The 144,179-nt window shown below is 41.2% G+C and overlaps 7 protein-coding genes, 2 long non-coding RNA genes and 1 pseudogene across 10 annotated transcripts; 4 read left to right on the forward strand and 6 right to left on the reverse strand.

The window, feature by feature from the left end:
* Positions 1-23,555: 23,555 nt before the first annotated feature.
* LOC311040276 lies at positions 23,556-24,373 on the reverse strand. The gene is made up of 3 exons (XR_014600253.1): positions 24,335-24,373; positions 23,838-23,947; positions 23,556-23,673 (listed from the first exon to the last, which is right to left on the reverse strand). It is a non-coding gene; the product is annotated as an uncharacterized lncRNA (long non-coding RNA).
* Positions 24,374-24,476: 103 nt separating this feature from the next.
* Positions 24,477-25,504, reverse strand: LOC311040275. Its single transcript, XR_014600252.1, has 3 exons — positions 25,445-25,504; positions 24,697-24,772; positions 24,477-24,554 (listed from the first exon to the last, which is right to left on the reverse strand). It is a non-coding gene; the product is annotated as an uncharacterized lncRNA (long non-coding RNA).
* An 11,316-nt stretch (positions 25,505-36,820) lies between these two features.
* Positions 36,821-50,251, reverse strand: LOC311040101 (zinc finger RNA-binding protein-like; annotated as a pseudogene). Its single transcript, XR_014602946.1, has 17 exons — positions 50,168-50,251; positions 49,191-49,329; positions 48,365-48,584; positions 47,094-47,347; positions 45,649-45,901; positions 44,150-44,334; positions 43,476-43,595; positions 41,875-42,030; positions 41,473-41,601; positions 40,377-40,591; positions 39,841-39,929; positions 39,195-39,347; positions 38,787-38,929; positions 38,495-38,628; positions 38,213-38,306; positions 37,870-37,955; positions 36,821-37,301 (listed from the first exon to the last, which is right to left on the reverse strand). The product of XR_014602946.1 is annotated as a zinc finger RNA-binding protein-like (transcript).
* Positions 50,252-56,698: 6,447 nt separating this feature from the next.
* On the reverse strand, positions 56,699-62,284 carry LOC311040269 (C-C chemokine receptor type 4-like). The gene is made up of 2 exons (XM_084050446.1): positions 62,155-62,284; positions 56,699-60,201 (listed from the first exon to the last, which is right to left on the reverse strand). The coding sequence occupies exons 1-2, from the start codon at positions 62,202-62,204 to the stop codon at positions 59,247-59,249; spliced, it is 1,005 nt and encodes a 334-aa protein (XP_083906572.1). The 5' UTR covers positions 62,205-62,284; the 3' UTR covers positions 56,699-59,246.
* A 4,546-nt stretch (positions 62,285-66,830) lies between these two features.
* On the reverse strand, positions 66,831-67,992 carry LOC311040270 (C-C chemokine receptor type 4-like). The gene has a single exon (XM_084050447.1). It carries the CDS (start codon positions 67,967-67,969, stop codon positions 67,115-67,117), a length of 855 nt encoding a protein of 284 aa, XP_083906573.1. The 5' UTR covers positions 67,970-67,992; the 3' UTR covers positions 66,831-67,114.
* Positions 67,993-73,481: 5,489 nt separating this feature from the next.
* Positions 73,482-77,336, reverse strand: LOC311040266 (C-C chemokine receptor type 8-like). The gene is made up of 3 exons (XM_084050442.1): positions 77,246-77,336; positions 75,823-75,955; positions 73,482-74,612 (listed from the first exon to the last, which is right to left on the reverse strand). The coding sequence occupies exons 2-3, from the start codon at positions 75,870-75,872 to the stop codon at positions 73,493-73,495; spliced, it is 1,170 nt and encodes a 389-aa protein (XP_083906568.1). The 5' UTR covers positions 75,873-75,955; positions 77,246-77,336; the 3' UTR covers positions 73,482-73,492.
* Positions 77,337-82,169: 4,833 nt separating this feature from the next.
* On the forward strand, positions 82,170-82,499 carry LOC311040102 (CDGSH iron-sulfur domain-containing protein 1-like; the record flags this gene model as incomplete). The annotated part of the gene is made up of 1 exon (XM_084050175.1): positions 82,170-82,499. The coding sequence occupies one exon, from the start codon at positions 82,170-82,172 to the stop codon at positions 82,497-82,499; it is 330 nt and encodes a 109-aa protein (XP_083906301.1).
* Positions 82,500-83,585: 1,086 nt separating this feature from the next.
* LOC311040103 (integrator complex subunit 11-like) lies at positions 83,586-85,400 on the forward strand (the record flags this gene model as incomplete). Its single annotated transcript, XM_084050176.1, has 1 exon — positions 83,586-85,400. The coding sequence occupies one exon, from the start codon at positions 83,586-83,588 to the stop codon at positions 85,398-85,400; it is 1,815 nt and encodes a 604-aa protein (XP_083906302.1).
* A 13,713-nt stretch (positions 85,401-99,113) lies between these two features.
* LOC311040104 (uncharacterized protein) lies at positions 99,114-104,876 on the forward strand (the record flags this gene model as incomplete). Its single annotated transcript, XM_084050177.1, has 5 exons — positions 99,114-99,135; positions 101,121-101,196; positions 101,905-102,081; positions 103,804-104,381; positions 104,869-104,876. 5 exons carry the CDS (start codon positions 99,114-99,116, stop codon positions 104,874-104,876), a joined length of 861 nt encoding a protein of 286 aa, XP_083906303.1.
* Positions 104,877-104,931: 55 nt separating this feature from the next.
* Positions 104,932-121,772, forward strand: LOC311040105 (DENN domain-containing protein 2A-like). The gene is made up of 19 exons (XM_084050178.1): positions 104,932-105,156; positions 106,178-106,458; positions 106,810-106,913; positions 108,363-108,466; positions 108,979-109,197; positions 111,050-111,143; positions 111,574-111,624; positions 111,789-112,006; positions 112,872-112,981; positions 114,248-114,317; positions 114,714-114,791; positions 115,523-115,663; positions 116,455-116,603; positions 118,244-118,421; positions 119,151-119,192; positions 119,378-119,483; positions 120,172-120,441; positions 121,184-121,270; positions 121,356-121,772. Exons 1-19 carry the CDS (start codon positions 104,992-104,994, stop codon positions 121,385-121,387), a joined length of 2,499 nt encoding a protein of 832 aa, XP_083906304.1. The 5' UTR covers positions 104,932-104,991; the 3' UTR covers positions 121,388-121,772.
* The last annotated feature ends 22,407 nt before the right edge of the window (positions 121,773-144,179 follow it).

The raw sequence follows: 144,179 nt of genomic DNA on the forward strand, positions 1-144,179 counted from the left end.
TTTTGTATTCCTTTTCCTTTTCTTTAATTTCTGAAAATCTGTTGATTTAAAAAACTTTACCTTACTTTAATTCATAAAACCTGGTCTGTGACCCAAAAATGGGTCAAGAGTAAGACCCTACGTTTGGAAAACACTTATAGTCGAAATACACAAAATAGTCCCGGAATAATGATACATTTCTTTGCATTGCTGGGTCCAGAGTAAAAGACCTGAGTCATCATATGCGTCTCATGGATCCTGATCACAACCACAGCCCAGTGATGTACGAACACTTCATCCATTCCTTCTTGCTACATCACAACATGTCCGGTAAGTGAACCAAGTAGCCATAGCTAGAGACAAGCTCAGAGGACCATTTGTCTGCAGATGTACAGGAATTTCTGTTGCTTTCAGGGTACATTTTTGAGTAAAACATTACTCTATTCTAATACTATACTATTATAGCCTACACTGACTTGTGTATTTATCTTCAGATCCTCAGTGTGTCTCCTCATCCAGCCATAGTGCAGAATGGCTGGAGGAGAACTTTGGATTCTTCTCCATGTTCGCCCCCATCACAGACTTCTATGACCTCAACCGTGACTTCTCTGGAGTGAGTGTGGATAATCTGAACATTTTTACTGAAAACATTGATTTGATTGTTTGTACTTGACACTACAATTTCAGTAACTTAATAACCTTTCAACCTGGCGTATATTTTGGGCATGTCATCACAGGATTGCAAGATTTTCAAAAACGTAATAGCTGATTTGCGAGTGTGACATTATAATTCGATTACGTATAAAATAGGGCTTCAGTGGTTAAATCTCATATCCTGCCCTCTCCCATTATGTCCTGTCTGTCTGTCTCTTGTCTTAAACGTGTCCAGATTCTACACCTCCTGACTCCGAAGCAGACTGCAGAGATGCTGCTGGTGCCTACTCCTCCAGAGAAAGACGTCATCATCCATGCAGTGTTTGACCATCTGACACAGTCTCAAGGAGACTTTCCTGAGTTCCTGCACCACCTGGTTCTGCTCGCTAGAGAGGTAACCTCATCTGTAGAGCGTCTTATGACAGCTTAAAAAACGTACAGCAAAATATAATAGTAATTATAATAATTATTATTACTAGACCATACCCGGTCGGCGCAGCGCATCCGTGGGGGGATATGCGCACATGATCTGGCAACCCGGGAGGCAGTTCGTCCCATAGCTGGGCAGCCCCGTAACCATGGCGACAGTGTTTGACACAAAAACGCTAATAAGAAGCTGAGATTTGATTAAATTGAAAAACGGGCTTCACAGTTGCGTTCAGATGGTAATGGTCAATGGCTGTGTGCAAAATCAGAGCAATTGGTCCAGCCAGTGAGGAGAACCGGGTATCTTCACTCACGTACTCACCACCACTACAGAGGTTACTAGAATTATAGTATGATTATTATAATGCATGGACTTTTATCCACCCTGTGATGTCTACCAAGTCATGTGAGTGTGTTGTGATGATGTTAAATGGCTTACATTTTAAAGGGGCTACACCATGAATGTAAAAAAAAATATATTATATATAAATATTGCCCGCCAACAACCCCGTGGTCAACAATTGGTATTTTCTTGTGCGCCTGGCGTATTTCATCCAATTAAATGATAACTTCATGAAGACATTTGGAAAGTCTGTTTCCAATGTATTTTGCATTGTATTCTTGCATGTGAGGCTGTTGTCCTTTTACCATAATATTTAATATTGTCTGACCACATTACCACCAAGATAAAAGTCTTGTAAATGTATTGCATGAATGAACAGGTATCGCAAATAAAGTGATTCCAGTTGCATTTCTGATCTGGTGTCCTGTCTAATATGTCTCTATCCACTAATATGTCTCTATCCACAACGTCAGGCCTATGTCAGTGAGTCGTTCATCCCAGAAGAGAAAGTCCAGGAGCTGGGGCCTGCGTCACGCAACGCCACTACTGATGACATCAGCATGTGGAACATCACACAGATTGACACACTGTGTTCTTTAATGGACTCTTCAGATGGGGAGTGGGATTCAGCTCTGGTAAGTATACAAATGATCTTTCATTGATTGATGGTGTTATTGACAAAAATGCATGGGGCGGCAGTGGCTCACGAGGTAGAGCGTCTGTCTGTTTGTCTGTCTGTCTGTCTGTCTGGCTGGCTGGCAGGCAGTGTAATCAGTGTAGAAGTGAGAAAACATAATGCGTTGTGATTATATTTACACGTTTTTGCATGTGTGTTCGTAAATGTGTGCAGTACATGTATATGGCACTAACACATTTTTTGTCACCATCAAGGCCAAGGCCATCATTTCCAAGTATCTGACTAAGGCGGGCAACAGTCTTGGCAGTGCAGAGCTCAGTTGTGTCAAGGGACCCAACCTGTGTTCCCTGGATACCAGTGTCCTACAGACCATCTCAGAGGACACCCTCAGGTGAGGGGTGTTGGGGAGGGAGCCAGTAGTATCGTAAATCATGTTTACTTTAGTATTTCTTCACTACTTGCACACACTTGAACACTACTTGCACACACTTGACATTAATGCAAAAAACTATTATTATAAAAAATGAATTGGGAATATTTGTGGGCTTTATTGACAGTGTATAGTAGAGCGAGACAGGAAACAGGGAGAGAGAGATGGGGAATGACATGCAGCAAAGGTTGTCGGGACTGGGATTCAAACTCGCGACACTCTGTCAGACTGTATTAGAGCCTATACAGTATATGGTATGCGCCTGGACCGCTAGGCCAACGGGCGCCCCACCCAAAACTATTTTTAACCTAATTAACCCTGGCATCCGTATTTTGGGCTGGCAAAAATAAGAATCAATCATTATTTTATAGAAATAAAAGCCCTAATAATAATAATTCACGCATTTTCACAAATAAAAAAGAAAGTAGTAAAATTAGCATACATTTCTACAAGCAACATCGTACAACAAATTATAAAAGAGTGATGTGTGTGATTCCATGACATATTAGCCAAAAGGTAAATAAGATATGTAAGGGACTGAATTTTAGAGACTGAATAAATTACATTTGTGGTTGAAAATGTGGTAGCACTCTTTTGAGATGTGTGCTGTGTGTCTCCTGGTGTTTCCAGTAATTCCAGTTTGCTGGTAGTGTCCAGCTGTACGCTGGAGAAGAAGAAAGTGCTCTTTAACATCGCAGAAAAAGCCTTCTCTGGACTCAGCCGCACTACAGCTATCAGCACTACCAGCTTCCAGAATACAGAGCCATTTTTGGGTAAGCAAGCATTCATTCACATGTACATGCGTACAAACACATACTGTATATTGCAGTGGTTCTCAAACATTTCCATGTCAAGGACCCCAAGTTCATACACAACTGTCTGTACTGTACTGTATACCAGTGGTAATAGCCTAACTCAAACATCCTCACAATGTCTCAAATTTATCACGCACGCACGCACGCACGCACGCACGCACGCACGCACGCACGCACGCACGCACGCACGCACGCACGCACGCACGCACGCACGCACGCACGCACGCACGCACGCACGCACGCACACACACACACACACACACACACACACACACACACACACACACACACACACACACACACACACACACACACACACACACACACACACACACACACACACACACACACACATACACACACACACTTTAGAGATGGATAAATTCAGTATTTTCTTTATGACCTGTAGGTGGTGCATCCCTTTCCTATGTGAGAAGTGCCGCTGCCTCCAATGTCAACATGGACCTGGATACCTGCGTCAATCTGGACCCGAGTGTTGTACAGGTTAGTGGCGTGTGCGTGCGTACGTGCGTGCGGCCTTGTGGTTGTACATTTGGGAAAGGCAAGTGGTTAATGTATGTTTTTATAATATAATAATTTATATCTACAATAACTAGTAACTAAAGTTTTCAAATAATTGTAGTGGAGTAACAGTACAATATTTGCTTCTGAGATGTAAGTAAAAGTATAGACAATTGGAAATACTCCAGTAAAGTAAAAGTACCTTCTAATTGTACTTACAATGCTGCGAAGTCCAGAGCTCGATGAATGTTAGGGACCAAAAAAAAAGTCACTACCAATCAACTTTAAATTGCCTGAAACGTACTCCTAACAGGTTTTTGGGGGATTTTTTTTTTTTTTTGACACAATGGTGTCACTACCGAAACGAAAAAAAAATTACTAAGTCCAGAGCTCGATGAATGTTAGGGACCAAAAAAAAAGTCTCTACCAATCAACTTTAAATTGCCTGAAACGTACTCCTAACAGATTTTTGGGGGAACATTTTTTTTTTTGACACAATGGTGTCACTACCGAAACGAAAAAAAAATTACTAAGTCCAGAGCTCGATGAATGTTAGGGACCAAAAAAAAAGTCACTACCAATCAACTTTCAATTGCCTGAAACGTACTCCTAACAGGTTTTTGGGGGAACAATTTTTCTCTCTCTTTAACATCGCAGAATAAGACTTCTCTGGACTCAGCCGCACTACAGCTATCAGCACTACCAGCTTCCAGAATACAGAGCCATTTTTGGGTAAGCTAGCATTCATTCACATGTACATGCGTACAAACACATACTGTATATTGCAGTGGTTCTCAAACATTTCCATGTCAAGGACCCCAAGTTCATACACAACTGTCTCTACTGTACTGTATACCAGTGGTAATAGCCTAACTCAAACATCCTCACAATGTCTCAAATTTCTCACGCACGCACGCAAACGCGCACACACACACACACACACACACACACACACACACACACACACACACACACACACACACACACACACACACACACACACACACACACACACACACACACACACACACACTTCAGAGATGGATAAATTCAGTATTTTCTTTATGACCTGTAGGTGGTGCATCCCTTTCCTATGTGAGAAGTGCCGCTGCCTCCAATGTCAACATGGACCTGGATACCTTCGTCAATCTGGACCCGAGTGTTGTACAGGTTAGTGGCGTGTGCGTGCGTACGTGCGTGCGGCCTTGTGGTTGTACATCTGGGAAAGGCAAGTGGTTAATGTATGTTTTTATAATATAATAATTTATATCTACAATAACTAGTAACTAAAGTTTTCAAATAATTGTAGTGGAGTAACAGTACAATATTTGCTTCTGAGATGTAAGTAAAAGTATAGACAATTTGGAAATACTCCAGTAAAGTAAAAGTACCTTCTAATTGTACTTACAATGCTGCGAAGTCCAGAGCTCGATGAATGTTAGGGACCAAAAAAAAAGTCACTACCAATCAACTTTAAATCGCCTGAAACGTACTCCTAACAGGTTTTTGGGGGAATATTTTTTTTTTTGACACAATGGTGTCACTACCGAAACGAAAAAAAAATTACTAAGTCCAGAGCTCGATGAATGTTAGGGACCCAAAAAAAAGTCTCTACCAATCAACTTTAAATTGCCTGAAACGTACTCCTAACAGGTTTTTGGGGGAATATTTTTTTTTTTTGGCCTCCACACTTAGTGATTTTTTCGGATTTAACTTCGTTTCGGTAGTGACACAATGGTGTCACTACCGAAACGAAAAAAAACTTACTAAGTCCAGAGCTCGATGAATGTTAGGGACCAAAAAAAAAGTCACTACCAATCAACTTTAAATTGCCTGAAACGTACTCCTAACAGGTTTTTGGGGGAATATATATTTTTTTGACACAATGGTGTCACTATCGAAACGAAAAAAAAATTACTAAGTCCAGAGCTCGATGAATGTTAGGGACCAAAAAAAAAGTCTCTACCAATCAACTTTAAATTGTCTGAAACGTACTCCTAACAGGTTTTTGGGGGAACATTTTTTTTTTTGACACAATGGTGTCACTTCCGAAACGAAAAAAAATGACTAAGTCCAGAGCTCGATGAATGTTAGGGACCAAAAAAAAAGTCACTACCAATCAACTTTAAATTGCCTGAAACGTACTCCTAACAGGTTTTTGGGGGAACATTTTTTTTTTTGACACAATGGTGTCACTACCGAAACGAAAAAAACATTACTAAGTCCAGAGCTCGATGAATGTTAGGGACCAAAAAAAAAGTCACTACCAATCAACTTTAAATTGCCTGAAACGTACTCCTAACAGGTTTTTGGGGGAATATTTTTTTTTTGACACAATGGTGTCACTACCGAAACGAAAAAAAAATTACTAAGTCCAGAGCTCGATGAATGTTAGGGACCAAAAAAAACGTCACTATCAATCAACTTTAAATTCCCTGAAACGTACTCCTAACAGGTTTTTGGGGGAACAATTTTTTTTTTGACACAATGGTGTCACTACCGAAACGAAAAAAAAATTACTAAGTCCAGAGCTCGATGAATGTTAGGGACAAAAACAAACGTCACTATCAATCAACTTTAAATTGCCTGAAACGTCCTAACAGGTTTTTGGGGGAACAATTTTTTTTGTTGGCCTCCACACTTAGTGATTTTTTCGGATTTATCTTCGTTTCGGTAGTGACACAATGGTGTCACTACCGAAACGAAAAAAAAATTACTAAGTCCAGAGCTCGATGAATGTTAGGGACCCAAAAAAAAGTCACTACCAATCAACTTTAAATTGCCTGAAACGTACTCCTAACAGGTTTTTGGGGGAACAATTTTTTTTTTGACACAATGGTGTCACTACCGAAACGAAAAAAAAATTACTAAGTCCAGAGCTCAATGAATGTTAGGGACCAAAAAAAAAGTCTCTACCAATCAACTTTAAATTGCCTGAAACGTACTCCTAACAGGTTTTTGGGGGAATATATATATTTTTTGGCCTCCACACTTAGTGATTTTTTCGGATTTAACTTCGTTTCGGTAGTGACACAATGGTGTCACTACCGAAACGAAAAAAAAATTACTAAGTCCAGAGCTCGATGAATGTTAGGGACCAAAAAAAAAGTCACTACCAATCAACTTTAAATTGCCTGAAACGTACTCCTAACAGGTTTTTGGGGGAATATTTTTTTTTGTTGACACAATGGTGTCACTACCGAAACGAAAACATTTCTCTCTCTTTAACATCGCAGAAAAAGCCTTCTCTGGACTCAGCAGCACTACAGCTATCAGCACTACCAGCTTCCAGAATACAGAGCCATTTTTGGGTAAGCAAGCATTCATTCACATGTACATGCGTACAAACACATACTGTATATTGCAGTGGTTCTCAAACATTTCCATGTCAAGGACCCCAAGTTCATACACAACTGTCTCTACTGTACTGTATACCAGTGGTAATAGCCTAACTCAAACATCCTCACAATGTCTCAAATTTCGCACGCACGCGCACGCACGCACGCGCACGCACGCACGCACGCACGCACGCACGCACGCACGCACGCACGCACGCACGCACGCACACACACACACACACACACACACACACACACACACACACACACACACACACACTTCAGAGATGGATAAATTCAGTATTTTCTTTATGACCTGTAGGTGGTGCATCCCTTTCCTATGTGAGAAGTGCCGCTGCCTCCAATGTCAACATGGACCTGGATACCTGCGTCAATCTGGACCCGAGTGTTGTACAGGTTAGTGGCGTGTGCGTGCGTACGTGCGTAAGGCCTTGTGGTTGTACATCTGGGAAAGGCAAGTGGTTAATGTATGTTTTTATAATATAATAATTTATATCTACAATAACTAGTAACTAAAGTTTTCAAATAATTGTAGTAGAGTAACAGTACAATATTTGCTTCTGAGATGTAAGTAAAAGTATAGACAATTGGAAATACTCCAGTAATGTAAAAGTACCTTCTAATTGTACTTACAATGCTGCGAAGTCCAGAGCTCGATGAATGTTAGGGACCAAAAAAAAAGTCACTACTTATCAACTTTAAATTGCCTGAAACGTACTCCTAACAGGTTTTTGGGGGAATATTTTTTTTTTTTACACAATGGTGTCACTACCGAAACGGAAAAAAAATTACTAAGTCCAGAGCTCGATGAATGTTAGGGACCAAAAAACGTCACTATCAATCAACTTTAAATTCCCTGAAACGTACTCCTAACAGGTTTTTGGGGGAACAAATTTTTTTTTGACACAATGGTGTCACTACCGAAACGAAAAAAAAAATACTAAGTCCAGAGCTCGATGAATGTTAGGGACCAAAAAAAAAGTCACTACCAATCAACTTTAAATTGCCTGAAACGTACTCCTAACAGGTTTTTGGGGGAATATTTTTTTTTTTTACACAATGGTGTCACTACCGAAACAAAAAAAAAATTACTAAGTCCAGAGCTCGATGAATGTTAGGGACAAAAAAAAGTCTCTACCAATCAACTTTAAATTGCCTGAAACGTACTCCTAACAGGTTTTTGGGGGAACACATTTTTTTTTTGCCTCCACACTTAGTGATTTTTTCGGATTTAACTTCGTTTCGGTAGTGACACAATGGTGTCACTACCGAAACGAAAAAAAAATTACCAAGTCCAGAGCTCGATGAATGTTAGGGACCAAAAAAAAAGTCTCTACCAATCAACTTTAAATTGCCTGAAACGTACTCCTAACAGGTTTTTGGGGGAACACATTTTTTTTTTGCCTCCACACTTAGTGATTTTTTCGGATTTAACTTCGTTTCGGTAGTGACACAATGGTATCACTACCGAAACGAAAAAAAAATTACTAAGTCCAGAGCTCGATGAATGTTAGGGACCAAAAAAAAAGTCACTACCAATCAACTTTAAATTGCCTGAAACGTACTCCTAACAGGTTTTTGGGGGAACATTTTTTTTTTTGACACAATGGTGTCACTACCGAAACGGAAAAAAAATTACTAAGTCCAGAGCTCGATGAATGTTAGGGACCAAAAAAAAAGTCACTACCAATCAACTTTAAATTGCCTGAAACGTACTCCTAACAGGTTTTTGGGGGAACAAGTTTTTTTTTTACACAATGGTGTCACTACCGAAACGGAAAAAAAAATTACTAAGTCCAGAGCTCGATGAATGTTAGGGACCAAAAAAAAAGTCACTACCAATCAACTTTAAATTGCCTGAAACGTACTCCTAACAGGTTTTTGGGGGAACATTTTTATTTTTTGACACAATGGTGTCACTACCGAAACGAAAAAAAAATTACTAAGTCCAGAGCTCGATGAATGTTAGGGACCAAAAAAAAAGTCACTACCAATCAACTTTAAATTGCCTGAAACGTACTCCTAACAGTACGTTTATATATATTCCCCAGGTTTTTGGGGGAATATATATTTTTTTGACACAATGGTGTCACTACCGAAACGAAAAAAAAATTACTAAGTCCAGAGCTCGATGAATGTTAGGGACCAAAAAAAAAGTCTCTACCAATCAACTTTAAATTGCCTGAAACGTACTCCTAACAGGTTTTTGGGGGAATATATATATTTTTTGGCCTCCACACTAAGTGATTTTTTCGGATTTAACTTCGTTTCGGTAGTGACACAATGGTGTCACTGATGGTGTCACTACTCCTAACAGGTTTTTGGGGGAATATTTTTTTTTTTGACACAATGGTGTCATTACCGAAACAAAAAAAAAATTACTAAGTCCAGAGCTCGATGAATGTTAGGGACCAAAAAAAAAGTTTCTACCAATCAACTTTAAATTGCCTGAAACCTACTCCTAACAGGTTTTTGGGGGAACATTTTTATTTTTTGACACAATGGTGTCACTACCGAAACGAAAAAAAAATTACTAAGTCCAGAGCTCGATGAATGTTAGGGACCAAAAAAAAAGTCACTACCAATCAACTTTAAATTGCCTGAAACGTACTCCTAACAGGTTTTTGGGGGAATATATATATTTTTTGGCCTCCACACTTAGTGATTTTTTCGGATTTAACTTCGTTTCGGTAGTGACACAATGGTGTCACTACCGAAACGAAAAAAAAATTACTAAGTCCAGAGCTCGATGAATGTTAGGGACCAAAAAAAAAGTCACTACCAATCAACTTTAAATTGCCTGAAACGTACTCCTAACAGGTTTTTGGGGGAATATTTTTTTTTGTTGACACAATGGTGTCACTACCGAAACGAAAACATTTCTCTCTCTTTAACATCGCAGAAAAAGCCTTCTCTGGACTCAGCAGCACTACAGCTATCAGCACTACCAGCTTCCAGAATACAGAGCCATTTTTGGGTAAGCAAGCATTCATTCACATGTACATGCGTACAAACACATACTGTATATTGCAGTGGTTCTCAAACATTTCCATGTCAAGGACCCCAAGTTCATACACAACTGTCTCTACTGTACTGTATACCAGTGGTAATAGCCTAACTCAAACATCCTCACAATGTCTCAAATTTCTCACGCACGCACGCGCACGCACGCACGCACGCGCACGCACGCACGCACGCACGCACGCACGCACGCACGCACGCACGCACGCACGCACGCACGCACACACACACACACACACACACACACACACACACACACACACACACACACACACTTCAGAGATGGATAAATTCAGTATTTTCTTTATGACCTGTAGGTGGTGCATCCCTTTCCTATGTGAGAAGTGCCGCTGCCTCCAATGTCAACATGGACCTGGATACCTGCGTCAATCTGGACCCGAGTGTTGTACAGGTTAGTGGCGTGTGCGTGCGTACGTGCGTAAGGCCTTGTGGTTGTACATCTGGGAAAGGCAAGTGGTTAATGTATGTTTTTATAATATAATAATTTATATCTACAATAACTAGTAACTAAAGTTTTCAAATAATTGTAGTAGAGTAACAGTACAATATTTGCTTCTGAGATGTAAGTAAAAGTATAGACAATTGGAAATACTCCAGTAATGTAAAAGTACCTTCTAATTGTACTTACAATGCTGCGAAGTCCAGAGCTCGATGAATGTTAGGGACCAAAAAAAAAGTCACTACTTATCAACTTTAAATTGCCTGAAACGTACTCCTAACAGGTTTTTGGGGGAATATTTTTTTTTTTTACACAATGGTGTCACTACCGAAACGGAAAAAAAATTACTAAGTCCAGAGCTCGATGAATGTTAGGGACCAAAAAACGTCACTATCAATCAACTTTAAATTCCCTGAAACGTACTCCTAACAGGTTTTTGGGGGAACAAATTTTTTTTTGACACAATGGTGTCACTACCGAAACGAAAAAAAAAATACTAAGTCCAGAGCTCGATGAATGTTAGGGACCAAAAAAAAAGTCACTACCAATCAACTTTAAATTGCCTGAAACGTACTCCTAACAGGTTTTTGGGGGAATATTTTTTTTTTTTACACAATGGTGTCACTACCGAAACAAAAAAAAAATTACTAAGTCCAGAGCTCGATGAATGTTAGGGACAAAAAAAAGTCTCTACCAATCAACTTTAAATTGCCTGAAACGTACTCCTAACAGGTTTTTGGGGGAACACATTTTTTTTTTGCCTCCACACTTAGTGATTTTTTCGGATTTAACTTCGTTTCGGTAGTGACACAATGGTGTCACTACCGAAACGAAAAAAAAATTACCAAGTCCAGAGCTCGATGAATGTTAGGGACCAAAAAAAAAGTCTCTACCAATCAACTTTAAATTGCCTGAAACGTACTCCTAACAGGTTTTTGGGGGAACACATTTTTTTTTTGCCTCCACACTTAGTGATTTTTTCGGATTTAACTTCGTTTCGGTAGTGACACAATGGTATCACTACCGAAACGAAAAAAAAATTACTAAGTCCAGAGCTCGATGAATGTTAGGGACCAAAAAAAAAGTCACTACCAATCAACTTTAAATTGCCTGAAACGTACTCCTAACAGGTTTTTGGGGGAACATTTTTTTTTTTGACACAATGGTGTCACTACCGAAACGGAAAAAAAATTACTAAGTCCAGAGCTCGATGAATGTTAGGGACCAAAAAAAAAGTCACTACCAATCAACTTTAAATTGCCTGAAACGTACTCCTAACAGGTTTTTGGGGGAACAAGTTTTTTTTTTACACAATGGTGTCACTACCGAAACGGAAAAAAAAATTACTAAGTCCAGAGCTCGATGAATGTTAGGGACCAAAAAAAAAGTCACTACCAATCAACTTTAAATTGCCTGAAACGTACTCCTAACAGGTTTTTGGGGGAACATTTTTATTTTTTGACACAATGGTGTCACTACCGAAACGAAAAAAAAATTACTAAGTCCAGAGCTCGATGAATGTTAGGGACCAAAAAAAAAGTCACTACCAATCAACTTTAAATTGCCTGAAACGTACTCCTAACAGTACGTTTATATATATTCCCCAGGTTTTTGGGGGAATATATATTTTTTTGACACAATGGTGTCACTACCGAAACGAAAAAAAAATTACTAAGTCCAGAGCTCGATGAATGTTAGGGACCAAAAAAAAAGTCTCTACCAATCAACTTTAAATTGCCTGAAACGTACTCCTAACAGGTTTTTGGGGGAATATATATATTTTTTGGCCTCCACACTAAGTGATTTTTTCGGATTTAACTTCGTTTCGGTAGTGACACAATGGTGTCACTGATGGTGTCACTACTCCTAACAGGTTTTTGGGGGAATATTTTTTTTTTTGACACAATGGTGTCATTACCGAAACAAAAAAAAAATTACTAAGTCCAGAGCTCGATGAATGTTAGGGACCAAAAAAAAAGTTTCTACCAATCAACTTTAAATTGCCTGAAACCTACTCCTAACAGGTTTTTGGGGGAACATTTTTATTTTTTGACACAATGGTGTCACTACCGAAACGAAAAAAAAATTACTAAGTCCAGAGCTCGATGAATGTTAGGGACCAAAAAAAAAGTCACTACCAATCAACTTTAAATTGCCTGAAACGTACTCCTAACAGGTTTTTGGGGGAATATATATTTTTTTGACACAATGGTGTCACTACCGAAACGAAAAAAAAATTCCTAAGTCCAGAGCTCGATGAATGTTAGGGACCAAAAAAAAAGTCTCTACCAATCAACTTTAAATTGCCTGAAACGTACTCCTAACAGGTTTTTGGGGGAATATATATATTTTTTGGCCTCCACACTAAGTGATTTTTTCGGATTTAACTTCGTTTCGGTAGTGACACAATGGTGTCACTGATGGTGTCACTACTCCTAACAGGTTTTTGGGGGAATATTTTTTTTTTTGACACAATGGTGTCATTACCGAAACAAAAAAAAAATTACTAAGTCCAGAGCTCGATGAATGTTAGGGACCAAAAAAAAAGTTTCTACCAATCAACTTTAAATTGCCTGAAACCTACTCCTAACAGGTTTTTGGGGGAACATTTTTATTTTTTGACACAATGGTGTCACTACCGAAACGAAAAAAAAATTACTAAGTCCAGAGCTCGATGAATGTTAGGGACCAAAAAAAAAGTCACTACCAATCAACTTTAAATTGCCTGAAACGTACTCCTAACAGGTTTTTGGGGGAATATATATTTTTTTGACACAATGGTGTCACTACCGAAACGAAAAAAAAATTCCTAAGTCCAGAGCTCGATGAATGTTAGGGACCAAAAAAAAAGTCTCTACCAATCAACTTTAAATTGCCTGAAACGTACTCCTAACAGGTTTTTGGGGGAATATATATATTTTTTGGCCTCCACACTAAGTGATTTTTTCGGATTTAACTTCGTTTCGGTAGTGACACAATGGTGTCACTGATGGTGTCACTACTCCTAACAGGTTTTTGGGGGAATATTTTTTTTTTTGACACAATGGTGTCATTACCGAAACAAAAAAAAAATTACTAAGTCCAGAGCTCGATGAATGTTAGGGACCAAAAAAAAAGTTTCTACCAATCAACTTTAAATTGCCTGAAACCTACTCCTAACAGGTTTTTGGGGGAACATTTTTATTTTTTGACACAATGGTGTCACTACCGAAACGAAAAAAAAATTACTAAGTCCAGAGCTCGATGAATGTTAGGGACCAAAAAAAAAGTCACTACCAATCAACTTTAAATTGCCTGAAACGTACTCCTAACAGGTTTTTGGGGGAATATATATTTTTTTGACACAATGGTGTCACTACCGAAACGAAAAAAAAATTCCTAAGTCCAGAGCTCGATGAATGTTAGGGACCAAAAAAAAAGTCTCTACCAATCAACTTTAAATTGCCTGAAACGTACTCCTAACAGGTTTTTGGGGGAATATATATATTTTTTGGCCTCCACACTAAGTGATTTTTTCGGATTTAACTTCGTTTCGGTAGTGACACAATGGTGTCACAATGAAACGTACTCCTAACAGGTTTTTGGGGGATTCTTTTTTTTTTTTTTACACAATGGTGTCACTACCGAAACGAAAAAAAAAAGACTAAGTCCAGAGCTCGATGAATGTTAGGGACCAAAAAAAAAGTCACTACCAATCAACTATAAATTGCCTGAAACGTACTCCTAACAGGTTTTTGGGGGATTTTTTTTGTTGACACAATGGTGTCACTACCGAAACGAAACATTTTCTCTCTCTTTAACATCGCAGAAAAAGCCTTCTCTGGACTCAGCCGCACTACAGCTATCAGCACTACCAGCTTCCAGAATACAGAGCCATTTTTGGGTAAGCAAGCATTCATTCACATGTACATGCGTACAAACACATACTGTATATTGCAGTGGTTCTCAAACATTTCCATGTCAAGGACCCCAAGTTCATACACAACTGTCGGTAGCACTTTACAATAATGACCCGTTAGAAAGCATTTATAAACGTTTATAAGTAGTTTGTAAATTATTAACAAATCACTAACAACCTGTTTGTTGACATTCGTAAATGATTACTAAAACCTTTATAACTACAGTTACAAATCATTTGAAAAGTATTAGTAAGTAGTGAACTATTCATGAATAAGCCATTTATATACATCTGTAAAAGATTATTAAATCATTTGTAACGACCCATTCTAAAGCATTTATAAACGTTTATAAGCAGTTTGTAGACTATTAACAAATCATTAACAACCTGTTTATTGACATTCGTAAATGATTACTAAAACCTTTATAACTACGGTTACAAATCATCTATAAAGGTATTAGTTAGTAACTATTCATGAATAAGCCATTTATAATACATCTGTAAATGATTATTAAATAATTTGTAACTGATGTTACATAATATATACAAGTTATTGGTAGCTTGTTCATGTTTAACATATGCTTTGTTAAACATTTCTAAAGTATCTATAAATCCTTAGTACATGTTATTATGTGCCCTATAGTAAAGTGAAGACAGTTCATCATTTACAACTGTCTGTTAATGTGTTTGTTCATGTTTAACATGCTTTGTAAAACATTCCTAAAATATCTATAAATCCTTTGTACATGTTATTATGTGCCCTACAGTAAAGTGAAGACAGTTCATCATTTATGACTGTCTGTTAATGTGGACTTTCTCCTTACCTGTTGCAAACTACCTGGCTTTCATGAATGCAGACACCAAACAATTACTAGAATTATCATTCATGTTAAGCAAATGATGCGTAAGACATTCGTAAAGAGTATGTAAACCATTTGTGGTGTTAGGGACCAAAAAAGTCACTACAAAGTACTACCAATCAACTCTAAATTGCCTGAAACGTACTCCTAACAGGTTTTTGGGGGGACGATTTTGGCCTCCACACTTAGTGATTATTTCGGATTTAACTTTCGTTTCGGTGGTGACCAACTTTCGTTTCGGTAGTTTGATTACAAAATGTAAGTTGTGCAAAAAATAATCTGACTATACTAAGTTGTTATTTGTTTGTTTAAGTCAGGCTATACTCTACTCAGAGTCATAAGTTTACAAAATGTACTAAAGTACAGTGAACGTCTGTGCGGTTTCTCTTCATCACTGAAAATAACGTACATGTAAACTGATGTCATGTGCAGTTGGGGTGAAGAAACACAACCATTTCACTCCTAATAATACCTATTTGATTTGACATCCTGACTTGCTACTGTAGCTGAGGCTTGAACCTGTTACCTGCGGCTCACTAGTCAGTGACTCTATCCATTCACCTACAGCTGTTTCCTTGGAATCTGTGGTTCTGAAACGTTTTGTTGTCAACCCCCCAAATTGACATGTATTTGGGCAGTGGACCCCAATGTGAAAAGATGTAGTGTCAGGGCCCCCCATGAAAAAGATTTATATTTATGCTGTAACACATTTTTTTTAAAGTTATTTGTCTTGTTTGTTGTTCAAGTCAAAGCACCAGGAAGGCTGTACTTGTCAGCCATCTGTTAGCTCAATGGGTTGAGACGCAGTATTCATGATCCAGAGGCCATGAGTTCAAATCCCATTGATGTCTTTCCTATGATTCTTTCCTTTGCAGACTGGCTTCCAGAAGATCAACTGAAAACTACCAGGAAGGCTATATTTGTCATCCAACTGTTAGCTCAATGGGTTGAGACGCAGTATACATGATCCAGAGGCCATGAGTTCAAATCCCATTGATGTCTTTCCTATGATTCTTTCCTTTGCAGACTGGCTTCCAGAAAAACAAGTTAAAACCACCAGGAAACCTGTAACTCTCAGCCTACAGCATAGCTCAACTGGTAGAGCGTCTGTCCAATAACATGACTTGACTTGACTTGAGTGGGTTCGATTCCCACTCGAGTCAAGTGTCCCCGGTATCTTGGGGCAACGGATAAATTGACTGATATCCTTAGTGATGCTTCCCTTTGCAGACTAACTTCTAGAAAACAAGTTAAAACCACCAGGAAACCTGTAACTCTCAGCCAACAATATAGCTCGACTGGTAGAGCGTCTGTCCAATAACATGACTTGACTTGACTTGTCTTGAGTGGGTTCGATTCCCACTCGAGTCAAGTGTCCTGACTTCTAGAAAACAAGTTAAAACCACCAGGAAACCTGTAACTCAGCCAACAATATAGCTCGACTGGTAGAGCGTCTGTCCAATAACATGACTTGACTTGTCTTGAGTGGGTTCGATTCCCACTCGAGTCAAGTGTCCCAGGGACACTTGACTCGAGTGGGAATCGAACCCACTCAAGACAAGTCAAGTCATGTTATTGGACAGACGCAGGTTTTCTGGTGGTTTTAACTTGAGCTAAGCTGTTGGCTGAGAGTTACAGGTTTTCTGATGGTTTTAACTTGTTTTTCTAGAAGTTAGTCTGCTCTACCAGTTGAGCTAAGCTGTTGGCTGAGAGTTACAGGTTTTCTGGTGGTTTTAACTTGAGCTAAGCTGTTGGCTGAGAGTTACAGGTTTTCTGGTGGTTTTAACTTGTTTTTCTAGAAGTTAGTCTGCTCTACCAGTTGAGCTAAGCTGTTGGCTGAGAGTTACAGGTTTTCTGGTGGTTTTAACTTGTTTTTCTAGAAGTTAGTCTGCAAAGGGAAGCATCACAGTAAAGACACCAGTGGGATTTGAACTCATGGCCTCTGGATCATGTATACTGCGTCTCAACCCATTGAGTTAACAGATGGCTGACAAGTACAGCCTTCCTGGTAGTTTTCAGTTGATCTTCTGGAAGCCAGTCTGCAAAGGAAAGAATCATAGGAAAGACATCAATGGGATTTGAACTCATGGCCTCTGGATTATGAATACTGCGTCTCAACCCATTGAGCTAACAGATGGCTGACAAGTACAGCCTTCCTGGTAGTTTTCAGTTGATCTTCTGGAAGCCAGTCTGCAAAGGAAAGAATCATAGGAAAGACATCAATGGGATTTGAACTCATGGCCTCTGGATCATGAATACTGCGTCTCAACCCATTGAGCTAACAGTTGGATGACAAATATAGCCTTGCTGGTAGTTTTCAGTTGATCTTCTGGAAGCCAGTCTGCAAAGGAAAGAATCATAGGAAAGACATCAATGGGATTTGAACTCATGGCCTCTGGATCATGAATACTGCGTCTCAACCCATTGAGCTAACAGATGGCTGACAAGTACAGCCTTCCTGGTGCTTTGACTTGAACAACAAACAAGACAAATAACTTTAAAAAAAATGTGTTACAGCATAAATATAAATCTTTTTCATGGGGGGCCCTGACACTACATCTTTTCACATTGGGGTCCACTGCCCAAATACATGTCAATTTGGGGGGTTGACAAGAAAACGTTTCAGAACCACAGATTCCAAGGAAACAGCTGTAGGTGAATGGATAGAGTCACTGACTAGTGAGCCGCAGGTAACAGGTTCAAGCCTCAGCTACAGCAGCAAGTCAGGATGTCAAATCAAATAGGTATTATTAGGAGTGAAATGGTTGTGTTTCTTCACCCCAACTGCACATGACATCAGTTTACATGTACGTTATTTTCAGTGATGAAGAGAAACCGCACAGACGTTCACTGTACTTTAGTACATTTTGTAAACTTATGACTCTGAGTAGAGTATAGCCTGACTTAAACAAACAAATAACAACTTAGTATAGTCAGATTATTTTTTACACAACTTACATTTTGTAATCAAACTACCGAAACGAAAGTTGGTCACCACCGAAACGAAAGTTAAATCCGAAATAATCACTAAGTGTGGAGGCCAAAATCGTCCCCCCAAAAACCTGTTAGGAGTACGTTTCAGGCAATTTAGAGTTGATTGGTAGTACTTTGTAGTGACTTTTTGGTCCCTAACACCACAAATGGTTTACATACTCTTTACGAATGTCTTACGCATCATTTGCTTAACATGAATGATAATTCTAGTAATTGTTTGGTGTCTGCATTCATGAAAGCCAGGTAGTTTGCAACAGGTAAGGAGAAAGTCCACATTAACAGACAGTCATAAATGATGAACTGTCTTCACTTTACTGTAGGGCACATAATAACATGTACAAAGGATTTATAGATATTTTAGGAATGTTTTACAAAGCATGTTAAACATGAACAAACACATTAACAGACAGTTGTAAATGATGAACTGTCTTCACTTTACTATAGGGCACATAATAACATGTACTAAGGATTTATAGATACTTTAGGAATGTTTAACAAAGCATATGTTAAACATGAACAAGCTACCAATAGCTTGTATATATTATGTAACATCAGTTACAAATTATTTAATAATCATTTACAGATGTATTATACATGGCTTATTCATGAATAGTTACTAATACCTTTATAGATGATTTGTAACCGTAGTTATAAAGGTTTTAGTAATCATTTACGAATGTCAGTAAACAGGTTGTTAATGATTTGTTAATAGTCTACAAACTGCTTATAAACGTTTATAAATGCTTTAGAATGGGTCGTTACAAATGATTTAATAATCTTTTACAGATGTATATAAATGGCTTATTCATGAATAGTTCACTACTTACTAATACTTTTCAAATGATTTGTAACTGTAGTTATAAAGGTTTTAGTAATCATTTACGAATGTCAACAAACAGGTTGTTAGTGATTTGTTAATAATTTACAAACTACTTATAAACGTTTATAAATGCTTTATAACGGGTCATTATTGTAAAGTGCTACCGACAGTTGTGTATGAACTTGGGGTCCTTGACATGGAAATGTTTGAGAACCACTGCAATATACAGTATGTGTTTGTACGCATGTACATGTGAATGAATGCTTGCTTACCCAAAAATGGCTCTGTATTCTGGAAGCTGGTAGTGCTGATAGCTGTAGTGCGGCTGAGTCCAGAGAAGGCTTTTTCTGCGATGTTAAAGAGAGAGAAAAATTTTCGTTTCGGTAGTGACACCATTGTGTCAAAAAAAAAAAAATCCCCCAAAAACCTGTTAGGAGTACGTTTCAGGCAATTTAAAGTTGATTGGTAGTGACTTTTTTTTTGGTCCCTAACATTCATCGAGCTCTGGACTTAGTCTTTTTTTTTTTCGTTTCGGTAGTGACACCATTGTGTCAAAAAAAAAATTGTTCCCCCAAAAACCTGTTAGGAGTAGGTTTCAGGCAATTTAAAGTTGATTGGTAGAAACTTTTTTTTTGGTCCCTAACATTCATCGAGCTCTGGACTTAGTAATTTTTTTTTCGTTTCGGTAGTGACACCATTGTGTCAAAAAAATATATATTCCCCCAAAAACCTGTTAGGAGTACGTTTCAGGCAATTTAAAGTTGATTGGTAGTGACTTTTTTTTTGGTCCCTAACATTCATCGAGCTCTGGACTTAGTAATTTTTTTTTCGTTTCGGTAGTGACACCATTGTGTAAAAAAAAAAATATTCCCCCAAAAACCTGTTAGGAGTAGGTTTCAGGCAATTTAAAGTTGATTGGTAGAAACTTTTTTTTTGGTCCCTAACATTCATCGAACTCTGGACTTAGTCATTTTTTTTTCGTTTCGGTAGTGACACCATTGTGTCACTACCGAAACGAAGTTAAATCCGAAAAAATCACTAAGTGTGGAGGCAAAAAAAAAAATTGTTCCCCCAAAAACCTGTTAGGAGTACGTTTCAGGCAATTTAAAGTTGATTGGTAGAGACTTTTTTTTGGTCCCTAACATTCATCGAGCTCTTGACTTAGTAATTTTTTTTTCGTTTCGGTAGTGACACCATTGTGTCAAAAAAAAAAATAATCCCCCAAAAACCTGTTAGGAGTACGTTTCAGGCAATTTAAAGTTGATTGGTAGTGACTTTTTTTTTGGTCCCTAACATTCATCGAGCTCTGGACTTCGCAGCATTGTAAGTACAATTAGAAGGTACTTTTACTTTACTGGAGTATTTCCAATTGTCTATACTTTTACTTACATCTCAGAAGCAAATATTGTACTGTTACTCCACTACAATTATTTGAAAACTTTAATTACTAGTTATTGTAGATATAAATTATTATATTATAAAAACATACATTAACCACTTGCCTTTCCCAAATGTACAACCACAAGGCCGCACGCACGTACGCACGCACACGCCACTAACCTGTACAACACTCGGGTCCAGATTGACGCAGGTATCCAGGTCCATGTTGACATTGGAGGCAGCGGCACTTCTCACATAGGAAAGGGATGCACCACCTACAGGTCATAAAGAAAATACTGAATTTATCCATCTCTAAAGTGTGTGTGTGTATGTGTGTGTGTGTGTGTGTGTGTGTGTGTGTGTGTGTGTGTGTGTGTGTGTGTGTGTGTGTGTGTGTGTGTGTGTGTGTGTGTGTGTGTGTGTGTGTGTGTGTGTGTGTGTGCGTGCGTGCGTGCGTGCGTGCGTGCGTGAGAAATTTGAGACATTGTGAGGATGTTTGAGTTAGGCTATTACCACTGGTATACAGTACAGTACAGACAGTTGTGTATGAACTTGGGGTCCTTGACATGGAAATGTTTGAGAACCACTGCAATATACAGTATGTGTTTGTACGCATGTACATGTGAATGAATGCTTGCTTACCCAAAAATGGCTCTGTATTCTGGAAGCTGGTAGTGCTGATAGCTGTAGTGCGGCTGAGTCCAGAGAAGGCTTTTTCTGCGATGTTAAAGAGCACTTTCTTCTTCTCCAGCGTACAGCTGGACACTACCAGCAAACTGGAATTACTGGAAACACCAGGAGACACACAGCACACATCTCAAAAGAGTGCTACCACATTTTCAACCACAAATGTAATTTATTCAGTCTCTAAAATTCAGTCCCTTACATATCTTATTTACCTTTTGGCTAATATGTCATGGAATCACACACATCACTCTTTTATAATTTGTTGTACGATGTTGCTTGTAGAAATGTATGCTAATTTTACTACTTTCTTTTTTATTTGTGAAAATGCGTGAATTATTATTATTAGGACTTTTATTTCTATAAAATAATAATTGATTCTTATTTTTGCCAGCCCAAAATACGGATGCCAGGGTTAATTAGGTTAAAAATAGTTTTGGGTGGGGCGCCCGTTGGCCTAGCGGTCCAGGCGCATACCATATATAGGCTCTAATACAGTCTGACAAAGTGTCGCGAGTTTGAATCCCAGTCCCGACAACCTTTGCTGCATGTCATTCCCCATCTCTCTCTCCCTGTTTCCTGTCTCGCTCTACTATACACTGTCAATAAAGCCCACAAATATTCCCAATTCATTTTTTATAATAATAGTTTTTTGCATTAATGTCGATGTTCAAGTGTGTGCAAGTAGTGAAGAAATACTAAAGTAAACATGATTTACGATACTACTGGCTCCCTCCCCAACACCCCTCACCTGAGGGTGTCCTCTGAGATGGTCTGTAGGACACTGGTATCCAGGGAACACAGGTTGGGTCCCTTGACACAACTGAGCTCTGCACTGCCAAGACTGTTGCCCGCCTTAGTCAGATACTTGGAAATGATGGCCTTGGCCTTGATGGTGACAAAAAAATGTGTTAGTGCCATATACATGTACTGCACACATTTACGAACACACATGCAAAAACGTGTAAATATAATCACAACGCATTATGTTTTCTCACTTCTACACTGATTACACTGCCTGCCAGCCAGCCAGACAGACAGACAAACAGACAGACGCTCTACCTCCTGAGCCACTGCCGCCCCATGCATTTTTGTCAATAACACCATCAATCAATGAAAGATCATTTGTATACTTACCAGAGCTGAATCCCACTCCCCATCTGAGTCCATTAAAGAACACAGTGTGTCAATCTGTGTGATGTTCCACATGCTGATGTCATCAGTAGTGGCGTTGCGTGACGCAGGCCCCAGCTCCTGGACTTTCTCTTCTGGGATGAACGACTCACTGACATAGGCCTGACGTTGTGGATAGAGACATATTAGTGGATAGAGACATATTAGACGGGACACCAGATCAGAAATGCAACTGGAATCACTTTATTTGCGATACCTGTTCATTCATGCAATACATTTACAAGACTTTTATCTTGGTGGTAATGTGGTCAGACAATATTAAATATTATGGTAAAAGGACAACAGCCTCACATGCAAGAATACAATGCAAAATACATTGGAAACAGACTTTCCAAATGTCTTCATGAAGTTATCATTTAATTGGATGAAATATGCCAGGCGCACAAGAAAATACCAATTGTTGACCACGGGGTTGTTGGGGGGCAATATTTATATATAATATATTTTTTTTTACATTCATGGTATAGCCCCTTTAAAATGTAAGCCATTTAACATCATCACAACACACTCACATGACTTGGTAGACATCACAGGGTGGATAAAAGTCCATGCATTATAATAATAATAATTATTATTATAATTACTATTATATTTTGCTGTACGTTTTTTAAGCTGTCATAAGACGCTCTACAGATGAGGTTACCTCTCTAGCGAGCAGAACCAGGTGGTGCAGGAACTCAGGAAAGTCTCCTTGAGACTGTGTCAGATGGTCAAACACTGCATGGATGATGACGTCTTTCTCTGGAGGAGTAGGCACCAGCAGCATCTCTGCAGTCTGCTTCGGAGTCAGGAGGTGTAGAATCTGGACACGTTTAAGACAAGAGACAGACAGACAGGACATAATGGGAGAGGGCAGGATATGAGATTTAACCACTGAAGCCCTATTTTATACGTAATCGAATTATAATGTCACACTCGCAAATCATCTATTACGTTTTTGAAAATCTTGCAATCCTGTGATGACATGCCCAAAATATACGCCAGGTTGAAAGGTTATTAAGTTACTGAAATTGTAGTGTCAAGTACAAACAATCAAATCAATGTTTTCAGTAAAAATGTTCAGATTATCCACACTCACTCCAGAGAAGTCACGGTTGAGGTCATAGAAGTCTGTGATGGGGGCGAACATGGAGAAGAATCCAAAGTTCTCCTCCAGCCATTCTGCACTATGGCTGGATGAGGAGACACACTGAGGATCTGAAGATAAATACACAAGTCAGTGTAGGCTATAATAGTATAGTATTAGAATAGAGTAATGTTTTACTCAAAAATGTACCCTGAAAGCAACAGAAATTCCTGTACATCTGCAGACAAATGGTCCTCTGAGCTTGTCTCTAGCTATGGCTACTTGGTTCACTTACCGGACGTGTTGTGATGTAGCAAGAAGGAATGGATGAAGTGTTCGTACATCACTGGGCTGTGGTTGTGATCAGGATCCATGAGACGCATATGATGACTCAGGTCTTTTACTCTGGACCCAGCAATGCAAAGAAATGTATCATTATTCCGGGACTATTTTGTGTATTTCGACTATAAGTGTTTTCCAAACGTAGGGTCTTACTCTTGACCCATTTTTGGGTCACAGACCAGGTTTTATGAATTAAAGTAAGGTAAAGTTTTTTAAATCAACAGATTTTCAGAAATTAAAGAAAAGGAAAAGGAATACAAAAGATTTTCAGAAGATTTTAAGAAATACATTTTTTAAATATGCATACTTTATAATTCATAATGATTTTTCTTAAAAGTGTAGGTCCCAGGAAGTCACCAAATGTATCTTTCAGGTCTCAAGCTGAAAATGTTTGGGAAACAGTTATGTTCTAGAGAAGATAGCATTCCCTTTATAAACGGGACAACTCACAGGGCTTGGTAAACAGGACAGGTGAAGTTCTTAAAGCTGAGACAGTCGAGGAGGCTTATGGGAACTGTAGGCAGCAGAGGCAGCAGTTTGATCTGGAACCACATCCTGATGAAGTCTGGGTCCTCCAGGTTCTCCTGGGTATCATCGACTCTGACATAGTGAGGTTGCTACGGGCAGCACAGTGCATGAAACGGGCCACATTTTCCACTGCGTTGGTAAGCTGGTAGAAGAGATGGGGAGAAGGATAATGGATGTACAGGCATGACTTTCCTATCCGACGACATCTAGAATAGAATTTGGAATCCTTTGTGTAATACATTTAAATTAAAGAAATTCAGAAACAATTAATAAAGCCTTCTCACGCCACATGATCTTTCTTCAAGGGTGATGCTGCAAGTGTCCTGGACCTCAGTGGTGTCATTGCCCATGTCCAAATAGCTGTTCAACAAGCAAGCACAATAATCAGCATCATATTTATAGATAATGGACAGTGGACGAAACAAGGGACTTACAAAGGACATAACCTGCAATATTTCTGGATGGCCACCAGAGGGTGCCCAGAGGCTGACCTTTGTTATCACTCCAAAAGCAGGACATTGTTGACCTTTGTCTTGTTAGGTTCACTATCACAAAGTGACAAATTCCTTGTGTCGGTTTGTATTTAAGTTCCCTTTAATAATTTTAACTTTGTTCAGCCACCTACCCTGTGTTCACATCTTAGTAAAGGGCTTGTGTTTGTCTTTCCTTTTGTAATCTTTGTGTCCTGCCTTGCTTAGGTCACTTGTTTAAGGTTACAATCAACAATTCCAGTTATTACTCACTCAATATTTGCTATCTGGCATGTAATATTCAAAGAAACGTTTTGAGTTAATCCATAAATAAACGTTGCCCTTTTGTTGATTTCCATTATTTTGTGTTGTGTTGTGTTGAATGTGAAAGGAAACAGAAGTCCACTAACACCACCGGCACTCTTAATTAAACTAGTTCGGCTCATCCAGGAAAATCTGTGACTTTGGTCAAGACTAGCCTGCACAACATAATTGGAAAGACATGGACGCTGGACTGTACATGCATCTACTCACTGTATGAAAGAATATGAATTGTACTTACAACACTTGGTGGAAGGCATACTTGATTTGGTCAGGGAGTTGCCCATGGGGTAAGAATCTCTGTAATAGTGGCGGTACAACATGGTTGAACCAATCCTCCACATTTGTCACATCAAACTCTTCCATTGGTTGGGCTATGGACGTATTATATGGCGTGTACATGCCAGCCAGCTCAGCTAGGGTCCAGTTCAGCAGGGTCTGGGTCAGAGTCATGCTTCCGATCTCGGATACATTTCTCTGGAGAGCAACAGATAGATAGGAATGTCAGGGTCATGTCAGGTTAGCAGATGTAATATGCATAACCATAATAAACTAGTCATATAAAAACAAGTAATTGGCTTCTCATATATGCATATAGTATATGTATGTACGCTGTATGTACCTCACGTGTGAGAGACACAAACTCACTGACGAGGCTCCCAACAGGTCTGAAAGCTCCCATCAACCCATTCACCACCTGCAAGTGTTTCAAAAAGAACAAAATAATATTGTTTAAGGTTATGAAGATTACCATCAACAATCTGGTAAAAGTTTAATTGGATGAAAGAAATGTATAATATTTAAAGCTATGCAACCTCTCTGAAGCTATTCTGTGGTGGTGGTGGTGGTGAGTAGGGGCTATGTGAGGTGTATGTGTATCCGGGGGTGGAGGTGGGGGTGGGCCCAGGAACACCGGTCATCAAGCTGTGGAAGATCAGGCTGAGGGTCCCGTTGTCCAGGCCTGCAACCTCAGGCCTCAGTAGCAGCTCAGCCTTCTGTTCTGGAGACAGCAGGTGAAGAACCTCCAACTGCAACCCGGAAGACACGGAGAGAAGGAAGGTCAATTCATAGACAGTGTAGGGGAAGTTACTTTTAATTATTACACGTGACTTTCAATTAAAAGTAATCATCGTCTTCACTTGGACCACAATAACAAAGGGTGGGTGTAAAAAATGTATCTGTCACCCCCCAGACGTTACGTTTCGCGTCCGGAGGAGCAAGCCGTTAATTCAAACTATACCGTTGACGTTTGTTTTGTTTTGTTTTTGTTTTTTTTATCCCAAGAGAACAGTCGAATAATGACAGTTACAAAAATATAAGCCTGTATTTGGCCTCCCAAAAGATGCATAACAAAGAGGCATCAAATAGAACAAATAGACCAATTCCAATATTCATTTTGTGAACGTGAACACAGCTTCTGAACCATTCCTTAGCTCCATGGTTACTGAACTAAATATTGGACCCAATCGTCACAAGACACACAATATGTACAAGATTTTCATACGAAAATGGAACATTCGTGGTAAAATACGAACATTCGTGGTAAAATATATACCATATAAATAAAAGGCCCTGTTACAATGTTGAGCAGAAACAGGAGCACATCTAGCATAAGACTGAACTAGAATTTTCACAATTCAGGGCAATTGCAAAGTGTGGTTGCGCCGACGCAGAGTTCTGGGTTGCGGCCATGGGGGTCCAAGGAATCCATAGTCACATAGTTCACAGTCCAGTCTCCAGTGGTGTTGAAGATCTCAAAATACATTATTGTTAAAGCAAACTTGCCTTTTTTTTTACCTTATTGTTCTGATCTGAGATATTGAGAGGAGACAATACCCTGTGTATATAGAGTAAATGGCATATCTGCTATTTGCAAACAAGTTGTAAATACTCAGAAGACATTTCACGTTTTCCTTATATTATGATGTCATGTTTTGTGAGTATAAGATTCAGCACCTATTTCCCCCCAGCCTGATAATACATATTAAATACCTTGTAATGTACTTGGGAATGTCTCACCATATAATACATGTGGAACCATTACGATACATGTCGACCTGGCTCGTAGCTGGGTTGAAGCCATACCATTTTGTATATTGTAAAATAGATACTCCCCAGCATATCAGGCACATCAATGTTACTGAATGGCGTCAATACCACAATGAAAAACTATTGTTTAGCCTACATTGTGACAGACTTGTCATCACCAGGCAGGAGTTTTGGTTAAGCTCTAATGTCCATGTAGATTGCTTCACAGTTTTACACACAGTAGAGGGATTGAAGTCCATTTTGTCCAGCAGGCAGAGATTATAGTCTGACAACACTTTCAATTACAAGCTTTGACTCTTGCATGGATCAAACCGTTAAGTGGATAAGTTGGTCAAATAAATTAAAACACCAGATTGTAGAAGGCAAAAAATATTGTCAGTTAAACAAAAAACCTTTGTGTATTATGTTCATATGTGTATGGGCTTAGGTATTAAGAGATGTTACATTCCAAAGTTTCACTTTTTGTTCAGCTTTAGTAGTGAAGAACCCTTCTGATTATGAATAGTAATTCCAAAAAAAAAAAACACACATCTGTATTCATTGTAAATGTTAAATACATGTGACTAAATACATTACCAAACATATAGATTCACTTTTCAACCACATGGTAAAAAGAATAATAAGTAGAGACAAAGCAGAGCAGATATAGTTTAAAGTATTTATTAACACAATTGTATTATTGGTACCTTTACTGTAAGCAACACCATCAATATATTTGGTATAATGTCCTATCAATTATTGTTATTATAGTTGTTGTTATTATGATTATATATGTAATAATAGTATGGTTATATTTTATGATTCTATATATAGGTTAATTATAGTTATTATTGATAATTATACAATTATATAGTATGGTAACTATTACAATGCCTGTAAACAGTTTATTATTGACAGATATATTGTTGATGCTATAATGATTATTATTACTACTATTACTGTTATTATCCAAAATTGTTCAATTTTGTAGCAAATCGCACTTTCTGCGTTTGATGCAGCTAAGCTACAATCGCTAGACCCATTGAAAGGGTACAAGAAGAGTGGAGAGAGGTGTAAGCACATTACTCATACCTGGTGTCTTTGATGGTTTTTTATTTACTATACAAACATTACAAACATAATCTAGTCTAAAACTTAGTTACCAGTTAGCAAAGGTTAGCACTTTAGGCACCGGTAGTTAGTGGTTAGGTAATAAAACCTGAGAGAGAGAATAAGCACATAACACACAGAGTATTAAGGATATGACTTCACATCAGACGTACACATCACAATTACAAAATTACAATGTTACTCACTATTGGTCTCTCACTCTCTTGTAGGATCTCGGTAAGTTACTTAAAACCCATATTTCAGGTAACCCACGGCACTGTTCCTTCTGAATCTAAAATCCTGTGCTCAGGCAGCCCATTATATCAACTTCACACGTAAGGTCCGCCTTTAGGGCAGATCTTTAAGCAACAGGAAGTTCTGGTTACCCACAAGGCTTTGCGCTTGGTCCTGTCTCTTGTTACACATCACACAAGGGCCGGCTAGCTCTGGCCCTGCTCAGTCAACCAAAGGCTCTTATCTCACAACCTTCCCCCGCTTGGTATGCGAGGGGCCCTTTGAAGCAGCTACCTCACCAGGGGGTCTAATCTGGCCTGCTAGACTCAACTTAAAGGGACATGTATTCTCCCACAGGACAGATGACAAAGTACATTACTATATCATTAATAATAATCCACAATTATCTTTCATAATCATAGATTATTCCACACCTGCCACCTGTGTGTCTGATCTAGGATCCAAGACACACACAAAACATTCCTCGTGAACTTTTTGGCTCTTTAGATAACGGCTCGGTAAAACAATTATTTAGTATGGCTCTCTGTAAACTGCTTTGATCCCATACTCATACAGGTTACATTTTCAACACACATTGTCTCTCAGTGGCTCCAAACCCATATTTTGAAACAATTAACAGTTCAACTTAATGTTCTCAATTTGTTTGAAATACTTTTTGGACATTGTGGCTAATATTTGATCTCAAATTGACTTTACTTCATAGTAAATCATGACCAATTTAATTTAGCAACAATTCTTTTCCACTAGTTTATCCCTGAGATTTTACCTAAATCCCAGGACAAATTAACTTTAATTGTAGTTATTATCTACATTTAAGCATGAACCCTCCAGGGCCCATTTGTTTGACACCCACGTGTCTTGTCTTTTCTTCTCTCCTACCACTAAGTCAATGTCCTATTTTAAGGCATTTTGCCATGGTAACTGACATTGCAATTTGGGCAAAAGGGTTAAAAGATTATTAAAATAGTTGATCTACAATTTCACCTTAAGAAATCTTAACTTAAACTTCAAGCACACATACAAAATGCTTCTTATACAATCAACAAATAATAATTCAACGGTTTGGTTACTCAGATCATGAGTCAAACATCAGTAAAGAATACATTTTGTTGGGCGGAAGAATTTTCCAACCATTGTTTGCATTTTGGACGTTTTGGAAGTTACAAGTAGCTTAATACATTTCATTATGCGTTAAGTTATTTCTTCTGTGGTAATATATTGTAAATCCTAGAAATGATACATTCATTTACAAGATATATTTCGAAATTCCTATGTAAACAGTCGCTCAAATAAGACATTTCGATTTTTTAGACACCTCGCATGGCATCTTTTCGCTTCTCGTCCGCACTGCCCCCTTACTCTGAGGGTGGCAGCGCAAGTGTCAGTCCGTTCGCCAGTGTCACGTTGCTGGCACCACCAGCCGCCAGTGGGACTGCTTTTTTAGCAGCTCCCTCCTGGGGCCTCTTCTCAGCTGTTGCCAAGAAAGAGCTGGTTGCTCCCTCCGCAGAGGGTGAGGAAGGCTTATCTTTTATCTTTACCTTCTTTTTTCTAATTATTCCAGCCCCACCAGGACGAAGCATTCTCTCTGCCTGGATCCTGGCGGTAAGAACTGAAGCGACCTGACGTAGCACTCTGCCTCTCTTTTCTTTCCGCAATTTCCTCATGACCCACCGGACTGGAGCGAAGAGGTCAGGAGGCTTGCATATTTCACACTCGCATTTTTTCAAGAGGTCAGGAGATTTGCAGTTCGCACATTCGCATAATTTTACCTCGACTGGCCTGCAAACCAAGGTTTGCCTCCTGCCACCGTTGTGAACTGGAGGCTCGGAGGAAACACCGCTTTCAGCTGGTAGCCTGCCACCGCATAATTTTACCTTGACTGGTCTGCAAACCAAGGTTTGCCTCCTGCCACCGTTGTGAACTGGAGGCTCAGAGGACACGCCGCTTTCAGCAGGTAGCCTGCCACCTTGGTTACCCCGAGGCTCCGTAGGACCACCCGGCTGGCTGGCCATGGCTCTCCGCCCTGGCGTAGTGGTGTGCTTCCCCTCCATCTTGAGTGGGCTGGTGTCGACGTCCGTCGTAGCGGCGCCCTCTGGACGGTCCTCCATGACAGCTGTTGTGGCTGACACCTCCGACGGTGCCTCTCCTGGTGCAGCTTCTCCAGTAGCGACATCCAGTGGCTGGCACCCCTCTGCATTGAATGGTTCGGTGGCGACGTCCTCTGACGCCCTCGCCTGCGCGGCTCCATCGACCATCTCCCTTGCAGCTTCTCTCGCGACCTCCAGTGGCAGTTCCACCGCGCCCACAGCTTGGTCTGCGGGAGCAGCAACGCTGTCTGATGGCACCTCCTTCTCAGCCGTCAACGGTTCCTCTCCTCCAGCTGTCACGACGACGTCCTCTGACGCCCTCGCCGGCGCCTCTCCAGCGGCCTCTGGTGGATGGTATCCCTCTGCGTTGAGTGGGTCCTCCTCCGTGGCTCTCACGATTGACGCCTCTGTGAAGTCATCGACCTCCGATGGCACTCCCTCCTCGGCCGCCGACTCCTCTGCGACGTTGACTCCCGGCACGGTTCCCCCCGGAACCTTCTCAGCGTCGTCTCCTGGTGCAGTAGTGGAAGCATCTAGAACGACTCCCTCTGCAGCGTAGAATGGGACCCCCGGGCAGGACCCTGCGTTCCCCCCTGGAGTGGTGCCATCAATGGCTGCTTGTCCAGCGGCTTGGCCAGTGGGAATTACATTCCAACCCCCCACTGCAGCGGCCGGCTCATCTGTAGGACTGGTGACTCCAACCCCCTCTCCAGTTACGACCGGGACTGCTGCTGGGTTAGACATTTGCTCTACACTCACAGCAGGGGATTCACGCAATCTGGCTTTTGACCACTTGGTCAACTGGGCTACCTTTCTTTCCCTCAGCTGCTGGTATTTATTGCACATCTCTGTTTCCTTAAGCTCAGAGATATGGCCTTTCCACCCCAGCACTGCTTCCTCAAGATAACCGAGTCTCCTAGATAACACACGCCCCTTCTTATTTTGCGCTGTGCTGGACACGGCCAGTGAGCTGATTTTCTCAGCCTCATCTAAAGCTTGCACTAATTCCTGGACCAGATCGTGCATTTGCTTTTCCACATGGTGGGACCAAAAGTAGGTCTCAAATTTCTGGTCTGTTTCTACAAACCTCTGTACACAAGCTTCTATCATCTTGTAAACCTCATGGGTGTCGCTGCCACTTTCTACTAGCGCGGTGATATAATCACCTGTAATCTCATAGAGTCTGGTAAAAACCGTCCTCAGATTCTCTCTCTTCGTGGCTAGCTCTGGCTTTGATAATTGGAGCCAAAGGTACGACATCTGGTCCTCAGCCAACTCTGCTTCCCACCCAAAGTCTGACTCTGCTGCCTTCACCCCTTCCATCAAATCAGCTAATCCTGCCATATTCCCCTTTTTTACCTCGCCTTCTTGGCTATAGGACTTTAGGTTTAGGCTTTTCAGTTAGTCTTAATTCAATAGGCCGTGAAAGCAATCGTCAGTTATTTTTAGCAAGTAGTAGTGTTGTTCAGCCTTTAGCGAATAACAACAATAATTAATTAACACTGTGTTTAACCTGTAATAGCACTCACCCTGTAGCATTCTATGCAAGAAGCCTGTTAATGGTCTATTCACATTAAAGTAAATAATAGCATTTAACCCACAATGATGACTTAATCCACTGCTATCGTAACTAATCATCTAGTTGCTCACAGTTTTAGTCTATCATAAAGTCTGGTTGAACATGGTATTACCAGTAAACAATGGCCTTTAACTCCCAATCATAAGATCACCTCATAAACACTGTCTTTTAGTCTAATTTTTAGCTATATTGCAGTGGCTGGTCTCTCATAAAGCCAAGTTAAACCATGAATACTATTTTAAAGTTTGTCTAATCAGCTTAAAGCAAGCATCTATGATTCGATTATTAACCAAACCTGACTACTTCTCCTCTCAAGGCGTGTTAGAATTTGGCGGTTAGCTTAGCACTTTATGCTAGACAATAGAGCTACTAGCTTAGCTTGCTGCTAAACCTCCTAGCCCCTATCTTAGCGCAGACAATAGAATAGTTAGCACGCAGCTAGCACTTTATGCTAGACAATAGATCTGTTAGCGCTGTGAGCTAGCGACACTAAGAGTAGCTCTCAGGACTGTTAGCTTTCTAAACCCCCTTATTGGTACGCTAATCAAACTTTTAACGGTAGCCTAGCTACAGAACCTGTGGTTAGCTTCTAGCTTCTCCCTCAGCTCCTTATTCTTAGCACGCAGCGTTTCACAATCTACAGTCTCTTTGTCCTCCACGGTCTTCGCAGAACTGTGGGGCTTTGTTCATAGCAACCTGATAGCGAGTCTCTTCCCGGTGGTTCCTCGGGCCCGTACGGTGTTACTGCCTCGGTCCTAGCGTCGTGTAGGCCGCCGGCTCCGTGTATCTCCCTTCGCCTCCGTGGACAGATGACTTCCTTCAGTTTGTGTTAGTTGAGGCCCTTTGTCCCCTTTGTTCACACAACTAGCACTGGTTCATTAAGCCAGCGTTAGTTCTGTGAGCCTATTTAAACCTGTCCCATACCAGGCCTTATAATTATTTTATTATACAACTCACGTCTCATCTTAAAGAGACCGTGCGTCTTCATTCCTATGGCTATAGGAGTTTGTTATTCTTTATATAACATGCATAACATCCGCTTCCAAGGCCTCTCTCTTTCCTAGAATTACAGAAGCTACCACGGGACCTTTTCTCAAGGTTCATCCGCTTCTATGGCCAAATACTTTCTTAGAGTTTACCAAGGCTACCACGGGTTTATAATTGTTTAATTACTCTGTAACATTTAATCACTGTTTAATGACTATGTAACCAATACACACAACTAGTTGTCCCTCTCAGACACACTAGTGGTTGATTACTATGTAACACTTAAACTTTGTTAATGACTTTGTAATTATACTTATACCTAGTTGTCCCTCTCAGACAAACTAGTAGAAAAGTCCCCTCCGGAGACTACTAAAGTTTAATAACTTGTAATTAAACTTAAAACTGATAGATGTCTCTTCTATAAGAGACTCTAAAGTTTAATAACTTCATAAGTCAATGCTTAAAACTCAAACATGCCTCCTCCGGAGGCATCAGTAGTTTTATTACTTTAGTAATAAACAACTCTGAAGGCCTTATTAAAGGCCAGCACAGTTTAATACTGTAATCTAATCTGCTTAAAACTCTAGGTTGTCCCCTCCGGGGACACCATTAGTTTTATTACTGTTCAATTTTGTAGCAAATCGCACTTTCTGCGTTTGATGCAGCTAAGCTACAATCGCTAGACCCATTGAAAGGGTACAAGAAGAGTGGAGAGAGGTGTAAGCACATTACTCATACCTGGTGTCTTTGATGGTTTTTTATTTACTATACAAACATTACAAACATAATCTAGTCTAAAACTTAGTTACCAGTTAGCAAAGGTTAGCACTTTAGGCACCGGTAGTTAGTGGTTAGGTAATAAAACCTGAGAGAGAGAATAAGCACATAACACACAGAGTATTAAGGATATGACTTCACATCAGACGTACACATCACAATTACAAAATTACAATGTTACTCACTATTGGTCTCTCACTCTCTTGTAGGATCTCGGTAAGTTACTTAAAACCCATATTTCAGGTAACCCACGGCACTGTTCCTTCTGAATCTAAAATCCTGTGCTCAGGCAGCCCATTATATCAACTTCACACGTAAGGTCCGCCTTTAGGGCAGATCTTTAAGCAACAGGAAGTTCTGGTTACCCACAAGGCTTTGCGCTTGGTCCTGTCTCTTGTTACACATCACACAAGGGCCGGCTAGCTCTGGCCCTGCTCAGTCAACCAAAGGCTCTTATCTCACAACCTTCCCCCGCTTGGTATGCGAGGGGCCCTTTGAAGCAGCTACCTCACCAGGGGGTCTAATCTGGCCTGCTAGACTCAACTTAAAGGGACATGTATTCTCCCACAGGACAGATGACAAAGTACATTACTATATCATTAATAATAATCCACAATTATCTTTCATAATCATAGATTATTCCACAAAAATTATATTCTAACTTTTAAGTAAATTCAATATTTTCCAGGGTGAAGCAAAAAACCCGCCTCCTATTTCAGCCAATTTAGGAGTGCACGGGGAAAAAAATTCTTGCACCGACCCATTTGTTAAAAAAGGGGATCAAGCAAGCTCCTGGTAAATATATTAATATATTATTAAACAACATGTAACATTCTGAAAAAATAGGTACAAATTGTAGGGCTGCAACTATATTGATTAAGTTAATTATCTCAAAGTGTATTTTGTAGATATCTAATTTTGTATTTATCAATGAATCAATGTGTAACATTTTCCATAATTATTTTGGGATTACATTTATTAGTTTAATTAGGAAATTAAGTCCTATTTTAATAAGTGTATATTGGCTGTTTGAATAAAATTATTTTTTTTGTCAAAATGAATTAAAAAATAATTTAGTCCTAATAAGTGTTACAGTCTTACAGCCCTAAAAACAAATGGTGAGTTAAACATTTACAACATGCACATGTAAATATAAGGTAGTGGGTCATGAAAAGGCAGTATACAATCCAAAATAGTTTGTTATGCATTTGTTAGAATTGATTATTTCATGTGTGAGTTTGTTATTAAATTCAGGGATGGCCAATATTGTGTTATAGAAATTGGGTACTACCGGTTCACGAGCCACAACATAAATGGAATGCAATTATCTTAGAAATATGACAATTATTCACAAAGAACATTCCTGAAAAGTAGAAAAAGGTTAAAGGCAAAAAAACATGTCAGTGCTGGACGGCTTCTGAAAAACAGGGAAACAAGTGTTAGTGTTCTTTTCAAACAAATGCTTCACAATCAATATTTATGAAAAAAGACAAAACAATGCTACAATATGAATAATACTGTGATTTATGCCTTGATTTCATGGATTTATTTTTGTTTTTGTGGCATTCCTAAGACAATAATTTGATGACCGTGTATATTTCCGGTAGGAGACACAAATAATCTACTTTGTGTCTCCTACCGGATACATTAGCTGGTAGGAGACGGGAATCAAATTATTGGCTTAGGAATGCGACAAAAACAAAAAATAATCCATGGATTCAAGGCTTCATAGGGTGTGCAATTGATAGAAAATAAGTAATTTTTTGGGTGAACTCCTCCTGGCCCTGGAATGACCCAAAGACACGTAGGCACACAGAAGTGAGCATGTTTGTATGCCAGGTACTTATTAAAGCATACTTTCAAATGGAAACAAATATACTAAATAATACATTGCATCCACGACGTGAAAACACAGCAACTATACCAGTTAACTACACCACTGTACCAGTATGCAAACACAGTCTTACTTAAGTAGGGGTGCGACTGCTATTATACTGCTTCTGGGTGAATACAGTAACTGCCTTTAAAACTAAATTGTGATTTTGAGAGACCAATTTCATCCAATCAGGAGAGAGAACTCATACAGGACACATCCTATACAATCAAGTTGTTGATTATGGTTGGATGAAATTGCCAACACACCCTTAATTTTCTGTTTAAAAGGGACCTGCAGAGACAGGCTGTTCCCTGTTACTAAACAAACACAAAGCAATGATGGCTATCAGCATATAGCTTTCTATAAACTGGACAATAGCAAAGAAAGAGTGCCAAGATCGATCTTGAAAACTGTCATATTGTGCTGAAATATTGGCCACATATGGATAACCACACCTCTAATCACCCCCCTATTATCACCTTTCAGTCAGCTGACTCGTCCACGCCTTTATCTCCTCCAGGCTGGATTACTGCAATGCACTACTCATCGGGATCCCTAACAAGAGCCTCCAAAGGCTCCAATACATCCAAAACAGCGCTGATAGGGTCCTGATGAGAGTGCGAAAATATGACCATATCACACCCACCCTCCGCTCACTTCACTGGCTCCCCATCTCTTCAGGACCGAATACAAGATTTCCCTTCTCACCCGTCAGTGCATTTACGGCAACGCCCCCCCCCCCCCCCCCCCTACCTCAAAGAACTCCTCACCCCAAAACCTGCCACCCGAAGCCTCCGCTCCAACAACACCAACCTTCTTGTCGTGCCTGACACCAACCTCCGCACCATGGGCGACCGGGCCTTCTGCCACACAGCCCCATGTATGTGGAATGCCCTCCCAGACCACCTGAGAGCGCCACAGTCCACTGATGCTTTTAAAAATTGACTAAAAACCTACCTTTTAAAAAAAGCATTTTTCTAATTTTTCATGGACTTTGTTTGTTTTTCGTATTGAGTTATAATTTCTAAAAGTTGGCCCTTTAGTTTAGCCTGGTTGGGTCTATTGTAATTGTTTTGTTGCCTATGCTGTTTTTATGCTCTGTTTTTAATCTGTAGCACTCTGACATCCGTGAGAATGTAAAGTGCGTTATAAATAAAATGTATTATTATTATTATTATTAGCTGACAACTATAGAAAATGTAAGCAACATATACTTGTCACCTGAATACCAGTGGTTCTCAAACTATTGTAATGTCAAAGAGCTTCCATTTTTTAGCCTATGCATTAAACCACAGACCCCCACAACCTAGTATTTGACCCCAAGACAATGTCAATAAGCCAACATTAGATAGTTACACACCTGGGATGGTGTGTCTGTCACCTGTGTCCGCAGCAGGAGCTGTAAAAAAAAGAAATACAATATTTTAGACACAAAGCTATGAAAGTACATGCATATCAATAGACAATAGCAGATCTACAAGCTGACAAGTGTCCAACAAGCTGACAAGTGAGCTTGTAAGCCTACAAGCTCACAACATGTTGCATTGTGAGCTTGTAGATCTGCCATTTTCAAATAGCCAAAGTTTAAATGGGGCTGAAGTGGTTAATGTACCCTATGTTTTTTTAAACAATAACCAAAATCTACAAAGTAACTAAAGTTTTCTAACAATTGTAGTGGATTAAAAGTACAATATTTGCCTCTGAGCTGTAGTGGATAGAAGTACAAGTACAGTATTTTTCTATGCAAACTGATACAGTAAAAATCACTGTTTTTGCTGGCAGCAGTGGCACACTATTACACTGTTCATATGGCAGTCAAAGAGTTAAGCTACAGAGTATATATATTGGCAATGCCTCCTTAAAAACGGACAATGGACTGACCACAAGAAAATGTCCATATGCTAACATTAGATAGTTAGATCTAAAAGGTTTTGATTTGCACATGTGTCATGTTATGTTAAACAAACCTTGCAGTAGTGCAGTCTGGGACGGTCCCCTCAGTCCACAGCTGTGTTGGCCAAGATATCAGATCCGGTGTACAGCCACGCCACAGCTGAAAATGTCAAGCAAAAATACTGTATTTTAGACACAAATATATATTTGTCACTATATAAATATAGTGACAATAGCAGATCTACAAGCTCACAAGTTATCTACAAGCTGACAAGTGAGCTTGTCGATCGGCTATTTAAAATAAGGCAACAAGTTTACAGTGAGCTTGTAGATCTGCTATTTTCCAAACATTAAAGTGTCATTTGGTTTTAATGAGCATGTGTAAATGTGCGTTAGACTGGTGTTTTATGTACTTACATAGCCAAAATTTCCCTGGGGATCGGCCAGGTATGGGAATAAGGCAGTGATGCCCTTTGCATAGTCCTCTTTAACACGCCTTGAAGGACTAGTCCTACAGTACACACACACACACACACACACACACACACACACACACACACACACACACACACACACACTTATGAGATCCAAACAAAAGTATTGCCGTGCCGCTGCCTTCTGCAAAAAGGAGGATTTTGGGCTGCACCAAGTACAACCAAAATTGTGTATTGGGTGCATAATTTTTAGATGACAACATACCCATGTTCACTTGCCATGTGTGCAACCAATATCTTCACCATGTCGCGTCTTCTGGTATCCGTTAGGCTTTTTGTCCAAGCATACTCGGTAAGGATCCTCTCTCCGCCAGGTCTGTCCTTCAGAATTTCAACCATCTAAGTGGAAGTAAAAAAAAGGGAGGGGGAAACACAGGGATAGACAGTAATATTTTAAAGCACTGGTTCTACAGGCCACTACATTTGGTGGCCAAGTATATTTAAGGTAACAAAAATGTAAACCATGACCCCCCCCCCCAAAAAAAAGCAACGCTTACCTGAGCGAGACGAGTCAGGTCAGCTCTGTTTCTTGGAGCAGGACTGATGGTGTCATCCGAGTACCCGTCATTGTCTGCACCAGAGCTGAGAAAGGAGCTGCTGCTGCTGGCAATGGAATTGCTTGCAGAGGGGCTCACTGAATCTAGCAATAATGTTGACATAACAAGTGTGATTAGCAAGAGAGGAATGTTTGTGGCAAGTGTAATGTAAAAAGCTCACATTAGATACGGAAGGATCCACACACCAACAAAGTTCTTCCTCAGACACTTTCTCTCTTTTACTTACATTGGGCGTATAGAAACAAAGATCATTTCAAAGTACAAAAATATACCTGTGTGACATTTTAGGTTAGCAGGACTGTATGGATGAGGCTATAAGGCTCCATGTTGATAAGCAACAGAACTCACCTTCAGGATTTGGGTCTTGGGGTGAACAAATCTCCAACACACCAAGGTCTGGTTTCTTTATAAAAAACTGAAACGCCTCCTCGTCAACTTCAGTGTTCAAGTCATCATAGACTTTTAAGTCTGAGGTACTAGGAATTTCAAATTTCTTGGCAACTGAAGACAAAACAAGATTGCACAAGCTTATTGATAAATGTGTTGTGCAATTGATTTAATTTGTATTAATGCGTCATGAAAATGGATTAAAATAGCCACAGAAAATGAAGATTGACAGCCCTACTGAAGACATTGAATCACTCTATCCTAAATAAAATGGATTGTGCCTTGTACTGTACACCCAGCATGTTGTTGCATATGACAGTGGTTCTCAATTTCTCATGTCAAGGACCCCCCAAATTGACAATTAGCCCACAGACCCCCATTTGAAAAGATATGCCAGGGACCCCCATAATAAGAAGACTTTTACGGCTCTAGCAGTGATTCTCAACCCTTTTAATGGACCCCCATTTAATGGCATGTCTATCTCTGGGACCCCAATTTATATTGTAAAATCAATGTTAAGACAGTGTAAAAATGGAACCAAATGGACCCCAATAATTTGTACACCATCAATGGCATAGGGCATGCTGTGGAACAATGTTTCACTCACCACACTCCAGAAATGATGTAAAAGACAGTGGTCCCTCAAAGCAGATGTATTTCTGCCGGTCAAGATGTTTCACACGTACAGCATGCATGCTTTGATGGAGAAAACATAATAATGTTACAACTCATGCAGTATGAGGAGTGTTACAATTAGAAACTATTACAAAAGCACTATCTACAGGCAGGCTATCTAGCAGTGGTATAAAGTAACAAAGTACATTTACTTAAGTACTGTACTTAAGTACAATTTTGAGGTATTTGTACTTTACTTGAGTATTTCAAATATACTATTGTAATTACTTTTACTCCACTACATCTCAGAGGCAAATATTGTACTTTTACTCCACTACAATTATTTGAAAGCCATTTTAGCCCTACTTTATAAATATGCTACTTGAAAATAGCAGATCTACAAGCTCATGACCTTGTAGATCTGCTATTTTTCAAACATTCTAGTACTTTAAGTATATTTTATGTTTGAAGTTTAAACACAGAAACACGAGGAGACAAAGAGATGTTGAGCTCTCTCAGATGCCTCACCTGTCTTTAGCGACTTCTTTCTCCTCCTTCTCCTTGTCCTCTTCCTTGCCCTTGTCTTTGTCCTGGTCAGTGATGATGTCCGACACCAGTTTGAGGGCACGTTCTGTGATGGACACAATCTTCTGGATAGCTTGGAGTTCATCCTCTGAGGGATAAATGGCTGCATGCTTGGTCATTACGTAGCCATCGTCTGAAGAGTCGGGGCGACGAGGCGGCTAAAAGAGAAATGGTGGAAAGAAAACTATTCATTCACAGGACAAGAAAGGAATCGCAATGAGGTTTCAATTTAGTTTATGTAAGAGTATTCCAAAGATGCAATTCTGTAACCAATTACTTTTTAATGACAAAGACATAGTTCTGCAACAAGTTACTTGATTAACAGAACGCAAAACTGCATTCAAATAGTAAAAAATCACACCCAGTGTGAAGTGGGCGGTGTGTGGTCATCACAACCTGACTCACTTAAAAAAAAGGATAAATGACTTTTTTTTAAGTCCATACTGCTATTCATAGGGCTGCACATGTGTCATGTGTTTCGCTAGCCAATCACAGTCCTGAATTTGCAAAGCCAATCACATTACAGCTAGTGGTGATGACACTAGCTGTAATGTGATTGGCTGACTTTGCAAAAGTATCGATTTGCATTAACAATGGAAGGGTTAGGGGTGTAGACTGCGTTGTAGACTATTGGCCAATCACGGTGCAGGATTGGTCAGTGTCCAAAACTCACCTATAGGGGGTTCAATGTTACACCGCCCCAAAAATCACACCCAGTGTGAAGTGGGCGGTGTGGTCATCACAGTGATGGAAGCTCACTTTTTTTTTTAAAGTTTTTTTTTAAAGTGCATAGTCCTATTTATAGGTTATTAATTTCATCATGTGTCTCGCTAGCCAATCACAGTGCTGAATAGAGTCAGCGGGGGTGTCCAGGGGCCACCCATTGTGGGTGGAAGGGGTGTACAATGGGTGGCCAATCACAGTGCAGGGTTTGGGGGGTACAATGGGTGGCCAATCACAGTTCAGCAAATGTCAATGTCCCAACCTCACATATAGGGACGGCTACACCACCCAAACATTCAGAGGACCCAGGACCTACCACAGGTCCCTGAGGCTGAGGGATGGGCATGCCAGGCCGGACCCCCAAGAGACCGGGCGGCCCAGGGGGCCCCTGAGGATAGCCTCCGTCGGGCATACGGCGTCTGTCATCCCAGTGGTGCTCTTCTTCCTGGAAAGTTTCAGCAGTTTGGGGAAGAAAAAAAAAACAGTGACCTGGGAGTTCAGCAGATTAGACATGGAGAATGTCCACTGATGACCCACTTAAACCCTATATACTTAGTCGACTGGGATCACCCAGCGGTCTATACTTGGTTCCCTCCCGTTTTCCCCTCTACATCAAATCTCCGTGGAAAATACATCTGCACTATTTTCGGCAGATGTTTTCCCCAGAATGGAGACGCAAGTTAAAAAAACAAAAAAACATCAGCTGGTCATCAAAGACCTCATCGTACCTCATTTCCATCCTCCAGCGCTCCTCTTCCTCTCTCCTCCTCCAGAACTCTTCTTTCTGCATCTGCTTCCTCATCCTCTCCTCCTGAATCTTACGGGCACGGATGCTAGGCTTCACCTCCACCTGAAGGTCAGGGTTCACCTTTTTCTAAAAGACCAGGTGAAGAGGAAATGTCAGGACAGATGACGGCATGATCAACTTATGACTTATTGTTTAACCATTCAAAATAGTTCAGTCTAGTGTCCTGGGTCGTGTAGATTACTCGCTTCGGTCTAAAAACATGTCATGCTAAAAATAACGTTGTCCCAGCTAAAACATGACTTGAAGATCAGTTCTTATCAGCAAGCGACATCAGCCAAAGATAATAAACTGCTCACAAAATGTAAGGAAACTTGAATTTGGGCCATTATATCTCCCCTTTACTAATACCAATCAGTAAAGTGTTATATGTCATTTTTATCAGTGATTAGTCACCTTTACAACGAGGTACAGCTTGTAAGCATCGGGCATTCATGGATTGAGCAACACAGGCAAACGTGTGGGTAGCGCCGAGCAAAAATGTGCCAAAATGGCCTGTTAGACTTTTCTGGTGGAATTCACTCTCGTTTTGTCACTGTTCAGTTGGTATTCACCTTTGTTGCTTGGAGCATTTAAGATTGCACTCTCCCACAGTACTAAGGACAAAATGATAAGAATGTTGGCCATACACTTCACTAATTTTACACTCAGTTTCAGGGTCCTCAGTAGCGTGTGGAAGATCCATATGCAGCCACAACAGCTTCGCACCTCCTCCTCATGCTGGAGCCAGTGGCGGTCCCATACCTTCAGAATATGGGACCTAATGCCATCCTCCAGGATGACAACGCTCGCCCCCACAGAGCCAGGATCATCGGAGAGTACCTCCAGAATTTGGGAGTGGAGAGGATGGAATGGCCTGCCGTGAGTCCAGACCTCAACCCAATTGAACATTTGTGGGATCAACTTGGGCGTGCTGTACGCCTTAGCGTGACCAACAGAACCACATTGGCTGACTTGCAAGTTGCAACATATCCTCATTGAGGAATGGGACGCCATCCCACAGCAGAAAGTGGCCAGGTTGGTGACCAGCATGAGGAGGAGGTGCGAAGCTGTTGTGGCTGCATATTGATCTTCCACACGCTACTGAGGACCCTGAAACTGAGTGTACAATTTGTGAAGTGTATGGCCAACATGTTTCTTTTTCTTATCTTGTCCTTAGTACTGTGGGAGAGTGCAATCTTAAATGCTCCAAGCAACAAAGGTGAATACCAACTGAACAGTGACAAAACGAGAGTGAATTCCACCAGAAAAGTCTAACAGGCCATTTTGGCACATTTTTGCTCGGCGCTACCCACACGTTTGCCTGTGTTGCTCAATCCATGAATGCCCGATGCTTACAAGCTGTACCTCGTTGTAAAGGTGACTAATCACCGATAAAAATGATATATAACACTTTACTGATTGGTATTAGTAAAGGGGAGATATAATGGCCCAAATTCAAGTTTCCTTACATTTTGTGAGCGGTTTATTAGGAATAATAACACTTGTGCCTGCACCTATGAAAATGTACCAACCTTGTACTGCAGTCGATGCCTCCTTCCCTTCAGATGCATCTCCTTCGCGTTGGGATGGTTGAAACTGCATTCACACAGCTTGCAGTGGAAGCGGATGACTTTGCCTTCATCGTTGCGGACCTAAGGAGATGGGTAACACAAAATGTTCAATTCCCTCTATAGCAGTGGTTTTTAACTTGAACTCTTATAGGATCCAACAGCATGGCTGCAATGTGGAGTTAATTCTGTGTAGCGTGCATGCAAAGTTTAGCACTGATCGGTCCTGTGGTTTGTGACACACAGACCCTCTCATAGACAGGTAGGGTATGGCCGAGCAACGCCGTAAAAATACAATTGTACGGCAGACTCAGAGCCAGTCTTCATTTTAACTCTTTTATACTTGTGTTTGATGGAGTGCAATATAGAACGATTACATCCCCACATCCACAGCACTGGCCTTCCCCTCTGGTTCATGGCCAGTGGGGTTTGTTAAACAAAAAACAGCTGTCTCCCTATTTGGGCTGCTGCAGTTGTGCACACTTTTTTGCCTTACTAAAAAAAAGGACAATTTAACAATATAATTTATACTCACAAAAATAACTGATCAACAAGCTAACAATGTGTCGTGATGCGACGTGTTAGCATGTAGATCAGTTATTTTTGGCAAGCAACACCCAAGTGAACTGTCAGAATACCTCTTCAACGTAGTCGTGTCCAACAGGCTGCACGTCGTTCTGCAGTGCAGCTAGCGCCGCCGCAGACAGCCAATCAGAGACATCATTCTTGGTCTCTGGGGCAGCCATGGAGGGTGGCGTTGGCTTGGATATCTCCGCCGCCTTAATCTCATCCGCTTTCGCCATGGTCTGCAGTTTGTTTCCTCCTGCAAGGGGCGAAGGGGGAGGTAGGGTTCTTTAGTCTCAGACCATTGCTATTGGGCACAAACCCTCTTCCAATATTTCATAAATTGCCTATTTAGTGGCGAAAATAGGCGATGCAAGGTGTTGTGAGTTTGCAGATGGCATTGGATGAAGTAAACAGCCAACAAATACGATAAAACCCGAAATTGTGTCTACTAATGACTTCATCCTTACTGCTCCAAAAGACCACAGCTAGAGAAGTTATTATTTGTAGCAGGGCCTTATTTTTCAATCAAAAGTTACCGTAAACTTACCATAGACATTAGTGAACACCCAACCTCTAATCGTAAATACACACAAAAAATGAATTGATTAACCGATAAGAATTTGCAAATCAAAATTTTGATCATGCAAAAACAATCAAAACATCACTATTAACACACAATCCCATTCAAAGATTCTTAGTATTGGTTTACTTAAAACTGTGACATTCCATTTTACATTTTACTGAGGAGTCACTAGTCCACAGATGCTTTGACTAATGGACAGCATACAAATGCAATAAATCACAATAATTAAAAAAAAAAAGGAAAACAATGACCGTTTCCATTTGCAAGGGCCAGGAGTGAACTATTGGCCATTTGACTGCATGGTTAAACTAGGTTATACACTTGTTATTCTACAAGGCACAGAACTTCAAGAAATGTTAGGTTTGGAAACGCACGCCTGGTCGCCGTCCATCACTACACAAGTTGGCATAGACTTATCCAGACATTGGCATGTAGCCTTTGAGTGCAAAGCACGCTTTGTGAAACCAGCTTTACTCTTTATTAGTGATGAGTGTTTGAACCACTTTCAACCTGGTGTCCCTATTTTGGGCACGTCATTATAGGTGCAAATTGTCAAAACAAAAATGTTTCATCATTTTTAAAGTGAAAATGGAAGTCGTTTTCTTTATTCATTGTGTGATAAGTACATATAGGGGTTCAATGAATTAAACCCTATATACTTAGATGGGTGTGCAAGGGGTCTGTAATTGGCCCCGCCCTTTTCTATCACTCATCAATCTCTGCCGATCTACAAGCTCACACAATGCCTCGTGACGTGTAGTGAGACGATTTTTGTTTTCACTGAATGTTTGCCTATTACGACAAGCCCCGAATAGGGACGCTAGGATTCATGTGGTTGAACTGGTTAAATGCAGAGCTATACTAATCAAACAGGAATACAGCAAAAACACAGTACAGAGCATAATGGCAACAAGGTGAAGAATGAAGTCATTGTCAAATACCGACAAGACCGACAGAGTTGATCTTGGGGGCGGAGGCCTTCTTGACGGGGGCCTTCCCCGCCACCGCTCACTATGTTGACCGGCTTCAGGTAGGAGGAATTGTGGGTGGGAGGCAGAAGCATTGGAGGAGGAGGTGCCCATGGACAGGGACGAAGAGGTGGTGCTGGAGCTGCCCAGGCCAGAGGAGGGGGGGGGGGGGTCTTACTGGGGGCGGCCGTGGTGGAGGAGGAGGTCTGGGAGACCACGCTGGGCTCCGTGGAAGGGATGGGTTTCCCCAGCTTGGTGTGAAGCTTCACCACCTGGGGAACGGAGCAGAGCAACACGTTTGAGGGTTTGTTGTAAAAAGCAGCTGTCCAAACCCTTTTCTAAATGACATTGTGTATTGTAACGACATGTATGTTTACGACACTGAATTTTGTTAACTAACACCACTAAACTAAAAGCCTATCCATCCATCCAACATATCACTGATTATTTGCCATCCTAGGCAGCACGATAGCAAGCCATGTTCAGCCATTGCTTGAGCATCATGCAAATTGCTGTGTGGCTTTGATTGATTGAATTCTTTATCAGCAGTTTGCAAAAAGTACAGAGGCACAGTAAGGCCTACACAATGATGCTAAAAGGATAACACAAAAATCCCTGAGGGCTTGTTTCCATTGTGGTCCTGCGTATTCAATTCATAAAGGCCGAGTTCTGTAGGTGGACACATGTTTTTTTTCTAAAATGAAATTATAGCTATTCAATAAAGGCTTTACCTTCAAGAAGGATTGCCCCTTTTCTTTTCAATTGAAATTTAAAAAAAAAAATTGTACATCATGCTGAATATCAGTATTGTGGTAAGATCTAAAAACACTGCAGCATGATTTAATACCACAACACAGTCACAGACAAACGTTGGTAATCATTCCAGCGTGCGTCAGTAAGGCCAATGCTCTCATATCATAAATCTCATATTTGGGAACACACATGTTGACATCTTTGCGTTAATTGCCAAAACACGTCAAAGCTAAAGTTCCCCTTATGACTTATGAAGCTGTAAAAGGATTGGCTTATGTCTTTATCAAACCAGATATGCAAATATGTTCTGTTTTTTTTGTCCTTCCAAACACCTGAACCAAGCATAGATCTTGCGTACCGGTCATATATGCATACATCTGTGCCAAATATACACAGTATAGAGACAAGTACACAACGTCAAGTAAGCCTGCCTGTATGTGGGCGTGTGTATATTGAATGAGGGTTAATATCTTTTGTGACCGTTTACAATCCATTATGTTCCTAAATAATGTGTTTATCGGTGTCAGCCAGGGGTCTATAATGGGCCCCCTCCTTTTTTACCCCTTTACAAATATCTACAAGAAGATTGTAGATTAATGTAGTTAACCACATTAATCCTGGCTTACCCATTTTGGGCATGCCATTATAGGCAAAGGTTTAAAGACTTAAAAAGTATGTTTATCAAAGTTCTCAAATTTTGAGTGTGCTCACCTGTGGGCCTGCACAGCTGATCTTACACACGTCACAGTAGTGGATCTGAGGGGGTTTGGGCGGCTGCTTAGGCCTGAGCTGCTTGCTCTGGAAGGGCGGCTTCTTGGTGAAGGTGCTGCCCGTCCACGCTGCTGTAGCGGCTACCGCGGCCACCGCCTGCTTCTGTTGCTGCTGCTGTTGCTGCTGCTGTTGCTGCTGGTAATATGTGGAGGCAGCAGAGTACACGGCAGCCTCGTAGCCCGAGTAAGACGTACCTATGGAGCAGGAATAGGGGCAGTGATGAAGAAATGCATTTCAATAAAATATATTTTTTAAAGATACCAATAGGCTCTATTCACAGCAGCATATTATTAAGACATTCACAGGTGTTACCAATGATACTAATGAAGGCTCTGTTCCATTCTGGTCAAACAGAGTCAGGGTGCTGATATTGTGCATGTTGGCTCACTGGAAACACTCTGTTACACCAGTGGGTCTACAGCTGGGGTCCAGGGACCCTCATGGGCTTCCAAATGGCCCCTTGCAAGTGTGTAACTCTGAGAGTGTACAAATGTATGTAAATTTGTACACTCTCAGAGTTATGAGGGTCGTGGGAAACCACTGTGCTACACTAAATGGAACAGAGCCTTCATTAGTATCATTGGTAACACCTATGAAAGAAGTGATAATATGGCTGCTGTGCATAGAGCCTATTCTAAGTCTACAAGCCACAGCATCTCAGAAAGAAATCAAATGCGTCAGTGTTTAACACTGGGAACTTTTGGCTTCCTCCTCCATTCTAAAATGTGCAGTCTAGCTAAACTGTGTTTTGAGTGACAAGATTCTGCATCTACGCCCGATGCGACACAACTCGCGTACGTTGAATAATTATGTTCGACTGAATTGAATTTTGCGAAAGCAAATACAAGCGACAGCCTATGTATGGGGAACGTTGCAAAGTAATGAACACGTTGCATCCATTCAAAATTATTCAAAAATAGCAGATGTACAAGCTCGCAGCGCGGCACGAAGTGATGACTGTGAGATTGTACATCTGCTATTTTTGAACATTTATTGAGAGATCTTTTAAGTGTTCTTAAAACGTGTTTTGCTATACAGCTAAAATCTAAAATGACAGATGCTTTCCCGGTTTTAATGGGTTATTATAACGATGGCACCCAGATCAATTAAATGTGTTTCTGCAGCTCACATTCAACTATATTGCTCGACTACGTTTGGGTTTAGCGTGTGGGTAACTTGTATGTGTGGGTGACGGCCGGGCATTTCCTTACCAGAATATGTGACAGCGTTGGTGCTGTAGGTCGGGCTCTGGGAGTACGACGGCACTACGGACGCTCCAGCAGAGGGTACGGGCTGCACAGTGGACGACACCGGGTAGATGGAGAAGGTGGAGGTGGCCTGGCTGGGCGTGGCCGGTTTGATGGCAGTCACCTGGCGCGTCTGATGGGTCTGGGTGTACGGCGTCACATTGCGTGTACGCTGGTTTGGGAGCTATGTGGGGAAATAGAGAATACTTTTTTTTTAAAGGTTGCACAAAACACAAAACATATCCATTATCCAAAAACCATGTGGGATATAAACAACACATGTTTTTGTTGTTCTCTTGTCCTTAATAAACTGGTTTGGCATCAGCAGCCATGAGTGTGCCGTGACTCTTTGATGTTTTAAGAAATAAATGTTTGTTGTGGTTGGGTCATTGTGAAACATTTTCAAAAGTAGCTGAGTATACAAGCGTTGTGAGAACCACACTTATAGATTGACCTTTTTTTGTACAAATGGAAGCAAATGGACCCTAATGCAGTGGTGGGGTCCAGGGACCCTCAGGGTTCCTTGAGGTGGTTCCAAATGGACACGTGCAGGTCTGGAACTTTTGAGAGTGTACAAATGGAACCAAATGGACCCGTACGGGTCCATTTGGTTCCATTTGTACACTCTCAGAGTTATGAGGGGTCATTGAAATTAAAAAGTTTGAGCACCACTGGCCTAATGCACACCAAACTGGAGGTCATCAAAGTTTTTAAAAAGCTTTGAGAATGACAGCTTTAGGAGGACTTTTCTTCACCATGATGAGTCCAGTCAGTGGCGAGTTGAACGTACCTGTCTGATAGTAGGACTCTGCCACTGTGGGCTGGGGCTGTGCTGCGGCCACAGCTGATGTAGCGATGGGCTGCTGGTAGTATCGCTTGGGGTCATAAGCGACAGCCGGGGCTGTAGACCGCACATACGAATATGTGTCCTGCAGAAGACAAACACCACAAGCAATGTTTATAGTATAGGCCATTTGAAAACCATACATGCACTGCTAGATTTCATAGCACAGTCAAACAATCAATTTATTATTATTTTCAGAACAAACAATATTGGACACAAAATCAATAGCTGAATGGCAGCTTTTCCCTTGCTGTTGATTTTATTGTTATCTTGTTCCAAGCAGCGATCCGCCTCATGACAAAAGAGAGACGGCCGTTACCATACCACTTGAGAAAGAGGTACTCTAACCCACCGTTTCCCAAACAGTGTGGGTCGTGGACCAATTTGTATGGGTCACGCGAGTAAATATGTTTATTTTGTGTTTCCTAACTTCCTCATTTTTTTATTATTTCAAAAGATTATCAAAACATTCCCAACAAAAAACTTTTCTTCGAAAGCATACAAATACATTTAAAAATCCATTAATTAGAGGGGGAAAAGTACTTTTATGTCCACTACATCTCAGAGGCAAATATTGTACTTTTACTCCACTACAATTATTTGAAAACTTCAGTTACTAGTTACTTTTAAGATATAAATTATTATTACATTAAAAAACATACCTTAACCACTTTAGCCTTATTTTATACATAGTCTATCTGAAAATAGCCGATCTACAAGCTCACAGAGCGCGACGCCTTGTGAGCTTGTAGATTTGCTATTTTCAAATAATTAGTACTACTTTTGATACTTTAAGTACATTCTGATGCCAATACTTTTGTACTTTTACTCAAGTCAATTTTTAATTCTGGACTTTTACTTGTAACAGAGTATTTTTATATTGCAGTATTGGTACTTTTTACTTAAGTAAAGAATTTGATTACTTTTTCCACCACTGCTCGCACGCTCAATAACTTTGTTATTGTGCAACAGTGAAATGTGTCTGGGCGGAAACAATTGCTTGACATTTTGGTTCCGCATCGACAGTTTCTCCACAATTTAGAGGCAAATGTGGGCACATAATCATAAATATGATGATCCTAATATACAATTGAGAGTGGCGCGCATGCGCGACCGACACGGTACGACCGACCGTGTACCGTCTACTCTCATTACGGTCCTTTTCAACCCCAAAACAAGCCCCAAAAGAAGCGCGACCATCCGCTTACAATAAGCGGACATGGCAGTTGTTGCCAGGTTCAGCGAGAGATACAAGCAACCAGGTTAATGAAAACAAACAACCCCAAAGCCACGGCGTCCTCTAACATTAGTCAACCCAGTACAAAACACTTGTTGAACCAAACAGTGCGTCAAATGAATGTCTATTTACTGCTAGTAAAACAGTCAAATTACAACAGCATCTCCTTCTAGCGTTAAACTCGTGTTACTCTATACCAGTGGTTCTCAAACTTTTTCATGTCAAGGACCCCCGAATAGACGCTTATTACCCCACGGATCCCCATTTGAAAAGATAAGCCAGGGACCCCAATAAGAGAAGGTTTTTACGGCTCTCTAGCAGTGATTCTCAACCATTTTAACTTCAAAGGACCCCCACTTTGACATCCATTAGGCTATTGACCCCCATTTAATGGCATTTATATCTCTGGGACCCCAATTTATATTGTAAAATCAATGTTAATTTAACTCTGAGAGTGTCCAAATGGAACCAAATGGACCCGTTAGGGTCCATTTGGTTAGGGTCCATTTGGTTCCAAACGTCACTGCCATGCAGAAGTTGTAAGCATACTTTTATAGCCGTTAGCACTGGTTAGCCTATAGCTGACTAGTCGTTTTTAACCCAGTTTCAGAGCAATCGTCGCTGCTTAAAGTTAGTTTTAGCAGATCTACAAGCTCAATTTTAACAGACAAGATATAAGAAATGGCATGTTGATTAAAAGCTGCATTCTGCGTTGTATAATGAATTGTTATGGACAGGTCGATTGTGACATGAGTTTATGTAAACAAGCCATTACCCAGAGTCCTGGGGCCTGAAACAAACTTAACCTGGCGTTTGTACTTAATTCATTTAAGGCCCGTACATGTACATAAACGTTCACATTTCAAATATAAAGTTCTTACCTCACGGCCACGGATGTGAAAATTCTGTTCGAGCCCTCAGAAGTAACCGTATCTTCAGTATTGTTCAATAAAAAGCATTTTAATCCGATCGGTGGCCATTTTCTCAGCATGTCCGCCGTATGCTTTCAACTGCATTACCCATCGGTTGGTAGGTGTACTGCACTCTGATACAGTGTGCCAGCTATGAGCAAATGGCCACCGATCAGATTAAGATGCGTTTTTATTGAACAATACGGAAGATACGGCTACTTCTGAGGGTCCGTACATAATTATAACATCCGTGGCCATGGGGTAAAAACTTTATATTTGAAATTTGAACGTTTATGTACATGTACGGGTCCAAAAAAGGCGGGAAAGAAGTAATAAAGGCGGGGAAAAAAAGTAGATAAAGTAATATTACTCACCTTAGACAAAAGACGACGAAATGAAAGTAGATCAGTGATATATGAACCGAAATCAAGTAGAACAGTTTACAATAGTAATCTCTCATCGGACGGAGCGACGTAGCATCCGCACGAAAACATGATAAGTGAAGACGAGCAGCCACAAGCGGGGAATTTAAGAGGAGGGACCAAACAGCAAGGGCTGTGATTGGTCTGACAAGCAGACATGCGTACATGCGAGAGGGCACGACGCGAACAAACACGACACACACACACACACACACACACACACACACACACACACACTATTACAAGCACGCACATGCGCACGAACCAAAAATAGATACATTTGTTTTCAATGCAAACGTCATTTGACTAATTTAAAAGTTAAAGAGAAGAATAATAGCGAAATATATAACAGCAATAATAATAATAATAAGGGAAATAATAATAATAATAATAATAATAATAATAATAATAGACATACATTGTAATATTTATTTAACAATGAATATCAATGAATCAGTTATATCAATACTGCAATTGTAGAAACACTCTGTTACAAGTACAAGTCTGGTAATGAAAATGTACTTGAGTAAAGTACAAAAGTATCGGCATCAAAATATACTTAAAGTGTGGTAGATTGTTGATAGTATTACATTCTTCTCAGTTAGTAAAGTATGTTTACTAATGGCAGTGGATATGAATGAATATATTAATCTATTATTTTAATAGCTTGAATGCACAACATGGTACGTATGTCTATGAAACACAATGTTATACATTATACCAGGGATCTTCAACAGGGGGTCCGGGACCCCTAGGGGGTCCTCAGAGTTACTACAGGGGTCCGCCAAATCTTTGTGTGATATGATTTTTCTTTTTTTATATTAACCACTTGAACCCTAGCATCCCTTTTCTGAGGAGAACTTTAGCCAAAAATAGCAGATCTACAAGCTCACAACGCCTCGCACTGCGAGGCGTTGTGAGCTTGTAGATCTGCTATTTTTGGCAAAGAGTTATAGGTGTAGAGGGAGAAAAGAGCAGCAAAAGTATATCTGAAACACCATTCTATACAATATAGAGGGGGTCCCTGCTTCATCTCTCTCTCTCAGCTAGGGGGTCCTTGGCCTGAAAACGTTGAAGACCCCTGCATTATACAATATATGCTGTACCACCCCCCAACGGGGGTCCCTGGCCTGAAAACGTTTAAGACCCCTATGACTGCCACATTTCTGTGCCCTTGTATTAGGTGTTACAGTGAATAATAAATCTACAGAATGAATATGCTTCCAAAAAAGATGCACACCTTAAAGGATTTGTCTCTCAATGATCAAGTTATTTGAAACTTGTCCGCCATCTTATCATATAATGTAATCATCCAACTATATTACATCTATGGTCTTGACTCTTGTATAAGATCATCCTGAACATTCCTCAAAGCCCCTTTGTTTAACTCATCACCCTATATCGGTTACATTCATCAAACAGGTGGTATACCTAGTTTGTGTAATCTGAATCAGAACAGAAAGTCAAGAGTAGTGTATAAATTATGTTAACACACATTGTTAGCACACAATCACACACAAACCTGAAAATAAGTATATTTAAAACCAAATCTTATCAGATGGGGGTCTGTGGACAAATACATGTTAATGTGCGGGTCCTTTTGTCGAAGCAGAAGCAGTACTCCCTGTCATCGTCGAGAAGGTGAAGGTGGCAAACGAAGAAGACTACGTCCTCACACTCTATGGGAAATGAAATCACTGAGTCTGAAGGGACAGCAGTTAAATAAATAATCTTTATTTATATTTCTAATTAAAGTTACAATTGTGTCCTTTCACCAGACTCCCATGAACTACAAAACACAAAGTACAAAGTAACCAATAACGAAAATCATACCAAACATTAAAAACACTTACAATCAGCCCATCGTAACTTAAATAAAGAAAGTACAAATAGTCAAGGGAGCCAATAAACTCTTGTGCTCTGCTGGGGTGCTGTGGGGAATAGCCGAGAGCTGGCTACAGCTCCTCTTTATAGCGTCAGGCTCTAATCACACATGAGCTGAGAAGGGGAGTGACAGGTGTCTAGCCAAGACCAGGTCAGCATAGACACTAGGACAAATAATCATTAGTGAACACATAAGCATAGAAAGACTGTAGACTGAGGTGTTAATATTTGGAATTAACATATGCTTTATCGAGAGTGAGAGCTACTGTGATACTTCTTAGCTGTTGAATTTGAATCACTCTGCTGGGACGTGCATGACAGATTTCAGTGAAGGCCTAAGTAATGCCATTTTTTTAACTTTAGTAACTTTAACCTGGTTACTGTACTTAGGAACTATAATGTATAACAGAGAACAGGAAAACAGTTACTTTAATGCGTTAGTTTAATCCCATGTTTCTCACAGCAGCATAAAGTCTGTCAAGTGCATAAGTCTCACTTTGGTCTGTCGCTAGACAACATGATTCACTGCAGTGTAGACTACATGCTACAGGCTTACTTAACTATTGTTTGTTTTACAGCAATGTCAACATGGCAAAATAAACATTCTATACACTTTCACTGAAAAGGGTTTACAACAAAGCTTTTTGTGTGAGTTTGATACTTTTATCAGGCTTGCTGAACTAGCATTGGACAATGGGTACAATTTCACCCATTAAACCGCTTAAAGTATGCCTACAGAAATTGATTTGATGACTGAATGTAAGACCCATCTGTAATAATAACCATTCATTGCTTAAAAGTGAATATCTCTGTATGATTGCATGCACTGACCACAACCCCCAAGCAGCAGAGGGGGGGGGGGGGGGTCTGAGGCTCCTCCCGCAGAAACGTTTTAACATAGTAGATGTCATTTGATGGGACTTTGAGACCAAATCCAGGAGAAACCCAGGAGAAATGAAATCCAGGAGACTCCTGCAGGATCCAGGAGTGTTGGCTGCCCTGCCCCAACTTCAGTCAGTGAAGTCCAGGGCTTAATGTGACAAATATTGAGACCTATATGACTTGTGAAAAATATTGTTCATTTGCCAGACAGTTATACTATTCTTTCTTGTAGCCAAGGGCGTATCGTCATAGAGGCCAATGGGGCCATGGCCCGGTCTGGAAAACTCTGCTCCCCCATGGGAAAAAAAAACTAAAAATCAACATAACAACATTAGCACCCCATCACCCATTCTGTTGTAGCCAACCACAGAAATTCGCCTTTGTTTTCAAATCGGGCTTATTTGCATTCGGCCGGATTGTTAATGGGTGGCCATTCAAAACCGGTTTCCCCGTCAAACCATCGTTGCGCGAGCCCCCCCCCGCCGGCCCGCGGGGGGGGGGGGGGGGGGGGGGGGGGGGGGGGGTTAAGAATCTGGCCTGGTCCACGTTAGAACCCACCATACGCTACTGCTTGTAGCCTACTATATTAAAATTAAATCATCCTTAAACTTCAAGTTAAATTCATTATTTCCATGGACTTAAAAAGCATTGTTTTATTTGATGGTCTTCCTGCCCTGGCATTTGGCCTTTGTGCCCTTAAAAATTACAACACCAAAGGCCAGGTGGCCTTGCCTCCTAAAATGACGAAATTCCAGGCCTGCACCAGAGGCATTTTTTAAATTTGCCCCTCAGAAGCATTTCTGAGGGGCAAACACAGAGATTCCAGAGATTCCAGACTAATATATGCAGTGATATTAGTCTGGCCATGCCAGAAAATGCAGATCTAAAATAGTAGATCTACAAGCTCACAATGCGATGCATCCCGAAGCATTGGGCTGAACTGAAGTGATTAGTGTGTTTTGCAATAATAATCAAAATCTACAGAGTAGCTAAATAAAGTTTTCAAATAATTGTAGTGGAGTAAAAGTACAATATTTGCCTCAATTGAGGTGCAGTGGAGTAAAAGTAAAAGTACTGAAAATTGGAAATACCCCAGTAAAGTAAAAAATACCTTAAGGACAGTACTTGAGTACTTAGTTACTTTACACTACTGTACGTGGATCTATTGGCAGAATAGGCTATTTCTAGGGAAAATTACTTTACTGCCAAACTACAAAGGAGCAACAGAACCATGGTGTGAGCTTGTAGATCCGCTATTTTTGACAAAGCATAAATACGTCCAAGTGTTGAAAGTATTTTGAGCCACACACGGAGGAACGCGACTTGCGTCAGACCTCAGACCTGCTTGTACGTCATAACTTTGCGCGGTGGCGCATGCTTAAAAAGAACAGATCTACAAGCTATCATCCTGTACCATCGCAGTGATAGCTTGTAAATCTGTTCTTTTTGCACATGGGACAACCTTGTGTACATTCCATCCATTTACAACCCGTACATCTACATAAACGTTCAGATTTCAAATATAAAGTGCTGATCCCACGGCCAACGGATATACGATGTACCAAGTTAAAAAGCCCGGGTCTAAGTACCTGTATCTTCCATATTGTTCAATAAAAAGCATTTTAATCCGATTGGTGGCCATTTTCTCAAAATGTCCTTCATCTGCTTTCAACTACATGACCCTATCGGGTTGGAGGTGTACTGCACTCTGATACATTATAACTATGAGAAAATGCTTTTCATTGAACAATATGGAAGATACGGGACCCAAGTGTTTCAACATGTTACATCCGTGGCCGTGTGGTCAGCACTTTACATTTGAAATCCGAACGTTTATGTACAAATTGAGATGGAGAAATGGAGACATTTCATAAAACAGGAACAGTTGCGCCATAACTGTCATGATATGACAGTCATGTTGCAGTGTTACACAGTGTCAGACACACACTGCAGCGCAATATTTGCCACTAGGCCTTACTCATAAAGAGATCCTGCGTCCACCACTGCTTAGTACATTAAAGTTATACTAACTAAAAAATGTAATGTTTCAAAACAAAACTGCACTGATGGTAAAGGTTCATGGATATTACGAAATAATCAGTTACAGGTACAAGAAGAGAAAATAAAAGTGGCTTTTTATTATGAGTAACACAACTAAACTACAGTATACGATGGAAAATACATTTACTGAAGACAGCTGACCACGCCTGAAACATAGCCTGGGATCCAGACTGATTGCTAAGTTTGGCGTTTCGTACCGAAGTGGGGAAAAGACGAACGTAGCGAATCAGTCTGGATTCTAGAGCTACCTGAAACACAGACAGTGGTGGAAAAAGTACTCAAATGTTTTACTTAAGTAAAAGTACCAATACTGCAATATAAAAATACTCAGTTACAAGTAAAAGTCCAGAATTAAAAATGTACTTGAGTAAAAGTACATAAGTATTGGCATCAAAATATACTTAAAGTAAAAAAAGTAAAAGTACTAAAATATTTGAAAATAGCAGATCTACAAGCTCACAACGCGTCGCGATGCGACGCGTTGTGAGCTTGTAGATCGGCTATTTTCAAATAGCCTAGATATAAAATAAGGCTGAAGTGGTTAATGCATGTTTTTTAATGTAATCATTTATATCTGCAAAGTAAATAGTAACTAAAGTTTTCAAATAATTGTAGTGGAGTACAATATTTGCCTCTGAGATGTAGCTGAGTAGAAGTAAAAGTATAGACAATTGGAAATACTCCAGTAAAGTAAAAGTACCTCAAAATTGTACTTAAGTACAGTACTTGAGTAAATGTACTTAGTTATTTTACACCACTGCACAGATGTTATTAAAGTCCAGATAGAAAACCATATCTTTGGACATGCCAAACTGTTTAAAACACAGTGGTCAAAATGAAAATGAAAGTACATTGGTTATTTAATTTAGTTAATTTATAAAAATTGATGCATTCAATTTGTTTTAATGCAATTGAATCCACACAATGTCTAGCATAATCAACACTTAATTCCATCATTCATATAAGCATCAGATCACAGATCACTTCTCATCCATTTCAATGAATCTCGCTCACTCACTATAATTTCTACACCTCGTCCAGTTCCCCCTTTCTGATTCCTATATCCCCTTGCTCCACTGTCACTGCTGCACAAACAGCCCCATGCCCCATCTCTCAAGACCTATGCTGAGTACAATCCAAACACATGATTAACCATAATACAGTATGGTCATAAAACAATCAAAGAAAACAAAATAATGTATCACATTCTTGATTATTTCTTCAGGATGAAAAAAGTTATAGTCCCAAAGTACAAAGAATAAAAAAATATTAAATGCACAATAATTCACATTTTGTCAAAATCATAGTACACGATTAAAATGAGTTCCCATGATTAATGTCACACTTAAGCATAATTGATAATTGGTTCTACAATATAACACAACCAAATTAAAGATTAGATGCAGATTATACTCCCATCTATGTCTTTGTTTCTTCATCCTGTGCAACTCCACTGTGTGTGTGTGTGTGTGTGTGTGTGTGTGTGTGTGTGTGTGTGTGTGTGTGTGTGTGTGTGTGTGTGTGTGTGTGTGTGTGTGTGTGTGTGTGTGTGCGTGCGTGCGTGCGTGCGTGCGTGCGTGCGTGCGTGCGTGCGTGTGCGTGTGTGTGTACAAGGCATTCTTGTACTTCTGTTTATGTGGACATAAATACATATTTCAAATGTGTGCGCGCGTGTGTGTGTGTGTGTGTGTGTGTGTGTGTGTGTGTGTGTGTGTGTGCGAGCGCGCATAGCAGTAACATCCTGTCACTTTTTCACAAGTCATTTTAGCAACACAAGCCTTACACACGGCATTATGCAGTTAAGTTTGATTCGTTCTTCATTATTGTACAGTAAGCTTATGAGCAAGGTTTATGAGCACACGTGCTATACTCTTTCCTATTAATTATTCTCTTCTTTGACTATCATTTAGTAGGCCTAATAGGGAGAATTAGAGACCTCATGCACCTGACCTGCACCACGTCTTTCAATAAGAGAAAAAGACACAGGCTGGTAAAATCAGACAAGACTGTCTCCATCTCCATTCAACCTAAGTTTCAGAAACATAAGGCCATAAACACAGATGGTTATTTAGCAGACAGAGAGACTGACATGCCCAGAATTCTTTACTAAATTAATCAGAAGACATTTGCCTCTACTTCACACATTTTGATTGATTGACCCGCACCGCACTCAGAACCACAGTGGAAAGTTGGTCTAATAGTCATGTGATCAAGAAAGATCTGTAAAAATGTTCATATTCCATCCCAATTGGCTAACATTGGCTTTTTGAACAAAATGCCTAAAAGCATGAACACAGCGTGCGATTGCCGTTAAACTTTGCACACACATTCCCACCAGGCAGAGGAAGAAATGTCGCCATTTTCACATTATCCTGTTATAGCGCCACCAGGAGGTCGATTTTTAGAAAGACACATTTATTTATATTACTCGTACAATTTTTTTACCAAACATCACGCAAATTGGTACACATTATCTATATAGTCAAGTGATCAAGACGGATCTGTATTTTTCATATTCCATCCTGATTGGCCGAATCCCGAACAGTGCTGGCCCACAATAACCTACCGGACTTGGCGGACACCTGTGCTCCGAGGAGCACTTTTTCTAGTTCCTCCTGAACCTCTCCCCTAATACAAAATACAGGAGAGGGTTGAGACAGCTGTGAGAGTAAGCAATGGCCTCTGTGATTTGTAAAGTCAATTTGATTGCCTTGCTGCTGTTACATTCTGTATAGACATTAAGCAACTCCAAAGCTTTGAAGAAGGAAGCTACATTATAGGGCGTCCAGCAGCAAAAGAACACAGCTACAACAACAAGAACAAAACGGAGTGCACTTTGGTTCGTTCGGTTGATTAGGAGCGCAGAAATGATCCTGGTGTAGCAAAAAAACATGATGGCCATCGGAATCAGTAAGCCTAGAATGTTCATTTTGAAAAGGCCGAAGATAGCCCAGAAGTGCCTGTCGTATGGTGTGTCATTCTCAGGGGTGTATAAGGTGTATAAGGGAGCACAGAAAGTTTCGTTCGAATTTGGGGACTCCTGTACCTGAAGAAAAAGCAGTTCTGGAAAAGAGGAGAGAAATCCAGCAAACCATAGAACAGCAGCTACAGTCATTCCAACAGATAGTGTTCGTGTTTCTGCTGCAGACAATTTGTGCACTATAGCCAGGTACCAGTCAACACTCATCAGGGTGATGAAAAAGATCCCGCAGTAAAAGCCAATAAGGTAAGCACCGAGGACCACCTTGCACATAGCATCGCCAAACAGCCACTGGTCCCGGGCTTGGTGGGCTAGGAAGGGAAGGGAGCACACTAGGAGAAGGTTAGCAATGGCCAGGTTGAGGAGGCCCACATCAGTCATGGTACGGATCCGCTCCCTAAATATTTTGATGAGGACAAAAACATTCCCTAGAAATCCCAGCACAAAGAAGAGAGAATAGAGCACTGGAAGAAAGTAGGATCCATGATCTTCATATTCACACGGGCCGAAGAAGTCCCCTCCGTAGTATGTGTAGTCATCATAGTCGGGGGAGGATTCATTGGTCGTCATGGTAGATGATCTAAGAGAGTAATTGGAAAAGAGAAAGGGATTAGTTGCATTTCATAATGAAGGGCTTGAGTATATTTGGTCAGTTTTTGAAAGAAAACAACATATCTTAACTTAAGATACAGTATAGACAGGTTTCCTGTTAGTAAACATGAGAGGATATGACCGCGCAGAGGAGGGGGAAGCCTATAGAGGGCGCCATTACCCGCAGCAGCTCTGGTCAAATGTCCATTCATAAAAGAAATGATCTTCACCGGGTTTAATGAAAGTAGATTAAATTATGCAGTTTGTAATACCTTGTTTACTCAATAAAAATGATTTGTCGGAAGTTGGATCTGTTTGTATATAATAGCAGCATTATGCCTATTATGCCTATAATAGCAGAATTATGGCTATCTAACTCCCGAACATAACAACAGAGTGAACGGCGCAACAATTCGTTTCCCCCGAGCATGCGCAGATTGCGCATTCTGCTCTGTGATGACGTCGCGCGGAAATCCGTCTATGTAGAGCTGTGTAGAAAATATGACGGATTGTGCTTCAAGAGTCTACATTTCTGCATAATGTTTTCATTTCAGATTGCTGTTTAAACTGATAGAAAGAAAAGGAGTTACGTGTTTTCAGGGGGACTTGCATGGAGGCATATAAAGGAATTACGCAAGCAGAGGAAGAATTACGTTTATTAGGGTTACGGTCACACACACACACACACACACACACACACACACACACACACACACACACACACACACACACACACACACACACACACACACACACACACACACACACACACACACACACACACACACACACACACTCACACCCACCTGGCTTCTCCTAAAAGAAAATATCCTGACCAGAAGGTACTATGTCCTGCATTAGCTAAATACTTTGTTTAATGTCACACATACTGTAGCAACAACTCACCCCTAACTTTTATTTTTCAAATTCTCAAACCATACAAATGCAGGGGTGCTTTTTTATTTTTTTTATGTTGTGTGCTATCAAAAAAAGTATTAAGCAAAACAAACAAAAAGAATAATCATACAAAAATCTTAACCACTGCTCACTGATGGAGAAATTAACTCTGAGATGCTCTGAATAATTAAATCCCCATATGACTTATCTATTACCTATTTAGGAGAGAAGTCGAACAAAAGTTATGGCAAGTTGTAGCTAAGCAATGTTTCATAATATAAAGAAAATCTTAAAGCGAAAAAGACTGGCTCCATCTCAATTCAACCTAAGTTTCACATACAGTAGGCTACATGAGGCCATACACAAATACACAGATGGTTATTTAATAGAGAGAGACTGACATATGCTAAGAATTATTTACTAACTAAATTAATCAGAAGACATTTGCCACGACTTCACATGGGCTCAGGAGATTTATTTGATCCGATCTAGGCCAGTGGTTCTCAAAGTGTGGTCAGGGGACCACCAGACCAGGGTTCCTTGAGGGGGTTCCAATTGGACCCTTACAGGCAGTGGTGTACAGTAACTAAGTACATTTACTCAAGTACATGTACTTAAGTACAATTTTGAGGTACTTTTACTTTACTAGAGTATTTCCAATTGTCTATACTTTTACTTCTACTCCACTACATCTCAGGCAAATATTGTACTTTTACTCCACTACAATTATTTGAAAACTTTAGTTACTAGTTACTTTGCAGATATAAATGATTACATTATAAAACATACATTAACCACTTTATCGATCTGCTATTTTCAAACCTTTTATTACTTTTACCTTTGGTACTTTAAATACATTTTGATGCCACTACCTTTGAACTTTTACTCAAATACATTTTGAATTCCGGACTTTTACTTGTACTTTTACTTAAGTAAAACATTTGAGTACTTCTTCCACCTCTGCTTACGGGTCTGTAACTCTGTGAGAATTATGGGGTCCTTGAAAATAAAAACAATAATAATAAAAACAAGGAGACGGTCTTACGTGGTAAATACAGCAACATCCATATTACTTCCCGAGTTCCCGTCAACCATAATGCTCGTCCAGATACACAAACGGAGGAAGAATTAGCACATTAAAGTAGGAGCGTCCGGCATGAAGCTGTTCTCACAGCAATCTGAGGGTTTACTCGAGGGAGTAGACCTAGTTATAACCTCAGAGACTGTCAAACACAAAACACGCCTCCTGGCTTCCAGAAAGGAATTCAAGAAAGTGCAAGTTCAGGCAAGTTCAGACTCTCTAAATGCCAACATGTTAACATCTTGTGTTAATGACAGGATGGAGTGGGTGTTTAACGCGGCAAACAGCCAGCAACATTATTTGTAATGTAGTACTCCAGGAAATTACATGAAATTTACGAGAAAGAAGGACAATGGTTCCTGGACTCTCTGAGGATGTAGTCATATGACCCTATACACAGCCCTGCCAGCTAGTTGATTATAGCGTTTGTTCACAATGGAAAATCACAATTTGGTCCATCTGGCTCTCATAGCGGTAACAGGAAATGTTGGGAACCAAAACATTCTGGGCGATCTAGTGAAAACTGTGCATCTTGGAAGAGTGAGCACGAGGGAAATGTGGGCACCCAAGAGTGGGCACTTTGGGGGGAGGAGAATGGGCACTAGAGAGCAAGAAGACTGAGCACCGGGGAAAACTGGGCACTATCTATCTATCTATATCTCTTCAGGGCTGCCAACACTCCTGTATCCTGCAGGAGTCCACGTCTCCTGACAATCTCCTGGATTTGGTTTCAATTCCCAAAATACACCAGATCACAGCAAATTACATCTACTATGTTAAAAAGTTTCTGCGGGAGGACCCCCAGACCCCCCGCTTGGGGATTGTGGTCAGTGCATGTAATCATACAGAGATATTCACTTTTAAGTAATGAATGGTTATTATTAAAGATGGGTCTTACATTCAGTCATCATACTATAATTCTAGTAACCGTCTTGAGTAGGTGAGTAGGTGAAGCGTAGGTGAGTAGGTGAAGCTAGCCGGTTCTCCTCAGTGGCTGGACCAATTGCTCTGATTTTGCACACAGCCATTGACCATTACCATCTGAACTTAACTGTGAAGCCCGTTTTTCAATTTCATCAAATCTCAGCTTCTTATTAGCGCTTTTGTGTCAAAGAATGTCGCCATGGTTACGGGGCTGCCCAGCTATGAGACGAACTTCCTCCCGGGTTGCCAGATCATGTGCGCATATCCCCCCACGGATGCGTCGACCGGGTATGGTCTAGTAAAATTAATTTCTGTAGGCCTACTTTAAGCGGTTTAATGGGTGAAATTGTACCCATTGTCCAATGCTAGTACAGCAAGCCTGATAAAAGTATCAAACTCACACAAAAAGCTATGTTGTAAACCCTTTCCAGTGAAAGTGCATAGAATGTTTATTTTGCAATGTTGCTGTGGGCTGCCAACAATGCGATGCAAATGTTGGCAGCCCTGCAAAAAGTGTTTTTTTTGTTGGCTCCAACAAACAAGAATGATGAGAGTAAGCCTCTCTCTCTCTCTCTCTCTCTCTCTCTCTCTCTCTCTCTCTCTCTCTCTCTCTCTCTCTCTCTCTCTCTCTCTCTCTCTCTCTCTCTCTCTCTCTCTCTCTCTCTCTCTCTCTCTCTCTCTCTCTCTCTCTCTCTCTCTCTCTCTCTCTCTCTCTCGATAATATTTCGGGGGAAAAAAGAGTTACTCCACAGATCTGGTCAATGGATTTTTTTCTATTGACCAGATTTTTCTAGCCAAAACAGTGTACAGTATTTTAGACGTGAGGTGGGGGGCTCCGAGTGTGGGGGGATCCCACAAACAAGAACAGACAACAATGATGAGCCACACCCTCGGACCTAAGTGTCATCTGGTTTGAAAGAAAACAGATCTTCAGTTCAGATCTGATCTCCACAGAGCCAGGTGTTCAGGTCAACACAAGCAGTAAATACCTTTAACATAAATACCTTGCCCTCAAGGCCCTCATATCTCATGAACTTCCCCACGACTGCTGGTTAAGTTAATTTAAATGTTCACGTCTCAGAATTATTCGACACTGTTCATAGTAAGTGTGTGAACGCGTGCCCTTGTGTAATTTATAAACAGTATTTTTGTTGCTTTATTGTAGTTCTGAAACGTTGGGGCATATTGCTTATAAGAGGACTATTCAATTTATACATCTCCTTATAACTTGTATGCCTAATTAAGAGGAGGCAATATCAATAAGTCTTTGATTGTGTTTATTGCACAATCTGTCTTCACAGTCTTCATATGCAGATCTATTGTTATAATAATTGTCTGTCTGTCTGTCTGTCTGTCTGTCTGTCTGTCTGTCTCTCTCTCTCTTACTCTTACTGAAAACAACAGAAATGATGGCGCTTGTATCAAAACCAAATTTCACACACTGAAAGAAAGCCTGTCAGTGACGCCTAGTGGCCGGCCACGATATTACCCACTGACAAGCCTATTTAGTCAGTAGCGTGCTTGACACAGTGTGTCAGACACAGCATTAATTGATTGATTGATTGCATATTGAATACTTGAAAGACATGGAAACAGTATGTTACCCCACTAAATTAATGTAAGGCAGACCAAATTTATAAAAATAGCAATTATTTTATAATAGAAAAGCTTACAAAAGGTACTTTCATTTATTTGCATCTATAGAAATGGTTAAAAGTGTTTGAGCTATAGTGTTATACTTATAAAGGGAAAGATTTTTTTTGGGTCTAATTCGGTCTAATTCGGGTCTAATTCGGTCTAATTCGGTTCTATTTGACCTATATAAATCAACATTGTTTCTATAAATACACAAAAATTAAATACACAATTCTCACAGGCCCCTGCAGGCTGCGGGCCGTGGAACACAAGTTCCACTAAGTTCCACGGTTAATGCGGCCCTGAGTGTTGTGAGGACCCACAGATTATCGACCTGTTTGCTGCCTGTTCAGAACCCTCTTAAATATGGGTCTCTCACTCAGGTACTCCCTGTACTCTACTACCCTCTAGGGGCTACAATTATGTTAGGTCCAAAGTGTTGTTTGGTAAGTTATATCTAATTATATAAACGACAAGTTACTTCCGCGCGCCGCTGACACTATAGCCACAGCTCTGTAATCGAGTAAACACAACGCCGACACAGCACATGTCGCCAACACAGTATAGCCACGTCCGACTTTCACAATTTACGGGTGGCGTAGGGCACCTATCATTGCTCACTCCACAGTTTCCTCGTCGCAACACAATTTATTACACTCACCACATTTCGGACAAAACGGAAGGTGAATCAGTTTCTTACCGTTTAGCGTGCGCACCACCGACACCGAACGGCGACGGGTTTCGCCGAAACAACACGAACGGCCGCCATTGAAACTCCGCAGCTCTCTCCGTCGCCAAAAGAACAACAACAGAAGCGCCTCCTTCACCTCCCCTTCACCCTGTCTTCTGCTTCCACGCTCAATTCAGGTGACTACAATGCTAATACATTCACGCTCAACCTCACAATCATAAGCTTCTCCGTTTAGTGTTTCATTAGCGCGAGCGTGGAAAACAACTACAGCGCGCACCGTTACTGCATCTGCTAAGGGTAAACATAAGGGTTGCCACGTTGGCATGCCAGGTTTTCTAAAAACAAGCGCCAGAAACAAGCAACCACCTTCATGAAAAAAACAAAAACACCGAAGGGGTCCGCAATGTTCCAGGGGGGTCCCCGCGCATCCCAACACTCCACAGGATGTCCGTGGACCAGCAGGGGGTCCGCGGGGGTCCCCCTGAAACATAAAAAATATAATTTCTTCAAATTTTTTTTTTTTTTTTAACTTTTCCACAGTTTTACTCCGGCGATTTGGGTACCCCAATATACACGCGCCCACGCTGGGCCCCGTGCGCGGCTGGGGTTGAGGGGGGGGTAGCCCCCCGAAACTCTAGTATATTATGTCTGACACTCTGTATATTACTTTATGTGACTTTATATGCTTAATTGGCAACACCTGTTAATTTAGTGCTGTTTAGCTCCCCACTGCCTGCAGTTTATTATATTATATCATTACAATATACAATACCTCTTGAGCCTCTGCTGCTTAAGGAGTAGCCTGGCGTAGTGCAATTTTTTTTTGCACTCACAGATTCGTCTGGTCCCAGGCTACTTAAAGGACAACTTTGTTTTTTTACAACCAAGGTATATATTTTAGCTTGTAATTAAAGTAAATAAAAGATGAGTGTTATTTCTTTTTAATTTACTGCTTTCTATAGTTTTAGCAATTGTTTCGATATTTTTTACAGTGGGCGGGGGCATTCTGTCCGGTGGCTAAATATGCCTTTTTTACACAATAAAAAAGGTCCTGTGGCCTTTGATGGCCAGATGTGAGTTATTGGGGGCCAGAAGAGCTACATAATAATAAAGAAAACGCCGGGTTATTGTGTAAAAAAAATACATATTTAGCCACCGGACAGAATGCCCCCGCCCACTGTAAAAAAGATCACGAAAATTGCTAAAACTATAGAAAGCAGTAAATTTAAAAATGTTAACACTCATCTTTTATTTACTTTAATTACAATCTAAAACATAAACCTTGGTTGTAAAAAAACAAAGTTGTCCTTTAAGGAGAGTCAGAAAATGAAAGTGTCTCAAAACAAAACCACACTGATGGTAAATTCAAAATTATCCACTCCCGGTATAAGAAGAGAAAATGAAAGTGGCTTTTTATTATGAGTAACAAAACGAAACTACAGTAGGTACTGATGGAAAATAAATGTACATAAGACAGCTGGCCACTCCTGAAACACAGCTGTTATGAAGTTACAATGCCCAGATAGAAAACTATATCTTTGGACACGCCAAACTGTTAAAAACACAGTAAGTACATTGGTTAATTAATTTAGATAATTTATAGAATTTTCCATGCAATTTTTTTCATGCAATTTCATGCAATTCCACACAATTGCCACCCACAGAGGGTGACAATTATTGAGGAGTATCAGGCTCTGTGACTCTGTCCTGAGGGATAAGGGCGGTCATAACCTGACACAGCCTAGATGGAGCACTGTTCATCAACTTAAGGAGGTTCCTCCTGAACCTCCCCCCTACACAAAAATACAGGAGGGGGTTGAGACAGCTGTGACAGTAAGCAATGGCCTCTGTGATTTGTAAAGTCAATTTGATTGTCTGGCTGCTTTTACATTCTGTATAGACATGAAGCAACTCCAAAGCTTTGAAGAAGGAAGCTACATTATAGGGCGTCCAGCAGCAGAAAAACGCAGCTACAACAACAAGAACCAAGCGGATTGCACTTTGTTTCATGGGTGTTCGTCTCAATCGGAGAACACAAATTATCTTGGTGTAGCAAAAACCCATGATGGCCATCGGAATCAGTAAGCCTAGAATGTTCATTTTGAAAAGGCCGAAGATAGCCAAGAAGTGCCTTTCGTATGGTGTGTCATTCTCAGGGGTGTATAAGGGAGCACAGAATAGAAAAGTTTTGTTTGAATTTAGGGACTCCTGTACCTGAAGAAAAAGCAGTTCTGGAAAAGAGGAGAGAAATCCAGCAAACCATAGAACAGCAGCTACAGTCATTCCAACAGAAAGTGTTCGTCTTTCTGGTGCAGAAAATACGTGCACTATAGCCAGGTACCAGTCAACACTCATCAGGGTGATGAAAAAGATCCCGCAGTAAAAGCCAATATGGTAAACACCGAGGACCACCTTGCACATAGCATCCCCAAACAGCCACTGGTCCCGGGCTTGGTGGGCTAGGAAGGGAAGGGAGCACACTAGGAGAAGGTCAGCAACGGCCAGGTTGAGGAGGCAAACGTCAGTCATGGTACTGATCTGCTCCCCAAATATTTTGACCCAGAGGACAAAAACATTCCCTAGAAATCCCAGGACAAAGAAGAGAGAATAGAGTACTGGTAGAAAGTAGGATCCATGATCTTCATATTTACACGGGCCGAAGAAGTCCCCTCCGTAGTATGTGTAGTCATCATATTCGAGAGAGGATTCATTGGTCGTCATGGTAGATGATCTAAGAGAGTAATTGGAAAAGAAAAAGGGATTCGTTGCATTTTATAATGAAGGGATTGAGTATATTGTGTCAGTTTTTGAAAGAAAACAACATATCTTAAGATGTGTAGAGCTGTGTAGAGAATATGACGGATTGTGCTTCAAGAGTCTACAATTCTGGTTTCCAATTGGATCCTTAGATTCCTTACAGGTCTTTACTCTGAGAATTATGGGGTCCTTTAAATTAAAAGGTTTTAGAACCACTAAACAACGGTCAATCTGGAACAAAGCAGATATTTATGTTTATTTAACAAGAAGACGGCCTTACCCATTAAATACAGCAAAATCCATATTACTTCCCGAGTTCCTGTCAAGTTTTTGAAAGAAAACAACATAGCCTAAGATTCATAGAGCTATGTATAAAATCTGAAGGATTGTGCTTCAAGAGTCTCAGACATACACAGACTGCTGGTTAAACTCATAAAAAGGAAAGGAGTTAAGTGTTTTCAGGGAGACTTGTATGGATGCATAGTTGCATACTAAAAAAAACACAACAAAAGCAGTAAATCCTCATGCTCAGAGCTTCAACAACAATGATGAAACAATTAAACCCTGTAATCTAGGCTTGCATCACACCCAGCTGTCAAACTACAATGAAGTTGTAGCTGAGCAATATTTCATTACACTATTACGAAATGGTGTCTTTTTCTCTATAAGATTTTCTTTATATTATAAAGAAAATCTTAAAGAGAAAAAGACACAATTTGGTCATATCTGACAAGACTGGCTCCATCTCCATTCAACCTAAGTTTTTCACATAAACAAATATACAGATGGTTATTTAGCAGAGAGAGAGACTGACATGCCCAGAATTCTTTACTAAATTAATCAGAAGACATTTGCCACTACTTCACACATGAGCTCATAAGATTTATGTGATCCGATCTAGGGCAGCGGTTCTCAAAGTGGGGTCAGGGGACCACCAGGGTTCCTGAGTTTCCTTGGGAACAATGGAACAATGGGGTCCTTGAAATGAAAAGGTTTGAGAACCACTAATCTAGTGCAATGGTAAATTTGAAACAAAACAGATTTTTATGTTTCTAACAAGAAGACGGTCTTACCCGTTAAATACAACAAAATCCATATTACTTCCCGAGTTCCCGTCAACCATAATGCTCGTCCAGATACACAAACGGAGGAAGAAATATCACATTAAATTAGGAGCGTCCGTCATGAAGCTGTTCTCACAGCAATCTGAGGGTTTATTCGAGGGAGTCGTTTTATAACCTCACAATCAACCACAAAATTGTACCTACACGCTATGTGTGGCGGTGGGGAACACATCCTAAAAACAAACTCCAGAAAGGAATTCCATTATGGCTCATCTAAAAACTTGTCATTCTCAACCAAATAAGGTATCACAGTCAGAATGATTAGAAACTTTATTGTTCCCAAGCCACTGGCCGCATAACGACAATTATACAGCTGGAATCTCATCCTGTAATATGTGGACAGGATGGAGTGGGCACTTACATGCAGTAACCAGGAGGCAAAATATTTGTATGGAAAAGCGTATGATCTGACCGCTTTTCATCCCCAGGGTGAAGTTTCAACTCACTCTCTCAACAATAGCCTACATTTATTTATTTATTCATAATATTTTTATCCCACGATTTTTGTAACACATTTTTTCACCCAGTGCTAATTGCCTAAGCTGTAATCCTGGGCGCTACTCTCCCTCTGCCAGCTTGGGGAGAGCCCCGAACTGAGCTCATGCTTCCTTCAATGCATGAGGAGTGAGCAGGCCTTAACAGTACCCTACATGAGAGAATTAGAAACCCACACACATTTTCACCATTGTAACCTCCCTGTACAGGAAATTAAAATATCCACATTGATCTACATGCATTAAGGTGAATGGTTCAGCACCACCGACGACGGACATCGACAAGCCAGCGCGCTCTGAGTGACCCAGCAGCATTTCTTGACCTTTTGTTAAACTTTAAAGTGAAAGTGGATCCTTTCGGCGCCCATACCCTAGGTGGGGTTGGTGAAAGGGCCTACTCTGTGTGGAGTTTGCATGTTCTCCCCGTGTCTCCTAGGGTAGTTAATACCCTCACAAAAACATGTAGTAATCCTGGTCACTATACTGCCTCCCCCTGGTCAGCCGGGGCGCCTGATGGAGGAGAAGGGAACTGGTTGGAATAACGTGTTCCTTCCACGCACTACGTCCAACCAGGGAAACTCCCCCCTGTCGGGTGATAAGAAGCGGCCTGCTTGCTCCTCATGCATTGAAGGAGGCATGAGCTTCAGCTTGGGCTCTCCCTAGGCTGGCAGAGGGTAGGTAGTGCCCAGGATTACATAGGCAATTGGCACTGGGTGAAAAAATGTGGGTTACAAAATCGTGGGATAAAAATTATAATAATAAAAAAAAAAAAAAAAGAAAGTGGATCCTTACAGGTCTTTAACTCTGAGAATTATGGGGTCCTTGAAATTAAAAGGTTTGAGGACCACTAATCCAGTGCAACGGTCAATTTGAAACAAAACAGATCCATCCATCTTCAACCGCTCATCCAGAGTCGGGTCGCGGGGGCAACAGTTCCAGCAGAGAGCTCCAGACTTTCCTCTCCTGAGCAACATTAGCCACTTCCTCCTGGTGGATCCCAGGAGGAAGATAAAACAGATATTTATGTTTATTTAACAAGAAGACGATCTTACCCTTTAAATAAGGGGTCTTCAACGTTTTCAGGCCAAGGACCCCCTAGCTGAGAAAGAGATGAAGCAGGGACCCCCTCTGTGTTGTATAAAATTGTGTTTCAGATACATTTTTGCAGCTCTTTTTCCCCTCTAGACCTATAACTCTTAGCCAAAAATAGCCGATCTACAAACTCACAACGCCTCGCAGCGCGAGGCGTTGTGAGCTTGTAGATCTGCTATTTCCGGCTAATGTTCCCCTCAGAAAAGGAATTATAGGGTTCAAGTGGTTAATGTAAAAAAACTAAATCCTATCACACAAAGATTTGGTGGACCCCCTATAGTAGCTCTGAGGACCCCCTAGGGGTCCCGGACCCCCTGTTGAAGACCCCTGCTTTAAATACAGCAATATCCATATCAGAATCGGAATCAGAATCACTTTATTTGTCACTCTCTCCATGTACTTACATACATACAGAGAATGAAATATCGTTCCCCCTCAGTCACTAGCAGTGTAACATAAAACATCAAGCCTATCTAAAAACATAAAAGACCTAGACTAAAAACAGCATAACAAACATAAAGACAGCATAAACAAACATTAAAAAAAAACAATATGTATAACGTGCAAATTCATCTAAAAAAGCTACTAACACAGCACATATAGTAGGTAAAGTGCCATGCATGGTGCAATCCTTTAAATGGTAAATGGTGCATTTATATAGCGCTTCTATCCGAAGCGCTTTACATTGATTGTGCCATTAACCCATTCACACACACATTTATACACCGATGGCGGAGGAAACCATGCAAGGCACCAACCTGTTCATCGGGAGCACTTAGGGGTTCAGCGTCTTGCTCAAGGACACTTCGACACTAACTCAAGGGGAGCGCCCCAGCCCGGGATCGAACTGGGAACCTTGCGGTTTTCCAGTTCACTCTACCCGGCCACTCTACCCCTGAGCCACTGCCGCCCCAAAAAGAGTTACCAGCACAGTCTTGGTAAAGTGCTGTTGTACATTTCAAAAGTGCAATTACACATCATGTCCAGTCTAGCACAGTCTAATCAGTTTTGGTCAGTTGGCCTGGGGGGGGGGGGGGGGGGGGGGGGTTGGCAGGGGGCGCAGTTCATTGACAGTCCTTACTGCACTCGGGAAGAAGCTATTTTGCATCCTGCTTGTTGGAGCCTTAATGCTCGTACTCGATGGAGGTCCCTTATGATGCTGGTGGCTCTTCGTGCACAGCGCTCTGTGTTGTGTAGAGCTCCACCAAGGACGAAACAGAGGCACCAATGATCCTCCCAGCTGTCTTCACCTCCCGGTTCAGTAAATGTTTCTCTTCTGCCTTGCAGCTGCCGAACCAGGAGGTGAAGCTGTAAGTCAGGATGGACTCAACGGTGCGCGCCTATAGAAGGTGGTGAGGAGAGGAGTAGGAAGGCCTGCCTTTTTAAGCCTATGGGGGGGGGGGGGGGGGTTGGTTTCACTGTTTTAACCCAGCAGCCCTATGTAACGTAACTAATAATTGGGCCACGCGACCGGGAAATCACCGTAATAATCCTAAAACAGCGGTGGGTGATGGCAGATCCTGGTTCTCCTGAAATCGACCGCCATCTCTTTTGTTTTGTCCACATTCAGGGAGAGATTGTGTGAGCTGTACCATGATGTTTGTACTTCCACCTCCTTCCGGTAGGCAGACTCATCGTTCTTGTTAATGAGCAGGGACGTGCACAGATAGACTCTAGGTGGTGCTAGAGCACCTGCCCTTTGCCCTCTTGACCAGAAGTGCCCTTTTTTCCCAGTTTACAGCAGGGGTCTTCAACAGGGGGTCCGGGACCCCTAGGGGGTCCTCAGAGTTACTACAGGGGGTCCGCCAAAACTTTATGTGATATGATTTTTCTTTTTACCATAACCACTCGAAACCTAGCATCCCTTTTCTGTTAAAGGAGTAGTTCACCCAAAAAAAGTACTTATTTTCTATCAATTACACACACCATGAAGCATTGAATTCATGGAGATTGTTTAGTTTTTGTCACATTCCTGAGCCAATAATTTGATGATAATAATATGATGCTAATGTATCCGGCAGGAGACACAAAGGAGACTCTTTGTGTCTCCCACCCCAAATATTTAGTACTTTTACTTTTGGTACTTTAAGTACATTTTGATGCCAATACTTTTGTACTTTTACTCAAGTACATTTTTAATTCTGGACTTTTACTTGTAACAGAGTATTTTTATATTGCAGTATTGGTACTGTAAGTGGTATTTATATATTTATATATAAAAGACATGAATAAATAGGTGTCTGATACATTTCCTGTGCCGACGTCACTGTGGCCCCCGACACAAATAAAATGTTTAATAGTGTTTAGAGTTAGGTTTAAATGTATATAAATATCGTAAATATTTTTTTAACTTTTGATTAATTAAAAATGTTACACAGTTAAAAACATGTTTTTTTTTTTTTAATACAAAATTCAAACTGTATTCTGATAGTAATTATTGCTATTAGTGTTTGTTCAGTAACAGGGACTCAAACACTGAAATGCTGTGTAAGAAAGGCCAACAGCGCCTCTTCTGTCTACGGAAGCTAGCCAAATTTCAGGTGGTCAAGGTTTTTTTTTAGAATCAGCCTCAGGTCTAAATGGGTTTATTTATAATTGATGCATTCAATTTGTTTTAATGCAATTGAATCCACACAATTGTCACCCACACAGGGGGTTGGTTGTGGAGTATCAGACTCTGTGACTCTGTCCTGAGGGATAAGGGCGGTCATAACCTGACACAGCCTACATGGAGCACTGTCCATCAACTTAAGGAGGTTCCTCCTGAACCTCCCCCCTACACAAAAATACAGGAGGGGGTTGAGACAGCTGTGACAGTAAGCAATGGCCTCTGTGATTTGTAAAGTCAATTTGATTGTCTGGCTGCTTTTACATTCTGTATAGACATGAAGCAACTCCAAAGCTTTGAAGGAGGAAGCTACATTATAGGGCGTCCAGCAGCAGAAAAAAACAGCTACAACAACAAGAGACAAGCGGATTGCACTTTGTTTCATGGGTGTTCGTCTCAATCGGAGAACACAAATTATCTTGCTGTAGCAAAAACCCATGATGGCCATCGGAATCAGTAAGCCTAGAATGTTCATTTTGAAAAGGCCGAAGATACCCCAGAAGTGCCTTTCGTATGGTGTGGTACCATTCTCAGGGGTGTATAAGGGAGCACAGAAAGTTTTGTTCGAATTTGGGACATCCTGTACCTGATGAAAAAGCAGTTCTGGAAAAGAGGTGAGAAATCCAGCAAACCATATAACAGCAGCTACAGTCATTCCAACAGATCCTGTTCGTGTTTTTGGTGCAGAAAATACATTGTACACTATAGCCAGGTACCAGTCAACACTCATCAGGGTGATGAAAAAGATTCCGCAGTAAAAGCCAATAAGGTAAGCACCGAGGACCACCTTGCACATAGCATCGCCAAACAGCCACTGGTCCCGGGCTTGGTGGGCTAGGAAGGGAAGGGAGCACACTAGGAGAAGGTCAGCAATGGCCAGGTTGAGGAGGCCCACATCAGTCATGCTACGGATCCGCTCCCCAAATATTTTGACCCACAGGACAAACACATTCCCTAGAAATCCCAGGACAAAGAAGAGAGAATAGAGTACTGGTAGAAAGTAGGATCCATGATCTTTATATTCACACGGGCCGAAGATGTCCCCTCCGTAGTCGGTGTAGTCGGGGGAGGATTCATTGGTCGTCATGGTAGATGATCTAAGAGAGTAATTGGAAAAGAGAAAGGGATTAGTTGCATTTTAGATAAAGATATAGAGCTCAGCTGTGTAGAACATATGAAGGATTGTGCTTCAAGAGTCTCAGACATCGACAGACTGCTATTTAAAGTCATAAAAAGGAAAGGAGTTAAGTATTTTTAGGGAGACTCGTATGGCTGCATATGAAGAAAAAAGTTAATTAGGGTTACTGTTTATTCAAAGAAGCAGTAAAACCTCAAGAGACAAAAAAAAAAGACATGACTCAGTCATGTATACCAGCTTGCTGATTTGTCTCGCAGAATCTGGCAACACATTGCTGGAGATCAGTTATTATTTTAAAACATATATGTATGTATTGTGTAGAATTATTTATTTACTATTGGGTAGTAATAAAATACAATGTGTCTCAAAACATTATCATGCCATACAGTTGAATTATTGCAAAAATAAAGAAATATTAGTTCAAGAAAGTAAAACAAATATTGCCTAACTCAGTGCTTCCCAAATATTGGGACCCCCATCTCAAAATGTTTTGTTCCAGGGACCCCCAGAAGCAAAGATTTGAGTTACAAATGTTTGCTTTAAAATATGTAATATTCAACGATTTGCACAAATCTTCAAGATTTTTCAAAAATAGCAGATCTACAAGCTTGTAGATCTGCTATTTTTGAATAGCCAAAGTATAAAAAGTTAAAGTGGTTAAAATCATTCTGATGCTATAGTTTTATAATATAAAGAAAATCCTGAAGAGAAAAATACACAATTTCATAATATTATTATGAAATATTTCTCAGCTACAAGAGAAAAAGACACAATTTGGTCATATTAGACAAGACTGGCTCCATCTCCATTCAACCTAAGTTTTTCACATAAACAAATACACAGATGGTTATTTAGCAGAGAGAGAGACTGACATGCCTAGAATTCTTTACTAAATTAATCAGAAGACATTTGCCACTACTTCACACATGAGCTCATAAGATTTATGTGATCCGATCTAGGGCAGTGGTTCTCAAAGTGGGGTCAGGGGACCACCAGGGTTCCTGAGTTTCCTTGGGAACAATGGAACAATGGGGTCCTTGAAATTAAAAGGTGAGAACCACTAATCCAGTGCAATGGTAAATTTGAAACAAAACAGATTTTTATGTTTGTTTATTTATAAACATAAAAAAAACATTGTTTTAAATAAACATAAAACAATAAATACATACCCATTAAATACAGCAACATCCATATTACTTCCAGAGTTCCTGTCAACCATAATGCTCGTCCAGATACACAAACGGAGGAAGAATATCCCAATAAATTAGGAGTGTCCGTCCTGAAGCTATAACTCACAGCAATCTGAGGGTTTATTCGAGGGATCAGTTATATAACGTCACATTCAACCCAAAAACCTGTATCTACACGTATGTGTGGCGGTGGGGGCACACACACCCTAAAAAGAAACTCCAGAAAGGAATTACGTTATGGCTCATGAGACATCTAAAAAATATATATATATTTATCATTCCAAACCAAATAAGGTATCACAGTCAGACTGATTAGAAAAGTTATTGTTCACAAGCCACCGGATTTAGACTAGAGTCTAAATGCATTAGTTCCCATCCTGTATTACGTGGACAGGATGCGTTGGCTCTTAACGCAGTAAATAGCCGGAAACATATTTGAGTGGAAAGGCATATGGTCGCTTCTGATTCCCCAGGGTGATGTGACAGTTTCAACTCACTCTCTCAACAGTTAGCCTGGTAAACCCTCCCTCCGGAAATCTCATTTCCATTTGATTCCAGGAGTGAGTCTGGCATGATCGCCCATTCTGCAATATTGGCTGTGGGCTGGAGTTGGGCGGGAGTAATACCGTTGACTGACAACCCCTTCAGCCAATGATCGTTGTTCCCCTTCAGCCAATTGCAGTGCATTTTTACCACCTCCAGACTAATGTGATGCAACGGGACCTTTGAGATGGCCATGCCCAAAATAGGTTGCCTTATTCGGATACATGCGTGTCACTGCCCGCCCCTGCCGGTTCTCTGATTTTTTATTTTTTAAATAGGCTCTGTCATGATTAATTGACCACATATATGAAGTTAAACAACTAAATTCTATCCAAACGATATCTTATAAGTAAATTCCGTGCCTCAAAAAATAAGTTTGAGAGCGTTTTAAAACCGAAAGTAAGAAGTGAAGGCACTCGCACAAACAACAATGGCTGCCGTTCGTCTTTTGTCGGCTGCACTCAGGCTGCACTCGGCTTCATTCGGGCTCACTCGAACTCGCCACCTGATTGGCCAACTGTCGCTGTCAATCACAGAACGATGAGCGACGACGCTGATAGGCTCGTTTAAAGGTATAGAGCGGATCCTGCTCTGGCTTTGTCCGTGTGCGTACGTCAACGTTCTGATTGGTCAGGTGCGTCAACAAAGTGATTGGTCAAGCTTCACGTGACACGTGGCTATAAACACATTATAAACACATATCGATGACAAAATGAATCAAAGGCGCCGCTACCTTCACACTGGGTGTGATTTATTTGGTAATGCGCTAGAAACGCCCATACAAGCCTTCATGCCAGACTCACTCCTGGAATCAAATGGAAAATGTGTGTGTGTGTCAAACAATAGTGAAAAGTCTCACCTGACAGTGTTGTTGATAAAATAGCTTGTGGTTATGTCCTCCTAGGGATGGGAACTGAAGCCCAGTTCCGAAATGATCAAGACCCAAAAATCAGTATAGTCTATGATTCGAGCTTATAATAGCCTACTCCTATCAAGTCCAGGATCCGAGAATCAAGTAGGCTAATTTCATCAAATCACTAGTGTACAAACGGTCTGTTATCTAATAAAGTAGGCCATTTGAATTCAGTTGAACACGACGTCAATATTGAAAGTTGAACATTATTCGGAGGAGTTTTCTTAGGCAGCAGTTCACAATGTAATTCCTCAGTCACTGGTGAGGAGGACAGCTACAGACAGACGAGGAGGAACCACACTCCACATGCTCTCAGGTTACTGCTGGCACTCACACTCAAAACACTCCCCATTAATAGGCCCAACATGTCCCAGCCAAGGCTTTAAGCTAAGGATAGACATTCTAAACCAGTGCTTATCAAACCTTTTAATTTCAAGGAAACCCCAGTTTGGTATATGCACTAGGCCCATGGTTCTCAAAGTGGGGTCCGGGGACCCCCAGGGGTACTTGAGGGGGTTCCAGGGGGTACCCAGCAAAATGATGGACAGGAACCAAATGGACCCTTATGGGTCTGTAACTCTGAGAGTGTACAAATGGAACCAAATGGACCCTAACGGGTCCATTTGGTTCCATTTGTACACTCTCAGAGTTAAATTAACATTGATTTTACAATATGAATTGGGGTCCCAGAGATAGAAATGCCATTAAATGGGGGTCCGTAGCCTGATGCATGTCAAACTGGGGGTCCTTGAAATTAAAATGGTTGAGAATCACTGCTAGAGAGCTGTAAAAATCTTCTCTTAAGGGGGGTCCCTGGCTTATCCTTTCAAATGGGGGTCCGTGGGGTAATAAGTGTCAATTTAGGGGTCCTTGACATGAATAAGTTTGAGAACGCTCTAGGCCACTGACCCCCAATAACTCTCAGAGTTACAGGCCAGCAGCCAAAGGGTCAATTTGTACACTCTCAGAGTTGCAGACCTGTAAGGGTCCACTTGGTTCCTAACTATCAATAATTTAGCCGGGGACCCCCTAGAACTCCTTCATGGACCCCTGGGGGTCCCCAGACCCCACTTTGAGAACCACTGACAGTGTTGTTGATAAACACTGTCAGCACGCCACTGGCATGCGAGGGATATATGAACTGAGAGGAAATAAACTGGAGCCAGATGTTCGATAGAATGCATTGAAGTCTATGAGAGCCTGCTGGAGCGCGGTGCGGTTTGGTGCGCGCGTTGGAGAACCGACAGTAGAATCCAGGGACGTCACGGGCTCTCAGAAGGTGGGGGGGTTGGACTTTCGGTGGACTATACCCCTTATCTTACACTTTGGGCTATTCAAATATAGCAGATATACAAGCTCATAGCGCGGCACCGAGTGCCGCACTATGAGCTTGTAGATCTGCTATTTTTGAAAAAGCGTGAAAAACATTTGTAACTGTCAAATTCTGTATTTTCAAAATGTCGCGTTTTTTGGGCGTATTTTGTTATTTTTCTTTCGTGTTTTGGTTACTTTATTTCGGGTTTAGGGTTAAGGTTAGGTTATTTATTTCTTATTTTAGCTTGATTTTACCGATTTATTATCCAAAAATGTTTTTTTTATTTATTTTTTCAAAAAGTGGGGGGTATGAAATCACGGATCTGTGAGAGTGAGGGTGTCGCTTCGTACGCACAGTGAATGGCCGTGACGCCCCTGGTAGAATCAACACTAAATGGCGGCTCACTTACACCTACAAAAAGTGAATTTACTATGGCTATAAACTCCATATATTTAGGCCTACAAGATCTTATAGCTAAAGTAGCCCTTACATTGCTCAAATCTGAAAGCAACTCACACCTAATGCAACACATCATGCTAATTATAGTTAGTGTTATGGGGACAACATGCAAAACAATTACAGAGTATAGGCCTATGTCTAAATAATAATAATTGCAAAATATCTCTCTCTCTTTCTCTCATGGTCGTTATATCACTGTACCCTGAGTACGACTCTGTCTCTGACACGTGCGCGCGCGCGCGCGCACACACACACACACACACACACACACACACACACACACACACACACACACACACACACACACACACACACAATGTGCGTGTGTGTGTGTGTGTGTGTGTGTGTGTGTGTACATGTGTGCTATGACGCTTATCACCCCACTTTCACTTTCACTTCAAAGGTTGGTCAAAAATGCTGCTGGGTCACTTAGCCTGCTGGCCTGTCGCTGTCCATCATCGGTAGTCCTGAACCATTCACCTTATAATGCATGTAAATCAATGTGGATATTTTAATTTCCTGGACAGGGAGGTTACAACGGTGAAAATGTGTGTGGGTTTCTAATTCTCTCACGTAGGCTACTGTTGAGAGAGTGAGTTGAAACTGTCACATCACCCTGGGGATGAGAAGCGGCCATCAGATCATACGCCTTTCCATTCAAATATGTTGCCAGTTGTTTTCTGCATTAACTGCCCACTCCATCCTGTCCACGTAAAACAGGATGGGAACTTAGGCTGAACATATGAGTAAGCCTAATAACATTTGTTGTCACGCACGCACGCACGCGCTATGCTGCGCTATGAGCTTGTAGATCTGCTATTTTTGAAAAATCGTGAAAAACATTTGTAACTGTCAAATCTAAATACATTTTGTATTCGTTTTTTGGGCGGTTTTCTTTTCGTCTTTTGGTTACTTTATTTCGGTTTTAGGGTTAGGGTTAGGTTATTTAATTCTTATTTTTGCCTGAATTTACCGATTATCAAAAAAAATAAAAATAATTATTGTTTTTTATTTTTTATTTTTTCAAAAAAGTGGGGGGTATGAAATCACGGATCTATGTGAGTGAGGGTGTCGCGTCGTACGCACAGTGAATGGCTGACGCCCCTGAACTTGGCGTGTGTTTGTGTATTGGACCCAGAATGCAGAGTTGAGTATAAAGTCGGTTGGATCACCGGTTGTCAGTGTTGGCATCTGACTCAGCTTGAGGCGTCTGTCCGTGTGCAAATGTGGCCAATATCAGTGGTGGAAAAACTACTCCCATTTTTTACTTAAGTAAAGTATCATTACTGCAATGTAGATAATGATATACTTACAAGTAAGAGTCGCGCATTCAAAATGTACTTGAGTAAAAGTACAAAAGTAATGGTATCAAAATGTACTTAAAGGACAACTTTGTTTTTTTACAACCAAGGTTTATATTTTAGCTTGTAATTAAAGTAAATAAATGATGAGTGTAATTTTTTTTTCATTTACTGCTTTCAATAGTTTTAGCATTTTTTGCGATATTTTTTACAGTGGGCGGGGGCATTCTGTCCGGTGTCTAAATATGCCTTTTTTACACAATAAAAAAGGTCCTGAGGTCTTTGATGGCCAGATGTGAGTTATTGGGGGCTAGAAGAGCTACTGTAAATAATAATAAAGAAAACGCCGGGTTAATGTGTTAAAAAAATACATATTTAGCCACCGGACAGAATGCCCCCGCCCACTGTGAAAACACTGTAAAAAAGATTGTGAAAATTGCTAAAACTATAGAAAGCAGTAAATTTAAACATTTTAACACTCATCTTTTATTTACTTTAATTACAATCTAAAACATAAACATTGGTTGTAAAAAACCAAAGTTGTCCTTTAAAGTACAAAAGTAAAAGTACTCATTATGCAGAATGTCCAATTTCACAAGTTCTCAGATGTATGAAATGTATAAAAATCTTTTGAAAATAGCAGCTCTACAAGCTCACAATGCGTTGCATCGCGACGCATTGTGAGCTTGCAAATCGTCTAATTTCAAATGGCCGAAATGTAGATAGGGCCGAAGTGGTTAATGTATGTTTTGTAATCAAAATCTACAGCGTAACTAGTGACTAAAGTTTTCAAATAATTGTAGTGGAGTAAAAGCACAATATTTGCCTCTGAGATGTAGTGGAGTAGAAGTAAAAGTACTGGAAACTGGAAATACTCCAGTAAAATAAAAGTCAAAAATACAAAAATTGTATTCTATGTGAGTAAATGTACTTAGTTACTTGTCAAATATGGAGATGACATCATATTGATGACATCATATTGATGACATCATACTGATGACGTCACCAAAGGGGTCAGCCGTCCCAAGTAAGGAGCTCCGCACAAGTATAGGCTACTCTGATAAGGGTACACTATACGGACATAATGTCCAAATATGGAGATGAGTGACACTCTCAGAGTTACAGACCCGTAAGGGTCTTTTTGGGCCCCCCTCAAGGAACCCTGAGGGTCCCTGGACCCTTGCTCAACTACTCATCCAGAGAGATGCTCAAATTAAAAACGGTCACGGGTAAGAATGCTTTTTTGTCATGCAGCCAACACTCAGTGGAATACTCTGCCAGCAGGTCTGAAATCCCTGAACTCCCTACTGACATTTTAGATTGATCTTAAATCATGGCTTCACTTCAATTGGATGGAGCATATATATTATACTATACTGTATGCTCCAGGCAGAGAAACTAGTCTGTTTAATCTCCATAGCAACCATGACGTCACTGTCATACTCTGTCAAATCAGTGCTGCGTATGTGTGACGCATCACTGTGGGAGGGGTCTGGGATATATAACTAAGCGCGTAGACCGCCGGGCTGACCTTGCTCTGCTACATGTTTGGAATCGTCAGCAACGACACAGTAACCGTCGTCCCTAGGATAACAACATGAGTACATGACAACCCAAGTTTTAGCTACAATCACAATCGGAATCAGAATCAATCTTTATTGTCACATCACAGGTTAAGTGGGTGAAATTCCTTTGTTTTCGTGGGCGCTCTGTCATTTGGTAGTTTTTGTGGGAAGAGAGAGGGTAGAGGTAGACGGTAAGAAGCAGGAGAGAAAGGTCAATCTAATTGATATCAATGGAATTGATATCAAAAGAGCAGTTAATTGTGGCAGTCCCGGTGGCGCTGGTGGCAGCCACGGCAGGTTTCCTGGTGGGTCGGTACCTGGGCAGACCCAGCGGTTACAAGGAGGGCCTGCAGCGGGTCAACCCGTGCATCAGCAAAGACAGCCCCAAGGTGGTCCACAGCTTTGACATGGAGGACATCGGCACCAAGACTGTCTTCTGCCGCTGTTGGAAATCCAAGACGTTCCCGTACTGTGACGGCTCCCATAACAAGCACAACGAGGAAACGGGCGACAACGTTGGACCGCTCATCATTAAGAGACGAGAGAATATGCATGCCTAGCCCCCCAGTTTGAGATGTATTTGGTCACAGACCCCCCATTTCATAGGATTTTTTTTCATCTCTGGGAACTCGATGTACAATGGATTTTTCAATGTTAATTTACAGGCCTGTAACAGTCCATTGGAACCCTGGGGGTCCTGGGACCAGATGTTCAGAACCATTGTGTTCTGTAGATCGGCTACTTTCGTAATGCTGTGTGCATAAGGCTGCTAAGGCATGATTTAAGTGGTTAAATAATCATCAAAATGTGTGTATTGTTCTTCCTCCAGAACCCATACCCGTTTTGCATACAATGCAGCATTTCTAATTCAGTCAGAAAAAATAAATCAAGGCTCAGGCGTGTGGCAAGATGAAGAAAGGGAACTTCGACAGAGTCAGATGGGTATTGTGATCAGGGGTCCAAACAGTTTCATTAAATCATTTTCAAAAATAGCAGATCTACAAGCTCACAACGCGTTGCATTGCAATGCATTGTGAGCTTGAAGTTCAGCTGTTTTCAATTTTTTTGTGAAAAAACGTTGAACATCGAACCACAAAATAGTGATTAATCAGACTAATACATTTAGTTTACAAAAAACGATTTGCATCAATTCCTTGATACAAAAGAATTACCGGGTTAATCGAAAAAGTAATCGATGGAACAATCGCCAATAAGATCCTGATTGAAGAGGGGAATTCTGACCTACATTGGTATGAAACTGGTTATTTCACCTGACAGCATTATTCTGTGCTACCATGATGTCTTCAAAATACTCTGTCCAATCGGTGTGCAGCTGTGAGGCACCAATTTGGGAGAGTTTGTGTGTAATAAATAAATGTGTGAGCCCTCTCACACATTAATACAGTTACATCCATACAGTTACTTCTATAGCGGGAGCTGTGCTCATAGTTAATAGCTTTAAAAAGAATGATTAAGCCCCTGTAACAGGAATACTTTGTATGCATACAAATTAAGACATGAGAAGATCTGCAATTTGCAATTGTTTGTAAAAAAATATTCTGTGCAAAACAAGTCAGTCTGCTTGGCCAACATAGATTTGGCACCCATCGATCTATAAACTTCCATTGATTGGACAAAGAACCGCCATGCCTGAAATCAAAGTAACACCATTGGGTGCTGGACAGGACATTGGTCGCAGCTGCATCCTTGTGTCGTTTGCAGGAAAGAACATCATGCTGGACTGTGGAATGCAAACGGGACACAATGACGATAGACGTTTCCCCGATTTCACCCAAATAATGCAGAACGGACGTCTGAATATGGACTGCGTGATCATCAGCCATTACCACTTGGACCATTGTGGTGCTCTGCCTTATATGAGTGAGATGGTGGGCTACGATGGACCCATCTACATGACCCTCCCCACCAAAGCCATTTGTCCTATTTTGCTTGAAGACTTCCGGAAGATGACTGTTGACAAAAAGGGAGATGGCAACTTTTTCACTGTGCAAATGATCAAGGATTGCATGAAGAAAGTGATTCCGTTATACTTGCATCAAACTATGCAAGTAGACGATGAGCTGGAGATCAAGGCTTACTATGCAGGCCATGTTCTTGGAGCAGTCATGGTACTTATCAAAGTAGGATCAGAGTCTGTGGTCTACACTGGAGATTATAACATGACGTCCGACACACATTTAGGGGCTGCGTGGATCGATAAGTGTCATCCAGACCTCCTCATTTCAGAGTCCACATATGCCACCACCATCCGTGATTCAAAGATATGCAGGGAGAGAGACTTCCTGAAGAAAGTGCACAAGACAGTAGAACGAGGAGGAAAGGTTCTCATTCCCGTTTCAGCCCTGGGGAAAGCACAGGAACTGTGCATCCTATTGGAAACATTTTGGGAGAGAATGAATCTGAAGGCCCCAATATACTTCTGCACTGGGATGACAGAGAAGGCCAATCACTACTACAAGTTCTTCATAACATGGACCAACCAGAAGATTCGCAAGAGCTTTGTACAGAGAAACATGTTTGACTTCAAACATATCAAGGCCTTTGAGCACTCTTATGCGGATAATCCTGGATCTATGGTGGTGTTATCCACACCGAGTATGCTGTCTGGTGGTCAGTCTTTACACATTTTCAAGAAGTGGGCCAGTGATGACAAGAACATGATAATCCTGCCAGGGTTTTGCGTTCCAGGGACAATTGGAAACAAGATCATGAACGGGCAGAAGAAGCTGGAGATGGACGGCAGAACGTTGGATGTGAAACTCCAGGTGGAGTACATGTCCTTCAGTGCCCATGCAGACGCCAAGGGCATCATGCAGCTCATCCTCATGGCAGAGCCTCGGAACGTGCTTCTGGTTCACGGGGAGACCCAGAAGATGGCGTTCCTCAAGGGCAAGATTGAACAGGAGTTCAGCATAAACTGCTACATGCCAGCTAACGGAGAAACCGTGACTGTGACCACCAACCCTAGTGTACCAGTGGACATCTCACTCAAGCTGCTCAAGAGGGCAATGGGTCATGGGGGGCCTCTTCCAAATCCAAAGAAACCTCGGACCATACACGGAACGCTGATCCTGAAAGAAAACAGTCAGAAGTTGGTTTCGCCGGAGGAGGCCTTGGCGGAACTGGGCCTCAAGGAACATCAGTTACGCTTCACCTGCGACGTGCAGCTCCAGGACCCCCGTAGTGACCCTGACGTCTACAGAATTTACACACACCTGAAGAGTGTGTTAAAAGGTTACACGATCCAGTACCTCCCTGACAACACGGTCACTGTGAAGTCCATAGTGATCAAAGCGGGCACTTCAGCTAAAGACGGCAACACAAAGGTTCTCAAGCTCTCCTGGAGTTATCAGGATGAAGAATTGGGGAGCTATCTTTTTACTCTCTTGGAAAAAGCACTTCCCTCTGGACAAAAGTCAAATTCACTAAACCTTTATTGAAGAAAACAAACAGAAATGAACAACTTGAACCCCAGTCTCCCTATTCTGTGGGGAACATTGGACAAAAATAGCAAATCTACAACGCGTGGCCACTGTTTTTGCCAAACAGATTTGGTGTAAAGAGGTCCAAGTACCCTAAGGCTGGATGGGTTCAGTGGTTAAACTTCATTACAAGATATGCATCATTCCGTATGTTACTTTACTGGGGGTCAGAGTTGTTTGATAGGAGTAGTCTGTCCCGACAAATATGCCCATTATGGTCATGTCTGACGTCACAGTGCTGACAACTAAACCCATAAGGAACATACCTGTTTTGTCTGTCTGTGTCTGGACAAATATGTGTGTGTCTGTCTATAGAGTGCAGACATCATAGATGGACTGACAATAGACGGAATTGTAATGGCACTCTACTACTTGCAAACTATTAATTAAGTATTCAATCAATCAATCAATCAATCAATCAATCAATCAAGGACCCCCAACTTAATAAGTATTTGTCCACAGACCCCCCACGTGCAAATACTTTGTGCCAGATTTGTGTTTCGAAAGATATTCAAAATGTTTTTTTTCAGGATTTGTTTGAAAATAGCAGATCTACAAGCTCACAACTTTGTGAGCTTGTAGATAGGCTATTTTCAAATAGCTGATGTATATAGGTTTAAAGTGTTCATGTGGCCGATAGTCACTTCTTTGGGGCTTGTTTTCATAGACCTGGTTGCTTGTTTCTCTCGCAAAATCTGGCAACACTGAACCTGGGTTCCATTATGTTCCATTGTTTGTGAGCTTGTAGAGTACAAAAACACTGTTGTTGGCCGTCAAGGCATGGCAACCCCCATACCTTCAAAACATGATCCAATACCCTTCCCACTTGACGTCTGTCCTATAGAGTAGACTCTTATCTCCCCCCAAACTTTGGAATAATCAGAATAATCTTTAATGTCACACCTCAGGTTTACTGATGTAAAACCTGGGGTGAACCTATTTTTTTCATGTAAAACCAACTACCCATGAACTACCCATTAATAAACTATCCATTGCAGTCAGAACAGCAAACTCATTCCCAATGTTCACTCTACCTCACCCCCTAGCACTCACCTCTTCACTCTACCTCACCCCCCTCTCTGCTTGTATACCATCTTGTCACTTTTCGATAGATGCTTTTGTTACTTAGATTTGTTTTTTCCTGACCACAAATGTACAGAATGTTATTTAGATAGCATGTTGTTTTGACAGATCCCGGGTTCAATGTTTACCTGGTATTCTAGTTTCTATGAGGTACTGCACCATGTTGTTCTCTCTGCACTCTCATGTGACTATTTTAGGGTTCATGTTTACATGTCTGGGCTGTAACGTATAGATTTAGACTTGGAGGACAACATCTCAAGTCAAAAAATGGCAACAAAAGTAATCCGAAAAGTCAACCAAAGAACAAGTTTTCAATTTAGGATCTCCTCGGTGGTCAGTAGGAACACACTGAGGACACTAGCTGGAGCACTCATCCAATGTCATTTCGACTATGCATGCACCTCGTGGTACTTTAGCACCACAAAGGCATTAAAAACAAAACAGCAGACCTCTCAAAACAAACTGGTCAGGTTATTACTTGGCCTCACACAGAGCCGTCTGGGAGAAATGCGGGGCCCTGTGCCGTACGGGCGCACGCAATTCTTTTCCGGTTTTTAGCAGATTTTTCCGAGTTTTTTGCAGTTATTTTTTCCTTCAAAACATTACGTCGGTGTCATGTTAACCCCATATTAAATCCTGCTGGTTTAGCTCTCCTTAGCAAATCTAAAATTAAACTCCCAATGAATTAAATTGAATTTAATTTAATGAAGCTACCATTAATAACACAACATACTTTTTAAATGTTTTATCCCCTTTTAAACTTTTTAATACTAATTATGGCATGCATGAGCATGATCATCATATTAATTTCACACCACACCACATTTTTAACTAGATTTAAATAAACAGACAGGAACGTTATGAAATATAGGCCAAATTGTAAAAAAAAACAATGAATTAATTTGTAAACTATATACCATGAATTTGCGCTGTCCTTGGTGCTGAACTATATGCCCATGGGGAGCTTACCTGTCTGACGGCCCAGCGACACCCCACACTATACAGTGTGTATAATATATATATATATATAAGTATATATAGCCTGCTGCTACACACACACACACACACACACACACGTTGGCCTGGTTAAAAAGGGGGTGAAATTCGTTTTTGTACATCATTCCCATGAGCAGCCTGGGAGAGTGCACACAGTCACACTGGGAAATCCCAGTGACGTATATATACTACCCACTTCACAGACTTGACAACAATAAGCACTCAGACGTTAAACACAAGCACAGAGGATTAGAGGATGTTCCTCCTCCTGGCTTTCCTTGCAGCAAATTCAGAAATAATGTCTTTATAATCCAGTGTAGATACAACGTCATTTTGATTGCAAGGATGGAAAGTCCACACAGTTTCTCCTGGCACATTGTAGTGAGTAAATAGTTCTTTGTCAGTTTTAATTTGGAGAAACTGCGCTCCCCAGATGCAACTGTGACAGGAATTGTCAGTATAATCGGAAGGGCAACTTCGCAGTTAGGGAATGTCCCGTTCCTCTTTTTGAGAAACTGCAGTGTTTCCAGTGCAGTCGTCGCTCCCTCGGGAACCGTTACTCACAATATGCGCAGCTCAACAGGTCCTCTCTTTTTATGTCGTTAGACTTTTCATCTGTCAGAGACGCGCTCAAAGCCTCACACTTTCTTTTCAGTTCAGTGTCATCTATTTCACGAAGTTTGCATAGGTTAAAAATAAATCCAAATGTGTCCTCGAATTGTTGCATTTGTTTAAATCTGGAGCTTAATGCTCCGAGGCCTTGTTCCACAGAATACAAGAAGACTCACCTCAAGACAAACTCACCTCAACTGAAAAAGGAATACTCACCTCGGGGGTAGGAACAGTCACCCCGGGGGGTGGGTAAACTCACCTCAGGACCTGAGAAAACTCACCTCGGAACACTCACCCCGGGGGTAGGAACACTCACCCCGGGGGTAGGAAAACTCACCCAGAAAAACTCAATGGTGTAATGTACAGTGAGTTTTTGTTTTGTGGGTGGGTTTAACCTTTCCCCTCTACACCAAGTCTGTATGTTTAAAAAAGGCACATCTACCGGCTTGTGAGCTTTCCTTTTTCACAGAATGTTTTCATAATGAGACACGTTTAATCCATACTGGATTAAATTCTGTCTTTGAAGGTATAGAATTACCAAATTATGTTGTTCAATGATATATTTGTGTTTAAAATACACACACACACACACACACACACACACACACACACACACACACACACACACACAAAGAGTAAGGCATCAAAATGTACCAAAAGTAATATTTCTAAAAACTAAAGTTCTCAAACAATGCATGTGTGCAATGCAATGTTCTATGCTGTTATCATTTATACCAGCAAAGTAGTAGGTAACTAAATATCCTAGGTAAAAATAGGGAAAAGTGTTTAATGCATGTTTTACAATAGTGAAATGTATATCTAATAGTAACTAAAGTTCAATAATGCTTACTATAGTGAAATGTATATCTAATAGTAACTAAAGTTCAATAATGCTTACAATAGTGAAATGTATATCTAATAGTAACTAAAGTAACTAAAGTTCAATAATGCTTACCAAAAGCTTTTCTCACAAATGTGTTCACACAGAAAACAAAACATTATACCTGTGTTTTACCTTCACTGGAGTTTTTATTCATTTTTCTTTGTTAAGTAAGTATTTGTTTGCATTATACACATTGGAATGTTCACTTTTCTGATGAAATCTACCTTGTATTTAAAGCACTTTAATTAGCTAAATGTAATTTAACAACATACATTGACATTGGAATGTTCATTTCTCTGGGTTCCTACCTTTGTTTGTTTGTTTGTTTGTTTGATGGGGGCACAGGAGTGAAGGGGAGGAGGGGGGTTGACCACTTAACACTAATATCCCATTCCACTTAATGATTCATTGTTTGATATCTAATAGGTGGATGGGGCAAGGTGTGGAATATCTAATAGGTGGATGGGGCAAGGTGTGGAGCTGGAGACACATAGCAAATGACCATGCTATTTGCTATTTGCATTCCTTGTTCACTTTTCTGATGAAATCTACCTTTCATTCATTCTGTGAAAATGGAAAGCTCACATTATGAAAGCATTCTGTGAAAATGGAAAGCTCACAAGCCGGTAGATCTACCTTTTTACCTTTTCTGATGAAATCTACCTTGTATTTAAAGCACTATTTAAAGCACTTTATTAATTCTATACCTTCAAAGAAAGAATTTAATCCAGATATGGATTAATCCAGATATGGATTAAACATCATTATGAAAGCATTCTGTGAAAATGGAAAGCTCACATTATGAAAGCATTCTGTGAAAATGGAAAGCTCACAAGCCGGTAGATCTACCTTTTTTTAAACATTGGGGTGAGTATTCCTACCTCTGAGGTGAGTCTTCCGAGGTGAGTTTTCTCAGGTCATGGGGTGAGTGTTCCTACCCCCCGAAAATCTTGGGGGTGAGTATTCCTACCTCTGAGGTGAGTCTTCCGGGGTGAGTATTCCTACCTCTGAGGTGAGTTGGTTTTGAGGTGAGTCTTCTTGATACCGTTCCACATGGTGTTAAAATATGCAGTTTCGAATACCAGCTCTGCAGATAGTGGGATATCTTGTGCGTCTCTTCTCCGTTTCACGCGTGACTCCATGAATACTACATAAACATCCATCTCTGCAGCAATCTCTTTTGCTGTTATTTTTGCAGAAGTATGTATTTCTGCATGAATTCAATCAGTCCCTTAATCTGAGACAAGGCCACGTCCTACCACCATGCTCTTCTCCATCATCTTCGACCGCTCTCGTTAACGAAACAAAATCTACACGTATAAACGTATATATTTGTTTTGTTTATTTGTTTGTTTTGTGGTTTCAATGCCTCGCTGAGAGGTTCATTTGATAAATTCTTAACAAAAATCAGCGATCCGATGGCACCCCAAGCAGCCGCGGGGCCCCGCGTCGGGTCCGGGACAACCGAAAATTATGTTTTGGAGGCGGAGGAGGCTAGCAGCAGCACTGGCACAACTTAAGCAGGGCTGCCCAGCCCCAGGTGACAATGATGGTCACAACGACGAGCAGTGAAGATGAGGAGGAACGAGGAAGATGCAATTCATAGCAGCAGCAGCAGCTGCAGCAGCCAGAGCCAGCCCAAGTTGACGGTCATCATGACGACCAGTGAAGAAGAGGATGAGGAGCGCGAGGGCGAGGCCCCTATTCATATTTGTTATCCGAAAAACAAAGAAAATAAAAGACACTTTAGTGAGGCTTTGTTCATCAGAAAACTACCAGGTGGGGAAAAAATTTAAGAAAGTGGCAAAAATTGGACAAAGCATTTTGCTTTTGCTGCAAACTCTTCAGCGTAAATAAGTGTAACAACACAACTAGCTGATAAGGGCATCAACGATTGGATTCATATAACTGATAAACTGAAATCACAGGAAACATCCCCAGATCATATCTCAAATGCATTAAAATGGAGAGAAGCAACAACACGACTGGAAACAAATGCGGGCATAGATGCTTTGCAACAAATGAAAGGAAATGGACAGAGAGCAAGTGCATTGGCAGGCCGTGTTAACTCGTATTGTCGCAGCCACTCAATATCTGGCACAACATGATTTGGCATCTAGAGGAACCAATTCTAAGCTTTATGACGAAAGCAATGGTAACTTTTTAGGCCTCATAGAAATGCTCGCCAAATTTGACCCAATGCAGACGAATTAAAAACAATGAAACCTATCAACATTATTTGGGATCTGAAATTCAAAACGAAATCATTGGTATCATGGCTGCAAATGTGGAAAAACTCATCAAAAATCATTAATGACACAAAGAAGGCAAAATATTTTCCCATTATTCTAGACTGCACTCCAGATATGAGCCATCAAGAGCAGACGTCGCTTGTATTGCGTTTTGTGAATATGAACTCCCTAGAGGTGAGTGTGGAGGAACATTTTGTTGATTTTATTGTGACAAGTGACCAAACTGGAAAAGGACTGACAGATTCTATCCTGGCTGAACTGGAGCAGCTTTGGTCACTCTCAATATGCGACTGCAGAGGACAAGGGTACGATAATGGTTCAAATATGAAAGGGCAGCATAAAGGCGTCTGGTCTCACATACTCCATCTCAATCCCCGTGCCTATTTCATGCCATGCGGTTGTCACAGCCTGAATTTGATGCTAGGAGACACGGCAAAATGTTGCCCAAAAGCAATGACATTCTTTGGTGCTAATGTATATACACACTATTTGCCGCTTCAGATAAACGTTGGGAAATATTGAAAGCGCACTTCTCTCAATGTTAAACCACTATCTGAAACCAGGTGGGAATGTTGGGTAGAGAGTGTGAAAGCAATACGCTACTTTGCTTGAAGTGGCAGAGAGCTCTAATGACCCTAAAATTAAAAGTGAGGCCACAGTCCCTGGTCAACTATGAGCTGCAGAATTTTGAATTAATTCTGGCCATGGTTATATGGTATGACATGTTGTTTGCTGTGAACACTGTGAGTAAAATGTAGCTGGTACTTCTTCCAAAAATGCAGATTTTTCCATTGATCTTGTTCTCTCGACATTGTGTGTTTCAAAATTCAAGACAAGTTACCAACACCACCAGGTGTAAGGTGTTTTGGTGAACACCTAACACCTGACCACCACCAGCACCATGTGCCAATGTGCCCTGATTTTAGGTCTGGGATGGACGCTTAATAAACGTGATTCTGTGCACTTAAAAACGACCCTTCCTGCGGCCCTGGCCTCACAGGCTCACACCCAGAACTCACCTACTCCCTGCTCATTATGCTAAGGTGGGATGGCTCAGGGTAGAGGACAGTAAAAAGCAACTTGCAATGGGCCTGGTCTACAAGATACGCATTAAAACAGGGATAGTATAGGCCTACTCATGTACCTGTCAAACTACAGTACTTCGATAGCGTAAAAGACACACACAGAGGGAGCTCCACTGATCTCACTCAACCCAGATTCGGCACAAACAAGGGGTTAAATCTGTTCTACTGCTATGCCACCAGAATATGTGGAATGCCCTACCAACAGACATCAAAAAGTGTGACTCCTTATCCTCCTTCAAAACCAACACAAAAGAGCACCTGGTAACTGGTCCTATTAACGCCTAAGCTTAACACCAGAAATGCCCCCCCCCCCACCCCCAACTGTACTGTACATATATGTTTTTATTGCTACTAGTGTTGATGATGTCTGATATATTATTATATGTCTTTAAATGTCTCTATGAATTGAACACTTTGAGAACCAAGGCATTAAGTATTAAATCAATCAATCAATCAATCAATCAATCAATCAATCAAACTTTATTCTGATTGCACACTTAATCAGAATAAAGGATAAGAGCAGCTAAATGCCTAAACCGTACATTGTAATCAAAGGGACCCATATTTGTACTCTCTCTGAATTACAGATGTATAAATTAACAACCATATCCATGGGCCCCATCACTTCACTCTTGGTTAATGGTGTATTACCGCCACCAGCTGGCCAGGGGTGAAACGACAGACAAGAGCATACAGTTGACCAGCTGACAGTGGCAGCCGGGCCAGCAGAAGCCCTCCTTTATTAGACAGCTGTCCTGTTGTCACCTGTCACTATGCCACTGTACAGGCCAACCCATTGGCTGTCTTAAGTTGTCTTACATGTAGTGTGCTTCAAACCTTCACCACAAACACACTGCATTCAACAAATCACTGTATACTGCACAGCACAGGGATCCACCACTGAACCTGACCACCATTTGAAGGTATAGTGTAGGCTTTTAACCTCTTTAAACCTGCCGTCCCTATTTTGGGAATGTCATCATATGGGAAATCAAAAAAAGAAGGGGAAAAAAACCTATCTGCAAGCTTTGTGAGCTTGCACAGAATGTGCCATTTTTGCTAATATTGAAATAAGGCTTAATTGGTTAAACGGTGTTATCTGTCTTGAGGGGTCACACATATTTATATTTCCAACTTAGTAGTAGTGGTAGTGGTGATAATTATATTGTATATATATTATATTATATTATATATATTATATTATATCATAATTTGCCATTTTTCTTTTGTGGTTAAATGTTGTATACATTGGAGTTTTGGACCGTTTGGACAGTGCATTGTGTTTAATTTATTTCCTCTCGTTAGATATTTCATTATTGAATCAACTTTAGTGTCACATCACAAGTTTGCAGAATAAACTAAACCTACTTCTGATGGGACGTTTGCGACAGCTGACATGACAACTGTGGAGCAGACACAGTTGTCATGTCAATTCCAGCTTGGGTTTTGGAGGGAAATGATGTAACATGGTAACATGGTTATTGAATGAATTTATTACACCACTATTGATATGTATTTCAATTTGTTTTATATTCAATCCTTCATTGTAGGTCCACGGTTTCTTTATTGTTACGTCTTGTGTACAGGTACATAAGACAGTATAACAACAATAAGGAAGCAACTTAATAAGGACAAAAAGGAATAATCAAAGAATAGGATTAAAACAGTTTGTCCATTGGTCCTAGCGCTTACAGTTTTTCACAATTGTTAACACACAAAAAGCGAAAATTCGGCACAATATGCACACCCTTCACTTCATGTACTAATCGCTCGACCCAATTTGGCACTACTTCACACTCCCTTATCTGCATTAGACTCTGACTTTCCTTCTTTACACTCTGATGTCCATTACATTATCACCTTGTGGTCCAAACACTACACACAATGTTCAGTTGTTGCACAAACTTCTCATGTAAAATCTCAAAGCATCAATCTACAACACACCTTGTTGTCCAAACACTACACACAATGATCGATTCTCGATTCAAAAACATTTTTTTTCTATTCAAAAAGATTCTCGATTACAGTAAAAAAAAAAATAATAATAATCAAATTCAAAATCGACAGTTTTTTCCCCCCAATTCAGCCCAGAACTTGCCACTTCTCAAAAATGTCATTATACAAAAATCTTTTTTTTTTTATCGATTTTTTGAAAATGAGAATCGATTCTGAATCGTCCAACGTGAGAATCGCGAATCGTATTCGAATAGTTTTTTCCAACGCTGCTTGGACATGGAGAACATTGCCTGTGATGTGGATCAGGCCCTCTTACATGAACCGGAGGCATGATGCCTAAATCATGTAGAGAAATAAAACTTTTTTTGCTGCATAGTGTTTTGTTTTATGTTTGACTATGAAAAAAGTAGGCCTACACTGAGTCATTTTACAAAAGGAGAAATGGCTCATTCATTGTCATTCATATGGTGTGTTCCATTTATATGATTGTGTTTTAAATGTTGCCCTGCAGTGTGCTGTAAATGCTTGGTAGTGTGCAGCACATGCTTAGTTGTGTGTACTGTAATGAATGGTATGTGTGTGTCATTTGAAAATATGGCTGTGTGTACCAAATGAAAACACAAGTTCCATTTTGTGTTTGATGGCAAAGAGTCATCTTGCGAAGGGAGTGTAGGGTTTAGCATTTTGTGTGTGAGGTTTTCAGTTTTGAGTGTGCAGTTTTGAGAAACGTGTGTTAACAATCGTGAAAAACTGTAAGGTGCTTTAATGTTCTCTGTTGTAGGGCAGTGGTGGAAAAAGTATTAAAACATTTTACTTAAGTAAAAGTATGAATTCTGCAATGTAAATTCAAAATGTGCTTCGTATCAAAATATACTAGTACCAAAAGTAGAAAGTACTGATTATGCAGAATGTCCAATTTCACAATTTTTCAAATGTAGGCCTATAAAATGTACAATCTTTTGAAAATAGCAGATCTACAAGCTCACAATGCGTCGCATCGCGAAGCATTGTGAGCTTGTAGATCTGCTATTTTCAATTGATGTATATAGGGTTTATATATATGTATATTGTGGTTAATGTACGTTTTGTAATAATAATCAAAATCTACAAAGTAGGCTAACTAGTAACTTAAGTTTTCAAATCATTGTAGTGGAGTAAAAAGTACAATATTTGCCTCTGAGATGTACAGTAGTGGAGTAGAAGTAAAAGTACTGAAAACTGGAAATAGGCCTGCTCCAGTAAAGTAAAAAATACCGGAGAGATACAGAGAGAGGAAGTCAGTGGTAGAGAGAGAGAGAGAGAGAGAGAGAGAGAGAGAGAGAGAGAGAGAGAGAGAGAGAGAGAGAGAGAGAGAGAGAGAGAGATCAGGGGAAAGATGGAAAGATACAGAGAGAGGAAGTCAGTTCATGCAGTGGGAGAGAGAGAGAGAGAGAGAGAGAGAGAGAGAGAGAGAGATGGGAAAGGGGGCAGGGGTAATACAAACAGTAAACTTTGGGGTGGGACTTGAACGCACTCTCTCTCTCTCTCTCTCTCTCCTCATTCATTTTAAAGAGCACATCTGATGTGCCGCTTTATGGAAATATTCACATTATAATAAATCAGTATAGGCTACATTGCAACCGTTTCATTACTAATATAGATTGGAAACAAGCTGCAACAAAATAACATATAAAAAAGTGAGGATCACCTTGCTTGGAAGTTACACCAATGGATATAATTCTTTCAGAGGTTTCTACTGAGGCGACCGGCTTCCATCCTTGCAATGAATGCACAGGATCTGGGCAAAACAAACAGGTAAGGAATACTGTAGATCTCTCCTCACACAGATTCAATGACGTAAAATATATTCAAAATAAAATGTGTATATATGTACTGTGGCTTTTAAAATGGGGTCAAGGGACCCACAGGGGTCTTAGGGATTTGGTAAAAATCATATCAAACTAAGAAAATTGAAATTAAAAAGTTTCAGAATGACTGTACTGTTACTAATATATATTGCGCTTGTGAGACTGTGTGATACTTCTACCTTTATTCATTTATTGTGTGACTACAGAATAAAACACAGCTGTTCTTCAACAGTTTTTTTTATTTTCACCCCCAGGTGTCCTTGACAGGGTTCTAGGGTATCCCCAGCAAAATGATTAATAGTTAGGAACCAATTGGACACTTACCGGTTTGTAACTCTGAGTGTACAGTATGAATGGGGCCCATTAGGTTCCATTTCTACACTAGAAAATAACAATGAGCACTCTCAGTATATGATGCAGTTTACGGGTGCACGGCTCACGAAGATTCACAGTAAATAAAGCAATAGCCAGCACTCCGAAGTCCTTCTGGTACTTTTAATTCATAAGCAGCACGGACAACACAGAACACACGGCGTGTGTTCTGTGTTGTTGCAGAGTTATGGGGGGTCTGTGGCCTACTAACTGGGGTCCTTGAAATAACATTAAAAATACAATTTGAGAACCACTGCCTTAAGAGGCCACATGTCATAAGTATGGCTTTGTATCAATGAAACAAATTAAGAACTGGAGAATACAAAGCTGTATCTGAGAGGTCACTGAACTCTGAAAAACAGCTCTGGGAAAGATGGAAGAGGAGAGGAGAGGAGAGGAGAGGAGAGGAGAGGGTGAAAAACGGGAGAAGTGACAAAGGGAGAAAAAATACAGTAGATAAAGTGGGAGAGCAGTAGAGATGACAGAGTAAAGCCTGATTTACTTTGTTGCACGCCCGTGACATGCAATGGAAATTGCAGATCTACAAGTTCACACCGAGCTCAGCTATCTTCTGAGTAATCCTTCAGTCTTACTCCCTGGAGTAATGTGTGATGAAGTCCTTTTGGGAGCTGCACTGACGTAGACACAGTCTGTCCAGCTGGCCTCAATACATGTAGGCTATCCATTAGCTACCAGCTGTGGGTAAATCACAGCGTGGTATTATATAATATATCCATATCACGGTTAAACATAAAACATTGCAGGCTGCATCCTAATCTAAGTGGTTGGATGCTATGCAGAATGGAAGACCTACAAATCAAAGCTAACCCCCGTGGACCACTAGTTGATAAACAGTGAATTAGATTCTTAGACCTGCGGTAATGCTTCTTTATAGGGTGGAAAGGCAGTGTAGGCCATTGACACTAAAGAAACGCATTCAACTCTTTTTTTTTAAAAGATTTGTTTTTTGGCTTTTGTGCCTCTATTGATAGGCTAGTAGTTTGACAGGAAATGGGGAGAGACATGCAGCAAAGGCCATCGGGATCAGGACTTGAGCGCGTGACGCCAGCCTATGGAGCCTAGGTGCCTGGACCGCTACGCCAGCGGTCCAGGGCAAACACAGTCAAACTCTGAGACACACAGCGAGGATGAACATTTTTCAGTGTCCATCTTTCTCCTCATTCGTTCTCTGTGACTCTGTCAGCCTCTCTGTCTCTCTCACGTAGGCCAGTACTTCTGTCTCATACTTAAAGGGCAAGACCACTTTGGTAGAGGTTTGGGTTGTGTATTTACCTTGCCATGGTGTAACTCCAAAGGTGGACAAGAAATAAAAAATAATTGCTCCATTGATTAGAAATTGATAATTCAAAATGTGCTCCTCATTGACTTACATTGTACAGTGAAACAGCTCTCAAAGTCACTCTTTTAGCATATAAATGAACACAAACAAAGTTGATTCAGACAATATATAGAACATCACCAAACTCAGTTCTGTTTGTTTTTTAAATAAAAATGTTAACTTCCTGTTGGCAAGGCAACTACACAACCCAACCCTCTACCAAAGTGGTCTTGCCCTTTAACACTTCTGTCTGACATACTGTACTTGTTTCTCTTCCCTTCAGGTGCACGGCAACAATGGCGGCTGCTAGCAGAATGCCTGCCGGACAAGACCGTATCTACTCCACTGTCAACAGGTTAGGGCTGAACAGTCAGCAGGACAATTAGATGAGATCAAAAATGAATCATTAGCTAATTCTAACTCCATTTCTGGTTCCATTTTGGGGAAAATATCTCTACGGCACAGAGGATTCATTTGATACAATTCTAAGAGCTTGTCAACACAGTATTTATAGGTAATCAGCAATACCTGAATGTATTTAGGCCTACATTGTTTCCATATCCATCAGAAGGCATACATTTTAAAGGTAGGGTAAGTGATGTTTTTTGCTTAAAACAAAAACGTTTTTTTTTTGTTTAAAAAGTAAAAGATCGATATTCTATTCTATTCTATATTCAGTCATTATTATTGTATATTATTATATTGTTTCTGTATTATTGCTCAATAACGGGTATCTCTCCTCATCTCTCCAGCTCTCTAATAATCACAAAATGCATTTTCAGTTGGGTTGCCAATTTCATCCAATCAAGAGAGAGAACCCATTTATCAGATTTAATTTGACAGTGTTCCAGTTTCAATTTTGTCTGTTCATTTCATTGTGTCGTCACTTCCAATTTCACTTGTTTATCCTGCATCCTGTATGAGTTCTCTCGGCTGGTTGGATACAATTAGTATTCTGACCTGAAAATGCCTTTTTTCTGTTTACCAAAGAGCTGGAGAGACAGGGACACACCTGTTAATGAAACACTCTAGACTATCGATGATTACTGTGACAAACAACAACAAAATCACTTACTGCACCTTGAAAATGGTGCCTATCTCATTGGAACCAACACACATAATTTGGACATGAAGTGGGCTACTGTAGCTGCATGGTCATGGAAGTTCTTTGAACTTGGGCCTTCCCATTTCCTCTCATTTATTTGTTGAAACGGGACAGTTTGATGAAGCAGGCCCCGGTCCAACTATGTGTTTACGTAGAGAGGTCGGTGAGACAGTGATGTTCGGTCACAGGCCTGTCCTCTGGCATTTCATACTCCCAGACTTAAAACCATGCCTGGATTTTCCCACTGACGCCAGAAAAAGCTCTGAGATGTCCCCTCACAGGCCGTCCCATCAGCTGTACTGGGAATTCACTGGGGCTCCATTAGTATGCAGTCTTTTGGTCTCGCTACGGAATTGTATACAAAGCAACAGACAGTTTCAAACGAGGCTGCAAACCTCCGTTTGAGACTGTGTTGTTTGAAAATATGTTGTGCCAGGGACCCCCAGAAGAGAAGATTTGTGTTAAACAATTCAAAATGATTCAAAACCTTTTAATATTTTTCAGAAATAGCAGATATAAGTGAGCTTGTAGATCGGCAACTTTTGAATAGCCAAAGTAAAAAAGAATAGGGTTAAAGTGGTTAAAGTGATTGTGATGCTATATCTTTTTTTTTTGCTGGGGACCCCATGGAACCAATAACAGAAGAAGAAGTCCGCACACTTTTGAAGCTCCAGCGACCAGTTTTATTTAGGCTCACAGGGTAACAACGTTTCGACCCCTTCGGGTCTTCGTCAGGTATGAGGAGTGCAGAGGTAGGCAGGCTAAAGTAGGGAGCAAGTAATCAAAGTCCCAGCTGTGTCGGGGATAATAGACACACCCTCCCCCCATCTTAAGGGGACAGTTTACAAATATAATCAACGGTATCATGATAAAAACAGTTAATTTTGGAAAACATTATTTTGTAGAAAAATAGAAGTTCATCTTTAGAAAAAATCATCTTTAGAAACAAATCATTCTATTCCTTTTAGAAAGTAGAAAAATAGAAATTCAGTAATTCTAATTCATTTTTAGAGAAAGATTAGAAACAATTAGAAAATCATTCATTTGTGACATGATGTAGTGACATAATGTAGCACAGTACAGTTTTAAGAGGCAACATAGCCAAAGGACTAATTATAGGTAGTACATGGGTGTTCTATGGGATCCCAAAAAAGACACATTAGGAAATAAAGCAAAAGTTTAGCAGTTACAAAAGAACATTGCTCAAGGCCTAGATGCACAGGTAAGGCATAGACAAAAACAAAAACAAAATAATACAAGGGGGAAAAAAGGAGAGAAAAACATTTTTAAAAAGCATTTTTTAAGCAAACAAAAGAAAACTATTAAAGAAAAGGTTTAACGTCAAACTCCTCATTCAGCCCATGAGGGGCCATGGTATTCAGAGTATATATGTAGAAAGATTCTCGTTGCAGTAAAAGTCGATTCTGATCACCTCCTCGGGGGGGCCTATCCACCTTTTCTATACCCCAGTAGCGTAGAGATGCAATACTGTGTCCCATTTTCTTGAAATGAGCTGCTACTGGGTTTCGTTCATCCCCACATCTAATGTTACTTCTGTGTTCACTTATACGAGTACGTAGGGCTCTACTGGTTTTGCCCACATATGCAAGTCCACAAGGACATTTTATCAGGTAAACAACAAAAGTTGTGGAACACGTAATCACTCCTTTTATGGGCAGCTGCTTCCCACTGTGAGGGTGAGTAAAGGATTGACATTTCGAGGTGAATGTGCATTGAGCACAATTTGAGCATTTGTAATTCCCAGCAGAAATGTTTGATAAAAATGTAGAGGGGGTGGTGGAGGGGGTGTAGGAGCGTATTAGTTGGTCCCTTAAGTTAGGGGAGCGTTTAAAAACCAACTTCGGGGGCTCTTTAAAGACCACTTTTAGTTTAGGGTCAGTATCAACAATGTGCCAATGTTTGTAGAGGATCTTTCTAAACTCAGCACCCATAGGAGAATATCTAGTAATACAAAGAGGAGAAATGTTTTTTTGTTTAGAACGTTTAACTGGGTTCAAACACTCTTCTTGTGTGATAGATTCAAAACGCTTAGATGCAGTGTGAACCCATTCAGGTTTGTACCCTCGTGACAGAAAACGGTTCGTTAAATCAGTTGCTTGTGTCTGGTAACCTTCGTCTGTGCTACAGATCCTTCTAGCCCTGTGGAACTGGCTAATGGGAAGGCTTCTAATGAGGTGACCAGGGTGGAAGCTGTCACCATGAAGTAAAGTGTTCCTGTCAGTAGGTTTCCGGTATAGATCCGTCTGTAGGGAACCTCCTTTTTTGGTTACTAAAACATCTAGGAAACTCTAGGAGAACTCTAGGAGACCCCATGGAACCCCCTCAAGGACCCCCACTTTGAGAACCTCTGATGTAATGGACTGTTGCAGTGTTGATTTTGACAGCACATTTTGATTTAGTTTTAGTTATAGTCTTTTGAATAACATTGCATTTAGTTTTAGTCATATTTTAGTCATCTGAAATGTTTTAGTTTTTGTCTAGTTTTAGTCGACTAAATATCATAAGATTATAGTCGACTAAATCTACAGTTGATTTAGTCGACTAAAATGTATTGTGGCGGTGCCTTGATGACGTCGTAATGGCTGATTTTACACTTGGTTGCATGCTGAAAATAGCCGATTTACAAGCTCACACCGCTTGTAGATCTGCTATTTTCAGAGCGCACCACCCGAGCACAACCAAACATGAAATGACTTGTCTTTTAGTTCTACTGGATCTCTTCTCCACTAGTCCCTCACTAACATTTTAGTCTAGTTTTTATTTGTTGACGAAATTGTCAATATATTTAGTCTTAGTCATCGTAGCTTAGTTTTTATCTAGTTTTCGTCAGTTCAGAACGAACATTTTTCGTCATAGTTTTAGTCGACGAAATCAACACTGGACTGTGTGTAATGCTGGTGATCTGCTTCAGGTTCAAGAGGGGGGATTTTGGAGCGAGACGCAGCAGGACAGAGGAGGGGACACCCAAGCTGCCCTTCAGCCTTCTGGACAACCACACCATGTCCCAGCGGAGGCGGACCACCACGGACCCTCAGGGCTCGGAGAACATCCCGCCGGTGGGCAGCAAGGTCTCCAGCAGCGGTGGAAAGTAAATATACATTTACTCAAGTACTAGAGTTAAACTTTTCTATGTAATGTTTTTTTCCAGTGAATAACATGTTAATACAATATACCTTATCGTTGCTGTCGGGCAGAAACCTCTTATCTCCATAATCTGTTTTTTTCGTAAATTAATGCCCTACTTGATCATATTACAGCGTCACACAAAACCATCAAAAGTAACAGATCTACACGCTCGAAATGTGGGGTGAAGCAACGCGTTTTGAATCCTGAAAAGTAGCAGTTTTGGACATATGAGGTTTCCACCGACAGAGACATTATACAACTGGTGGTTGTATTTGGTCTCCCTGCTCTACTATATGCTCTATGCACAGCAGCCATATTGGACAGAAATTGGGCCTCTTCCTTGCTTCCTTCACAGGTGTTACCAATGACACTAATGAAGGCTCTGTTCCATTTAGTGTAGCACAGTGGTTCTCAAACTTTTTAATTTCAAGGACCCCCATAACTCTGAGAGTGTACAAATGGAACCAAATGGACCCGGGAGGGTCCATTTGGTTCCATTTGTACACTCTCAGAGTTACACCCTCTCAAGGAACCATGAGGGTCCCTGGACCACACTTTGAGACCCACTAGTGTTTCTGGTGAGCCAACATGCACGATATCAGCACCCTGACTCTGTTTGACCAGAATGGAACAGAGCCTTCATTAGTATTGGGTAACACGAAGGAAGTAAGAAGAGGCCCAATCTTTCTCCAAAATGGCTGCTGTGCATAGAGCCTATTGAGACATTTAGATCCGGGGGTCTGGTGGGACCACTACTGGTTGACAAAGAGATACCTGAAGCTCAAAATTCAATATCTCCCCTGAGCAAGCAAGCAGACATGCTCTATTAACTAATGTTGACATGTGGTAGACGATGTCAACACTTCATGTATGGGAGGCCAAGGTTCGAACAAGGACATGAAAGTTACACAGTGCAACTTTAAGTACAATTTCAAGGTGCTATTAGTTTACTTGTGTATTTTAAAATGTCCATACTTTATACTTCTCCACTACATCTCAGAGGACAAAATTTGCACTTTATACTCCACTGCAATTATTTGACAGCTTTAGTTACGAGTTACTTTTCAGATATGGATTATTGTTACAGAACATAAAGTACATTAACCACTTAATCCTGAACTTCAGCTATTCGAAAACAGCCGATCTAAATAGATTCAGGGACGTGCACAGATAGACTCTAGGTGGTGCTAGAGCACCTGCCCTTTGCCCTCTTGACCAGAGTTACTACAGGGGGTCCGCCAATTCTTTATGTGATATGATTTTTCTTTTTACCATAACCACTCGAAACCTAGCATCCCTTTTCTGAGGAGAACTTTAGCCAAAAATAGCAGATCTACAAGCCCACAACGCCTCGCGCTGTGAGCTTGTAGATCGGCTATTTTTGGCAAAGAGGTATAGGTGTAGATGTAAAAAAGAGCAGACCAAGTCAACAAAAAAAAGTATAATTTACTTGAGCACCTGCCCCTCAAAATGTCTGTGCACGCCACTGAATAGATTGTCTATTTTCGAAAGAAAATATTTTGTGATTCAAGTATATCTCACAATATGATGACAATACTTTGATGACAATAATTTGGAATACAGGCCTTTTACTTGTAACAGAGTATTTCTACAGTATATTGTGGTGTTGCTACTTTTACCTCAGTAAAAAATCTTGAGAACTTCTTCCACCACTGGTCTCCAGGACCCAGCGAGCCAACATCAAGGAGAAGATCTCGCAGTGGGAGGGCAAGGAATCCACACATCCACCATCACCCTCACCATCGCCATCGCCGGGCCCAACCAGTGCTGTGAGGAGGACAGAATCACTGACAAAGACCAAGGGTAACCCCCGTGAGGACCAGAGAGGGGCAACGTACCCAGAGATGCAAAGTCTTGGGAAGGAGAACGTCTCAAAGCTCTGGGGTTCAAGGCCTTGTTCGCCCAGCCAGAGCCAAAAGGGGGAGAGAAGCAGTAATGCAGGCTGCAAGGAGAACCAGAATCCTGGGAGGGAGAGCGTAGGAAGGGTCGGGGGTTCGAGGCCCTGTTCACCTGCTGAATCCATGGACAACGACGGCAAACCCTCTGATAAGGAAAGAGGGGAGAACTGCAGGAGAGTGGGCCCCAAGGAAAAGCACAGCAATGGCAAGGAGTACGCCACAAAGCTCTGGGGTTCAAGGCCTTGTTCGCCGCTGGAGCTGGATCATACGGGGACGCTTAAGGGACGTGACGATAAGCCCGGTCAGAGCAAAGAGAACCAGCAGCCTGGGAAGGAGAATGCAGGTAGGGTTGCAGCTACTGTATCCATTGTTTTCTTAGCGATTATTCTATCCACTACTTTTTCGATGAATTGAATAACCGAGGAGCACATATTTTTATAGTTAAATTTGTGCATATATATATATTTGATATATAAATATCAACTTGCCACATGCGACGCGTTGTAAGCTTGTAGATCATAGTCGATCATTTCTATTAAAATCGATTATTTTGATTGAAAAAAAAAAAACAATCAGATCAATTTTCCAAAAAAAATATTAAAAAGAAATGAAAAAAGTTATCAAAAAAACACGACCCCCTCGCGTATTAGGAGGGCAGGGTGAGTCACCAGAACCAAGGACGGGTGTTTTCGATGAAACTAACATGGTTAAAATGGAGTTTGAAGTTACAATGGGTTTGTATAGGAAGGGGGCGTGTCTGATAAAATGAATATCAAATATCTTAATACTGAATCAAGGAACTTAAAAACTGTCTGGTTGGCTCACAAAAGCCTTATAGACGATAAAATTACCACATTTAAAAAAATATCCATTTAACTAACCCCTTAAATGTAGGAAATCTTGTGGATCCAAGACCCGGTACGCCGGTGGAGGCCGCTGACCAGCCGACGGGGATGCTGAAGAAGAGCGATGGCAGGAGGATGGCGGAGCGCAGCGACCAGGAGAAGAGGGCGGTGTTCACCCTGTTCCGGAAACTAGAGCAGAATAATGCACAGAACCACAGCAAGACCCCGGCCGAACTGGGGAACTACTTCTGCCCACCGAGCAGGGACAGACAGGTGATGGCTGGGGGGTGATCCATGCCTCGGCTTTTGATATCCCCCCCGCCTTAATCATTCATATATTGTCTAGTCAAAAAAAAAAAAAAAAAAGTTCTTTTTTTATATTCAAAAATGGTGTAAATAGTCGATCTACAAGCTCACTACGCGTCACGATGCGAGGTGAGCTTGTAGATCAATCATTTTTGCTATTTGTTGTACGAAGAAGTATACAGTAGACTAGAGCTTAACCCATTCAATCCGGGAACGCATCTGTGTCATTTTAAGATTTCTTTGGCCATTCAAAAATAGCAGATCTACAAGCTCATAGTGCGGCACCGAGTGCCGCGCTATGAGCTTGTAGATCTGCTATTTTTTGAAAAGCCTTTGAATATAAATGTTTTAAACATTTGTAAGATATTTTGTTCCAGGGACCCCAAGAAGCAAAGATTTGAGTTACAAATGTTGGCTTAAAAATATATGTTTGCACATATTTTCAAGATTTTTTTCAAAAATAGCATATCTACAAGCTCATGAGCTTGTAGATCTGCTATTTTTCAACAGCCAAAGAAATCTAAAATGACACAGATGCGTTCCCGGATTGAATTGGTTAAGTAGTTAAGAAAAGGTCCTCTCCTCTCTTCTGTTTTTAACCCTTTAAGACCTGAAGCCGATTCTACAAATATCTTCTATCCCAACAATTTTCTGAAAAACGTATTTGTCTATATCCGTGGTGCTCAAACTTTTGGCCGCCGACCCCCATCTCAAAATGTTTGGTTCCAGGGACCCCCAGAAGCAAAGATTTGAGTTAAAAATGTTTGCTTTAAAATAATGTAAATATTCAATTTGCACACATTTTCACGATTTTTCACAAGCTCGTAGCGCGGCACTCGGTGCCGCGCTACGAGCTTGTAGATATGCTATTTTTGAATAGCCAAAGTGTAAAATAATGCTTTTTAGCTCAAATAAAGAAATGACACAAATGCGTCCCAGGTCTCAATGGGTCAATTATAATTTTTTTTAAACAAATCTTCCTCTGCAGGTGGAGGCCAAGAGGAAGGAGATAGAGTCCATGATCAGTCCCTGCGGTGAGGCCCGGGACCAGGGCCGGCGTAGGGGTCAGCACCTCTACACCGAGCCGGGCTCTCCACCCATCAACCCGCTCCCAAAGCCCCAGCGCACCTTCCAGCACCCCGCCCTCCCCGGCGGGAGGAACCTCCCCCCACTGCCCTCCATCTCGCCCCCACCTGCCCCGTCACAGCCCCCCGCCGGGGGCTACAAGAGACCCCGGGGCGGCCGCTACCGGGACAACATCACCAACAGGTATAGGAGGGAGAGACTGAATGCCGAGGGTGAAAAAGTGTTACATATAGTTTTCCCATTATTGTCACATCACAGGTGTGATTACAGGTGTAAAGAACTGGGTTGGCAGTGGTGGAAAAAGTACTCACATTTTTTGCTTAAGTAAAAGTATCAATATTGCAATGTAGAAATACTGTTACAGTATGGGTAGAACACCTATTGGTTGACAAGTAGTTCTGCCTGAAGCTCAAAGTCTAATATCTTCCCCTGCCTAAAACAGGCTCGGCAGTATAAATGTCGGTGCTATTATATAGGTGCATTTTAATTCCCAGTCCACCAACCCTGCTAATACTTTTTTCCCCACTGTGTCAGGAAATCCTACGAGTCTGAAGACCTGCCAGAGTCTCATCATTCGTCCAGCGGTCTGCTTTTCTCTCGTAGACTGTCACTGGAGCATCACTATGAAGTCATACCCGGTCAGAAACCTCTCTTTAACCACTCTGCTACACAGCAAAAACCCTCACCTTTAACCTCTCTGCTACACAGCAAAAATCCTCAGCCTGATTTCTACTTTGTTTTGTTGCACTCCACTGTATTGTGTCCTATTCTAATTATTTAGTCACACGCTCTTGTTACAGTAATAATACTTTTGATTGGTTCAATATTTATAAAACCCACAGACACAGTTAACCACTATCACTTTCACTTGTGTGTTTCTAAGCTCATCTGAGATGATCAATTCACAAGCTCAGAGCTTGTAGATCTGCTATTCTTGCTACTTTTTCCACAGCACTCTTGTACTGTTATATTTCTATACTGTATGTATACAGTGCTAACACAATGCCCATGTCACTCATAAACACTGTGTGTATTGTAGGCCAATTATATAAGTGTTCTGAAAGCGTTTCACTGGGGACCCCAACATAGATGTTACAAATAGATAGTTTTGTCATCAGTTTGACGAGGAAACAAAATAGAAGCAGATCATTTTCTGTAGGCTATACATCAGGGGTCTTCAACAGGGGGTCCGGGACCCCTAGGGGGTCCTCAGAGGTACTACAGGGGGTCCACCAAATCATTGTGTGATAGGAACTTAGTTTTTTACATTTCAACTTGAACCCGCTAGCATCCCTATTCTAAGGACAACTTTAGCCGAAAATAGCCGATCTACAAGCTCACAAGCTTGTAGATCTGCTATTTTCAGCAAAGAGAGGTAAGGGGGAAAAAGAGCAAACTAAGTACAGAGTGAAAGTTTACCAAGTATTGACGGTTTAAGTGGTTATATGTCTGAAAATACACAGTAACATGAATACAACATCTATGAAAAGCTTTACTCTGCAACACAATTTTATGCAATATATAGTGGGGGTCCCTGCCTCATCTGTCTCTCGGAGAGGGGGTCCTTGGGCTGAAAACGTTGAAGAGCCCTGCTATACATATTTTTTTTGTAAACGTCCTGGGAAATCCTCCAGGACCCTTGGGGTCCCCCAGCAGAGCCACTGTGAGAACAGCGATATGTCGTTTTAAATGCAGGAAAACAATCATAAACAATGATTGGAAAGAAAACATGAACGACATGACATTGCTGTGGGGTGGGAACCTATATGTCCAAAACTATTATTATTATATTTTTTTCCAATGGATCCAATTTAGTTATTATTTAGCTACAAGCTCTTTTTTTTAATACCTTTCGCTGGTCCAATATTTATAAAAAACTCATAGACAGACCACTTTCACTTTCAAAATGTTTCCAAAAACGTGTCGGCTATTTTGGCTATTTTGGGCCACGCTGTTGTACGGCGAAGTAGGGCATTAATTTACAGCAAAAAAACATAAGAGGTTGAAGTATGGAGATACAAGGTTTCTGCCCGACAGCAACGATGAGTTGAACATTATATTTCCCCCTTCCGCTTGTCTTTCTACAGACTCGTCTAAAGAGAACCCATACGAGGACATCGAGGTGGACAGTCAGAGTTCCCAGCAGTCCCTGCCCTCCTCTCCTGGCGCCGACACCACCATTAAGGTCAGCGTGCTAAACATGCTATAACACCACCATTAAGGTCAGCATGCTAATAAACATGCTATAACACCACCATTAAGGTCAGCGTGCTAAACATGCTATAACACCACCATTAAGGTCAGCGTGCTAAACATGCTATAACACCACCATTAAGGATTCAAATAAAAAAATAGCAAAGGTAGCAGATCGACAAGCTCAAAACACATCGTGTTTCGAGGTTGTGACTGCTACTTTTGATACTACACATTACTTTACTGTAAGGCTGTAGTATTTAAGGGATAGTTCACCCCCAAAATGACTTTTTTCCTATCGATTAGTCACCCCATGGAGACTATATATTTTTTTGTTTTTGTCGCATTCCTAAGCCAATAATTTGATGACCGCAGCGGTTCCGGTAGGAGACACAAAGAATCTCCTTCCTACAACGATATGATCCCTACATTCTGTTAATTTATCCATTTGTAACTCAGAGAGTGTACAAATGGGAGTTATATTAACACTCAGGATTTGACTGTGTGCAGGCTTCCAGGCCGGGCTTCTTCAGGCAGAACTCCAACCGGAGTTTCAAGCTGCTGGACCTCCGCAGGGTCAACCAGCACCAGCGCACCCGCAGCACCGGGGGGCTGCCCTCTCCCCCCCAGCTCAGCCCCCCTTCCACCCCCTGCACCAGCCCCGAAAACACAGCCTCCTCCTGGCCCCCCGGAGACGCATACACCAGAACATGCCGCAGGATACCAACGGTACGCGTGCGTGTGTGCGTTTGCTCCCAAATTGAGACTTATTAGCCCGCGGACCCCAATTTGAAAAGATATGCCAGGGACCGCCATAAGAGAAGAGTTTTTACGGCTCTTGCAGTGATTCTCAATCATTTAAATTTCAAGGACCCCCAGTTTGACACGCATTAGGGCTATGGATCCCCATTTAATGGCATTTCTATCTCTTGGACCCCAATTTATGTTGTAAAATCTATGTTAATGTAACTCTGAGAGTGTACAAATGGAACCAAATGGACCCAACGGGTCCATTTGGTTCCATTTGTACACTCTCAGAGTTACAGACCCATAAGGGTCCATTTGGTGCCTAATCTATCATTTAGCTGGGGACCCCCTGAAACTCCCTCAAGGACCCCTAGGGGTCCCCGGACCCCACTTTGAGAACCAATGATTTAGGTTAAGTTTTAGGGATTGGTGTTATGCCCGAGTCATGCTTAGTTGAGGCACCAAAAATAGCAGATCTACAAGCTCACAACAACACATTGTGCAGTGCATGCGTGTGTACACAAGAGTGTACAAGTGTAACCAAAGGGTTACTTTTGTACACTGTTGGAGTTACACACGGGTAAATTAACCCATTAAGACCGGGAAAGTGTGTTATTTTTTGATTCCTTTGGCTATTCAAAAATAGCAGATACAAGCTCATAGTGCACATGAGCTTGTAGATGTGCTATTTTTGAAAAATCGTTAAATATTTGTGCAAATCTTTAATAATATATATACATTTTAACTCAAATCTTTGCTTCTGGGGGTCCCTGGAACAAAATATTTTGAGATGGGGGGGTCCGCAGAGAAATACATATCATTTTGGGGGTCCTTGGCATGAAAAATGTCCAATGATATATAGCAACATAAGTAAAAGAAAAAAAACTCGCTTTAAGACACAATTTATTTATTTTTACACAAATTTTCACGATTTTTAAAGATATAGCCAAACATATCTAAAAATGACACACAGATGCATCCCCGGTCTTAATTGGTTAACATAGATTTTACCGTGCAGTGACTTTGGCATTCCTAAACTGAATTACACTGGATTCGGTCCCAGACCCAGAATGTCAGCCAAGATTCCTCTGTATAGCTTCCAAACGCGTCATTCACTCATCATGGGTAATGAGATATTTATATCACTGGTACTGTATCAGAAAAAGAAAACAAATCATCATGACAGTCAACTTTCCAACATGGTCTCCAAGTATCACCGTAGTTCCCTCCAAAAAATGTTATTTACAGGAGGTTGTTGATACGTGTCCTTGGAAAATATGCTACATTTTCCTACACCTGGGCTTGTGTATTAGTGTTAATAATATACGTGTGTGTGTGTGTGTGTGTGTGTGTGTGTGTGTGTGTGTGTGTGTGTGTGTGTGTGCACGCGCGCGCGTCTGTGTGTGTGCTATGATGGCATATAAAAGAACAGAAATCAACTACAGATGGGATCAGAACAGCATCAATTATGTGTACAGTATGAATGTATGCGTTATTTATATCAGGGGTTCTCAAAGTGGGGTCTGGGTGCGCCCTTGTGCTCTTTAAGAGGTCCCAAGAGGGCCCCCAGCAAAATGAGTTAATATAGCATCAAAATAAGTTTAAGCACAAAACTATTTTTATACTTCGGCTATTCGAAAATGGCCAATCTACAAGCTCATAACGGACCGTGATGCAAAGCACCGTGATCAGTTATTTTCAACACAAATTGTCTCTTGTGGGGTTACCTGCACAACATCTTTTCAGATAGGGGTCTGCAGCCAAATACATTTCGGGGGGTCCTTGATATGAAAAATTGTGAGAACCGCCGATTTACATCAACTCATGTCAACAGGTTGTACTGAAAATCAACAGTATCTTTGAGGCTCGCATTGGGAAGAAGCATCTGAGAAGAGTGTACCATTATGCAGAGACCAGCTCAGGGAGAGGTGAGAACATGATGATAATCAGTTACACCAGGGGTCTTCAACCTTTTCAGGCCAAGGACCCCTTGGCTGAGAGCAAGATAAAGCAGGGACCCCCATTATATATTGTATAGAATATTCATTTTTTTCATGGATTTCTTAGACTTGCTTCATAGACTTGTTTCACAGCACTCATGTTGGATTCATGATAATGTGTATTTCCAGACATTTAACCATGTACTTAAACAATACTTAGTATACCTGACCTTTCACTCTGTACTTAGTCTGCTCTTTTTCACCCCCTATACTAAACCACTTTGCCAAAAATAGCAGATCTACAAGCGCACAACGCCTCGCAGCACGAGGACCCCCTGTTGAAGACCCCTGTGTTACACTGTTTCAATGTTTGGTGGGGTCTTTTCACCAGCTCAATTCTCCATGTGTATCTTTGCAGTTACAGATGACAACAGTGACTCAGAGAGCGAGGTGGAGGAGAGGATGAAAGGTATTAGTATGACAATGCTATCTGCCTGCAACAGTGTAAGAGCCCCGTGGGTGACTAATTGATAGAAAAAAAGTCATTTTGGGGGTGAACTATCCCTTTAAGTGTGAAATATCATCAGAGATCCAGCGTTACAAAAGTCACTCACCTCCCTTTCGCCCCGGCAGCAGAGCGGCAGCGTTTGGTGTCGGTCCAGTCCATCCTGAGCCAGCCCAACCAGAGCCAGGTCCACCACAACAACACCAGGCCCGGCACTCTGGACAAAACACTCAAACAGGAGCTCCTTCAGCGGCAGCTCTTTGAGTACTTCCTGGTGGTGTCGCTGCACAGGCCCAAGGCTGGCGGCCCCTACCTGCCGGAGGTCACACAGCAGTTCCCTGTGAAGGTTAGGAGCCGAGACGGAACAAGTGTTGATACTTTTATGCATTCTCGCTACTGTAACTGTAAATTGCTCTTGAACTAGTGGTGGAAAAAGTACTCACAATTTTTTATTTAAGTAAAAGTATCATTACTGCAATGTAGAATATGCATAGTAAAAAGTAAAAGTAAAGTAAAAGTCCGGAATTCAAAATTTATTTTTGAGTAAAAGTACAAAAGTATTGGCATCAAAATGTACTTAAAGTACCAAAAGTAAAAGTACTCATTATGCAGAATGTCCCATTTCAAGTGTTCAAATGTATAAAAATCTTTTGAAAATAGCAGATCTACAAGCTCGCAATGCGTCGCATTGTGACGCATTGTGAGTTTGTAAATCGGCTATTTTCAAATGGCCGAAATATATAGGGCTGAAGTGGTTAATGTAGGTTTTGTAATAATAATCAATCTACAAAGTAACTAGTAAATAAAGTTTTCAAATAATTGTAGTGGAGTAAAAGTATAATATTTGTCTCTGAGATGTAGTGGAGTAGAAGTAATCAGAATTTGGAAATACAAATACCTCAAAATTATACTTAAGTACAGTACTCAAGTTACTTTCTACCACTGTCTTGAACGATTTGCATGATAACTGGAATTGTCTCCTCATGAGAAAATGATTGGTAGCACACAATTAGCCATGCTATGAATGTGAGGTATAGCTTAAAGATTATGCTGACAATGCTCTATATTCAAAAGACAAAATGATTAACTTCCTTTGGTTTGTGTTCTCTTTTGTAAAGGATGTGCAGCACTTCAGTGGATGGAGACATCGGTATGTTTTCTCTCCCACAGATTGGCTGATAACTAATCCCTTCCGTATTTGTTTTGTTCAGTTGGAACGCAGCTTTAAGTTCATGAGGGAGACAGAAGACCAGTTGAGGATCATCCCTCAGTTCTGTTTCCCTGACGCCAAAGACTGGCAGCCTGTAGAGAGCTACCCCAGGTGAGGTCCATGTTAAGCTTCAAGGTCATATTGTTAACATTTTTAGGTAGACGATTAATATAAAGAGACAATAATACATCCACAGCAAAAAATACAATTATTGCTTTTCCTCAAAAGTAATACAATGATTATGTTGGGTACGTGAATTATTGTTTTTGTGTACCTCTTTAAGCTGGTGGGCTGTCAGTTCCCATTGGGAAAGGTTCGCAACCAAATGTCAAGGTTGTCTCTCTCTCTGCCTCTCTCTCTCTGTCTTTGCCTCTCTCTGCCTCTCTCTCTCTCTCTCTCTCTCTCTCTCTCTCTCTCTCTCTCTCTCTCTCTCTCTCTCTCTCTCTCTCTCTCTCTCTCTCTCTCTCTCTCTCTCTCTCTCTTAAAGGTACATTTTGACACTTTGAGACAGAGGCATCATTTCAGAAAGAAAAAACTAAACAAAAACATACAGGGTGGCAAAAAAAGTGACTTGGAGTGAGGTGGAGAAACTATGCATCAAATAACAGATTTTGAGGATAAATGTGAACGCTAGGGGGCAGCATTTCCCATCCCCTGGGGCCCCAAATGACACGCCTGCTGTATGTCATTCCTATTAATTACAGCCACAGATGTGTATCGTTGCCTACGGGCAGAAACCTTGTGTCTCCATATTTCAACTTTGAATGTTTTTCTTTGTCAAACAATGCTTGTATGACAGTGTTGAGCAAAAGTAACTACGTGCTTTAGAAGATTTTTTTTAACCCATTAAGACCTGGAACTGTGTCATTTTTAGATTTGAGCTAAAAAGCATTATTTTACACTTTGGGCTATTCGTGAAAATGTGTGCAAATCTTTGAATATATATATATTTTTAAAGCAAACATTTTTAACTCAAATATTTGCTTCTGGGGGGTCCCTGGAACAAAATATTTTGATGGGGGTCCACGGCCAAATACATATAATTTTGTGGGTCCTTGACATGAAAAAGATTGAGAACCACTGATATAGAAACATACGTTTTTCAGAATTCTGTTGGGTTTTAGGAGACATGTAGAATCGGCTTCAGGTCTCAATGGGTTAAAGTAAAAGTGGTTAAGTGTATCTGTAGTCTTTATAAATATTAAACCCATGAAAACTATTAACCAGAGCGTGTGACTAATAATAACTACATTGGATCCATTAGAACACAGGTTCTTTTTTTCTCCCTCATTTCCTGAAAAGGTTTTGGACTTACAGTACAAGGTTTCCAGGGGACAGCGATGACATTGTGTGTTTGCTTTGGCTCTTTCTGTGCAGTGAAATGTTCTCCTTTGTTTTGACTGGCGAAGACGGGAGCAGAAGGTTCGGATACTGCCGGCGTTTACTGGTAAATAAGAAAGAAAAAAAAACATCATTAATACATTTCCTGTGCATTTATTTATTTGTGGCTCCCCAACCCCCCCCCTAGCTACTGGACAGGAAGTGACCAAGTACGTGTCAGCTGGATAAATAAAGAAAATAGCCCACATAGCCGACGCACTTGTGGGAAAATGCGGGCAGTCTCAGATTCTGGACTGGGAGGGTGTGAGTGTGTGAGTGCGTGTGTGCGTGTGTGCGTGTGTGCGCGTGCACGCCTGTGACCGTGTGTGACATCAGTGTTTTATTGGCTCCAATTTTATACGGTACAAAATGTTCTGCAGGGCATGGAATTGTATATTTATGTTCTCTTTTTGTCCCCCCTTCTTCCTCTTTGCCATCATTCTTCTATTCCTCCCCCTCTCAGCCCAGCGGTAGAGGGAAGCGTCTGCCAGAGGTGTACTGTATTGTGAGCCACCTGGGATGTTTCAACCTGTTCTCCAAGGTAAACTGAACCTGATGAACGCTTCATCCACATGAGGATGCCCCTTAAAGGGATAGTTCACCCAAAACATTTCTTTTTTTCTATCGATTAGTCACCCCATATGGAGACTTGAATTCATGGATTTTTTTTATCTTTTTTGTCGCATTCCTAAGCCAATAATGTGATGACCAGCGGACCTGTAGGCAACCGTTACTGGTCATCAAATTATTGGCTTAGGAATGCGACAAAGACCAAAAAATATCCATGAATTCAAGTCTCCATGGGGTGACTAATCGATAGAAAAAAAGTCATTTTGGGGGTGAACTATCCCTTTAAGTCAGAGCCCTTTGCATGAATTGTGGCTGTTATTAACTTAGCATTTCTTGTAAGAGGGCTTTATAGTCATTCATGTCACAGCGCCCCAAAAGGAATGGCCTAAACGATCACTTTGAAGATGTCACAAGCAGATCTCACCCGATTGGACAGAGGGGGAAAATCTCCTGCCTCCAGCAGTTTTATGCTTCAAATGGGCAAGTCGTGTAGAGCGGATAAACGCATTTACACAGACAAAGCATTGGCAGATTCTGCCCCAGAGGTAAAATAAAAGTGCGGTGGGAGCGCGCCCTTTACAGATCTTTAGAGGGGTATACAAAAAGCATGTGCAAAACAGCGATTGGTGGAATTTATAGATGGATGTGGACCTGCGTGTGTGTGTGCATTTTTTGCTTATACAGTATGTGTGCTCCATCCAGGTACTGGATGAGGTGGAGAGACGCAGGGCTCTGTCTCCAGCGCTGGTCCAGCCGTTCATGAGAGCCATCATGGAGGCCCAGTTTCCTGCTCCAGGAAAAACCATCACCATCAAAACCTTCCTGCCTGGATCGGGCACCGAGGTGAGACCCACATGGGACTTTTATCAAAGGTTTTTCAGTGGTGTAAAATAACTAAGTACATGATCAAGTACTGTACTTAAGTACAATTTTGAGTTACTTTTACTTTACTGGAGTATTTCCAATTTGCATTTGAAATGCATTTCCAAGCCTCATAACTCCCTTCATCATCACTGTCAACACACCATACACACAGTGAAATCCACATTGTTAATTTATCCATGTGTATGCACAAATGTAACCAAATGGATCCTTCTGGGGTTCATTTGTATGAGTTTGAACAAAATCTAGTAGTAGCAAAAAAGTGTGTTTTGAACAAAATGCTAAATGGCTTGTCAGGCGGAAATGGGCGGAGGAATACAGGGGAAATTGTAACTTACAAGTTAAGAGTTACTGCATGGCCCAAAAAGCAGCCTGTTATAGCGCCACCATGAGGCCGATAGAAACATCTGGGGTGGAGGTTCTTCCTTGGCCTAAGGAGTGTCTATGCATGCAAAGTATCAAGTTGATCAATCACTCTGTGACAGAGATTAGCTGTTCACAGACACACCGACAACCGGACAGACAGACAGACAGACAGACAGACAGACAGACAGACAGACAGACAGACAGACAGACAAACTAACAGTTGTCTCTGTGTCTCTTTCTCTTTGTCTCTGTTGCTGTCTCTCTGTCTCTCTGTCTCTGTCTCCCTGTCTCTGTCTCGGTGTCTGTGTCTCTCTGTCTCCCTGTCTCCCTGTCTCTGTGTCTGTGTCTCTCTGTCTCCCTGTCTCTGTGTCTCTCTGTCTCCCCAGACGATGGAGCTGTGTCGTCCATCAGACTCACGTCTGGAGCATGTGGACTTTGAGTGTCTGTTCTCCTGTCTGAGCCTGAGGCTGCTCTTCAAGGTGCTGGGCTCTCTGCTGCTGGAGCGAAGGGTCATTTTCACCGCCGACAAGCTCAGGTAGGTGCGCACACACACACACACACACACACACACACACACACACACACACACACACACACACACACACACACACACACACACACACACACACACACACACACACACACACACACACACACACACACACACACACACACACACACACACACACAAATGGGGTCGTGGCCTAATGCATATGAAACTTTAATTTTTTACCAAGCAGAAAAACAACAATGCATATGTAACTCAGATATGCTAATCATGAGTTATTAAAACTGTGGGTGGTCCAGACATTTGACTGCATTCTTTTATCTGCCTGTAATAGTAGGTTTTATAAGGCTGTCCCAATTCAGTCCGGGGGAATCTGCCACAGGGGTTAGATTCTGAGGGAAGCCTGCTGTTGAAAAGCTTTACCAGGGTCAGTTAGTTTGTTTTCTTGGGGGGATAAACCCGGTGGGAGCCAGATAGAAAGGGGGTCACAGAGCCAGATAAAGGGGGGGTCACAGCGGTCCAGGACAGGAATGCAGAACGGGATGACGTGTGTTAAAGAGTTATGTGGCGTGTAGGGTTCCTTCCTGGGAAATGTTGATACCATGGGGAATAGTCTTAAAGACTGAGTATTTGAGTTGACAGCGCCCTCGTGTGGTAAGAGTGAAATGTCCTGAATGTTTTGGAAACTTTAGCCTATAATGGCATCATGCCCAAAATAGGGATGATGCCAAGTTGAAAACTTGTAGGACGGCTATTTTTGGCAAAGCAATTTGGCCTGGAGGGAAAAGGGAGGGGGCCAAGTATGTATAGAGCCTTGGGGGACTCCGTTTCTACATAGGTTAATGTGGTTGACTTTACCCAACAACAAGCATTAGACATATCTTTGCTGTCAGAGAGAACCCTTGTATCTCCTTTTAACTTTTTTTCTTTCCCCTCCGTAAATTAACACTCTCTAGGCCTATCATACAAGAGTGTCACACAGAAGTATTGAAAATAGCAGATCTACAAGCTTGCGACGGGTTGCAAGCCTGCATATGAGCTATTTTTACAGTTCTATATAAAGGTTTTTAAATAATAAAACATATATTATGTGTTTCTTTGGACATACAAGGTTTCCACCCGACAGTGACGATCAGTGGTGGAAAAAGTACTCAAAAAGTATCAATAATGCAATGTAGAAGTACGCTGGTAAAAGTCTGGAATTCAAAATTTACTTGAGTAAAAGTAACAAAGTATTGGTATCAAAACGTAAAGTGCTAAAAGTAAAAGTACTAAAATGTTTGAAAATAGCAGATCTACAAGCTCACAACGCGTCGCATCGCGACGCGTTGTGAGCTTGTAGATCTGCTATTTTCAAATAGCCTATAGGTATAAAATGGTTAAAAGGCAAATGTATGTTTTATAATGTAATCATTTATATCTGCAAAGTAACTAGTAACTAAAGTTTTCAAATAATTGTAGTGGAAAAGTACAATATTTGCCTCTTAGATGTAGTGGAGTAGAAGTCAAAGTACAGACAATTGGAAATACTCCAGTAAAGTAAAAGTACCTCAAAATTGTACTTAAGTACAGTACTTAAGTAAATGTACTTGGTCACTTTACACCACTGGTGACGATATCCTATAACAACAGAATGAAAGCCCTCTCTCTTGCTCCCTGCTTGGCAGTACGTTGTCCCAGTGCTGCCACGCCATGGTGGCGCTGCTCTACCCGTTCGTGTGGCAGCACACCTACATCCCCGTGCTGCCCTCGGCCATGCTGGACATCGTGTGCTCCCCCACGCCCTTCATCGTGGGCCTGCTGTCCAGCTCCCTGCCCCAGCTGACTGACCTGCCCCTGGAGGAGGTCTGAGTGTTCAAATGGCTTGACATACATATACACGCACGCACACACACACACACGCACGCACGCACGCACACGCACTCGTGTTTTTCAACATGCTAACCACTTAAAGGAGTTGTTCACCCCAAAAAATCTTATTTTCTATCAATTACACACCCCATGAAGCCTTGGATTCATGGACATTTATTTCATTTTTGTCGCATTCCTGAGCCAATAATTTGATGACCGGCAGAAAGATGCTAATGTAAAAGTCTTGTAATTGTGTAAGGGTGTGTAATTGATAGAAAATAAGTCATTTTTTGGGTGAACTACTCCTTTAAGCCCTACTTCTCGTATGATGAATAGTGAAAATAGCTGATCTACGCATTAAAATCGTGCTGAAATGAGGCATTTGGCTCGTAGCAGGTTTGTATGAAATAGGGCTGCAACTGTTGATCATTTTCTTAGTGATTATTCTGTTGTTCTCGATTATATGAAATTAAAAAAAAACATTCAATCAACATCAAGACACGAGCATTTAAACACATTATAAAAGGACTTTTGAAAACTATATATTTTTTTAAGTAGAGACAAAACAGAAGTGACATTACTCTTATTCAAAGGTATTTCTTATGAAAACGGATGGTCACAAACTGCTTTACAGACCCTCAGACCCAAATACCATACAATACATTATGCAAAAAAAAACAGAGGTAAGGAAAAAAAAGCTGAATAATTTGTCTCCTTCCACAGGTCCTGGTGGTGGACCTGGGAAACAGTCGCTTGCTCAGACAGGTGTGTAATGTCTCCACTCTGATGCCGATACTTTTGTATTTTTACTCAAGTATATTTTGAATACTGGACTTCTACTTGTAACAGAGTATATCTACATTGCAGTAGCCTATTGATACTTTTACCAAAGTAAAACATGTGAGTACTTTTACCACCGCTGGTGACAATAAGTGTGTGATTGTTTGCAGTTAGAAGATGAAGACACTATCCTGCCCTCCAAGCTCCAATCAGCCCTGGAGAATGTCCTGGAGAGGAGGAGGGAGCTAGCCAATGAGAGAGGAGATCAACCCAATGGTGAGGGGAATAGGTGTTGTGCTAATTAAAGGGCAAGACCACTTTGGTAGAGGTTTGGGTTGTGTAGTTACCTTGCCATGATGCAACCCCAAGACAAGTGGACAAGAAATCTAAAATAATTGCTCCATTGATTAGAAATTGATAATTCAAAATATGCTCCTCATTCACTCACATTGTACAGTGAAACAGCTCTCAAAGTCACTCTTTTAGCACATAAATGAACACAAACAAAGTTGATTCAGACAATATAGACAGGGACGTGCACAGATAGACTCTAGGTGGTGCTAGAGCACCTGCCCTTTGCCCTCTTGACCAGAAGTGCCCTTTTTCGCGCTGCGAGGCGTTGTGGGCTTGTAGATCGGAAACAGGAAGTCGACATTCATAAATCCGTTATTAGTTGTCATTACACAAGCATCCATGCCTTGGTTGTCCTGCACAAGCCGCCGTAGTCTGCTATTTTAGTCCAGACTTGTCCTTTAACAAATTTTGCGGCCCCCCTGCAGTAGAACTCTGAGGGCCCCTTAGGAGTCATGGACCCCCTGTTGAAGACCCTATATATTTTTTCTTTTATTCACCTGTTTTCGTTGATTGTTCACCTATTAGGACATTCACAAAATAAAGACACTAGGTTTCATGAGGTTAAGTGATTTATATTTTTTTCTCTTTTTTAAATAACCGCCGTCCCCAGACTCCAGCTCTGACAGCACCGTGGTGTCCGAGGCCTTCGTCCGTTTCTTCGTGGAGCTGGTCGGCCACTACCCGCTCTTCGTGGTGTCTGACCGCGAGGACGGCTACTCCTCCTCGTCCTCCTCGCCGGCGCCGTGCTCCTTCCGGCGCGAGGGCTTCCGCAAGTCGGTGTCGTCCAAGAGCGTGCGGCGCTTCCTGGAGGTCTTCATGGAGACCCAGATGTTCGGCTGGTTCATCCAGGAGAGAGAGCTCCACCGCCGGGTCGTCAGAGGTACTGCACCGACCCGGGTCAGAGGTCGTTGACCGGTCTTCTTAGGCTTTCGGGGGTTTTAGATGCTCTGAGTCTCACGCAGCGCTCAAGTGCTGAACTTCTTCTTAACTTGAGTATTTCAATTTGTTTATACTTTTACTCCAGGCAAGGCCAGGCAAATGTACGTGTATACCACATTTCAACAACAAGGCAATTCAATGAGCTTTACATGAAACATTAAGCAAAGGAAACACATTTGAATTCCGTAAAAAGGAAGAAGAAAGAGAAAAAAGGCAAATATTACTTCTTTAGTTACTAGTTACTTTGCAGATTTTATTAATGCAAAAACATAAACATCCATTTACTGATAAATGATTAAAGACGGGGTGCCATGATTTTCAGTGACCCCCCCCCCTAAAACATAATCATCAGATATTATGGTTATACTAGGAGGAAGATTTCTTTCAAAAAAGTGTAAAGAAATTGTTAAAATTATGTTTTTATGTGGACACGCCTCCAGTTCATTAAGTATACACCATAAAAACACCACCAGGGGGCTTAATTAAGTTCTATCAACCTCATAGACACATGAAAAACAGAAAAAGTGCCAAACCATGGCACCACCTCTTTAAGTATACTATTATTATAGGTTATACTACCCAGCACATAAAGTAATTAATATCACTGCAACATCTCTCTCTGTCTCTCTCTGTCTCTCTCTGTGTCTCTCTCTCTCTCTCTCTCTCTCTCTCTCTCTCTCTAGGGCTCTTTGAGCAGAGGGTACAGGAGTATTTGGAGTCCATTCGTGACAACGAGCACCGTCGGGTCAACAGGTTCCTGAAAGGCCTAGGTAAGGAACCTCCGTTCCCCTCCACTGCTTATGTCAGAATACAATCTTACATGAAAACGTTTAATTATTTTCCATTACGCTTTAGGAAACAAGATGAAGTTCCTCTCCAAGAAATGAAATCACTACAGCTGCACCAGTAGGGAGATGAAGGTCGTTCAACCCGTGCACGGAGGTCGGTCAGCGTGGAAACAAGCTCCAGGGACTGGGGAACATTTGTTTTGACGTTCACTTGTTAACCACTAAAGCCCTAGTTTGAACTTTGGGCCATTTGAAAATGGCTTGTAGATCGTCTATTTTCAAAGGATTTCCAAAATATGGACGCCAGGTTGAAAAGTGGTTACAGTAATTCCGAGACATTTGACAGTGAGCGAGCACGATGGCAGGGGTTCAACTGCCTTGCTCAAGGACACTTCCGTAATACTGTAGGACCTCACATCTGTTGATGGACACACTAATGCTGGCTAGTGGCTCCAGAGGTTGAGACGACCTCTCTGCTGGAGACACAGTGGTACTTGGACTAATGAGTGAAGAATCCATTCTCCAGATGACAATCTGCACTTCTGTTCGATCAGTGTGGGTTCAAAGCACAGCAATCTTAGGTATATTATTTACTTTATGTAAGTATTTCAAATAATTACAAGCATGCTCTCTTTTGTTGTTGTTGATTCACCACCAGTTAAAGCTGCTGTAAGTGATATTTTTGGGTTAAAATACAAAGGTTTTTGTTTCCTCTATTATCTCTATATCAAATGACTATTACTATAGCAGATATTGATATAGAGTAGGCTACTTTGTTCAGTAACAGGGGTCTCCCTGTCGCTCTAGCTACTAAACAGGAATTCCAATTTCATCCAATCAGGAGAAAGAACCCATTTATCAGCTTAAATGTTATATTGTTCTGGTTCCAATGCTCTTTTTTTTTTTGCTTGTTAAAACAATGTTTTATTTTTAAATCATTGTTTTTCATATCTTCCAATTTCACTTGTTTATCCAGTATCCTGCATTAGTTCTCTTTCCTGACTGGATGTTTGCTAAAGAGCTGGAGATACAGGGAGAACCATGTTACAGAGAAAACTCTCTATAGCAATGATTACTAACAGAATATAGACATATATATAAAACTCTTATTTTAACAAAACAAATTCACTTACAGCACCTTCAACATCTTTCATAGGCCTATGTCAGTAGTACTTCATAATTCCACCAGGGGGCAGTATTATATCTTCACTCGCTGGACAAATGGCACTGATAATCATAGACCAAATTTAAAGGCACACATCTTATGCCAAACCTTCCCAAACGTTTTGCCTCAAGAGCCAAAAGCAAAATTGGGTCTCTCCTTGTGACACAAACGTAAAAAGAAATACATGAGACATAAAATAATCACTTAAAGCTTATTTCAAAAGTGCTGAAAACAACTATTTTCACTATGAATTACTACCACTACCAAAACAATTATTTCCTTTTTTAATTTTGGAAAATCTGTTGGATACGGAGCCCCTAGAAAAAATCATTTACCCCCTTTTCTTCATTTTGATTTTTACTTTTTTAACTTCAGAAAATGTGTAGAATTTCTTTGGAAAGAAATTCAAAAGAACAAAAAAAAACAAAAAAAAAACAGGATAACTTGCTTCAGCTCTGTGTTCTATGTTTGGGAAACACCGTCACCGTTCAGCTCTGAGTGTTCTGACTTCTGAGCATGTGATGGATGAATAAATAAACCTGCTATCCCTGCCTTTGTTTTGAATGGGATCAATTGACCGGAGTCGCTCAGGGCTCTGTACTAGTGGATTTGCTGTTTTCACTCAATATTAAATAATATCTGCGCTGTAAATAGCCGATCTACTGTATTCAAACTTTTACTTCAGTAAAAGTAGAAAAATATTGGTATCAAAATACCATACTTACAGTACAAAAAAAAAAGTAGTCCAGTTTTTCAAAATGTGATAAAAAACAGCCTATCTACAAGATCACAAGCAACTAGTAACTAATGTTTTGAAATAATTAAATACAAATAAATAAAGAGTAAATAGTACAATATATGCCTGTGAGATGTAGTAGAGTAGAAATACAGTATAAAGTGTCCAAAAATAATTGAGTACGGTACTTGAGTAAATATACAGTACTTTACTAGTTAGTTACTTTCCACCACTGCCCGGTACGGTTTACACACGCGACCGCCTCAGGTTTGCTTTCTTTTTTCATTGGGTTACACCTGAGAACTTTGGCACCGTCTCAGCAATGTATCTCATGTGATCCTTTGATCATCACACGTACAGAATTACATGTTGTACTTCCTCTGGAGTACTTCAAACGCTTAACCTGTCATATAGCTTACAAGGCCCTCGTATAAACACCTAACAGCTCTAGAAACTATGATTGATGACATCAGAGGTGTGTGTGTGTGTGTGTGTGTGTGTGTGTGTGTGTGTGTGTGTGTGTGTGTGTGTGTGTGTGTGTGTGTGTGTGTGTGTGTTGATTGATAGACAAACGGATCAGGCAGACATATCAACTTTCAGAAAACAATGAAGAATTTGTCAGTACATAATCCAATATGACATAAAAATGTGTGTAATGTTTGTGTACAACCAGTGGCGTGCACAGACATTTTGAAGGGCAGGTGCTCAAGTAAATTATACTTTTTTTTGTTTACTTGGTCTGCTCTTTTTTTCCCCTACACCTATACCTCTTTGCCAAAAATAGCCGATCTACAAGCCCACAACGCCTCGCAGCGCGAGGCGTTGTGAGCTTGTAGATCTGCTATTTTTGGCAAAAGTTCTCCTCAGAAAAGGGATGCTAGGTTTCGAGTGGTTATGGTAAAAAGAAAAATCATATCACATAAAGATTTGGCGGACCCCCTGTAGTAACTCTGAGGACCCCCTGTTGAAGACCCCTGCTGTAAACTGAAAAGAAAAAAAATGATTTTTTCTCTTTTTTTCAAAAGGGCACTTCTGGTCAAGAGGGCAAAGGGCAGGTGCTCTAGCACCACCTAGAGTCTATCTGTGCACGTCCCTGTGTACAACTATGATATAGTTAGTATCACTTCAGCATGCCATCAGCATGCAGCTTATTATGAACAGCGGTTCGGTGCCGTGCTCAGGGAAATCGATGACCTTTGGCATCTCCAGCAGTGGTGTAAAGTAACTAACTTTACACCACTGCTACTGTAGTACTGTACTTAAGTACAATTTTGAGGTATTTGTACTTTACTTGAGTGTTTCCAATTTCCAATACTTTTACTTCTACTCCACTACATATCAGAGGCAAATATTGTACTTTTACTCCACTACAATTATTTGAAAACATACATAAACCACTTCAGTCCTAAATACGTTTCAGCCATTTAAAAATAGCCGATCTACAAGCTGTGAGCTTGTAGATCTGCTATTTTCAAAAGATTGTTATACATTTGAGAACTTGAAATGGGACATTTTGCAAAATGAGTAATTTTACTTTTGGTACTTCAAGTGCATTTTGATGCCAATACTTTTGTACTTTTACTCAAGTACATTTTGAATTCCGGACTTTTACTTGTAACAGGGTATTTCTATATTTCAGTATTGATACTTTTACTTAAGTAAAAAATGTGAGTACTTTTTCCACCACTGCTCTCCAGGCACTATGGCTGCCTCTTTTTAACCATTTAAGGCCTATATGAGGGCTCTTCAACGTTTTTCAGACGTATAGGACCTCTTGCGTGAGAGATGAAGCAGAGACCCCCATTAAATATAAAATATAATAGGGATGCTACGGTTGAAGTGGTTAATGTAAAAACAAAATCCTATCACACAAATATTTGGCTCTAATTATAGGGCATGCACTTTTGAATACTAACATTTTTAAAAACCATTACTCCAGCACTTTAACTCAAGTACATATTGACTGAGCAACTTTCACTTGTATTTGAGTAACACATCTATAATTTGACTCAAGTATTGAGGCTGAGTACTTTCTCCACCGCTGCCAGCAGGCATTGACACAGCGTTCTAAAAAAAGCGCCAGTAGAGGAAGCAAAACAACTTCTACATGTAAACAGTTTCACCCAGAGACTAATTCCCATTTCCCCTGCTAGAGCGTTCACGTCATGAATGATCTGCCCTTTCGAACCACAAAGACCAGTCAGTTTACAGTCGGTGGCAGACTGTTGCTGTTTCTGTTCCCCGTGAGTCATGGAAACAAAACAGATCTTCACGCCGAAAGGGGAGCGCACGTCTTCGTCAGCAGCAAAGCATAACACAGGTGCACCGGAGGAGCATAGTGGCACATTGTCTTCATGCTGAGGTTTACGGTACACACTGTGAACTCTGCAGCGGTAGCCGCGGGGCCTTTCTGAGGCACTCCGAACTGTCACACCTGTGAGCTGAGTAGGCTACACACGCACACACAGGCACGCACGCACATGCGCACGCACGCGCGCACACACACACACACACACACACACACACACACACACTACTGAATAATGAATGTTTTATAATGTAATATATTTATATCTGTAAAGTATTCGAGTAACTAAAGTTTTCAAATAGTTTTAGTGGAGTAGAAGTACAATATTTGCCTCCGAGAAGTGATGGAGTAGAAGTAAAAGTATAGACAATTGGAAATACTCCATTAAAGTAAAAGTACCTAAAAGCCGTACTTATAGTAACACACACACGCACACACACACACACACACACACACACACACACACACACACACACACACACACACACACACACACACACACACACACACACACACACACACACACACACGCCACAAAACTGCCTAAAGACAGAGCACATCCTCTTGCTAATCCAGAGTGTGAATTTAACCCTCAGAGTGTACAGAGTGTACACATGGATTACACGGTCGGATTGCAAGGTGAGAGGGTGATGGATGGATGTGGTGAGAGAATCACTCTGACATGTTGACTCTAATTCTGTGTGTGTGTGAGTGTGTGTGCGTGTGTGTGTGTGTGTGTGTGTGCGTGCGTGCGTGCGTGCGTCTGTCTGTCTGTCTGTCTGTCTGTGTGCGTCTGCGTGTCTGGGTGTGCGTGTGCAAACTGTGCATGCGTGCGTGCACGGTTTTGTACAAAGTGAAATCCTCAGAACCACTTATAGCCCTATTTTAACGGTCGCATCACAATGTGTCGATAGCATGAAGAACCGTTGTTAATTTACAATTAAATTAAATTTAAAAAAAAAATAGCAGATCTACAGTACAAGCATTGGCCGTGGACCCCCATATGAAAATATTCTGTGCCGGGGGCCCCATTCAAGATTTGTTTCACTAAAATGTTTAAAACATATTCACATTTCTTTTTTTAGACACAGCCTTTTCTTTTTTAAATAGATCTATAAGGTCACAACATTGTGAGCTTGTGTAAATATGTATTTAAAATAAATATGGTTAAAGTGGTTGAACTGAGCTTTAATGCTATTTAACACATTTCAATGGACACGATTCAAGGACCCCTGGGGATTCCCAGGCCACACTTTGAGAACCACTGTTCTAAGTAGTAGATAAGTGTGCTTTTAGAAAATGTCTAATGAAGAGACCTGTTCAACAGCCCATGCAGGAATGCATGGATTAATACACATTGTGCTTTAACAGCATCTATTTGAAGCTATTTTCAGAAGAGGATTAACAGGTTTTTAACAGGTTTTTAACAGGTTTTTAACAGGTTAGCGGCCGCTGCCAAAACCACACCAGGAGAAAGGCTGCAGAACAGGTAAACAACAGCCACTCACTCACACCACTCAAGCCACCTGCAAGATCATCTCTTTAACCATTTGAACCCTAGCCGTCCCTATTTTGGGCATGTCATACTGTAACAGTTGAAGATTTGTCAAAGATTCGCGAAGATTTGTCAAAAATAGCAGATCTCATCACCTTCATGATTACATCGGCAGGTTCGAACCAATTTCACCACTAGAGGGTGGTGTTACTCTGTTGAAGGATATCAGAGGTGGTGGATGTGTTTGTTTACAAAAGGTCTCAACTAAACAAATGTTTTCAAATGTTTGTTTACAAACATAAACACACGTTTATGTTACTGCAACCCCGCTTGGAGTTGCAGGAACACAGACCTGATTCTGCTCTGACTTGCTACAGTGGTGCTAACTAAGGTTTGACGTGCAGAGTTTAAATCCCATAACCTGGGGGGGGGGGGGGGGGGGGGGTGCAGTCGGCTGAATGTGTTAATTGCGCTGACTGATTCAGTCAGTGAACGACCCCATCGCTATCAGTGGCGTGCACAGGCATTTTGAGGGGCAGGTGCTCAAGTAAAAAAAAAAGGGCACCTTGTGTGGCGCAAGGAACCGCCGGCTGCCCTAGTAGTGTGATATTTATTACAGGCACATCTTGTACATCGTAATTGCATATGTATTTGTTTCAACAGCCATATACTGTCTGATGCAGATGTGTAAACATCTAATTTTTTCATTTTTTTCTTCAAAAGGGCACTTCTGGTCCAGAGGGCAAAGGGCAAGGGCTCTAGCACCACCTAGAGTCTATCTGTGCACGTGCCTGATCGCTATGATTGGCTGAAGGCCATTACACACTGGCTATGAGCGGCGTCCGTCAAAATAGCCGCCCTCCATTATGGTCAATGTACCTCCCCAACACCGGCAGCGACAGTTTACAGCAGGGGTCTTCAACAGGGGGTCCGGGACCCCTAGGGGGTACTCAGAGTTACTACAGGGGGTCCGCCAATTCTTTATGTGATATGATTTTTCTTTTTACCATAACCACTCGAAACCTAGCATCCCTTTTCTGAGGAGAACTTTAGCCAAAAATAGCAGATCTGTAGATCGGCTATTTTTGGCTAAGAGGTATAGGTGTAGAGGGAAAAAAGAGCAGACCAAGTCAACAAAAAAAAGTATCATTTACTTGAGCACCTGCCCCTCAAAATGTCTGTGCACGCCACTGGGCAGCGATAGACGTGTGCCGGGCGGTGTGCGTTGACGTTGGAAAAGTATTTAGGTGTCTTTTCAATGGGTGTTCTCCCTTCAGCTCACAGCAGCGTGGCGCTTCCAGTTTGTGCTATGGGGGGCACGCCAACTCTGCGCCGCTGCGCTGGCGGTGTCAACTGGCCTTGAGAAACACCTGTCACTAGGAAATACTTCTAGATAAGGCTGCGAAAAGCCATTTCACCCCTTCTTAAAGTAATAGTATGCAGTGGTGAGCTGTGGATTTTTGAACTATGGGTACTCTATTTTATGACGTCACGTGCGCGCGCGCGGGCACGCGGGCACGTGCGTGCGCAAGCATGTGAAATACTGTATTCAACATGTGATTATTAATGTATTTATATTTCTTATTATTTTGTTGCATTGTTAATTTGTTGTTTTTATTTTTGTTTCAATTAATTCATTATTTTATTTTCCTTTTAGTTTTATATAAATGCCCTTTACATAGATTCACCCACACATAAGTGCTTAAAATAATCAGTCAACTTGTCTTTACTTGAATTACTTTTTTTTAAGACTTACATTGCTTTCAAAACAGTGTTTTTTAAAACAAGTTAAAAAAAATAAAAAAATACCCTTTTGCTACTCACCAAAACAAAGACGGTTTTATGGAGTTGAAAGCCTACTTTACTAAATGGGAACACTGTGAGCCTGAGCCCCCACCTCACGTTTAAAATACACTTTTTGGACAGAAAAGAAAATATTTCACCGGAATTAAAACCTGTTTTTGGTTACTCCACAGTGCCCTCTACAGATCTGGTCAATGGAATTTTCCTATTGACCAGATTCTTCCTTCCGGTGAAATATTTTCTTTTCTGGCCAAAAAGTGTATTTTATACGTGAGGTGGGGGTTCAGAGTGTTCCCACTTAATAGAATAGGCTTTCAACTCCATTAAACCGTCTTTGTTTTGGTGAGTACCAAAAGCGTTTTTTTAAATTTTACTACAGACGAGAGGCTGCGCTACCGCGGTACGAGGGGAAAGAATCTAAAGTACCATAGCGTTAAGGAGAACTCCTTCTAACGCTATGGACCAGAGCTAGATAAGGATACATTTGTGAGTGTCTGGTAGGCTACCAGCTCTTGTTATGCAAAGCAGCCAGGTTGAGGCCATTGTTTAAGGTGTTAAAAACGGCTCGCCCCTGAAGGTGCGTTGTTGTGTTAATGATTGACTTCTCGCGGGCGGCTGACGTGTGTGCTCGCGAGTCCAGCCCCCACAGTCTCAGAACTAAGGGTACGCCGTACCCCCCCGTACCCCCTACAGCTCAACCCTGATAGTATGGTAATAGTGTATGTGTATGTGTGTGTGTGTGTGTGTGTGTGTGTGTGTGTGTGTGTGTGTGTGTGTGTGTGTGTGTGTGTGTGTGTGTGTGTGCGCGCGCAAGCGCGTGTGTGTGCGCGCGAGAGTGTTACCCTGCACTATTCTCAGCAGAAGTAATGGAAAAGAAATCCCACCAATCAATATCAGGGTCCATTAAACCACTGGCTGGATTATCTGAGAACGTCGTGGGAGTTTCATCGGCCCCCGTTTCAACCGTTACTGAGCTCATCTAACATAGTCTCAGGAGCTCTGCTATCGCTAATTACGTGATTTATGGACGGAATGATTTATGGTGGCTGGGACGTGCGCGCTAAACCGAGCTGTAAATCACCATCAATCAAGATGAAAAGATGATTTTTTCCTCCATTCAATCCAGTCCTCAGAGCCTGTCTTTGTAAAAGGGTTCATTTCATTAGCTACGCTCCCAGGTGATCTGAGTTCACTAACGAGCTATGGGATCGCAGAGGGGTCCCTGAGAGAGACTTCACACACGCACTAACGCGAGCACCACCATACACTTCTGGGGACGTTTGGCCCTCACACAAGTATGGGAACACAAGTGTGCACGCGTACGCACACACACGACACACGCCGACCTGAGCTCGTTAGCGACAGACTCCCATAGGCCATAACCTGCTGCCCTGTCTGCTGTCTGGTACAGAAATCAATTAGAGCAGAGCTGTCTGAGAGCCATAGACAGAACACAACTGTGGGAACAACAAAGGAAAGAGAAGAGATGAGATGAGAGAGAGGCATAGAGAGACAGAAAGGGAGGGAAGAGAGATCACAGGGCGGGCGGGGTTTCACAAACGTGCTTACTTGCACACACACACACACACACACACACACACACACACACACACACACACACACACACACACACACACACACACACACACACACACACACACACACACACACACACACACACACACACACACACACACACACACATTCCCTAACATGTGCGCTGTCAGCATGTTTCCCTGACGTTCCGGGAGGCTGCAGGTGCTGCGTCCATGCAGCTGCAGTCCTGCCACGCATGCCAGCCCCCTGATTCATTTCCCCCTTTCACTAGCAATACACATCATTACATATGGAGAGAGAGAGAGAGAGAGAGAGAGAGAGAGAGAGAGAGAGAGAGAAAGAGCGAGAGACACACAGACAGACAGACAGACAGACAGACAGACAGAAGAAAGAGAGCTGCAGATGCACACAGACAGGAAGAAAAACAAAGAGACAGAGAGAGACGGACAGAGAGACAGAGAGAGAGAGAATGGGGGGAAGAAGGAGGTATGGATAGAAAAGTCAGAGAGGAGGAGAAAGGAGGGAAAGAAAGAGGATGAGGAGGAATAACAGGAAGGGGAGGGGCTGTGGGGAAAGTGAGGGAAGACAGAGAGCAAAACTATTGTAGTGTGTGAACTTGACCTTTCCTTGTTTCCTGTTCTCTCCCCTTGTTCCCTTTTAATGAAAGACAGACACACACACGCGCGCGCAGACACACACAGGCAGGCAGGCAGGCACACACACACGCGCACACACACACACACACACACACACACACACACACACACACACACACACACACAGACAGACTCTTTTTTTCATGTCGATTAATGTATGTGATTAATTGATATCCATACCATTATTGGTTAAGGTAATAAATAAACAAACACAGACAAAAAAGTGGCAAATGCTCATCACAAGTTATCTGTAGCCAAAAATAATGATGAATTTATATACAATATACAATTTGATCAATATTCCGTGGAACGACCAATCGATCGACCGACCTCTTGACCCCTACGCAAGGCTCTGTGACATGCTTTGGGCACACAGTTATTTTTCCGACGGTCACGCCAATAAAAGCTCCTTTGAATTAGATAGAGAGCCTGGGACACTGGGAATGTGTGTGTGTGGGCCTGGGGGGGGGGGGGAGATGACCACACACATAGATTTCCAGGCCCGAGGGCGCGTCCGTCAGTCAGAGCTGTCTGTAGTTCTTATATGTCCGTCCACAACCCCACCACACCACCATTACTCATGCCATTTCATCTCTCTGTCTCAGCGGCGGAGAGATAATGAAATACTCAACATTTTACGTGAGTGAAAGCGCAAAAGTACAAAACTGCGTCAAATCATATAAAGTCAACATATTCAAATTCATCAACATATTCAAATTGCTGCTTCTCTCTCGCTCTCTCTCTCTCTCTCTCTCTCTCTCTCTCTCTCTCTCTCTCTCTCTCTCTCTCTCTCTCACACGTCTTCTCTGTTTTTCGGTATCCATTTCTATTAAAGAGTGATAGTACCTGATGATCCCACACAGTAAAATGCTTGTGTCTTAATTTAACTGAAATGGACCCTGCATGCGAGTGTGAGAAGATTAAGGACACAGAAATACGTAGTCACACGTACATGCACACGCGCGCACACACACACACACACACACACACACACACACACACACACACACACACACACACACACACACACACACACACACACACACACACACACACACACACACACACACACACACACACACACACAGAGTCTTGTGTATATTCTTTCCTGCGGATGCTTTGTCAGAGTGTCAGCTCCAGGGTGGTCTAGTAGTCTGTACACTCATCCAGTATCTCCTCATGTGGTTTTGTGTGCCTGCGTGCGTGTGTGCAATTGCGTGTGTGTGCGTGCGTGCGTGCGTGCGTGTCTGTGTGTGTGTGTGGGTGGACAGACATGTGTGCATAGTATTTGTGTGGGCCATGTTGTGTAGTAACAGTGATATTTCATCCTATTATGCCTTGGCTACCAGAACAAAAATGCAATATTTAAAAACACGTACGTCAGGCGAGTCAAACTTCATGGCACTTATTCTTGATATTCACGTCAACCCTCAGGGATTTAAGGTGTCTGCAGACTGAAAGATTTTGTCTGTCTTTAACACGTGTTACATGTCAGCAGTGGTGGAAGAAGCGCTACTCTGATAATTTACTTTTTACTTTTTAACTTTACTCATTATTTAAGTAGAAGTAGCAAAACCACAAAATACTCTTTAAAAAAACTTAAGTGGCATTAATGTATGTTTTGTATTGATAATCAAAATCTTCAAAGTAACTAGTAACCGTAGCTGTCAAATAATTGTAGTGGAGTACAATATTTGACTCTGATATGTAGTAGAGTAGACGTATAAAGTATTGACATTTTTAAAAGTAACAAGTAAAGTAACAGTACCTCAAAATGGTACTTAATTGAGTAAATGCACTCTCCACCATTGCCGGTCAGGCATGTGATGGGATTGAGGCAGTGTTTAAAACCTTGCTTCATATCAGCCTCATCTGACATTTCTGAAGCTTTCCAAGCGGCTCAGCCGACAGCACACCACAGATTAGAAATGACAGGGAGCCAACAGTCCCGGATTTGTGTCACATAACTCTTTGGCGCTGCCATTTTGTTTGTGAGTAATGTGGTTCTGTGCCGATGCATTTTTCATTTTTTTATGTGGTCTAGCTGTCTCAACAGGGAATTCGCACAAGCCTGTTGAAGTGGTTGATTCCTATTTTTACAGATAAAGAAAGTGATTGCATATTACAAATGTTCTTCTTGCAATTCCTTTTTCTCAATTTAGTTTTTCCTTGTACTGTAGTAATGCGTTGATATTTTCGGCATGTCACTATAGGCGGATATTTGTTAATAAAGCTCACGCCACTCCGCGATGCGACACGTAAAACAGGGCATTAGATGTTAATCGATTCGTCAATAGATATAAATGCAAAACAATTAGCTCCGTTTTTCGATTAATTGAAAAAAGTCATCGAGGGAATAATCGCAAAGAAAACATTCCACAGTCGCAGTCCTATACGCCAGGGGTCTTCAACAGGGGGTCCTGGACCCCTAGGGGGTCCTCAGAGCTACTATAGGGGGTCCGCCAAATATTTGTGTGATAGGATTTAGTTTTTTTACATTTAGTTTTTTTACATTAACCACTTGAACCCTAGAATTCCTTTTCTGAGGGGAACATTAGCCGAAAATAGCTGATCTACAAGCTCTCAACGCCTCGCGCTGCGAGGCGTTGAGAGCTTGTAGATCAGCTATTTTTGGCAAAAAGGCTATAGGTGTAGAGGGAAAAAAGAGCAGACTCTCTCTCAGCTAGGGGGTCCTTGGCCTGAAAACGTTGAAGACCCCTGCTATACGCTGAACAATATAAGTGTCAGCTAGAATGACCTAATATGTGTTTGTGCACGTTTCTTTGTGACCGCATGTCTCGTCTTCAGCCCTCACCCCTCACCTTCACTCTCAGCACGCCGCGCGCTCGCCAACATCAACACGATGAGCGCCAATCACCCCGCACAGCCGTCACCGTGGCCTTTGCTCCTACGACAGACACACCATCTGCTAAGGCCATGCAGATGCAGTGAAACGCGAGCCACTCGTGCGTACCTGCGAAGGCGCTCAATCCCCCCCATTCTGAAGGCTTTACGGTGACATAAAACAGCTTGAGTGACAATTACGGTTCACCATGAAGACTGTATAAGAATGCATAATAACAGGTGGTTCTCAAATCAGCCACCAGACACGCGTGTACGTATGTGTGTGTGTGTGTGTGTGTGTGTGTGTGTGTGTGTGTGTGTGTGTGTGTGTGTGTGTGTGTGTGTGTGTGTGTGTGCATTGGGATTGGATCGCCTTTCAGGGAACATAATACGCACTTGAACGTTAGCCAACTTCCACTCATTGCTAGGCATTGAATAAATAAGACACAATTTACTGTAAGCCATTCAGCATACCACATGGAGCATAATTTGATGTGCTGGGCTGTTGTCAACAGGAGTAATTGAGGCGTTCATTTTAGGCCTTGAGTAAATAAGGTCGCACTCTATGTTAACCCCTCTTATGGAGGGCATAACTCCAGACTTTTGAAACAACGTCAACACCAGTAATTGAGACATTACTGGGAGGCAAAATATAAATAAGATTCACAATTCACCTCCTTTATATGGAGAATACAATTTGTGCTTTGTTGTCGTCAGAGGTAACTGAGGGCGTTTGAAAAAAGCACGAATAGCATCACGGGGGCGAGGGCACTCGGAGAACTCGTTGAGAGAGCCGTGCTATTTGCAGAGAGACAATCGCATGACAACTTGCACACCGTCTGTGAATAATGTTTGGGGAGGTACGCCCCAGACAAACGAGACGTCGTCTTTAAAGCTGTCAGTCCGTCGCTCATCGAAGCGCGTATTTACTCCCGTGGATTAGAAATGCTCATTTCTCTGCTGCCATGTTTATTTTCCTTCTACAGCTGTTACACGAGTGTTTTCAGCCCTCCTCTGTGTCTGAGCGAGAGCAGCGCTAATCTACACCACTTATAGCTGGAGGGGAGGCGTTCCGCCATCAGGCCGACCTCTGTCTGTCTTGGGGCGCCTTTCCCCAGCTGTCAACAGCTCTTCTTCTGTGCTTTGAGACCGAAAGGAAGACTGAGAGGACGCACAAGCAACATCAGAGGCCTCTCTGAGGTCTCTCAAGTCAGGGCCGAGGTCTGGTTAACGTGCAGCACTTACAGTAAATACAGAATGGATGAAACCCCAGGAAACCCCCTCAGCTTAGCCTACAACAGCCCATTTAATGTGTACTAACTTGTGCATGAGCATACATTCACATACTGTACATTACACCTATACTGGCAGCGTGCACAATAAAGTTGGTGCTGGTTGGGGATAACGGAGTTAAAATTAACGGCGTTACTCTAACGGAATACTTTTTTGGGTAACGGAGTAACCTAACGTGTTAGGTTTGCAATAGAGTAATCTAGTTACTAGTTACCTTTTCCAAAATAATGGCGTTACTGAGTTACATTGAAGACCTAATTTGTTGCCACAAATGAAAAGGAAAATCCATCCGACACTTTTGCTAGGTTTCCTGATCAATCAACTAGCTTGTCTCTGTCAATGCCAAGGGGACTACTGTAGCACGGATGTTACACAGAAATTGGTTCTTCTATCTTCGTCCTGCCTCCCTAACTTCAGTCGTCCCACCTCCAGTTAGTAAGATTGAATGGCAGCCAAAACAACAACTACTACAACAACAGCTCTTCTCCTGGCAGGAAGTACCAACTGGCGTTTTCACAACAGACAACAACCACCTAGCCAATTAATGCTACAGCTCATGAATGTCAAGTGAAGAAGGGGTCACTCAATGCAAACTCCTATAAACCTTTAGTTTTTTTTGTGTACTTGCAGTAAGTTAGGTTAACACCTTAACCCAGGGTTAAGGTGTTAACCCTGGGTTAAGGTGTTAACCCTATTTTGGGCTTGTCATTATTGCCATTTGTCCCCCCAAAAATAGCAAGAATAGCAGATCTAGCACATAATCTAGTCAAAAAGCTGCATGTAATGTACTCACCACAGGCTGCTGGGCCCTATTTTTAGATCGTTCGACCTACAAATGAAGCGTGGGAGTGAAAGTATTGGAACTGATCCATTCGTTGGCCTCCAGACATCCATGTCCGTCTGGAGGGGCAAAGTCGGTATAATTCAAATAATTGCTTTTTTTCATTGCCAGTTTATTGTTATATCTGACTGAAAACATTATTCCAGTGATCTCCGAGGGTAAAAACAAAACAAAGCAAAAAGAAAACAAAAAACACCCAGACCGAAATATCCGGACTCCAGAGGCATCCAAATGGACCAGTTCCAGTACTTTTCATGCGGTCCAAATGATCTAAAAATAGGACCCAGGTTTAAAGAAAACAAAATTCCCCTTTATAATGTAGCTACCTATTGTTCTTCCCACTTCAACTTTCCCATGAAAGCACATCTTCATTGGTGGAAAATTCATGCTCAAGAACAGACTCGTGATCGTATTGTTTGTCCACTGTCAGATTAAACAAACTCAACCAGGAACGCTGGCCTGTGATGCTTTTTCAACACAACGCCAGATCACATCTGTTAGATTTAGGTAGCTCTGGTGTTCTTGGCCAAGGCCCCCAACCCCCCGCAACTTTTCTGAATTACTTTCTGTTTAAAAAAGATTGAGGTGCTCTTATTTTTAAATGGGGGGGGGGGGGGGTATTGCCTAGGGAGCCAAATTTCCTAGAGCCGGCCCTGGTTACAGGTTACAGGTTGAGTCTGTTGAGGCTCTAGGAGGGGCGGGATGACTTGATTGACAAGCTACACAACCAATAGCATTCATTCCCTGACCCCGCTCTTGATGGACAAGCTACCCAATCAATATTTCCAGTTGCGCAGGATATGACGCGATATGACACGATATAGAAAGAATTCAGGATTTGAAATTGCTGAACAATCGGCTTCATTTACGGTCTGTAGAAACCAATGGCGTCACTCTGTCCATTCTTTTTACTGTCTATGGCAGGGGTCTTCAACAGGGGGTCCAGGACCCCTAAGGGGTCCTCAGAGTTACTGCAGGGGGTCCGCCAAATCTTTGTGTGATTTTTTGTTTTACCTTTACCACTTGAGCCCTATCATCCCTTTTCTGAGGAGAAAATAGCAGATCTACAAGCTCACAACGCCTCGCAGCGTGAGGCGTTGTGAGCTTGTAGATTTGCTATTTTTGGCAAAAAGGTAAAGGTGTAGAGGGAAAAAAGAGCAGACCACGTAAACATAAAGAGTATAATCAGATTCTTTAATACAATATAGAGGAGGGGGTCCCTGCTTCATCTGCCTCTCAGCTAGCGGGTCCTTGGCCTGAAAACGTTGAAGACCCCTGGTCTATGGGACGGACACACTGACGGATGGACAGGGGTGAAAATGTTGTCTACTCTCAGGCGTTCGGCCGCCCAGCCCGGCAGAAACAATGAAAAAAAGGCTGAGACATCATCCATGGGACAAGGACTAGACATTCTGAGAAAGTGGGACAGCTGGGTCACCCTGCATCTTAAACAAGATGCTCTCAAACTGCCAAACAGATACAGCACATTGCTTTGGTCTAAACGTTGCCGTAATATTCTTTTGTCCTGCAACCAGAGATGATTGGGTAATTGAAAACATGCCTCTTGCACTCTGGTCCTCTTTGTTTTTCCACCTCGGCCGGCTTTTGCGATGATTTGTGGGCTAACCCGTAGGTTTTTTTTTTTAACCAGCACGCGTCTGGAAAGCTTCGGAGAAGTTATGGAGAAGAGTTTCCAACCTGTGGATGGCATTGAGTCCATTATTGTCTCCTGGAGCTGGTGATATAATGGCTTTTAATAGCCCACCAATGATGTCACTCAGACAAATGCTTTAAATATTGAAAATCCATCTGTGTGTAAAAAAAAAAGAAAGAGGACCTGAATATATTTGACATGTTTTCACTTATATGATTTGACAAGTCGGGGAAAGAGAGAGAGAGAGAGGACGGTGCTGTAGAGACTTGGCAACGTGAGCCTGTGAGCACATGGAGAATAGATTTGAGAGCGTAGTAATAAAGGAGCGGTTTTGTCCAAGGAAATGCATGTGTGCATGCGCACGTGTGGAAAAAGTACTCAAATGTTTTACTTAAGTAAAAGTATCAATACTGCAATGTAGAAGTACTCTGTCACAAGTAAAAGTCCGGAATTCAAAATGTACTTTCGTAAAAGTATAAAAGTGTTTGCATAAACTTTTACTTAAAGTACCTAAAGTAAAAGTACTCATTATATAAAATTACCCATTTCAAGTTCTCAAATGTATACAAATATTTTGAACATAGCCGATCTACAAGCTCACAATGCATAGCGATGCATGCACGTGCATGCAAGAGACTACAGTATTTGTGCAGAGGAATATAATTGCCTATATTTTAGGCACTTGCTGCCACGATATCAGGTTCCATCTTCAATCTAGAAGAGACGAGACGTAATGAGATGAAATGCTATATTGTTACTGTATATCAGTGGTTTCCAAACAATGGGTCTTGAAGCTGAACAGTTTGGGAGTCACTGCTGTTCATCACATCAGAGGCATGGAAGATGTGCACACACTGAAGGTCTCACACATTTGTGAGTCAGGCGTCCTGCTCGCTTAGGAGACATAAACTGTCATGCCACATTTAGAGCATGCACGCACGCACGGACGCGCGCACGGACACACACACACACACACACACACACACACACACACACACACACACACACACACACACACACACGTGGTGGAAAAAAGTACTCGAGTGTTTTACTTATGTAAAAGTATCAATACTGCAATGTAGATGTAGGCCTACTCTGTTACAAGTAAAAGTCCGGAATTCAAAATTTACTTGTGTATAAAGTGTGTAAAGTGCAACAGTGATGGTATCAAAATGAATGATAAAAAAAGTACCAAACGCTAAAGTACTAAAATGTTTGAAAATAGCAGATCTACAATCTCACAGCGCGTTATTTCATCGGCTATTTTCAAATAGCCAATGTGCTGTATAAAATAGGGCTAAAGTGGTTAATATAGGTTTTAGAATGTTATTATCTATACCTGCAAAGTAACTAAAGTTTTCAAATAATTGTAGGGGAGTGAAAGTACAATAATTTCCTCTGAGATGTAGTGGAGTAGAAGTAAAAGTATAGACAATTGAAAATACTCCAGTGAAGTAAAAGTACCTCAAAATTGTACTTAAGTACAGTACTTGAGTAAATGTACTTAGTTACTTTACACCACTGACACACACACACACACACACACACACACACACACACACACACACACACACACACACACACACACACACACACACACACACACACACACACACACACACACACACACACACACACACACACACACACACACACACACACACACACACACACACACGGGATGTGCTGACAGTAGCATTTTGTGCCCAGTCAAACATCATGCAGGCAGAAGTTGGCCCAGACATCAGTCACTTGTTAAAGCTGCGATCCTGTTCTCTCCATCCGAGCCTCCACTGGCAGTGATCCTGCAGTGTAGACGACACCCGCTCTACATCACGTCTTATAGACTGCACAGCAGTGGTGGAAAAAGCTACTCACATTCTTTACCCAAGTAAAAGTATCACTACTGCAATGTAGACATACTCTGTTACAAGTAAAAGTCCGGGATTCAACATTGACTTGAGTAAAAGTACAAAGTGTACAGTCAGTGGTCTAGATTAGAAAATTAGATGTAGGGAAAGAGGAGCTGTCTGTCACCAAACCCCTGACTCTTCTGTCAAAATAAAACAATCAAAACCATTTGATCTGCACTCAAAAGCAAAACAGAATAGTGTTTACATTTTTTTTTTTCCAAAAGGAAATTTGGTTCAGAAAGTGGAGGTTCGTGTTTTAGACAAAAAACTACGAGGACGCTCTAAGGCATTGGTTATCAAGGTGGGGTCGAGGAACCCCCAGGGGTCCTTGGAGGGGAACCAGGGGGTCCCCAACAAAATTTGCTAATATAGTGTCACAATCACTTTAACCACTTTAACCATATTTTATAGTTTGGCTAAGAATAGCAGATCTACAAGCTCGCTATGAGCTTGTAGATCTGCTATTTTTTAAATATCTTGAAAACTTTGAATATAATATATTTTTTAAAGCGAAATATTTGCTCCCTGGTGCTTGGAACAACATATTTTGAGATGGGGGTCCGCTGCCAAATACATATCAGTTTGGGGGTCCTTGACATGAAAAGGTTTGAGAACCCAATGCTCTAAGGCCACCCCAACAGGAAACATAGCTAGTATAGTGAACTGTTTGGGATTTTACACAGAGGGTTGACACAAAGTTGGCAAAAATCTTGCACCCCTCTGCAGGGCCGCGTTCTCGGCTCGTTCATTGTCGTTGTGAAGCTCTCGTTACCCGATGATGACCATCCACGTGGGACTGAAGACGCAATTATCTGCACTGGTGATCTTCTGTGGTTTCCAGGACGGCCACTGCGTCTGCCCACATCCTTTCATTGTTCCATCCGTCCATTCCTCCACTCCCACTCTATCTTCCTGTGGCTCCTTCACTAACTCCATTTTTTAAATGATTTTATATTCTTCACCTCTCCCCAACCCCCTCTACGGCCAACCTCGTCAAATGTACAGTACTTAGTTACTTTCCACCACTGGTATTATGGCGTTAAGGGAGATGTTCTTCTTCTGAACAAAGCTGAGGGGAAAGAGGAACAGAAATACACACGGCTCTAGGTCTATCAGAACACCTTTCATACACAAAGGCAAGTCAGAGGGCCTTACACACAAGTCATCACATGCATTTAATGAGAAATAAAGAATAGAGGGAATAAAATCACACAAGAGTAAAGGCCATATTACTGTATAGTTTACAGTAACTTTCTCAGCAATAAACTGGTATTTGTCATGCAGGAGTATATGTGTGTAAGAATCACATTCTTCTGTTCTTATTCTGTTCAGCCACTTCAGTTGTGGAACGTACAGTACCATGATGTCATCACTGTTTTGTTCTGTTCTAAACACTTGCATGTTTCCAGAACATATCTAGGGTCAAACCCCCCCCCCCTCTGAACAGAGCTCATGGGTCTCCCACACACAAACACATTCCCTGAATATTCTCGGCTGTACAACATTTAACAGAGTTTGGAAACCGAGACGTCACAACGTGAGCTTGAGTCTATTTTCATTCATTGATTCACAATGCAGACAGGAGCCGAATAAAGAGTTTCAGCTTCAGTTGACATTTTTAATGTCTCTTCATTTCTTCATATATTCAGTCGACTCTTTTTTGAGAAGAATCAATTCCCTGTTTAAAACAGTAAACCGATGACAACATCCAAGATAATAGAAACTACAGGCTTTCTCTTCCTCGGAAGTTAGCGTGCTGATAGAAGCCACTGTTCTTGCGAAAAAAAAAGATTATTTATTTGAAAAGACCAAACCTGCCTACCGATGATGTCACTCGTAGGCAGTTCTCTGTTACCATCTTCTAATGAGCATTAGTGAGGAATATTATGAAGATATAGGTTGAAAAATGGGTCATGTACCCCTTTAAATGAGAGATCCGGACATTTTAAGTGTTATCTTTGATGTGTCGCTAATCACTCACCAACATTGAAAGGGACGTTGAGTTATTCAAGAGAGTCCCCTGTCGTCCAGTCTGGCGACCCCCTCCGTTGGCATAATGGGAGCCTGTGTAAGAGTGAAAATCGTCTATTATAACCGATGCAAAGTTAGTTTTTTCTCTACTACTGCTCATCGTGGAGTCTCATGCTATCGTTCGTGCAGAACGAGATGACGCTGGTTGCTTGTTTCTCTCACAGAACCTGGCGTCTGTGGACGATGAGCAGTAGTAGAGAAAAAACGAACTTTGCATCGGTTATAATAGACGATTTTCACTCTTACACGGGCTCCCATTATGCCAACGGAGTGGGTCGCCAGACTGGACGACAGGGGACTCTCTGGAATAACTCAACGTCCCTTTCAATGTTGGTGAGTGATTAGCAACACAAGATAACACTTAAAATGTCCGGATCTCTCCTTTAAGTCTTGTGATGGATACGGTACACCTAATATGGGCGTACTGTGTACAATATACGGGAGAGCCATGTCATTCTGCAATGGGATCTATATAATATACTGGCCCCTTGTGAGAAGAACACAGACTAATTAATAACGCTGTTTGTGAAAATTCCAATGCGGTCCATGGGACGCTAACACAGGCTCACTGGGTGTGGGACATTAATGCATTCCATTGTGGAAGACAAATTGTGTTTTCCTTTCCCACTGTAGGACACTCTGTAAGCACAGCCTTATGTAACAATATAACAATATGGCATATCCACTTCATATATAGAATAACAAGTCTGTCTGTCAGCTATTTGTTTCCGGAAGACCTCAAATGACCGTGAACTCATGAAGAACCGTGGAGACATGGAGCGAGCACAAACATGAGAATGAAGAATACTACACAGCAGTGGTGGTAAAAGTACTCCATTTATTTACTTATGTACATGTATCAATACTGCTATGTTAGAAATACTCTGTTACAAGTAAAAGTCCGGAATTCAAAATGTACTTGAGTGAAAGTATACACAAGTATTGGTATCAAAATGTACTTAAAGTATCAAAAGTAAAAGTACTCATTATGCAGAAGGTCCCAATTTCAAGTTTTTAAATGTAAAAACAAATCTTTTGAAAATATCAGATCTACAAGCTCACAACACGTCGCATGTGAGCTTGTAGATCGGCTATTTTCCAAAGTTTAAGGGCTGAAGTTCTGTGTATGTTTTTGTAAGCTAAATCTACAAAGTAACTAGTAACTAAAGTGGTCAAATAATAGTGATGGAGGAAAAAAAAATCAATATTTTCCTCTGAGATGTAGTAGAAGTAAAAGTACTGAAAATACTGAAATGAAATACTCCAGTAAAGTAAAAGTACCTCTAAATTGTCCTTAAGTACAGTACTTGAGTAAATGTACTTAATTGCACCACTGCTACACAGTCAAATCATCAGTGTTCATTTAACTCTGCGAGTGTACAACAACACAGCTCTCGGAGTTACAAATGGCTAAATCAACACTGAAGATTTACTTGAGAATGATGTATATCCACGCATTTTACAATTAAGTTATGAAAGTCCAAAATACGTCCAAAAAAATTAAAAGCTCCCATCTGGAAAGCACTTTATCAACTTTAGAACCCTTAGTTTCCCCCTTCTTAAATACAAACATAATTTGTTTTAATCTCTGCTATCAATCACTTTAAGAGTACCTGTCAAAACAATTGAGGGTTGGACCTCTTGTTTCAGACCGAAAAAAAGATAAAGATGCCACCGGTGTGATTGCTGCTCTGGTCTCATTTCTCACGGTTGAGGGGGATGCATGCTCCACTCTGTGTCTCAATCAGGGGGTCTTTAATGTTTTTTTCAGGCCAAGGACCCCCTAGCTGAGAGAGAGATGAAGCAGGGAGGGACCCCCTTTTACATGTTGTATACAATTGTGTTGCAGATAATACTTTTTCATAGATTTCATAGATAGCTCCATAGACTTGTTTGACAGCACTATCATGTTGGATTCATGTCATTTTTTTATAAATCTCTGTGTTAATCTTGACACACCAATATTAACACAGAGATAAAAGAACAACATACCCAAATGGATGACGCACTGACATGCACAGACAAAGTGGAACTGTGGAGTACAGAGGTAAACCAAACGCTACAGGAATTGCTGGTAGAACGAAAAAATATGATGGACAAAATAGACGACCTAGAATCAAGATCCAGACGCAATAACATGCGAATATATGGAATGCCAGAAGATTCAGAGTCAGAGAGTGACTTGATGGCACAGTTTATTGATGAATGGCTACGACAGGAGTTGGCGACCGTCAATACTTAGTAAACTCGACCTTTCACTCTGTACTTAGTCTGCTCTTTTGTGCCTCCCCACCAAACCTCTTTGGCGAAAATAGCCGATCTACTACAGTAGCTCACAACGCCTCGCAGTGCAATGAATACTTTCTACTTTTGGTACTTTAAGCACATTTTGATACCAATACTTTTGTACTTTTACTCAAGTAAATTTAGAATTCCTACTTTCACTTGTAACAGAGTACTTCTACATTGCAGTATTGATACTTTTACTCAAGTAAAGTAGTACTTTTTTTCCACCACTGTATGATGGTCACCCAGCGACCTTCTCTGCTGCGTTCAGGGAGGATGCGTGCTCCCTCTGCGTCTCTACGGTTCACA

The sequence above is a fragment of the Gymnoscopelus microlampas genome (genome assembly GCF_963454915.1).
Source record: "Gymnoscopelus microlampas genome assembly, chromosome: 23".
NCBI classification, from domain to species: Eukaryota; Metazoa; Chordata; class Actinopteri; order Myctophiformes; family Myctophidae; genus Gymnoscopelus; species Gymnoscopelus microlampas.

Bases quoted from the DNA above. Each gene is read 5' to 3' on its own strand.
- LOC311040269 (XM_084050446.1), bottom strand. From the start codon at position 62,204: ATGGTTGACGGGAACTCGGGAAGTAATATGGATGTTGCTGTATTTACC. The intron at 60,202-62,154 runs GTAAGACCGTCT...TTACTCTCTTAG, and splicing joins GATGTTGCTGTATTTACCAC to ATCATCTACCATGACGACCA.
- LOC311040266 (XM_084050442.1), bottom strand. From the start codon at position 75,872: ATGGTTGACAGGAACTCTGGAAGTAATATGGATGTTGCTGTATTTAAT. The intron at 74,613-75,822 runs GTATGTATTTAT...TTACTCTCTTAG, and splicing joins GATGTTGCTGTATTTAATGG to ATCATCTACCATGACGACCA.
- LOC311040270 (XM_084050447.1), bottom strand. From the start codon at position 67,969: ATGACTGACGTTTGCCTCCTCAACCTGGCCGTTGCTGACCTTCTCCTA.
- LOC311040105 (XM_084050178.1), top strand. From the start codon at position 104,992: ATGCTGAAGAAGAGCGATGGCAGGAGGATGGCGGAGCGCAGCGACCAG. The intron at 109,198-111,049 runs GTACGCGTGCGT...TCATGTCAACAG, and splicing joins CATGCCGCAGGATACCAACG to GTTGTACTGAAAATCAACAG. The intron at 111,625-111,788 runs GTATTAGTATGA...TCGCCCCGGCAG, and splicing joins GGTGGAGGAGAGGATGAAAG to CAGAGCGGCAGCGTTTGGTG.